Here is a 116,725-nt window from a genome sequence, read left to right as displayed (position 1 = left end):
ACGGTCACTAAATGTACACATATTATTTTATTGTAAGGCCCCCCTGATATAAAGCAACTTCCTGACTATAAACATGCCAAGTTTCAAAGCTCTCAGAGCTTGTGTGATTGATCTGCACAGTTTATAGGCTATGCCTTAACTCCCATACGGACAGGCTATATTTTAGTCCTTTTTTGGTTTTGGGGTGTAGCCTATAACAATATCTGTTAATTTAACAATCTTAGCAGTAAAATATTTTTAGCTAAGAATCCATTTAATATATGGGAGACCTTAGAGATAAGGAAAAACATTGTTGCGTTTAGTTCTACCTCCGGTAGGGGTATCTTAAAAATGTAAAACTACATTTCCCTGTCCACTCCACACGTTGCAACTGGAAAACGGAAGTTGAATTGTTTTGAATCCATCAGAGGCGGCGGCGGCGGCGGTAAGGTAACCCTCTGAACGAAAAGCTGTTGTTGAGCGTGAAGTGGTACATGACAGGGTGGTACGATGTAACTCCAACCCCATTGTGAAATGTTAATTATCGAGCCTACTGTCACTTAGCATAGTTCGTTTTTAAACCCAATTTAAAGGTTTGAATAATCTAAAGTAGCAACGTGAAACAACTTGAGCGAAGTTAACCTATGTATGTATGCTAGCTAATTTAGCTATGGCTTCTAAATCCGATCATCTTCTCATCGTTGTGTCTATTCTCGAAGGTAAGCACCTTTACTTGTTTGATATTTGACTTTTAGCTTGGAAGACAAATCACAGACACTGTTTTAGCTAATTGTTTTTTTATGTTTAATGCCCGTTGTAGTTGTCCAAGTCCTACAATGCAGTAACTTTACTGTTATTAACAAGATACGTACATGGATAAGCAAGCTAACGTTAACGTTATTCCAACGCTGATATGTTTGGCGTCTGTTGTCAGTGGTTTCCCAGCAGGTTGGATTTATGCGAGTCAGTTAGCAATGTTTAGGTTGGAAACCATGACGGAACATTTTCCAGTGACTTTAGGCTAATATATTCCATGTGTCGGATTACAAGTAACCCACTGGAGGCAACTTTATTCTATCAATTTCTCATTAAGTGCCTCGATGTGATGCTTTCATAGCCTAACACGGCACTGAAGTGATGTAATGTTAACTGTCTTATGCACTTGTGTTATAGCAGCTATATCGCAGTTTTAAATGTCTTGCACACACCTGCACTTCATTCTTTCTATGAACGCAATTTGTTTGGTTTGTTTTCTCGTATCTTCGTGTAGGTCGTCACTTTCCCAAGATCCAGCGTCATACTGTAATAGTTCAGGCCAAGTTTGACGGCGAACAGCTTTCCACAGATCCCGTGGATCATAAGGAACAACCGCAGTTCTGCACTGAGTTGGCCTGGGAGCTTGATCGCAGGACTCTGCACCAGCACAGGTTGCTAGATGCAAACATTTGTTGTTGAAGGGAATGTGTTTGGTTCTGGATAAGCCAATGTTATTCAGTGTTTAACTTGTTCACCTTTCCCTTAGACTCCAACGTACACCCATCAAATTGCAGTGTTTTTCTGTGGACACAACCACTAACCAAAGAGAGTGTGTAGGGTACATAATTCTTGACCTCAGATCCATCCAAGAAATCAAACAGGTATGTCTTTGTTGCTGAACTGAATTAATATATCATTACTGATAAAAAATATAGGCCCATGTGTGCTAAGCAGTGCCCCTGATGCTACCACAGGCACTAATATGTTGAGTCTGTGACAACTTTGGATTTGGATAACTATGTTTTTAATTACATGGAGAAATGTATTTGACTTGAAGAAGACCTCTAATGTCATCTCTCAGCCTCCAAGGTGGTTTCCCTTGCTAAGCAGCAAGTACACCAAGCTAAAGCCAGCAATATTGCTGTCCATGGTGTTGGAGAATGATGAGAAGCAAAGCCCGGAGTCCTTTAAGGCCAGGAAGGCCCCACCAAGACAAGGTGTCCAACCTATTTTATTTCCAGGTGTCTGTATATATTCTAGTAAAGCATTACAAAAAGTACGTAGTCTTGCCCAATGCATCCTCAGCTCACTTTTTCTCAGTTGCTTTTTATCGCTCAGAGCACTTCTTAGATGAGAATTGAAATCATTCATAAAAACGTAACCCATAGTCTGAATCAGACAATACTCACAGACTAAACTGTTATACAACATGACATTGGGACTATCTTGAGCTTTTGCAGGTATTCCACTGTGTGGTACTTTTTGTGCAATATTTTTGAAAATTGTGCAGATGTAAGACCACAGTATGCAGTTCTAATAAATTATTTATGGATTGTCTGTAAAGACAACACAGAAACGTAAATGTCCACAGTTTTTTTGGAAATCAGCGTTTTTCAAGTCAGGTCTTCAGAGTTTACCGTCATCATGAACGCAGCTTAAGATTTTGTTTCACAATGACCTTTTTAGTGCCGTACACAACTACATTCTTTTGTAGTAGTTTCTGCAGTCATGTTTACTATGTCAGTGATTGACTTGTTTCTCTCTCTCTCTCGGTTCTCCAGTGCCGATGGGTAAACTGCAGCTGGTTCTAAATGAAGAGGAGGGCTTTCATCAGCTCGGCCCTGCAGACAGCTGCTCAGAGCTCTTTGTTCTCTCTGTCACAGTGGCATGTGCTTCCAAACTTGAGCAGGTAGCCACCACTCTTTTACCTTCTGTCCCAGCCTGTAGCTGCTTTCAGACCTACGTGGAAGTCCGCATGTTCAGCGGATGCCAAGCAGTTGGGCCGTATATATGAACAACATAACCGGCCATTTGGAATTCCGAACTTTCGGCTGTAACACTACTCCCCTCCTAGTATTTCCGACGGACATTATGTAAATTATTCTGTTAATGTGCGTCGGTGTCGTTCACACATAATGTCAGCATGTTGGCATCATATCTGAATTACCCGAAGGGACGGACCTCCGTTGGACAAAGCTCTACATATACTGCGAAGGACATGTCTGAAAGCAGCTTGTTGAACTTGTTGTTCAAGGATTATTAATCCCATTCATGCAAAACAGAAAATGCAAAGAAGATGTGTGTGTTGCTGCTTTCTAGAATGTTCAACTAAACTGGCCCATGTTCTAAATTGTGCATTATGCCATTTCCAGCAGATACCAACATTTTGGACTTTTTACTATTTTGGTGTAAGATCAACAAGCCAAATAACAGCAATTTAGTTTAGACACTACCTTTAGCAGGAGCCATTGCCTTGTGTCAGCACATACTTTGTATGTTTACAGAAAATATGAATTTTCTTGTCCTCTTCAGCTAATAGGCAGAACAACAGAGCTCTCCAGGGAGGGCGTGGACTTTTTCTTCTACTACACACTGCTGGGTAATGACATCACCAGTGAGCCATTCCAGAATGTGATGAGCCCTAGCTTTGAGCCAGAGAGAGCCTCCGTGCGCATCCGCAGTAGTGAGAAGATCCTGCGAGCCTATCTCAGCCAGCAGCCCAGTCTGGAGGTAACAACATGGAAGGGAAAGCAAGTGGATCACTTGTTTGATTTCTACTGTTATTGTACAAGACATAGTGCATTTAGTATTTTTGTTGTGCCAAGGCATATTTTTGCCTTGTCTTAGGAACTTTCTGTGATGTAGGCCAAAAGAATGTGCACTTGAATGTCTTTCCATTAACTTCACAGTGTGCTCTGTGTTGTTGAGCCATGTCTCTTTGTTCTCCCTCTATGTTGGTTCTAATACCTAGTTAAGCTGTTTAGAAACTATTGTTTTGTCACTCAATCTCAAAACAGCTTTTTGGGGACTGAACATTGCAGGGGCTTGCCAGGTAGATGGTGACTTGTTAGTTTGGAAATGTTTTGGCAATCATTCAAATTCATTACAAGAGAATTAGTGTGTTTTAAGTTGGTTGTTGTGTTTATAAGGCGTGCGTGTGTTTGCATGTCTGTGTTTGTGTTTCCCCATTTCATCTCAGATCCACCTGTGTTGTGGAAGCCACTCTCTGGGCAGTGCTGAGGTGTCCCTATCCAGCCTCGCCCTGACCAGTGTCTCCCTAAGCACACAGCCAGCCACTGTGGAGGGAGCGTTTGTCCTGCAGTCCCCTGGCCAGGCCAGGCCCCGTCTGCCCAGCGTCCCCACAGACCTGCAGCCTACAGTGGGGGTGTCTGTCACCCTCAGGAAGGAGACGGCTAACCCGCAGGTACCCATGCAGCAGCAGACACACACTGGGTCACTCCTGCCTGGTGCCTCTGCCTGTCTGGGATTGTGCCACTGTGTTCTTTCATAGTTTTACTAGAGACTTTTCATTGTTTTTGTTATATAGATACACACACACACACACACACACACACACACACACACACTTTATCCCGAAGGAAACAGTATGTACAAGTGGAAGTAATGCAGTGAAATTGATGTTATGGTCGAGTGTATGCCATTAAAAGAAGTACAAAAATGTAATGTAAAAGATATTACCAGTGCAATAATAAAAGTACTGTATTTTATAAAATCCGAAAAGCTGAACTGCAATATAAAAATGAACTAAACAAATCCTTGATACAAATATAAACAAATACTAAAGTTTTGTTTGATCTGGTAGGCAGCTGGCCGGGAGAGTGGTGATGGCCTTCGGACGGGCAAAGATGCTGTGCCTCGTGATGGGCCCCCATCACCTGCCCCCGCGGCCCCCTCTACTGCCCCTGCTCCAGCCCTGGCACCTCCCACTGATGAACAGCGCTTACGGTCACCCTCACCTGGCCAGAGCACACCTGGTGGTGGTCGCAGGTCAGTGAGTCCAATCAAAGGAGGCGCCCACACAGAGAGTGATGCTGAGAGCCTACAAGAGGAGGAGGAGGAGGAAGAGAAGCGGCCAACACTGCCTGGTAGTAAGCTTCACATGTAGCATACTGGAGAGTGATTACGATGTACTTTTGTAACACATTTATTGGTTTATTTCATTTACGCTTTTTCCTTAGTAGTCTAGAGCAAAATATGGTCATCAAAAGACTGTGTCATTTGTTTAACTTTATTTGTGTATAGTTGGCATTTACTCTTAATCTCGGGGATGTTTTTGTTAGAGCCAAAGCTCTCCCCTCCAGCGGCTGCCCCCGCAAAGAAGAATCCAGAAGCAGAGCTCGTCTCCTCAGTTTCAATGTCAGCTCCAAAGGTTGCCATCCCAGCCTCAGCTCACCACTACTGCTTCTCCATGGACCTGCGCAGCATCCGAGACCTCAACACTGGATTTCCTGTCAACTGCACCCTGAGGTGTGTGCTTGTGTAGTGTTCTTCATTTACTTGGTTCACTACGCAAACACATAATCACGTAACTATATAGTTATTATTGTGATATGAAAAATGCTTATGATATAGAAGAACGATCATGATGATATATGATATAATGTAGTGTATGATTTCCTCTGGTGCTTAGGTATGCGTACCAGTTCTTTGGCAGCGCAGCCCCCATAATGACCAGCCCTCTCGTGGAGGTGAAGAGGGGCACCGAGGTCTTCCTGCCCCAGTCCTACTGCGCCTTCGACTTTGCTGCCCTGCCACACCAACTCCAGGACACCTTCCTCAGGTAAGTTAAACACCAAATCAACCCCTTTGTTTTTACAACAATGTGGTGAGGTGTGATGTAGCACACATGGTCTCAGGTCATGTCTTAGGGCAGGGGTCTCAAACACCCGGCCCGCGTCCGGCCCAATTCCGGCCCGCGACGTATGTCAAAATAATAATGTAATCCGGCCCTTGACTATTTTAATTGCGACAATTAACGATACTGATTAAAATAGACGATAGTTCCAAGTACGGAGACAAATCTCATTTGTACTCTGCTCCACTAAGTGCTAGACATCCAGAGCTTCATTCAAACCCAAAATCGCTGCACAAAGTTTTCAGGAAATACTTGTATTAGGCTACACGCGAGAAACACAAAGATGTGCATTTGTAATGACGCGGAAGCGATGCAGGCCATAGTGTTGCATAAATTGAAGCAGAAATAAAGCAGAAATAGGCCTACACCAAACGTTTGAAAAACGTTTACGTGTGATGAAGTCTTAGGTAGGCTATGTTATTCACCTATTCTAAATCTGAAGGAGAATATCCTTTTGGAGATTATGATCCATCGTCTATTGAATGGAGGTGCGTCTGCGTGTAGCCTATACGACGGTGTCCACTAAGCATACCATGCTTATTTCGACCCTCTGCCCAACATAGCTTGGAGGTTGCAGTGGTAATCGTGATGATAGTGTCCGTAATGGACGTGGTACAGACAGCAGGGCTAGTAGAAATAGGGCTCTAAACTACAAAGTCACCCGCAATATGATGCGAACTTCTGGGTACTCAGATTACCCGCGATAGGAACTGATTTGACCAGAATACTTTATTGTAGGCCTTGTGGTTTAGAAACCATATACATCTTAGGTGTTGGTATACATCTTAGGTGTTTTCCTGTTCATTTGTTATGTGGGTAATATGAAAAAAGGAAAGTAAACCTGCTCAAATATGTTCATCCAGTATTTACTGAAAGGTGCATAATTTGAGGTGCTTGCCATCCAGTGGCAAATTAGATGGGTAAATTTACCCCCTTCATAAACTTTTGTTTTACTCAAAGATTTTTACATTTACAGTAGGACTTTATCTCTGACCACTTTCAAGCCATGGCCTTTTGAAATTTTGATATAAAAATCCATTGTTGTTGCTTTCTTATAGTTTGCCAGGTTTAAAAACGTTATGAGAGGAAAATATTTTTATTTGGTGTGAAACACACACATACCTGTTTTTATGCTTTTCATTTGTTTTATAATTTGTATTAATATTTATTTTATCATTATTTTATTTATAAGCTAAGGTCATACCTGCAAACTAGTCACCTTTCGGCGAAAATCGCCGTTTTTGAATCAAAATATGTCATTCAAGTGAATCGTGTAGATCCGAAGGTTTTTTTTTTCTTTCGGGGGAGCATATACTGGAGCATATAGTCTGGAGCATATAGTCTGGAGCATATAGTCTGGAGCATATACTGTAAAAAATAGGTCTGGAGTGAGACTAGTCGATTTCATGCGAGATTTATAGACAAGTGATTGGCCTTTGTGCTATTTTTGAAGACCTACCTATCAGTTGTTTCTGAGGGCGGGCTTTATCTCTCTCACTTTATGTTACGCATAGCCTGCCTGCTATGGCCTGCAGCAGCGATATGACCAAGGAAAAAAAGAAAATGTTAGCTAACAAGTAGGCTACGGGCCACATACACTCTCTCTGACTATAAACTAAAGGCAAAACATCATATTGTTAGGCTACTTTTCTCTTGCCCTCGGTGGGTTAAATGAAAGACTTGCTGAGGTGAGGTTAACAAATTCACGTTCCCGCAGCTGGCCGTTTTGCGAAACAAAATGACTCTGCACTGAGTGCGATTGTGAATTTAGCTCGGCTTATTAGTTTAATATTGTCTTGGAAAGTTATTGATTGTTCACGAGTTATTTCATTTAGCATTATATTTTCCATGTGTCGATGATGGTTAGACATGACGTTCTCAGGGACGTACTCATGTTTTACATGATATCTCAGCATCCAAAGTTGTTATAAATCCATAGTAGCACATATATTATCATCTAATGTTGTGATAGACCTTTGTATGAATGTGTGTTCTATAGATATAACCTATTGAACTTCCATTTATGGCCTGTAGGCCTCATTGACCTGAGCTAATGCAAGTCAGAAAGGGGAAGATTCTATTGGGGAAAGGTTCCAGTGTTAATGTACAGAAGCACACATACAGTCCATCTAATCAATAAGTATGTGTCTGGATTCAATTTTATACACTGACCATTTTCTCACCCATTCATTTCTAATGGCCGGTCATATTTGAGACCGGGAATATACATGGGTGTTAAATAAAACACTCAAATTGTCATGAAAATTATAAAAAATTATTTTGTGTGTTCAGATGCCCTGTATTAAGTCTGCCTCATGGTAGTCAGAATAAGGTAACAATATTTTTGAGAGAAAAGAATTGTCAATCGGTCACATTTGACCGCAAACACAACAGGAGAGGTTTTATAACTGCAGTCTTAAGTGCTGCTGGGAAAATGCCTGAGCTGAGAATGGTTCACAATTTGCATAAGCTCAAATGCCAAACAGCTGAAAACACTTTTAAAGAAGTTTGTAGGCAGAGCGTCAAGACAGCAGGTACTGTAGATGAACTAGGTTGCAGCACAGTTTTTTCAAGGGTTTGGCCATCATAGCAGTAAATTCAGATAAGGAGGCTACATTTTGTCTAGGCTTGTGGTGAACTGTAATATTTTCAATTTTGTGATGAAAAAAAGAACCAGTCATTAAACATTTTTGTTGAATTGAAATCTTGAGGTAGCTCTGTTGGGGAATTTGTTAACTTATCAACAATGGCAAAAAGAGCACGGGAGTTATTAATGTGTTAATAATGTTACAATTAATGAAGAATGCCTGGCCCTATACATAACTCAGAGTTATATATGTGGAGTCTCTTTTTGAAGATGAGTTAATCTGAAGCTTAGTGTTTCTCCATTTACGTTCAGCTTTCCTACATTCTCTCTTCTGATTTGCTACTGTTGTGATATTCCTCCATGGTGTTTTAGGTTTACTGAAGTCTTTCTAACCTTGGCAGGTGCTATTATACTATATAGAGTCAAGGACCCTGAGAATATTAGAGCTAAATTGAGTAAGATGGTCTTCCTGACCACATGATGTCATAGCTACATAGCTAAGGCTTCCATAAAAAGAGTGCTGCTATTCTCATTAATTTATTCGTGGTAATTTGATGGTTTTACTGTAAAATTCACTATGATAGTTCATAGTAACACTGTCAATTGATCTTTTACAGTTCAACCATGAAGTATTTATTAACAGTTCTACCATGACCGCTTTTAATGTGTTCATGATAAGTGATAATGGATGACACTGTGTTCTTTAATCAAAAGTTTGTTTTTCTGTCATGTTGTTAAACTTTAGTCGATACAAGTAGCCTAACATGTGAGTAAGTAAACATAGCCTATTTGATGACCACATCAAACATGGCATAGGCTTAAAAGTAGCCTAGAGGTAGCACAGGAATGTGAAGGATATAAACAGAGGGAATTCATGTTTTATTTCATACAGTCTGGTATTATTCCAGAAATGTGATTTACTTTTGAAGTTGAAAATGTTTAGTTGAACCCTTGTTTGAGGTAGTACTGACATTTCTTCAAGGATGGCAGGTCTAAAAATATCTTCTCCATCATTAAGTTATTCAATTAGGCTAAACATGGCCTTAACTCAAAACAGCTGGTAGGCCTACTGTTAGGACTATGTCATTTTAAAATATAAAAGTGTCAAATGCAGCCATATTTAAATTCTGCTTACTGCACGAATATTATAATATGATAATATTCAATATTCATTATTGCAGGTCTACCTATGTCCATGTAATGGAAATAGTTAAAATGTAAAATCTTTTTCAAATCTTCTGCGCGGGAGGGGCGGGCGTCTTTCGGAAATATGTCACCTTTTACAGCCCTTCTGAGTTTGCAGGTATGTAAGGTTGCTAGCACAGGTGTCTAAAACTAGATAAAAACACTTGCACTTTCTGTTTGCAGTTTTGTGTGGTATTTGAAAAAAAAAGAACATTGCATTTTCAGAAATAGCCGGCCCTCCAATCAGGGGAGTTTGAGACCCCTGTCTTAGGGCATGTCATGGTCAGGTCTCATTGTCATGGTCGGTCTCAGGCAAGCAAGAATATGCCTTACTTGTGATTGTGCAATGATTTGTGGGAATATATCTATATATTTGATGATGCTGTCAGGCAGTCGTTCAGTGCTGATATTGTACTTGTAGTTGAATTGTAGAATTATTTTATGTCGTAACATACATTATCTTTAGACAATTTTTCATAAATGTTCCTTTTATGGATCAATATACATGTAGATAAAGTGTTTTAGATAATGTTTTTCTAGCCTTCCACACTGCAAAAACTGCTTATCTAATACAATCTAACCAAGTGTTTAATCTTATATCATGATCAAAAAATCTAGTAGGTATTGTTTTCAGTATGAAGGGACTTACCTAGCGCTTTCTCGTAAAATCATTTGACTTAATTTAAGAAGAGTTTGACTTATTTTAAGATGAAAACAAGCAAATTTATCGTAAAGGAGAAATCGTCGATTTTTCACATAGATCTCTGTTTCTCGAGGTCACCGAGTACTGTCGGTATGAAACAAAACAAAAACAATCAGTTTTACCAAGCTTGAGTTGCTATGGCCAACAGCTAAAATGGCCAGGCAGCTACAGCGCTACACACTTTCTCTACAAATGGAAGCTGTCCCAACACATAAACAGTGAAAGTATTATACTTATATTGTATTATAATTAAGTCTTTTGAAATAAGAGAGAGCGCTAGGTACGTCTCTTCATACTTAACACAATACCTAATAGATCTTAATCTATAAGGTATTAATCTTAATCTAATATAAGATCAACAACACTTAGACTTTATTTTTTGCAGTGGGTTTTTGCAATGAATGAATAATGTGTGCAGGTTCCTCATAAAGTGCTCAGTTATTTACTGTTTGATGTCAGGCTTGCTGGTGCTCTGTACTGAACATCTGCCATTTGTTCTTGGTTGAGTCGTGTGTGTGTGTGTGTGCCTTCAGGGTGCCCCTTGTGGTGGAGATGTGGCACAGGGACCCCAGTGCCAGGGACGTGCTGCTGGGCACCGCCAGTGTTCAGCTCTCCCACCTGCTCACCGCAGAGAAGAGCCGATTCCTGGGCCCCTCTGGCCAGCAGCACTGGAGACAGAGCTACACAGAGAGGCTGCCTGTCCTCAAGGCTCATGGGTAATGACACGCGCAGACACACACACACACACACCCCTGCCTGCAGCATTAGGTGCTCTTGTTCCCCAGCACAAATGTAAAACAAACAAACTATGGCCAAACAAGCGCTACATGTTTTAAAGCGGAAGTGCAACAATTTTTAATTTAACCAAGTGTTATTAATCTTATGTTAAGATTAAAAAATACATTTTTAGTATGAAGACACTTCCCTACTAATGCTGTCTCGAAAGATCATATTGACTTATTTGCAGAGGTGGGAGTAAAATGTGCAAGTCACAAGCAAGTCTTAACCTTCAAGTCTCAAGCAAGTCCAAGTCATTTTTTGTGACAGTCAAGCAAGTCAAGTCAAGTCATAGCTTGGGTCAAGCAAGTCAAGTCAAGTCATAGCCAAATCATACAAATTCATGATGATTTACCCATGTTTTCATTTGAAAATAAGCTACAATACGCTAGTTATGAACTGCTGGAGTTTTATTTGTAAAAAACAAATAGACATTGCATTAATTCAAGCCACATAGCTTACATCTGAACGGTTTAAGAATAAGATGAAATGTATACGAATAAAAATAAATGTATTTCAAGTAGACCTATTATAAAATAGCCTATTATTGTTTCAATATGCCTCAAATATTAGGTAGCCTAAGCTACACCAAATCATGAAAATATATTCAAGCAGTTGTTTGAACTATTCAATAATGTTGAAAAAGTGAACTAATCAATCAATCAAACACTGCCGCCGACGTCACTGCCAAACTTTGACAAGCGCGACAGCGCAATGGGTTTTAGGAGGGTTTAGGACCGTCAATGCTATATCATATTATACATAAGCCTAACATGTGAAGTACTTTTCTATGCTGATTGCTGGCAGTTAGCTAGGCCTACTTACTGTTGTTAGCCTACTACTAGGCTGTAACGTATGAAACAGGGACGTGTTTAAGAGGGAGGGAGAAAGAGAGGCGCTTACTTTAGGTTACATTGGCAACATTTTCGCTATATATCAAGATTAAACTTAGACAAGAAAATGTTTCACTTTGCCATTTCACACATTTTAACCTAATATGGCGTTAACTAAAAAGCATAATAGATTCAAAGCCAACTCTTAACATGCCTCAAATTTGACGTTAGGTTTCTAACACGACTAACTTCTGACGGATGAAAATCAACGTGGTGGTGGTTATGTCGCTATTTTGCACACTTGCAGACTGCTGTTCATTTCTCCTTTGAGTTGTCAGATACATCATCTGTGAAGCCAAATATTATTATATTTTGGTATAAACGTAGAGCCTTCCATATTTGCTAGTTAGCCTACCTCAGTCTGTCTCATTTGATCTAGCACTTGCTGTTGGTCTGTCGCGTCACTTGGTAACAATGACCGGTTCGCTCGCGTGACGCATGCAACAGCACCTAAGCAGATTTTCTAAAATCGTAAAGTTAACTCCTTAATATCTATGAATAAAAGTAAAAAGTCAAGTCATTTCAAGTCATTTGTCTCAAGTCTAAGTCAAGTCTCAAGTCATGAATAGCAAGTCAAAATCAAGTCGAGTCTTTTATACATGTTGATCAAGCAAGTCTCAAGTCCTAAAAAATGTGACATCTTGAGAAGACTTTGACTTATTTTAGGAGTCTTATCAATACAGATTTGCTCAACGCACTCGCACTTGCTCAACTAGATTTTTAGATCTTGATATAAAATTAATAACACTTGGTTAGATTGTATTAGACAAGCAGTTTTTGCAGTGCAAGGCTCTTAATCCTTCCCCTGCTCTGGAGGGATCAAGATCAGCCTCAGGTGCCACAGATGGTGCTCTTCCTCTTGCACTCCAAGAACTGCTTACAGTATCTAATATAAAGGGTTATTAATCTTATCAAGATCAAAAAAGAAGTGGGTATTGTTTTCAGTATAAAGAGACTTGCCTAGCGCTTTCTTGTAAAATCATTTGACTTCATTGAAGAAGAGTTTGAGTTATTTTAAGACGTCACATCCGGAAAACAAGCAAATTTGTCCTAAAAACAAGCAAAGTTGTCTGCCAGTACATTGAGCAAATTTGTCTTAGCACAACTCCTTAAATTAAATCAAAGTTATCTTTCAAGAGAGCACTAGATAAGTCTCTTCATACTAAAAACAATAGCAAATAGATTTTTTTGATCTTAATATCAGATTTATAATAACACTTGGTTATATTTTATTTTTTGCAGTGTACAGACTTTATTAGTTCTTTCTGGTATGTCCAAGGAAAGTTGAGATACTTCTGTAATTGGTCATACCTAATACCTAATAATTATGTAAGAAATAGTTTTTGCAGTGCTCATACAGTATTTTTCCGTGTATGATCAGTTACTGTACAACAGCATCAGTTGCAGCTGTCAGCCTCTAGGTGGCACTTACAGCACAATCTTACAGCACAACACTTCCTAACGGGAGTATTCCCATCGGATCTTCTAATTAGCAAAATAATCCCAGTATGGATGTTATTTGGTGTGTGTGTGTGTGTTAAAGAGATTTTTTGGTGATTATTGTTTTACTGCTTCATTCTTTCCATGCAGATCCAGTGAGAAGGTGGCAGAACTGAGCTATTTTACGACTTTGGAAGATCTAGGTCTCGTCAGAACCCAAGATATTGCCATTTCAGAGTCTTCTCAGGTGTGTTTCATGTGCAGGTTTGGTTTGAGGCTCAAGGGTGGATTCTGTGTATGGTGGGACATATGCCTCATTTAGTGTACTGTTTGTAAAGGTATTCATCATTTTGTATTATGAATAATGGGCATTTTGCCAAGCTAATGCCCTTACTGTTTGAAGATTTTACTAGTCATATCACAGCTGTACTGTACGTACATGCTGGGGCCAGCGGGGGCGTCTGAGTTCGCTCTGCTGCCCTGCTTTTGACGCTTGAACCTAGGAGGCATTCCAGACGCCAGTTACATTTTTAAAGGAACCGTTGGGATCACGTATTAATTTGATATTATGAATTGCTTCATCAAGAAATGAAATCAATGAATCAATATGAAATTGGGCCTGCCTTGCATTTGGCAACTACCTCAGAAAGTATAGCCTGTATCTTGATACTATGATTAACTTAATCATGTAACGTTATTCAGCCATATAAGCAACCATTTCGGACACCATGTTTTGACTCTTTATTGACTCTCTATATCACTCGTACAGACCTTGAACAAGTGCGCACCTAATTTTGAATTGAATCCGCATCATAGGTCATTACCGGAAGGTCAACCAGACTTTAACTTTCTTTTGATTCTCTCGCCGCCCAAAACACGACGCCGACGCTCTTGCTGCTGCTCGCTGCTGAGAGACGCTGGAAATACTTCAGAAATGGGGCGGTGGTAGCGTAGTGGTTAAGGAGCTGGGCTAGCATGCAAAAGTTTTAGCCTGAAAAAGTTGTGAGTTCAATTCCCGGCTTTTCCCCACTGTTGTGCTCTTGAGCAAGGCGCTTAACCCCAAGCTGCTCCAGGGACAATGGCCCTTGTAATGTAATTGACATGTAAGTGGCTTTGGATAGAAGCCTCTGCTAAATGAACACATGTGAGTCCACTGTGTCCAGTGTCACTGGACTGTCTGCACATATATATGAGAATATCCCTCTGCCCCTGTGTACTACTCTGGTCATACATGACTACAGCACAATAAAAACAGAGACCGTAAATCCAAATAAATCTCAAACTGCGGGTTTGTTCCACGCTCTGACAGAGTGGACATCCAGTCCAGCCGAGAGCAGCTGCGGTGGCGCCCCCTAGTGGCCCCAGTGGTGCCGTGGCCGAGCCCCGGGAGACGCTGGAGTACAGAGCTGCCATGGAGCTGGAGATGTGGAAGGAGATGCAGGAGGACCTGTTTGACGACCAGGTGAGCGGGTGCTTACAGGTGTGGTCTGTCCGCGGGGAGAGGGAGGGTTGGGGTTTGGGGGTGTGGAAGATGTGTCGAGGCCGCTGTGGAAGGGTTTGAGGGGTGTGAGCTCATCGATTTGTGCCCATCAGATGAAGAAGAAGGAGCTGAACCACATGCAGGCGCTGGCCGAGGAGTGGAGGAAGAGAGACCGCGAGAGGGAAGCACTGGTCAAGAAAAAGGTCAGCATCTTTAAACTACTGTCCCCTGAATCCCCTCCACGTACTTACACTGACCTTCATTGGCACAGGCTTCTGGATGCCTAGACTTGATGTCCAAGTCAAAGTGAGGCTTTGGGGCAGAAGAGGGATGCCCATCTCCTTGTCCACCCCTTACAGGAGCTAATATTAACTTCAATTAACTAACTTTAAAGATTACTGAGCCATAACCCTTTCATCTATTTAGAAATGGTAAATGCAGAAAATTGGATTCGGCATTGATATGTCATCCTGCAAGGATGTTTGCACAGGTCTGGAAAGCCTGGAAATGTAGGGATTTATGAAATTATTTTTCCCAGACCTAGAAAAGTATAGAAAAGAAATATGGGTGAAAGTCTTGGGAAAAGTCTGGAAGTTTTGCTCACAGTAATACCAAGGATTAAAGTTCTCCGTCGTAGGACGGATTTCCGTCAATTTGATTTTAGAAATGTCATATTTGAGATCGATGCAGATCCGATGAGAAAAAAAAATAGGAGGGGGGGGGGCGGCTATCACCTTTTCTTTTCCTTTCCTTTTTTTAAGGCAACTACAAATATTAGGTCCGATGAATTAATGTGTGTGATGATAAATGTTTAAAGACCTAGCTGCTAATAGTGTTCTTGAGAACTTTCTGTGTCTCAATCAGTGACGGCTCAAGAAGATAGCCTAGCCTACCTCAGCCATGAGTTCCGCTTTGTTTATGTTGTAGCTACACGCTTGTCTCGTTGGCCTGGGGCGTTTGCTTAAAAAAAAGAACACATATGGAGGACTAATAACGGTCTAAAAGTTGGATTATAGTGACACAATCGAGACAGCTGATGAGGTTGGCAAATCCGTTTAACTTTTTTGGATATGATATTGTGAGCTCTATGTGCGAATTCGGAGAAGAAGCGTAGGCCTAGGCTGTTCTTTCCGTGCATCAATGTAGACAATTTCTTACTATCGCGAACTCTTGTCAGGGGAGGTCGTTCATTTTGGGTGTCACCTATGACTTGAACAGATAGCCTGCTATGCCACCCCATGTAGGCTACTATTATTGTTACAGTTTTTAATCAATGCAACTAACATTATGTGTAAAGCGACGCAATATAAACCGTATGCAATGTATTATCCCGTCTGTTATGACATGTAACGTTACAACAATGTTTTTCACAATTTGCAACGGAAGGTTTTGACAGCGTGTTAACATAAAATAATAATAATATTGTCTTCATCGCGAACTGTTTAGTAAGGGGGTCAGTCGTGTTTGTGACGCACAGACAGCCTTGTAGCCTATTTTGCTTTAGGCCTCACTTATAACGACAGTAGGTTGTGAGTGTATGTTGACAAAAAATAACCATGCAATCAAAATAGTCAACTTAAAACTTTGCTATAAAATATTATTAATTTATAGCACAAAACCATAACCAGTATGCCTACCAGAACCTCGCATATTAGCGTAATTTGCGTCTATTTGGCAAGGCCACTAGCTGTCATGGATGCGTTGTTGCTAAAGGAAGGCAGGTGTCAAAAGCTAAAAAATAAATGGAGATGGGCAGCTGTTGGAAATGGGGGAGAACTAACAAGCCATGGTGTAAAGAAATGAAAGTGCCAGGGGCAGTGTTTGGCAAGTTACTTCAAAATCGTAATGTATTATGTATTACTTATTACTGTCATTTCAAAGTAATTTGTTACATTATAATATTACTGTCTTTGAATTGTAAGGCATTACACTACTATTGTATTACTTTTAAGTTACTTTTACCAAAATATCTAGAAATATGGATTTGGAATTCTAAATGCAGTTTATTATGCTCAATGCAGCTCATTCCTTCTAATGGAGGGCGATGGGGTATAACATGACTGAGCTAGGCTTAAGGCTAACAGTAGAATGCAATAGGCGCAGTGATGGCTCATGATGCAATACAAGGAACAATCATAGCCAGAATTTTGTTAAAAGCAGACAAAAGGTCGAAGTCTGGTCAATTGTGATAGAAATGCTGTAACTTTAGGCTTAGGCCTACTCATTAAAATCAACAGAGAGCCCACTACCTGTATATTGTAACCCAAAACTTGTCAAGATAGGCTACACAGTGCCGCTGCTGGCCATTTTGGTGCCCTAACTGGTGAAATACAGTATTAACCTAAGTATGTCATCATATGGTCAACTATAAAGATGTAGGCTAATCTGCCTGTTCCCAGGGATGGGTAGTATTTCTGAAACATGTAATATGTATTTCAAATACAAAATAGTATTTTGTCATTTGTATTTTATTTGGTTGAAGGAAATGGCTCTGTATTTTGTATCAAAATACTTTATTGGTGTGTATTTTTGTATTTTAGAAATACTGCAAAATACTATATGTGAAACACACTAAAAAAAGTAGATACTACACACAGGTGTAATGAATAATTGGTAATTAGGCAACAATGGTTTATTTTTATCGCAATCAGCTAATGTGAGAACAGCTGTGTTCAAAGACACTAACAGCTTTTCAGTGACGGCTATTGTTGAAGCATCAGCTCTGGTCTGAAGCACTGGTGTGAAGTCGTACGCAAGTAAAGATGAGCAAGTTTACCTGTGCAAGTTCACATAAGGGCACCGACAAAGGCAACCATGTCCTATTGTCTCCATGCCAATCTTTAACAGAAAAAATGTCAGATATCTCAATGAACCACAATGACATCAATAGATGGTAAGGTGTTGAGTGTGTTTGAATTCCCTTCCTTGTAGCATCCATTTCTGCATTCTACAGTGGGGACAAGTTCACCTTGTTTAATTAAATAACTATTCTATTTCCTTATTAGCTGCATACTTGAGGTTGGAGATATTAAGGCATATCAAGTTTCTCACATACTGGAACTTCAAGATACATAGCCTTATGATTTTCTTATTCAGTTCTGCACTGGACTTGAATTACGACACGCTAACCATCGCAAAGTGTTCTGATGCTGGGAACAGGCAGGGATGGGCAAAAATACATCAGAATGTATTTCAAAATAAAATACCTAATACCCTCATTTTTAATGTATCAAAATAAACTACAAAATACAGTAACCATATTATGTATCAAAATAAAATACTGTATTTTTGTATTTAGAAAATACTCAAAATACTTTTTTCAAGGAAGTATGAAAGCACTGCAAAAAAAGCTTTTTAATATCCCAAACATTTAGCCTATTAAAACTATATAGTAAAAAACAATACAATTTGGCCCGTCATACCAAATAGTATACCGTATGCAAGTTCATGTAGTGTGATCAGAAGAATAATTCAAGAATTTACATTTACATTTAGTCAACTAGCTGATGCTTATCCAAAACGACTGACATAGCTTACAATTAACCACATTATAATCAATAGGCCAAAATCATAATTGTGTATCTGTGCCGAATTTCGTAATTCAAGTCCAGTGCAGAACTGAATAAGAAAATCATAAGGCTATGTATCTTGAAGTTCCAGTATGTGAGAAACTTGATATGCCTTAATATCTCCAACCTCAAGTATGCAGCTAATAAGGAAATAGAATTGTTATTTAATTAAACAAGGTGAACTTGTCCCCACTGTAGAATGCAGAAATGGATGCTACAAGGAAGGGAATTCAAACACACTCAACACCTTACCATCTATTGATGTCATTGTGGTTCATTGAGATATCTGACATTTTTTCTGTTAAAGATTGGCATGGAGACAATAGGACATGGTTGCCTTTGTCGGTGCCCTTATGTGAACTTGCACAGGTAAACTTGCTCATCTTTACTTGCGTACGACTTCACACCAGTGCTTCAGACCAGAGCTGATGCTTCAACAATAGCCGTCACTGAAAAGCTGTTAGTGTCTTTGAACACAGCTGTTCTCACATTAGCTGATTGCGATAAAAATAAACCATTGTTGCCTAATTACCAATTATTCATTACACCTGTGTGTAGTATCTACTTTTTTTAGTGTGTTTCACATATAGTATTTTGCAGTATTTCTAAAATACAAAAATACACACCAATAAAGTATTTTGATACAAAATACAGAGCCATTTCCTTCAACCAAATAAAATACAAATGACAAAATACTACTTTGTATTTGAATTACATATTACATGTTTCAGAAATACTACCCATCCCTGGGAACAGGCAGATTACATCTTTATAGTTGACCATATGATGACATACTTGGGTTAATACTGTATTTCACCAGTTAGGGCACCAAAATGGCCAGCAGCGGCACTGTGTAGCCTATCTTGACAAGTTTTGGGTTACAATATACAGGTAGTGGGCTCTCTGTTGATTTTAATGAGTAGGCCTAAGCCTAAAGTTACAGCATTTCTATCACAATTGACCAGACTTCGACCTTTTGTCTGCTTTTAACAAAATTCTGGCTATGATTGTTCCTTGTATTGCATCGTGAGCCATCACTGCGCCTATTGCATTCTACTGTTGTTAGCCTTAAGCCTAGCTTAGTCATTATGTTATACCACATCGCCCTCCATTAGAAGTGCAATGAGCTGCATTGAGCATAATAAACTGCATTTAGAATTCCAAATCCATATTTCTAGATATTTTGGTAAAAGTAACTTAAAAGTAATACAATAGTAGTGTAATGCCTTACAATTCAGAGACAGTAATATTATAATGTAACAAATTACTTTGACGATTTTGAAGTAACTTGCCCAACACTGCCTGTAGGTGGCATTAATTATATAGTAAGTGTACCCTGTAGCCTCGTTTTGGTTTAAACAATGGCCGTCGTGTGAATAAGGCGAATACTCCCTTTACTTTGCTGTTTGCATCTTTTTGTACATTAAAAACCAATAGGTCGCGACCGCAAAAGGGGTGCTATCTCTATAGGTATATATGAAGAATGTATGACTTATGGCCTGAAAAAAGTTCAGTCAAACGATTTTTTTTCACTTTAATCCCTGAGTAATACACATACACAAAAAGTTGACAATGCACAAAAACATATCAAAGGCCAAGGGTCATGCTTGACCAAGTAGCATCTATTAAAAGGACAAGCACCCTGCAAAGAGGGTCTGAGAATCTAGGCTTTTGATCAACACCACTGTGAATGCAAACTTGACAGTCATCCGTGATGATGTCCTAACCTCTACTGATAAAGAATTGTTGTCTGTTACATAAAGCAAATGACCGATTTGTATACATACTGTATGAAGCTGCAGTAGTAACATAAACCTGTATTTGTAGGAACTAGAGTACAACCTTCTTGAGGAGCAGCTACAAAAAACTCTGGCTGAGTTGGAGAAGCGGGAGAAGAATTTGGCCCATGCTGAGCTGGAGGTGAGACAAACTAACACACACACACACACACAGAGAGAGAGAGACAGACAGACAGAGAGAGAGACAGACACACACACACACACACACACAGAGAGAGAGAGACAGACAGACAGAGAGAGAGACAGACACACACACACACACACACACACACACACACACCAGTGGTGGACGAAGTACACAAATCCTGTCATGAAAAGATAAAGACAACTTTTGAGGAGCTCCTTACTAAAGTTAAAAAGCCTTTATTAAATTCTGGCTACAAATGTAATAAAGGCTTTTTAACTTTAGTAAGGAGTGCCTCAAAAGTTGTCTTTATCTTTTCATGGCAGTTTGGACGCCCTAGTTTTTTGATGAGCACCCTTTTTTTACTACTTGGATAATTGACCCAGTGAAGCATTCCCTTCTCTCTCTTTGGTTACACAAATCCTGTACTTGAGTAAAAGTAGAGATACACATGGTCAAATGTTACTCCAGTAAAAGTAAAAGTCCTCCTTTTACATTTCTACTTGAGTCGAAGTACAAAAGTACTTGCCTTCAAATGTACTTAAGTATCGAAAGTAAAAGTCCTGAAATGTATTATGATTATTAATACAGTTGCATTTACTATTGTTGAAATGATTCGGCACAGACATGCAGTCATTGAGCCTTTCTCCTAGCCTTACGAGCCAGACCCACATTAAAATGTAGGGTCTGGGCACTCACCGTTCGCAGTGCTCAGTCCGAGGGGCGGGATAATCGGTTGTCTTTCAAATTCCCTCTGCATGCAATAGGACAGCGGCAGCGCTATGAGTCCCATGCGTTTTCCCACCAGTGGAGCTAGTTGGCTAGTTTAAACTTTTGCCAACTTAAAAAAAGCTTAGCTCGTGTCACACTGTTCGCCAACAGCAACATCCATCTTCTTTGTTTTCAAGTAGCAGGGAATTCAAGCCAAACCGTTGCAACTCTGCCATCAATCATTATGTTAAGCCCGCCTAACGACTCTATACACGATTACTATACTATACTATACTATCTATACTACCTTTCTCCTCCATTCAGGACAAAATCAGCTAATAATTGCTGTATGTAGAAAGAACTAAAAACAAACTAAAGTGATATCTTATCGTAGATACTTCAAAGTAACCACATTTTTCTTTGTTGAATGTTTTATACTTTCGGACCAAATGAAGATGTTCCCTTTTGTGTTTGATAGTGTCAGATTGTCTATCATTTGCTCTATGGCGTCAAGAGGCTAGTTGTGGTAACATCAATATTGTGAAAAGGGGTCAACAAGGTACAGTAAATAGTGGATATGGCAATAACATAGGTTAGGCAAGACCATTATTTAAAGCCTAGCTCTCTTAATAGAAAATATACATGTACAGTAAGTACACATGTATTTGGACAGTCTTTTTTCCAAAAGGAACTTCAGCTGTACTTCAGCTGTCACAAAATGTAGTGAAGTAAAAAGTAAGATATTTGGCCTTGAAATGTACTGGAGTAAAAGTAAAAAGTTTAACAAAATTTAAATACTGAAGTAAAGTACAGATACATGAAAAAGCGACTTAAGTACAGTAATTGAGTAAATGTACTCAAGTAATGTCCACCACTGACACACACACACACACACAGAGAGACACACACACACACAATCACACACACACACACACACACACACACACACACACACACACACACATACACACACACAGAGACACAGACACACAGACACACAGACACACACACACACACACACACACACACACAGAGACACAGACACACACACAGACACACAGCGACACAGACACACACAGACACACAGAGACTCATGGAGGCAAACCCAAGTGTGTGCATGTGATAGTACGTGTTTTTTCACAAGCAGGTTTCTTCATGAGTTTGTGCAAGTGATAAACGCTCTGCTTCATCTGCTCTTGTGTGTTTGTGCAAGTGATAAACGCTCTGCTTCATCTGCTCTTGTGTGTTTGTGCAAGTGATAAACGCTCTGCTTCATCTGCTCTTGTGTGTTTGTGCAAGTGATAAACGCTCTGCTTCATCTGCTCTTGTGTGTTTGTGTGCATGTGCAGACACAGCGGCTGCAGCGTGAGTTGCGGGCAGAGCATGAGTTCTCCGTGCGTGAGCTGCAGGACAGTGGGCGACGGCTGCGTGAGGACTGCACCCACCAGGTGGAGCTAGAGAGGGCAAAGGTCAGACAGCTGGAGGAGGAGAACACGCGGCTGCAGCAGCAGGTAGGCAAGGCGGCATCTCTGCATCTCTGCCCTCGCGCTCAGCACAAGCCCAACTCCCCTCTCCACCCAAGAGTCAGAACTGGGACATGTGGAATCCATTACACAACCCTGTGCTGGTGTAGCTCTACTCACTAGCGATGGTGCTGATGTGGGGCTGTGCTGGTGTAGCTCTACTCACTAGCGATGGTGCTGATGTGGGGCTGTGCTGGAGGCCTCAATTTAGTGGTGGTCTTTCTCAGCGATTCTGGCGTCCCTCATGCTGTGTGACCCCTGGGAGGGAGCTGTGTAGCCTGCTCCTGAGTGTTTCAGATTCTTAAACACAAATCCATCATGAAAGGTGCATGAAATGATGCCTAGTTATTAGTGTTGCACGGTGTATCGATACTAAAAAGGTATCACGATGCCTTCACGCAAAAAACGATACGATTTCCGACGTTTTTAGAATCGATACTTTATTAAAATAATAACGTTCTGCTGCGTCTGTGTGAACTGCTGCTCTCACTGCTCCTTGTACGCATCTAGGAAAGTGGGCGTGTCAAGCAGGCATCTCTGAGTGAGTGAGTGCGCAGCTAACGTCAACATAGTTCTTTGCCGACAGTACTCTGCCTTTGCCTTGTGGATAAAACAAAAGGTGAAGTGAAATCTGGAACTATATGGGATACATCGGGAATAGTGAAGGCAAGCCATCAGGGGGAATAGTGAAGACAAGCAATCAGGTACACAGAGGCCCGTTTGTAAAATATGTTTCAAAGTCATTTATAAGCAGTAGCCTAGGCTACTCATGGCTAAACACCTCGCAGACATATCCCAGCATTTTTAAAGAGTTCAACGACAGGTTAACGAATATGCTATAGAAAACACGACTACATGGTTAGTGCCAAGTTCTTCTCTTCTGCTTTAGTCTAGCATAAGTGAAAAGAGTATGGTTCTCTGGGATAAAGCGAACCTTCCTTTATCAATGAATTTTGACGAGACATAACGAGCTAGGCTAATCATTTTGACGAGACATAACGAGCTGTAGCCTAATCATAGTAGTACAGCGGCTAAGCCCCGGAATCGTTCAGTTTTCGCAGAAAGCATGAAACTTGGCACAGTTATACTACTACCCCTAGTGATCAAAAATTGAAATGGACCCCAACACATAGCGCCCCCTAGTGGCTGCCATCTTGAATTCAAATATGGCTACCATTCTTAATAGAATTGTTGATACAACTTCAAAATTTAACAAGATAAAAAAGTCTTTTAAGTTCTAACACTCAATTTTTAGGGTCAAGGAAGCTATTGACATGATTTCCAAACAAACTTGATGTTGGCCATTTTGAAATCCAATATGGCGGATACCAAATGTGAAAATATAGACCATCTCTATTGTTATTCATGATAGAAATATCATTCAAAAATAATTTTAAAGTTTGAACAGTCATTTTATCACATGACAACCTGAATAATATACGAGGCATCAAGTATAATCTGGTAAGATTCCAATATGGCCACTATGTGTAAGTATATAAGACAATTATTCTATATCTTGGTTAATTGAAGTAACTACCTACATCATCAATAAATTCTTATTCTACCTTCTTCTCTTTCTGAGCAAACCTTAACTCTTACTATACACTGCTCAAAAAAATTATACACTTTAAAAAATAAAACACATCAGATCTCAATGGGGGAAAAACATCATGCTGGATATCTACATTACATTTGGCTGACGCATTTTTAGCCAAAGCGACTTACAACCTGGTAAACAGTTTAACACTTTTAAAACAATTCTCTCAACAATTCTAGAACAATTTCAAACAATTCAAAAAGGTAGAGTACAATAGGGAAAAGTGCATCAGTGAGTGCTGTTTTTATACAGTCAAGTCAGGTGGTAAGTGCTAGAATTAGCTAGTTGTAAGTAGTGCTACGAGAGGAGATATTCTCTGAAGAGCTGGGTCTTCAGGAGTTTTTTGAAGATGGAGAGAGATGTCCCTGCTCTAGTAGGAACTGGTAGCGCGTTCTACCAACGAGGAATAACAGATGAACAAAGTTTGGATTGACCTGAGCGTACCGGTGGCAGAGCTAGACGATGTTTGTCTAAAGAGCGCAATGGTCGGGGGGTAGCATATATGCCTTTATGAGGGCATTCGAGTAGGTGGGAGCAGTAGGTTTAGCTGGGAGGACCAGCAGTTTGTTTTTTGAGAGGTTTAGCTGGAGGTGGTGTGCCTTCATCCATGAAGATATGTCTGAGAGGCAATCCGAGGTCCGTGCCGAGACCAAGGGGTCATCAGGTGGAACAGATAAAGCTATGTGTCATCTGCATAACAGTGGTATGAGAAGCTGTGCGAATAAATAATCTGTCCCAAAGAAGTGGTGTGGATAGCAAAGAGAAGGGGGCCCAGTAGTGAGCCCTGGGAGACCCCTGTGGTGGGATGGTGAGGTGCGGACAGCTCTCCAAGCCATGATACGTTAAACGAGCATCCTGTGAGGTAGGATTCAAACTGATATGGACTGGGTAATATGTTAGGAACAAAAGGATGGCACTTCGTTATTTGGGAATGAAAATTATAAATCCACAGAGGACTGAATTAAAGACCCCCGAAAATCTAAGTGGAAAAAATGACGTGGCAACCTAGTCCATTTTGCTTGAATTTCAGCGCAGCAACTCATGATGGTACTCAGTAGTTCGTATGGCCCCGACATGCTTGATGGCATTGGGGCATGCTCTTAATGAAACAGCAGATGGTGTCCTGGGGTATCTGATCCCAGATGTGGACATGGCCATCACTGAGCTCCTTGACAGTCAGTGTTGCAACCTGGCGGTGTTGGATGGACCAAAATATAATGTCCCAGAGGTGTTCAATCGGATTTAAGTCAGGGGAGTGTGGGGGGACAGTCAATGGTATCAATGCCTTCATCCTCCAGGAACTGCCTCCACATTCTCGCTACATGTGTCCAGCCATTGTTGTGCACCAGGAGGAACCCAGAAGTTTTCATCCTGATGCCTAAGAGCAGTGAGGGTGCAGTTGTCTTGCCCGTAGAGGTGTATGCATCCTTCCAAGGATATCCCTCCTCAGACCATCACTGGCCAACCACCAAACCAGTCATGCTGAATGATGTTGCAGGCAGCATTACATTCTCCAAGACATCTTTAGACCTCACATGTGCTCAGGGTGAACCTGGTCTCATTTGTGAAAAGCACAGGGCGTCAATGGCGAAACTGCCAATTTTGTATTCTATGGCAAATGCCAATTGAGCTGCACGGTGCTGGGCAGTGAGCATAGGTCCTTCCAGAGGCCATCGGGCCCTCAGGCCACCTTCATGAAGTCTGACAGTGTGGTCAGAGACATTCACACCAGCGGCCAGGAGGAGGTCATTTTGTAGGGCTCTGGCAGGGCTCCCACTGTTTGTTGTTGCACAAAGGAGCAGATACTGGTCCTGCTGCTGGGTTAAGGACCCTCTACCATCCTGCCCAGCTCTTCTAGAGCAACTGTCTCCTGGAATCTCCAACATGCTCTTGAGACTGCGCTGGGAGACACAGCAATCCTTCTAGCAATGGAACGTTTTGGTGTGCCATTCTGGAGGAGTTGGACTACCTGTGCAATGTTTGTAGTTTCCAGGTACTGGCTTATGCTACCAGTAGTGACACTGACCCTAGCCAAATGTGAAACTACTGAAAAATCAGTCACAGAGGATAAAGATGGAAAAAGTATAATTTGCCACCATTCCTGTTTTTACAGACCTATCTCCCTTCCTTTCTTGTCATAGTTTTTGGAGAAAGTGGTCTTCAAGCAAGTCTTGGACTTAACTATATCAGAACAACCTCAACTTTACCTGTATTGAGCTTTTGGTGTTTCCACCACAAAGCACACCCAAGGACTGGGCGCTGAACGCACTAGCCAGTGTCCTAAAAGTGCTGGTTCACTGACTAGCATGAGCCCTAATGTGTCAGGAGGGAGCTAAACTCATAAGGTATTACATATTTAAATTAGCTTCATTGACAGGCATAATCATTTTATGGGATGCAAAATGTTAAACTACAATAAAACAAAATGGACCTTTTCAAACAATCACTATAATCCTTAAATTAGCATATGCTAATTGGCCCCACCCACCTCAATTGAATTAGGCTAACAGTAGGATGTGTTGGACTGGGTTATATACTAATTTATCTAACTATGACTGGGTGTATGTACTAATTTATCTAACTCTAGGATAGAAGACAAAATAGCTAATTTCCAAAAAGGAAGCATGTTTCTTAAAGAGATGCTAGCATCCATGGGTTTTAGCCTCCTTGCTAGCATGCCAGCCTCTAGGGGGCAAATTAGAAGGATTGAGTCCAGGCAAGTGCAGGGTTTAGTCACACAGTCAAAACTTCACACATAGCCTAAACGCACCCCAGTTTTTGACTCAGAATGTTTGTCAGAATGTATGGCTACTTCTTTAAAATCCAACATGTCTGCCATTATTTAGGCATGATTGTCTCATTCTATATTTCATAATGCTGAAAGATGACTATAGATGTCATATTAGGTGTTAAAAGCAGCATAGCAATATAAATGTAGAAAAAAAGGGCATATTTTAGTGGCCAAATTTGAAGTCAAGATAGGGGCCACTAGGGGGCGCTATGTGTTGGGGTCCATTTCAATTTTTGATCACTAGGGGTAGTACTATAACTGTACCAAGTTTCGTGCTTTCTGCAAAAACTGAACGATTCAGGTAAAAATCTGGCCTTAGCCGCTGTACTATAGGGTGCTAACGTGATGAAAGCGCAATGTTCACGTCAGAATATCATTACCATAACTTGTAAACAATCTATTTCATGTTCGGTCAGTACTAATTTGTCATGGCATGTAGACTGCAATTTGTTCAATAATTATTGCCCAGATGTTGGATAGGCTACCCGAAATGCGCTAATTAAAGCCCACAGCATATTACCACCAAAGCGTGTTGAGTCCTGATAACAATAGCGGCTTATTGTTACGTGGTAGAAAATCATGTTATCAAAGAAATAGACGTAATGTAGGAATGCACACAGATATATTGCGACAGGTAATGGTGTAGGCCTATCTGACGAAGACCTGAGTGGTTGGAACGTCGTACTTGTACACTGGGCGCAAAGAAGACTATCTTCACATTTTTCCCTTTGCAACTCTCAAAGAAATCCCATGAACACGGGAAGGCCTAGGGTAGCCTATACTGTACATCAGATGGCCTAAAGATTAGGCCCCTCTGCATAGCATTCAGTGATTTGCATGCAGTAATTTCAACACTGACCTTGATCTAGCCTATTTTGGCTATTTAAAGCTACTTTATTGCCAAAACACAATGTAAATGAACTATAACGAACAATAAAGGACTTAATCACACAAAGTAGGCCTACTATTTTACTGACTATAAAAAAAATAATTATTATGTAGGAAGTTTAGAATTTTAGAACCCAGAATTGACCTGCACACTACAAAAGTGCACTGAATTCAACACAAATGACCCAATACACTTGGAGGAGGTATGAGTCCTTTCTTTTCCAGATATCTTAGGATTTCACCATAGTATCGTTTCAGTATCGAGCATCGTGATATTTATGGCAGGTATCGTATCGAAGTCATAATTTTGGTATCGTGACAACACTACTAGTTATGTAGCCTAGCTGGTGTTACGGTCTATTTAACTTGGATATTATTGTAGGAAGAGGTAGAAACACTCAGGGTGCCAGATGCAGCCATTTAACTTTGCCATCCATTTGTTTATCTTAACACCCAGCTATCGCCAACTTGATGGCTGTGCCATAAATTATTGATCTGTTTTAGTCACTATATTCAGGGGTGTGATTTTTCCGTTTTTAAACGGAATTCAGTTTTTTTCGACCTGAAAATGAGACCCATTCGTATAGATCAGCTGAGTTTTTTTTTTTTTTTTTGGGGGGGGGTGCTCTGTCGGTCAGAGGTAGGCTATATTTCTGTATAACACAGACCATTGTTATGTAGGCCATAACAGGCCACTGACAATGACGATGGGTCTTCACATCTTTCCGAATATCACGTTGCAAGTAGCCTAGTCCGTTTACTAGTGGATTTCAAGTAGGGTTGATCAGCTGCGTTCTGAAGAATGCTTGATTCAAGTTCAGTGTGTGTGGCGAACTAGTTTCTCAGCAGAAGCCATGAAACGGTAAAGGTCAACAAATTGATTTAAAAAGACATCATGTATGAAGTTGTTTTTTTCTCGTTTTGGCTTTGCATCGGGTTCGCTGTCAGGATTTTCCGATAATGAATCTCGTGATGCTGATATTGAATTTTAATTTCTGCGTGTTACAGGTTTTCAAAGTTTTAACCAATCCGTGCTACGTATATTTTTCTTTTTTTTCCTTTGCCAATCACACCCCTGTATATTAGACATCTTTTCTGGCAGTGCTGACAGTCTCTTGTTACACAGAGGTTCACTTTCACTATACCACAACACACTGTTTCATGTGGAAATGACACCCAGAGTTGTGAGTGATGTCCAAGTAGGAAAATGGCAATCCTTTATTGATTATGATTTTGAAAAAATCTGGCCTTGTTGTTTTCATATGTAAAAGAGAGAAGACTGGCTGATCGTCTCTGAGTGTCTATGCTATTTCTTTTGTCAGACTCTCTTATGATTGTCACATTATCTTGATTGTCACATTATCTTCCTTTTTCAGTCACTTTAATAGTATGCAGTATTGTTGCCTTCTTTCTTCTTTCTTTTTCATCTGTTTCTTTTCAAGGAGTGTTTTGTTTCTGCTGGGAGGGGGAGGGGATGAGAGTGGACATGCTTTGTGTCTGGTTGTAGGCAGCATGTGTCTTATGTGCAGACAGCCCACCTGCTGAAATACTTCTGTTTGCCATCTCATTCTCCCAGCATGCATCTGGTCTGTGCTTGAGCTGGCAGTAACAAATCAAGCAAAGTCAGTTTCTGACCACCACAAAACGCAAACTGAGTCACAACTCATACACACACACATATACACATAAAGACAGACACACACACACACACACACACACACACACACACAGAGCTCACATAACACATTCTGCTACACAGGCTTCTATGTCTCTTCTCACCCATGTCAAGAAAGTGTAAACATACATTTGTTCAGTGGCGGCAAAAACACCAGAACCAGTTTATCAAGCCAGAAATCCTCCCACTGCCTGACACACACACACACACACACACACACACACACACACACACACACACACACACACACACACACACACACACACACACACACACACACACACACACACACACACACACACACACACACACACACACACACACACACACACACACACACACACACACACACACACTCCCCTCTGCTGGCTCTTCTGGCAGGATAGCAGGCATTTTATGTGTGAAGGTTTTCTGTGGAGTCTGTTTCCTGTCAAGAGAAAAAGACAGGAGAAACAGAGGGTGAACATTGTTTTTTTCCTTCCTCATTTGTAACACAATTACCACAGAGTCTGAAACTTCACTCTGTGTCTGTGTGTGTGTGTATGTGGATTGAAACTTTCCTGTGTCTGTGTGTGTGGACAGATGGTGTATGTTTGTACTTGCTCAACAACCCTCACCCTGGACATTTCTTTTTTTTATGCATAATCTGTTTTGTCATTGATTGACAGTGCTTCAAAAGAATAACATATCAATAGCTAAAGTGGTGCCTAATTTGGTAACAGATGTAAGCATTTTACAATGTGTGAACTCACTGTGTTGTCTGTCACAGAGGCTGTTGTGTAGCCATGTACAGACAGGTTTGCTGTTGTGTTGCCGGAACCTGTGACAGGAGGGAGATTGTGCTGTGAATGGAAGCAGTCCTCCCAAAGGTTAGGCCTGTCTCACTGCTTTCTCTCCTCCTGCCTCTCAGCTACTGGACGCCGACAGCAAATACAAACTCCTGGAGAAAGAATTCCAGCTGTTCCGCGAGCAACAACATACCCGGCCCGAGGTCCGCCTGCAGTCGGAGATTAACCTGCTCCGGTTAGAGAAGGTGAGGAGGTGTCTGCATTCATGCAGGCGGTAATGTAACATTGGAGGAGCCTTTTGAACATGTAAACATTACCACATTCATTAAAGTATCGTTCTGTTTCTCCAGCGTTTTGTGGTGTTAATTGTAAGAATATTGGCTTAGGAAAGGGGTAAAGATAGCCTACATGAATGTGATTTCCTTTAACATTTTAGCATCATTGTCACACATTTTGTTTACAATTTTTTTTTTTTTTTTTTCAAAAATAGAACAGGCTTTAAACATTAAAAATTCAATATAATTAAGGTAAACAAATGACTATGCAGATATGTATGTTTTTTTAAATATTTTGCGAGGTCAAAAAGTAGCATTAAAGCAGTGTGCAGAATCTAGCCCATGTGCTCATGTGTTGTGCCCCTGCAGGTGGAACTGGAGCGCAAGCTGGAGACCAGCACCAAGTCCAAGCTGCACTACAAGCAGCAGTGGGGGCGTGCGCTGAAGGAGCTGGCCAGGTTTAAACAGGTAGCGCAGCCTTCACAGCCTGACCCCACACCTGCTCAGTGACCCCACACCTGCTCAGTGCCATGGGCCTTCACAGCCTGACCCCACACCTGCTCAGTGCCATGGGCCTTCACCTATGCCTGGCCTTCACACCTGCCTGATGCCTGTATGTGATGTAGTGTTAGACATGGGAGAGACAAGTGAAAGAAGTGAGATTCGGAGTCTTTAGTTGGTCCAATCTCTGCTAGTGGACACAACAAGCCAAACTGGCCTGACGTTCTTCCTTGCTTCACCACTAACTGGAGGCTAAAGACTTCAGCTTTTGACCCATGTCCTTCCTGTGATAGTTGTGTACCCAAAAAGAGTTGACGGTTAGGCAACGCCTCTACTCGTTCCCAGGAAAAGATTCAGTGCTTCTCTTCCCCGTAGTCCTCGCACACAGAGACGCTAATGGACAACTGACATGTAAGCAGAGCCAAACACATCGCTCTGTATCAGTCAGAGCAAAAAAACAGTGAACCGTCAAACAAGCAAATTAGCAATTACCATTGTTTGTCCACAGCAAACAGTCATAGAGCAGAAGTGTGTGTGTGTGTGTGTGTGTGTGTGTGTGTGTGTGTGTGTGTGTGTGTGTGTGTGTGTGTGTGTGTGTGTGTGTGTGTGTGTGTGTGTGTGTGTGTGTGTGTGTGTGTGTGTGCTATGCAAAAGCCTCTGATCTGTGGCAGGCAGGGGCAGCACGGTTGCATCTTGTGCCAGCTGAGTGTCTTTGGCCGTCTCTGTGGTCTCGGCGGAGGCCGTTGGGCACTCGGGGCCCAGATTGGGCTGGTGTGCACACGCACGCACGCACACAAGGAGGCTTCGCCAGTGAACCCTCCGACGAGCTCCCAGCAGTGTAAACACAGCTCACGCTAACAGCTTATCAGGCCTCACTAATAACTGTTACGGACAAGAACCAGCTGGAAAATCTGAGCCTCTCTCTTTTTTTCTCCCTTTTCACTCCTCCTCCTCCCCTTCCCTTTCTTTTCTAAGTGCCAGATATGTGTTAAGAAAACACAAGTTGATTTATGTTGCACTAAGGGGCTTCATGGCGTAATATGAAATGGGATCATAAATCATGTTTGTATTATAGTAAGCATTAGCCAGGCTTTGGCCATCTCCATCTCGCCCTCCTTCACTAGGATGGACATGGCCGCTGGACATCAGTGAGTTGGCCAGAATTCTGAGGGACCAGAACGAATAGAATCCATTTTTGCCTCGTGTCTGCTCGCATTGTCTGCTGCAACACAAGCGTTAGTGTTTCCATATTCACCTGCGTAATGTATGCCTGCCTGGAGGTTGTAAAGGAGTGGGCAGGCCAGCTGTAAGCCCTGCTTGAACTCATTTGACTCATCTGACTCTGCAGAGGTCCTCATGGTAACACTATCCATGATGTGGCGCCGCAGGTCACCTGACATTAGGGCTGGGAGATCCAATTAATGCAACAGGCCATATCCACAATCCACCAGCATGAAATGGCTCCACTAACTAAGACATCATTAAAGGATAGACCCCAGGAAGAATAGCTGCTGCTTTGCAAAAGCTAATGGGGATCTAAATCAAAAACAAAAAAGGAAAGGAAATCATGATTGTCAGATTGGTCGACTATTGTTTCTGTTTGTCTGTATTGCATCTCACAGACATTAGATTTTGAAGATGAGGAAAACACCAATGCTGCCTTTCCGCTTTGGGGGAAAATGCTGGTGTTTGAGGAAAATCTGTAGCCCTTAGTCCATGGGCCACACAGCCTCAGTTCAATACTGTTATGGAACAGGGCAAAATTGGAGCTGCATTTTCAAAAGCTAGTTATCTGCAAATACCTCACAATCCTGTGAAAATAGCAAGGACACTGTTCTAGCACATGCATTGCATTTTTAAGCCCTTATTATGAGTCTCTGGCATTGACGTCTGTTTCTGAAGACACAGTATTCTAATAACTTGTGAGAATTGAAGACCAAAGCTATTGGCTGCTATTCAATAGGAATAGGCTCATACTGGCCCTTCATACATTGGGAAACAGTCGTTAGTGTTGCCGTGTGTGAGGCTGGACCGGGACCACGCCCCAGATGGCCCCAGTTGGCCTGGGGAATGGGGCACTACTAGCCTAGAAATCTAGACGCAAATTACATTTGCTGCCAGGGCTAGTCTAGCAACTCTCCGTTGACTTGTGAGCTCTAGAAATCGAAACTAAATCTGGCATTGAAATCGTGTATAGAGTCGTTTGTTGGGCTTAACATAATGATTGATGGCAGAATTGTAACGGTTTGGCTTGAATTCCCTGCTACTTGAAAACAAATATCCTATTGCGTCCTATTGCGTGCAGAGGGAATTTGAAAGACAACTGATTATCCCGACCCTCGGACTGAGCACTGCGAACGGTGAGTGCCCAGACCCTACATTATAATGTGGGTCTGGCTCGCCAGGCTAGGGCACTACAGTAAAACGGGGAAAATGGACAGATGCCGTTGGTCAAGGGGATACACAAATCGAAGCAAATCTATGGTTAAATCAAGGCTTGCCAGAGAACAAGGACCGTTTCATTAATTAATTATTCATTCAAATTGTTGCATCAAATTGTTGCAAAGCACTGTATCACTTTAACTTGCAAACACACGCACACCACACACAAATAGTTTGTGTTTGAGTTTATCCCACATTCCTTGCTGAACCTTATCTGTAGGTAGATTTATGTCAGGCCATCTGAGGCTTCATTTTCTCTTTAAAAAAAGTTACATGACTGTATTCCATCTGCGCCCCCTTCTCATTTACACACACACACACACCTACACCTCTTTGGTGTTGTCCTTGTGTGCCAGGCTTTGTGGCCTGGGAAAGTCAGAGTGCTGTATGGAAGCATATGAGTAGCTTTATTCAAATTAGAATGCAATCTGCAATATGCAATTCAAAAAGACATTACATTATGCAATTGACAATTCATTATACAATTTAATATTGCAATTTACAATAATATCCAACAAATTGTATTTTAATCTGCAAAGTGACAATGAAATCCTAAAATCAATTCCAATAATTTTGGTTAAAAAATAGAATAAACATGGATTGAATTGCATTCCATTTTGCCATGGTACTTCAGTCTCAAAATTCAAATGGCAATTAATTTTGCATTTCAATTTTCAATATTCAGTTTCATCATTTAACTGTCAATTCGTTTTGCAATTTAATATTTAAAGTGCAATGTAGGATTGCATTTTAACAACATATTTGGCAAAACTGTCAATGCCAGCCTGAAAAGATTTTGGATTATTTTGGGCAAAACGTTTTGCCATCGTTTTGAGGCATTTTATTTAAATGGGAAAGAAATAGCGCCCCCAGTTAGCGCTTATAGTGCGTGCCTACAGTGTAACAGAATGTAGCGCTACAGCGATTACAACCTTAGCCTCGTTTTCGCTTCAGAACGTTAAAGTGAGACATGGGCGAATGGAGGAGTTTTCAGCTGCACTAAGGTCTCTGGCTGATTATGTAGAACACCACCGTGTCAACGAGTCTGACTCAATGGACAGATTACTGAAAATGGACGACAGAGTGGGCTATCTAGCCCTACGTGTCCGATTTGATGTCAACCTGGTCCGTTCAAAGATTTCTGAGGCCTTACAGCTAATGGCCGCTAGCCGGTGGGGAGACCTTCTGTGGATACCATGGGAGGGAATAGAGGGTTACCTCTCCTATTAGGGAGATCGCGGAGCTCTTTGGAGTTCACAGGACAAGTAGGGCTAGATTGCCCACTCTGTCGTCCATTGTCGTTAGTTAGGCTAAAACTCACAGCCTTTCCTTGCCCTGCTCTCACACACACACACACACACACACACACACACACACACACACACACACACACACACACACACAACGGAGACTCCCCTCCGTGGTCTGGCTAGCCTCATAAGCGGACCGGGGGGTGAGGTCGCTCCGGGACCACGTTTGGCCAAATCTATCTCGCTGAATTGTTGTATGCCCCCTCTGTCACTGTACTCTACAGCCGGGTCTGTCGGCCAGAGACTGCAAACTCCTCCATTGCAAACGCTAACTGGGTAAGAAGCATAGGGTAAGAAGACGTAAACACGGAAGTGACGTAGCCTAATTCCCGCCTTGACGAGTGACTTGACAGATTGCAATGCGTTTGGCAGATTGAATGGTCATTTGAATTTTGCAACACAAAGAGCGTGACCAAAGTGCAATGCAATCACGGGGGGCGCTATTTCTTTTCCATTTGAATAAAATGCCTCAAAACGATTGCAAAACCCAAAATAATCCAAAATCTTTTCAGGCTGGCATTGACAGTTTTGCCAAATATGTTGTTAAAATGCAATACTACATTGCACTTTAAATATTAAATTGCAAAACGAATTGACAGTTAAATGATGAAACTGAATATTGAAAATTGAAATGCAAAATTAATTGCCATTTGAATTTTGAGACTGAAGTACCATGGCAAAATGGAATGCAATTCAATCCATGTTTATTCAATTTTTTAACCAACATTATTGGAATTGATTTTAGGATTTCATTGTCACTTTGCAGATTAAAATACAATTTGTTGGATATTATTGCAAATTGCAATATTAAATTGCATAATGAATTGTCAATTGCATAATGTAATGTCTTTTTGAATTGCATATTGCAGATTGCATTCTCATTTGAATAAAGCTACTCATATGCTTCCATAGTGCTGAGGCCCCCCAGGTGGCTGTCCTAGCTGTCAGCTCCTCTCCTCTCCCCTCCAGAAAACTGCACTTGAGCTGTGCTGGCAGCCCCTGCTCTCCTCCATCCCCTCTCCCTGACCGCTCCCTGACCCCTCGCTGGGCGCGGGCCATGAGAACACAGGTCAGCCACTGGTCACTGCATCTCAGCGGAATCCCCCCACCCCACCCTTCATAAATAACCCAGGAGTGAAGAGGGGGGAAGTGTGTATACACACACACACACACACACACACACACACACACACACACACACACACACACACACAGACTCATGCCACAGGGCTGGCTGCCATTACTGAAAATAGCCATGGAGGTTGCTGGAGATGCCACACACCTTGTCTGGGGTTCCCATTGTGGGCTGTGTCTCTGGAAGCGCTTAGATGCGGAGCGCTGGAGGGCAGCTAGTGTGGGCAGCCCCGCTCCCCCTCGGGAGGCCCTGCTGATTCGGCGCGGCATTCTCACTCTGTTGCATGTTTGGCCCTGTGCACCGGCCGGAGAGACGTTTCGAGGGAAAGCCTGTTTTTCTTGCAATTAGGGTGCAGTGAAAAGCCCTCATTGGCCCCTAATGTTCACCAAAAACACAATTAGACTCAATTACACACTAACCTCTCAACCCTCTCTGGCTGCGAGCGGTCCAGTTGGAGCTGGCCGGCCATTCTCACACATTCGCACTGCCCAAACTCCCCCTGCTCCACGACTCACACTTTCTCATCCCGCTCTTTCATTCTCTTTGTCCTCAAGGCTAGATCTCCACAGAGGAGGGCTTTTTCTGGCTCTGGCCGTTCCTCACCTACTCAAGAGTTTGTTTGCTTCGATACCAATGGGAGAGTAAATAGTTACAATGCTCCCATCACCTCCCAATGGTCCTTCTGGTCCAGGGGTTTTAAACTAATTTTGGCATCCTCTTTGCCACCATACAACAGTGAATACACTGCACACACTACAACAGTGAACTAATATACTGTGTGTGTGTGTGTGTGTGTGTGTGCGTGTGTGTGCGTGCGTGCGTGCGTGCGTGTGTGTGTGTGTGTGCGTGCGTGTGTGCGTGTGCGTGCGTGCATGCGTGCGTGTGTGTGCGTGTGTGTGTGTGTGTGCGTGCGTGTGTGTGTGTGCTAGAGGGAGCAGGAGAACGCCATGTCTCGGCTGAAGAAGCAGCAGCAGGAGCTGGAGCACATGCGCCTGCGCTACCTGGCAGCGGAGGAGAAAGAAGCGGTCAAGACGGAGAAGAGCGAGCTGGAGGACATCAGAAACCAACTCAACAAGTAGGCGTCCCTTACCAAGCCACAGTACACAGCTCAGTTGCGCTGGACACACGTCCCTTACCAAGCCACAGTACACAGCTCTGCTGCACTGCAATGTCGTGTGTATATGATAGTGCTGTTGAGTATCCTACATTGAGTTAGCAGTGAGTTCCTCTCTTTTGCCTGCCTGACGGACTCTCTGCATCTCTGGAGACTTCCATGATCCATTCGGTTGCCTGCAGGCTCACAGAAACAGCTGTGCACATTCCAGCTGACCCTCTGAGCACAGACAGGATCTGTGGAGTCATTAGTCACCAGGCAGTGAGACTGGGCTTGATTTTTCTTTTTTAATGTTCTTTCCGTTTGGAAGTGTTTGGGAGTATGTCACTAGTGGTTTCCTGCCTTTAAAGTGCGGGATGTCTCTCCTCATTGGACTGTTGGTGCTCACTGACTCCCACACATTGTTATGTGTATGTTACATAGGAACCCTAATCATATTCAGCATACATTTCCTGGGTGCTCTGATCCAAGGGGTTACACTGACCGCAAATCCTTTAGTGTTTAATGCAACAGCAGGGGCTCCTCCTTGTGCCTCTTCTCCAGGTGAGGCAGTAAGGGAAACCCAGACAGAGTACAGAGTATGTGATGGTTTCAGCAGTGTAAACTTGGAAGACGATGTCTGAAATATTGAATGAAGCTCACAAATGGATGTGTTTAAGATGTGGAGCAAAGGTAGTTCTTTGCCATTTGCCCGAATTTGACATGCGAGTTCCCATGGATGCTGGTAGGGTAATAACACTGCAGCTCCAAACTTCATAAAGTGCATTCTAAAGGCCTATTCACACCAAGAATGATAACGATAACTATATAACGATAAAAGCGTTCACACTGAGCAACGATAAACAAAGTCTTTCCTTGTGTTAATGAATATTCATGTCGCTATCGTTATAGTTTATGTGTGAACTTCGTCATTCATATTAACAAGAACGATATTTATTTATAGTTATCGTTATCGTTCTTGGTGTGAATGGGCCTTAAGGGAGAGTAGCTGTGTTTGAGATGATGGATGCACATGCTTCCCTCCTGTGAAGGTAGCTGTGGTAAATGAGTGTGTGATGTCGCGTGAGGCTCATGCGTGTGTTTTCCGCAGGCTGAAGCAGCAGGAGGTGAAGCAGCCGTGGGGTGACCCTGTGGGGGGGTCAGCAGGCGAGAGTGTGGATGACCACCTGAGTCGACTCTTAGAGGAGAGGGACACTCTGTTGCGCACGGGCGTCTACACACACGAGGACCGCATCATCAGCGAGCTCAACCGGCAGATCCAGGAGGCCATGGCCCAGAGACCGCCGTCCACCACAGACCGAACTCACAGACCCACCCACTGAGAGCCAGATACTACTCACCCCTGGCCACCTGCAATCTCTAATAAGGGACATTGATGGTGGCCAATCAGAGGCCTTCATGAAGTGAATACCCAATCAGACATAGCCTGCCCTGACTGCTGCAACCTTCGGTCCTCCTGTGGTCACAGTGGCAGGCTGGGACTATTTGAATTGATATCTGTGATTGATTGTCGCAACACAAGAATCCTTTTCCATGGAAGGTGTGTATGTTTACAGACATAGTTGTGTCTTTTGTATATTTATGTGTGTATCTGTTGACACTTTTAGACCATTTGTTACTTTTTTTTTAATGAAATGAGTCATAAAAGTCCCACATCTGTGTACTACGGAGAACTGCTACAATCTCTTGACTTTATTTCATCACCTGATGTGCATCAGCCCAATGAGAGCGTAGGGATCTCCTGTGAGGCCTGGAAGGTTTCTCAAGAGTGTAGTGGTGGTGAGGGCCACTAGGGGGCGGTAGCATCTCAGCTTATGTGATATCATATTTGCATTACGCCAGATCACTGTTTATTTATTTCCTTTTTTAGGAAGATGATTTAATCCAATAAATGGTTTTGTTTTTGCCTATCTGCATTGTCAGTTATAAACAGAGCATCCCATTATCACAAATGGATAACTGTCCTGAAACACATGACTTTCCACTTTTATAGTACTTTAAATAAGTCAATCTAGGAGAGCTTTTGACAAAAATAATTAAAATAGCATATCATTATTATCGTAATAATTTTTAGAAGAGCCATTTTTGCAGGCAAATTCTAATCCCTAAACATCGCTAGACATATTTTAAAGGTACACTATGCAGGTTTTTTAGCTTAATATGCAAGTTTTTTAGCCTAATTTACCTTCATTTAACAGCTTCAGAGTCATTGGAATGGTTATATGACTTTTTTTGGGTTGAATGGTGGCCGTCTCGCTTCCCCCTAGTGCCTGTGAGCGGAAAAACCACCCTTGCAACTGTGGGGCCGGCGGCCTCAGTGGCAGGAAGTATAACGAGTGTAACGAATTGCTTTACTGCATTCAAATACACATACACGCCAGGCACCGGCTAGAAAAAGGTAGCGATGGAGTTTCTCAGACATTCGTCATGACAGAGCCAGCGAAAAAGAAGCAAAAACCGAGAAAACAGTAAGAAAATTGCCAATACTGCATAGTTTACCTTTAAAGCAGTTCACTTATAGCTGTGAGTCATTCAGTGTACATTTAATGTATTCTTGCAACATCTGTAAATTGCAACATGTCTAATCCTCGCCATTCACCCTGTAAGCCCTATAATATACATTATCTGCTGTGCCTGAGCAACTGTGTTGTCACTCATTTTAGGTAACAGAATAACTTTGCCTTTTACATTGTACATTGACATTCTAGGTACATTAACTGACGGGACACTATCATAGGAGACTCGAGCTTGGGCTTACTTTTTCGGCCGCATCGTTTGGTAGGACACCCCATAAATCCTCAGTCTGTGTCCTGCACGCGGCCATCTCTGTCCCTTTATCTCTGCACACTTCATTTTTGCGGCTTTTGGGGAGATCAACCGGTTTGCTCTCTCATGATTAGCCTCATTTGTTTTGGGGGGAATCCCCTACAGACCCTCTCTGTGGATGTCTGAACGAGGTGCCCGGAAACAGATGTCTGTTTGAGCCAGGTGGATCTCTGGACAGCCGGCGAATGTGGCTCATGCACGCACATATAAGAGGCTAATTGATGAATAAATTCCCTGCGTCTCAAGTGGCTGATGCAGCGCTTCGTCAGTCGTCTCTGAACGTCCATTGAACTGCCTGCCTATACCCGCTGAGCATGGGTTTAAGGTGGTGAGGCGGGGTGGGGACGTCCTCAATGGGCCTCTTCCTCACATTAGGCTGCGGCTTGTTTTAGCCGCTGGGGCCTCTTTTCACCAGGCAGCCTGCAGCACTCACGAGGGCAGGCTGTCAGTAACAGCTTACACGACGGATATAAAGGCCCTCCATCAGACCTGTTTACACACGCACTTACCCCAGAAAATGGCCGTGTGATCTATGTCTGTCTAGACAGCTGCAGGCCAACAGGCAGTTTTTTTTCCGATGCTCTCTGTGAGCTTTGTATGCTACCTTTTAGTGTTACGCATGTCAGGCCTCACCGGGCAGCGATAAAGCTGAGAGGCAGCCGGTGTGACAGGCCCATGTGGCCTCTTGAGGCTGAGAGCCTCCCTATGAAGATAAAAAGGCCTGTGGACTGATTGAGATGGGCCATTCATCGGCACACCTTCACAGAGCTCGCCCTGCGCTGTAAAATCTCATGACCCAAGTGTCCATTCAGAACTGTTTGATCTATATCTGTAGCAATTTGGTTACACAAGTGCTTATCACTGTGATAACAGCCCTGGCAAATGCAAACTATGGCTATCGGCTGGTACTTTAAAATAGCCGTAGTAGGTGTTGGCCATTGGTTATTGCCCTGTAGTATATTCCTGCTGAAGCAGCCTTTGGACTAAAAGCAGTGTCTGAAGGGCAGCCAATGGGACTGTGCCAGAGACACCTTAATGGTATGGAAATGTAAACTCTTGAACTCTGACCTTGGATTATAAAGTCGAAGTAATCAAGCAATCAAAGGCATATAACTACTGTCATCAATACAGTACGTCTAGGGTTCCCATGCTTGTCTGTCTTGATCTCAGCTTCTCTACCAGTCGAGACTGTTATTTTAGTTTGATTCCAGAATGTATAAAATGTGAACTTGCTGTAAAATACTAGTCATTTCTCATCAAGAGTCTGAAAAGGAAAATGTGAAATATCCACTTACCGTAACAGCCGTGGGACACATTTGTCAAGTGGATAAGCTGAGCGTAATCGAATACGGTCAGGATGAAATCTGTATTTCTCACGGACTTTTTCTCCCTCCTCATTTAATGTTGCGTAGGGCAGTGTGTTTCCAATTAGCCTCTCTTTCCTGGAGAAGTTAGAAAAACTGCAGATTTATCTGTAATTGCATGTGAAAGTGTGACCTTTGTCTGCTTAGTGTTTTCATGAGCAGGAAATTCCACAAAAAGCATAGCCGTCAGTCTTTGGAAACCCTGGGGCCATTCTCACATGTAGCCTATGTTTTCAAAATAACAGTTTTCATGTGATGGTTTGTTTAGCCTCTGGGCCAAGCAGCATTTCACAGTTCCTTGTTCCCATGGCAAAAATATCTTGATTGATGCCTGAAATGTTAACTATTTGTTTAACAAATTTGCAATATTCCCCAGAGAGTGATGTTAAATCCTTCAAAAACTGGTGGGCCTAACCGTTCTCTGATTGTAAAGGAATACTCAGGTAGCCTAACAGACAACAGGTGCTCCTTGTCCAGCTTGTGACTTATACATTGGGATGGATTTTAATACATTTAATCTACACTAATAATATAAGGTAGGTATAATTATCACCAATAATTGATAGTAAAATTATCTAAACAAAACACTCAGGCTCCTAAAATTCCCCAATGCTTTTAAAGTAAGATGAATAGACCTTGGGAATTTATCGCATTAAGAGTGAAATAACATGTTAATTGTGGTTTATTGTAATGGCGTGCATGTCCCTCAACCCGCCCGGTAACGATCTAATGCACTTCCGGGGGGGGGGGTCATCTTGACCATTGCTTGGAGACTAGATGAAAGATGGAAATAATGAACATGACATTCCTGAATTCACTTTGTGTAGCCACAGTTTTAGGGAAGACTTGACAACCATACACCTGATGTCTGGATTTCTCTTCACTTCTCACATTTAAGACAAATGCACAAGCTTAAAGGAACCGTATGTAAAAATTGTATTTCAATTAATCATAAAATTGCCCTGATATGACACTAGACATTACAAAATCATGTTCATTTCAAATACTTATATCACTGACAACAGTAGTCTGGCCAGGATATTGTCATTTAAAAAGTGAAGTTGCAGCCCTCAACTGATGTTGATGTTGTGTTTTGGCCTAATGCGCCACCCTCCACCTATCTACTAATCACAAAGTCAGTAGTGTTTCGTCATCCGGTTGCCAACTCTACCAGTCAGAGGGGAGGGGAAGGGGATACACCGCTCCACAGTAATTTGAAAGTGATTGTAGTACCCGTTTTGGCCACAATCTTACATACGGTTCCTTTAAGTATTAATTAAAAAAAACAAAAAACTGTTATAACAGGCCAGAGCAGAGGGGCTTAGGAAAAGACATGACATGGTTGCCTAATCATTTAAATAGGCTGCATTTTGTCTAACTGACACAGCACATTATCTTAAAGTCTGAAAGTGAAAATCTTTATTTCATTTTATTCAAACTCTTCTTCCAAAGGAGTGCGGATCAACATGGGAGCAGCTTGAGGTGATTTCGAGGTGGGAAGAAAAGCTAGAGAGGTAGCCTACGCTTGGCTATGCGGGGAGACCAATAAATCAGCTGGCCAGCAGGCGCAGCGTGGTTGCTTCACAATCGCCGGGTCAGATCCATAACCCCGCGACAGCTGACCCGGGGGAGCCGACCTCTCGCTCGCTCTCCCTCACTCAACACACCGGTCAGAGGCGCACCGCTGCCGCCTCCCTGGCCTCCAGAGAGGAGGCTCCAGCTTTGTGGCACCCCACACCTCCCCACCTCCCGCACACATGAAAGAAGACCAAATTCACTGTGGACCGGACCTTGATGCCGCTTTTTTTTCTTTTTTTTTTGTAGATTTTGAAATTCCGATTTTGGTGAATCCTTGGACACCATGGTTTAAACAAAAACCTATGATAATCGACAACAGACTCTTTCGGTTTGCTCTGGTCTCTGTGTTCTCAGCTGATTTTAGCAGTTTTATTGAAAAAAGATACATTTTGAAATCATGCAAACAAGAGTCAGGGAATCCAAGTTAAACATTTTCCAGAAGCTTTTTTGCCCAATACAGCTTAACACATGATTATCATACATATGGCACTGTATTAAATGCATCTGGGTCCAAGCTTAGCTTATGGTCACTAAGCTTTTGTCCTTGAAAAATAAAGTCCACTTGTGCTGGACTTGTGCTGCAAAGGTAGCACAATCATTCATCGGAATACAGGTTCAGAGATGAACCTGATTATTGTGTATTTGTCAACATGTTTTACTGTTGGCCAAAACATTTAAAAATAATCTTTGGTGTTAGTCTTCACTACTTTGGGTTGTGCTTTTATGTTGGCTTCTGACATTTCACAATGATACTTTGTACAGTTTTGTCAATAAAAAAACGATACACATTAGATCATGTGACATTACAAACAATCACAATAGCACTGAAAAAGTGAGTTTGGTTTGTCTCTGAATCAGAGAGAGGGCAGCATGTGCATCAGCAATGCAACATTAAGCCATCCGCAGATCACAACACAACTCAGCCATAGAGAATGAGCTCTCATGTAGGATGCTGAGGTCCAATCTAAGTCTGACATTTACCCTGAAGAGGTTGAAGGCATGGTGGAGTTTTGTTGTAGAAAAATACTGCTTCTCTACCTACAAACAGTTCAGCAACCACATGGACAGTGTTTATAAATATCCCATGTGTTGTCCACTTCTGTTGGGAAGGTCTACACAGCATTCATTTTGTTCTTTACTCTTCTGGACACAAATGCATTTTATTCATATGTTGATAAACTCTGTCTTTTAACATGCCTTTGAATAAGACCTGTGATGTTTTAAGTTTAGAAACATTTTTATTTTTCAACAACAAAATTCACATGCTGTGCCTTGAAAGAGAAACCAGCCCTTCTTATTGTATTTTGTAGTAAGAACTAGCATAATCTGCATTTAAGCAACCATGTCTGCTTATACTTAAATAGTCTCTTCAGCATTACATTTAAGAGCAGGGCCAATCAGAAAACATAAATAACAGATTAAAAAGTGCCAAAAGCATGATATGGGAGAAATATACTATAATTTAGAATGTACATTTTATAAAGGTGGTGTGTGTCATGTTTCCTGTTTTACTCACTGAATGCATTTCTCATTAATTTATTGGTGGAATTAAAGTGTGTCCTTTTAATTCATGCTCCTTTGCCATTGGGCAAAGGTTGTGCATTGTCAGTGTAGAGTTTTTAAGCATCCAATGCTCTACAGTCTCTTTGGTTTTGTAACACTGAGTGTAAGACACCAAGATCAAAAGCAAAGAAACCACTTTTTGCACTGTTTGGATTTTTTACTGTCCAACCTCTTCTTTACAGAGCTGAGAGTCATAAATAAATATTCTGTTCTTCCCCCATTTTGTTTCTCCCAGTATCACCTCCCAATCCCCCTCCTGCCGCCCCAACCCCCCATCCATGTCCAGTCTCCTTATCTTGTGCCAGGATCAATATCTCTTAACATCTTACTTATTTTATTACTGCTTTTGGTTTTCCGTGGGGCTGATTGAGAGTTTCTCAGAGGAAATCTTTGGTTTTGCTTAAGTGTCCGTGACATTTAATCATGATTTTCCTTGCAGTTTAATTCCGGCCAGTCAATCAGCTAATCCACCTCGATTGATTCGCTGCTCTCACTGATGGGCTTGCACTCGTTGGGCATCCGCTGGTGTCTGCTCAGCTGCGTGGCCTGTGTGAAGCTCCGGTCGCAGCGCTCGCACCTGTACACACACACACAGACACACACACAGACACACACACACACACAGAGAGAGAGACAGACAGACAGAGCGTTCAGTGCCTCATCCTCACCTTGCTGCTAATGACAGCTGACACATGAAAGTGGCTAGGATCCTGTAGGGCCAGAGGGGTATAATTGCAGGAGCCCTGTCTGAAGGGGACCTGGGGGGGGTGATGACGGGAGAGGGGCCCAAGTGATGCGTGACACAGGGGTCCTGTCAATAAATGGCAGAGGAAGGGTCCCCCAGGAGGGGGCCTGTCCAGATAAGGGCCACGCATCATTGTCACTTACAATAGATAAAGAACAAAAAGAGATTTTCAGTGGGGGGTTACTATCAAAGGAGAGAATCTCCTTCATGTAATAGCACAGGGAAGGAAAGGAAAGAAAACCTTTGGTATACTCTCTAGTTAAGCTAACAATACATTCAAAGTCATTTTCAAACAACAGGACTTTTAATGTACAGTATTAATGACACTTGTGTGTCAAGGTGTGTTCATTAGGTTACAACACTGTAAACGTCAGGACTGTAGCTATACCCTGTGAAACAAAATGGCAGTAAGGCAGACAAGACACAAGTAGAATGAGCCAAAGCAGATCTAAATTCTTACAGCAGAAAGACAAAACTGCCAACGTTCTGTTGAGCGGTGCAGAATAGTTTCAGTGATGCTTTGCAGGGCCAGGGCTAGAGTGGAGAGAGCATCTAGTCTCCCTGACAAACAGAAAATGCCATCTTTATTCTATCAAGCATATCAGCTCGATGGAAATAACTCAGCCCTATTGATTGACTAAAGATTGGTGCACTGTATTCATTAATGTCTTTGTGCCCCTCTTCCCCTCAGGAGCGGCTGAAGTGCTGATGACACGTTTGTGTATCACTGATTGCTCATTAGAAAGCTGATTTGTAACTTGGCTGCACAGTGAGCATAAACATAGACACAAACCCTCGCAAACACAGGCAGCGCTCCTCTTTCAACAAACACACACACACACAAACACACACTGCCAGCTCACAAACAGGCCTCCTAGTAGATATCATAGTCATATGTTCAAAAGAGCTTTAATGCTATGTGAGAATTTGATTATAATTGCAACATTCTTCAGAATGCATGTACTCATAATGGAGTCTGATAAGCCCATTCATATCTTAACTCCTCAAAAGACGCACTACAGTAAGTAGATTCCTATGTCAAGCAAATCTAATCATTCAAAACAAGATATATGTATTTGTTTTTTTTTAAAGGCATCTCTTAGCCTTCAACTACAGTGCACCAAGCCAATTGTGTGCTTTCAGGCTTAGCCTGAGTAACAGATGCATTCTTCCTTTTGCACAAAAATAGTCTTTTCTGATACAGCACAAGTAAAGACAGTGAAAAACAGACTCCATCTGTTCCACAGGTTCTAACACTCCAGCTTTATTTCTCTGATGTGGTGTCAACATTTTAGGAGTAACACAGCACACTAGTAAAGAAATGATTTCATGGTAGTAGGTCATTACAAAGAACACTCAACACATCTGTATTTAAATAACCACATTAGCTATTAGCTATAGGAATCATTATAACAATAGGGCTGTGATCACTTAAAGTAGATGTCTACATATTTTTGATAACTAACTGTAATCACACAGGTCATGGGAAATATAAGCGGTTATTAGATTCAATTTAAGTAACATCTGGTTAATCTTACATTAACAGAAATCTATTTTCATTCCAACCTTTCAACCAAGTGAGTCTATTGTAGTATGATGGACAGTCCCTCTAGTGCTAGCTGGTGTGTGTGTATGAGCTTAGCCTTGCCCTTTGCCCACCTGAGCTTTGAGAAACTGCTTCATGCTCTGTCTTGTCCTGTGATGTTTGGAAAATGTATTATTTAGGAAAACAGCGAACACAAAGGAGAATGTTGCATATAGTGTGTGTGTGTGTGTGTGTGTGTGTGTGTGTGTGTGTGTGTGTGTGTGTGTGTGTGTGTGTGTGTGTGTGTGTGTGTGTGTGTGTGTGTGTGTGTGTGTGTGTGTGTGTGTGTGTGTGTGTGGAGGCGTGCATGCGGAGGCGTGCATGCGTGTGTGTGTACGTATGTCTGTCTGTATGTCTGTCTGTCTCTGTGTGTGTGTGTGTGTGTGTGTGTGTGTGTGTGTGTGTGTATTGGTCACATGTGGTGGTCGGTGAGAGGGAGAGTGAGTACTCACTGTTACTTACTTGAATGGCTTCTCCCCAGTGTGTGTGCGGATGTGGTTGTTGAGTGTAGTTGCTCCAGCGAAGGCTCGGCCACAGTAGCCACACTTGAAGGGCCGGTCGCTTGAGTGTGTGACCACGTGGTTCCGCAGCTCCGACGGCTGGGAGAAGGACTGTGAGCAGTGGCCACACTGGTATGGTCTACACACACACACACACACACACATATACAGAGAGAGAGAGAAAAAGGGGGTTAACCCCCATGGCTGTTACCATGGCACCATGACCCTTCATCAACAATGAGATGTGGTGTTGCGTTGAACCATCCATCACTGTGCACTCAGTTCACCAGCACAGGGCTGAAGCACACAGAGAGAGAGAGAGAGAGAGAGAGATTTGGGTTCTCTCTCCTGCTTTGGCCATGCACAAGACAACACCAGTTTCTGCTTATTTACTGAAGTCTGCTGTCTAAACATGGGGAAATATACAGAACACTGAAAAGCACCCTGATAGGGTATCATGTCACTGAATAAGACTATTTCTCTGAAATCATCTATTGTCAAATGACATTAACATAAACATAACATAACATAAACATTAAGATCATGCTATTTTTTTCACAAATCCTCAGTATTTTTTCTCAATTTCTCAAATCTGCTTTCACTGTGTCTTTTCATGGTGCAGAACACAGAATCGGTAACAATTCAATAAAAACAATGAACTGAAAGAATAATGTTTTGTACCACCCAAATCATGCCATGACCCAAATCCTGTTTCCCCTCACTTCAGTTTGTATTCTGTGCCGCCTGGATCACAGGGGCTTGGTGGCTGACATAGAGCACGATTTACTGGAAGGTTTTTCTGGGAGAAGATGCATCGATTGTGAATATTTTAACGTGATTAATGTGTGCAAAGTATTTACTATGGCGGCACTTATGATTAATGTGGGTGTATTGTTTATTGCAGCTCTGGGTTTACAGGAGCGCAATACAACAGATAAATACTTTCTGTGCCCAAATGGCCTATCATCTCTGGGAACTGCTTCAGCTACACTTCTCCCTATGATACTTAAGGCACACACATTGCTAAACCTACAGCACAACAAAAACGCAGCATTGTTAAATTAACCCAACACCCCCAGGCCCTGTTCCTGTGTACTCTTAAGTCCCTCACAGTCCCAAGATCATCACTTGCTCTATACACTGCCATTATGGGAATTAAGATATTTATGATTATAACTACAGACCTATGAAAGCAAAGAACATTGCACAATGTAATCCCGTAATGTGAATCAAGATGTCATCAGATGTGAAAGTTGAGCAATTTTGTGCTAGATTAAAAAAATGAATTGGTTTTCTAAACATGTACTGTATCTGTGGACGAGCAAATGCTCTCCCGTCTAGATCAAAAGTTAATGCACTCCACTGTGACAGGCTGATCTATTAAAAGCTCTTTATCTACAATAATTCACACGTAGAAGTAATTCCAGCTTGTCCTTTCTGCATTAAAACAAAGCTGTTTCAGTTGAACTGTCATAAATCACCCCACACTTTGCGTCAATAATGAATCAATGATCAACAAAATGACTCTTCAGAAAACATTTAATCCAGATCCACTGAGGAGCTCCACACCATCGATGAAACTATTAAACGTTAGTGGGCAGATAATGCACTTGATATTCAAAAGGAGGTAATTAAGTGATAGGAGATAGACAAAAGACCACATAAAAGCCAGTCAATGGAAAACGGTGTTGCTCTTCCTGATAATTAATCTCACCAGTGAAAGATGAGAATGAACTGTGATCATCAGCGTAATTGGGACATAGACATCCTCTCAACTCGGTTGAATATTCATTCACAGTGCAGCTTTGAAACTGTTGTAATCAAGAATATGTTGACTGCATGAAGAGGCGTGAAAAATTGTCAGATGCGATTCTCTATTGATCTGTAAAATTTCTGGGTGCTGGGCTACAGTGCATTTTTTACAGCTTTCTGGGTTCATTTCTGCAATACAGATGGTCGGCAACTTTTACTTTCAAAAGAACCATCTTCTTTGACATGAAAACAGCCTATTGGTCTAAATTAGCTTATCAACATCACCTCAGCTTCTCAACATCAAGTCAGGGGTCAGCAAGTAAGTTTGGCCTTCATTCTCAGCCCAGTCTCAGTGGTGGTGAAAGCAAAGTTCTCCAAGCACTATAAAGTATTTTCATATAAGTTAATTTAATAATAATTTAATATATACTATAAGTTTTACTGCAAAGATTTTGATAAAGTACCATTTCTAGTTTGGGAAAAGACCACTCAAGCCACCACGGAGTTTGGTAAAGGGACGTCAGGATGTGACATGACGCATTCTAGTCGCCAAATAGTAAAACCATTTCTATGTTTTCTCCACATTTTGCTCAGTGTATAGGATACATATTTTTCACAAGTCAATAACGTAAGGATGGCTTTAAGCTAAAAAATGATATCAAAATGGAAAAAAATTGTTTATTCATTTCCATTTTTAGACAAAGCCAGGGAGCCCCTAGAGTGGGGCTAAAGAGCCGCATGTGGCCCCTGCTCTATAGCTACAGTAACTAAGCGGTACACAATATGGCCAATTTGTCTCCATCTCCTACTCCATTCCCAACTCTTACAACTTTTGTGTATGTAAATGAGTGCGTTCATGTGTGTGTTAGTGTATATGTGTGCTTCTCTGTGTGTGTGTGTGTGTAAGTCGTTGCCTGGGACTCGTTGCTAAGGGCTGCTTACATTTTGTGATAGTGCGCCTTCAAAATAGCTGTGCTTATATGCGCTTTCAATTCAGTTGAACTGAAGCCCATGGTGAAAAAATCATCACTGCCTTGAGTGTAAGATAGGAACAGCACTTGTGTCGTGCTTCCCGCCACGTTGAGCCAGGTGTAAGATAGGGCCCATAATTATTATTATCATTCTTAGACACAGTTATTACAGTCTTTCCCATTAGACACTAGCCTGGTATCACCAGACTCATGGGTACTCTCCATTTGGAAATGTTTCCAACCCTAGCATCGTAATCGCTGTACTTTGTAATAAGACTAATGGACAAATGAAACGTTCTGATTTTCTAGGCTGATTTGACATGGAACTACTCTCATTCCTGCGTAATAATCTGCTGCAGCTCAAACTTGTTGCTGGAAGTTACAGCCTACGGGGACTATTTTCAGGTCCTGCATGATATCATTGTGCTGCTGCGCCCATGGTACGTTCGCAATGTTCCTTGATTATTACGCCAGAATGAGAGTAGCCTATAGTTCTATGTCAAATCATCCTAGAAAATCACCACGTTTCATTTTCCGTTAGTCTTATTATACTTTCTAACTTAAGAAGAGACACGTTTTAAATAGGAAAATGACTGGAATTCTTAGTCACTTTTAAGCGTGATGCTAGGGAGATAATAATGGTCTAATCCGACTCAATGATCTATGCTAGGCTGGAGCTAAAAGTGGTATTGCCAGACTCAGAGAACGGCTGGATGAACTGGAGAAAGGTAAAAATCAATTGTTTAACTCGAGGGGAGGTGGAAAATGAGTGTAGTTCCCCAAATGGTGGAATATCCCTTTAAACAATCGTTTTTTTTCCCTAGCTCGAGTTGCTGCAGCCAACAGCTAAAGTAGCCAGGCAGCTACAGCGCTACACTCTGGGGGCATGAACACGGGGGCTCATGAACATTCCCCCAGAGTGTAGCACCCTAGCTGCCTGGAAGCTCTAACTATTGGCTGCAGCAACTCAAAGCTAGGGAAAACCCATTTTTTTTGTTTTTTATAGTACTCGGTGATCTCGGAAAACAGACATCTATATGAAAAATCGCCGGATTTCTCCTTTACATATAAAAGAATTTGGTATACAAGCCTCTTCTTTAGTGGTTTTCACAATTTGTTTTCATTTTGTTAATTTGTGGTCCCTTGAGAGTAGGGTGACCAAACATCCCTATTTCCCGGTCATCTGACTTTCGATATTTGGTGTCGAACTATGGAAATATGGAAAGCTGAAATGATTTTTCATATTTAATTCCTATATACACATTTTTCCTTAGGACCCAATGTGTTTAATGTCCTATAGTGATGACTGATGACGTAAAATATATATTTATACTATATTTTGTATAAATGGCTCTGTGCTATCCCTCTCAGTATACGCCTGCGGATTAAGGATCCATATAGAGTAGGAAAAACATCAGACCCAATCCATGACAAAATGGCATGTGTATCACCATCATGCCACAGGAAACCATACTGCTTGTGTACTTTCTGTGGCTTAGCTGGACTGGACCATTTTAACTTCACCGCAACTTCAAAAGTGGTCAACAAATTTGGAACATGAAGTAATACAGATGACTATGTCTAACTATAGAGATGCACTGCTGTCAACTCATGCAAGGTTAGGTAGGAACATGAATTTATAGTATAGGACTGAGCAGATGTCTACTTGACTGGCACTTGGTAAGCATAAAACAGGGCACGGCACGAGTCTCCTATTTTTCTTGTACATGCAAATGCTGTATGGCTGTTTTAGAGGTATGACTTTTGATATGAAAACATGGTCCAGGCCCTTTCCTGCACACAGTGTTATGTTGTCTCTGGAGTGTGCATTGTCTCTCCTTTAGTCAGATTGGAGTATATCTCCTCGGGTTTATGTCCTACAGTGAGATGTGAGTGTATATTCTACATTGATTGATAGGCCTGAGTTAAAATGGAAGAAAAACCCTCTTGCCCAGAAAAATAGAGGTCAGCAAAACAGATAAGCAAAACGATTTTCCCCTCGTGATGATATACTAGAGTCATTTATCTTAGCCCAAATGTACATATAAACTAAACATCAATAAATATGTATAAGCCGAAGCCATAAACCACGAAAGGAGCCATTTTAAACAGATGTGCTGGGTCATTTGCTATGAGCATAGGCTGAGCCTCCAAATATCAACACATCTAGATTCCCTTGTTCAGCTGAATTTTATCTCCACCCCAGGGTCATAAAGTTAACTATTGACAAACACTCACATTGACTTCAACTCTAGGCTATCTGTGCCACATTTTTCTTCTGTATGAATATTAGTTTATTGAATAAGTGGCATCTGTTTTCCTCTGCATCACAGTTAGAGAAGGTATTTCTCTGTGACAGGGCCTGCTGATTAATAGGTCTATATGCGCCCAAGAAAAATAGAGCTAAGCAAAAAAATTCCAATACACCCCACACCAAATTTAATTAGGTTTAGAGATGTTACACACTGTGTTTGAACCCTAAAACTGTGACAGCTGGTCCAGCAGATTTCCTTAATACTGTAGTGGAATGAGTTAGAAGTGTTGTCTGCGGGTGAATAGCCCAGCATCAGCAGGCCTGATACACATGCTTAGTTCACATTATTTACATGGCTACCAGCCATGCAGCCTGCTGTCAGGGGGGCAGAGGGCCGCGCCGGGCCGCACCACGCGTCACAAACCCTGGGGAGGGAGAGTAATGGCCGGCCTGCTAAGTGACCGCACACCCATCTGGGTCAGCCGCAGCACACAGCTTACAAGGGGCTTCATATCTTACATGAGAACTCCAACTCCACTGCTCAGAAATGCTGCACCTGAGAGAGGCTGTGCAATACACTTGCTCAGAGCCATTGTGAACAAAGGAGCAAACACAGGAAACAGCTTCCCAGCTTGTTTGTTGAAGGCTTGGTCTACTCAAGTGAAGAGAATGTTGCAAGGGAATGTTGGGAATGTTGCATGGGCCTGAAAGCAGATTTGGACATCTCGATTGTAAGGGAATACATTAAAAAAAACACTTTTTGTAAAACACAAACGTCTGCTCAAGATCTGTGTCTAAATTGCAGCCAGGGGTTATATGTCATAGCCTATAAGCCCTGCTATGTGTAGCCATGCCAGCAGGGCGGGTGGGATCACTGTGCAAAGTGTTAGCCCCTCTGGTCTTCTAGGCTATTTAGATATCAAATCTCTGGACAGAATCCCACACAATAGACCTGTGGGAATTTCTCTTGCCTGGAGGGACTTGTAGTTGGTTGTAGTGATGGTGAGATGGAGCTCAAAGGCTCTACACTGATGCTCAGAGGCAGGTTATTGAATCCTGCACATCAGCAAATAACTTTAACAGCCATGAGCCTGTAACAGCCTCATTTCACTAGTTTGTCCATCAAAGCGCTTGATTTCGTATGCCAACAATTAGCATGCTTGGTTGGTAGCTGGACGAGGTCCTGGTATGCCTTTAGTGAAGATCACATGCATGATGTCCGGTGACACCCCTCTAAATTCAGAGCTACTAATGAATAGGAAGGAGGTGGGATGCTTTGATGCACTGGAGTGTCACAACGTGGCCAGCTGAGGCCAGTTCAAACCTCCTATGCAGAGGTGGGCTGAACGAGAGCTGTCAATGCTCCTGTCCCTAGACATCTAAACGGAGGCATAACTTCTAAACTTCGGATGCATAACTTCTCAACATAACATTTTTTTGTCACATTTAGCAATCATCTCCTTATGAACGGTCTGTAGGCAGCCAAGGCTCCGAAAACTAAAAACAAACAAAGTGGGGGCAGCCTATCTAAGCTAATAAATGTAAATATCAACATACACAACTTCCTGCACAATCCCCGACTGCACCTTTAAAGGGGCCTCTTCGCATCGTGCCTAACAACGCCCCTTAGCTGTCTTAAAATCATTGGGACCTACAGCCTACAAAAGAAACACTGTAGTCACACACAAAAGAACAAAGATAATGTTAATTATTGTAAATTCAGCCTGTAGCAACATAAACAGTTTGTCAAGGAGTAAAAGGACTTTGGTCTACCAAATCAGCTCACTATAGGGCTCACCTATATTACACTGCATGTAACCCATATTTCATTTTTATGTTATTATACATGATATGATAAGTAGAAAGATTATATACATATCAAAGTTAGGTTCAACTTTGATTAGATGTGTACATCTCCTAAAACGGATCCACTCAAACCAACTTCAAACACTAATACAACTACTATTCTGAACTGTGACTTTTTTGTGCAGTTAAAAGTGTCAGCACTTGTGACATAACAAGTTTCATGTTTCAGAAAATAGCCCAGTGTTTATGCCTATATAAACTGTTGACATCTTGTTAATCTGACTAAAGACATAAATACTTAAATCTACCAAATGTGCCAGGGGTCTTAAATATATGCCAGTAATTCACATGCTGACTTCCAGCCAGACACAATGACATGTTCCTGGTATGCCTGAAGAAAACAGGATTCATATTAATAGTGAGCAATACAGCTGCTATTAAGTACATACACTGTATGTTAGCTAAATCCTGAAGGATTAGGACTGTTTTTTAATGCTTTGGGGAAATAATGTGTCTTTCTCTGTTGAAATTGATGGGTTATTTTCCATTTTCATGGTAAAGACAAGACAACCAGTTTTGCAACAATTTCTTAACATGAAGACTTATTGCACTTTACATTAAAACTAAAAACTTACTTCTACCTATTCACTTCATCCTACATAATTTAGCACCAGGGAGCTGCATGGACCTGCTCTAGGGTCTGGTGTATAATCAATTATGTATTTCAACAATTTCCCAGCAGGGCTCCCTATGGAATATATTTAGTGTCCTTTTGTATGAAAATGAGCTAATTAGGAACATTTCACATCACTGTTATTGGCTTTTGATCTCCTTAGGCTAGAGATGCACCGATTGATCGGCTGGTGACCAGATTTGGACGATTTTCATGTGATCGGCCATGACCGGCGACCGGCCGGACAGTCTGAAACATGCTGATTTCGTGCCGGTCAAATGCAGTCATGCACCACACTTGAAACATCACCACCCAGCTGAGTTTGCAAAGTTTGAAGAAGCTAGCAAAGGCCAACTCTCAGGACTGGATGTACAAAGAAAGCGCTAATACCGAGTATTTCTATGCACAAAGAGCGAACGCTGTGCTTTGCCATATTGCATGGAATTTGGGCTACTAAGATGTCACTTCATTATGTTCATAAACAGCACTCATCACCGCCCTTCCCTGCCCCTCTACAACACTAATTGCCCACAGCTGAACCACAAGTGCAGTTGGAGTTAACCGATTGTGACATTAAAAAGAATCAAAGTTCAGCGATCATACATGATAATAGGATGTCAACAAGCAGCAACACACAGAGTAGGCCTAGTGGTTCTACTCCACTTAAAGAAATAGGATAGGCCTACTCGAACTATTTACTGCACGTAGACTAGGGCTATGACTGGGAAGTCGATGTTGTGAAAGTGAACATACGAAAGTCTATTAGAAAGGCAAACAAAAGTTAAAGTTGCTTTTGACATAGTAGCCTACAATGAAGAAAACTGATGCTCTGAATACTTATTCAACTGTCTCTGAAAGTTTCTATAATTTACCCATTTAACCAGAATTACACCTGCGGCGGAAGTTTTTCACCGCAAAACAGACACGCTGTTTTCACACATATGCAGTCAATCGCTAATCAATGGTTATTAGCACTTCTCCCCTGTGTTTGCGTGACTTTTCATGCATATGAAATTATGGTCCATGGCAGCATGTTCAGCATCTGGGAAGCATTATAGTTTGATGCTGCATCTTAAGTTAGACTTGAAGAAGAATCTGTGTGTTGACCTATGCCAGGGCCTTACCTGTCTGGGTTCTGTGGGCACACGTGCATCTGCAGTAGTATGCGTTGGGTGAAGGTCTTAAAACACTGGCCACACTTCCAGAGATGCCAGTCGCTGAACTCTGAGCTCAGCTGGCTGGTGGAGGTGGGGCTCGCTAGCACACGCTGGTTCTTGGAGCCCATCTGGTTGTAGCCGGAGTCAGCTGGACCACCCTTGTCCATCAGAGAGAAGCCTCGTGGGCAGGGCGAGTGGGGGAAGACCATGGAGCGCAGCAGGACGCCAGAGGATCCCCCCTTCCCACCCTTACTGAAGGGCTGGAGGCTCTCCTGCCGGGACATCGCCTCGATGACAGTGGCGGGGACATTTACTGTGGTCATGAACAAGAGGAACATGCAGACCATAAGAAAACTGTACAGACCAACAGATAAGCAGATGAATGGCACAACAAGACAGGTACAGATGTTAAGCTTTGATTTTGGATTGGCCATTGCAATCCCACAGGGACATCATTTGTTGCATCGACATTGGAGTCATTTCCTTCAGAGACATTTCCTGCAACTTAAGCTGTTTGTTTTTATGCAAACTCCTGTCACTTCAGCAGCTTCATACTTTCCTTCTCTCATCCCCCTTTTTTGTGTACAAAATGGCTGAGCCAAATGTCTCTTGCAATGACATCAATGACGGTAAAACGCAATCATCACTGCTTTGCAAACCAGCGCCCAAAACACTTCTCTTAAGTTGCCATGAGCAAAACCATGTGCGTCCTTAACAGTAGTTTCTAATGAAAACTCAACATGGAGGAAGTCCCCACCATGACAAGTCATCCTTAAGAAAACCACACTCCACATTCCAGCTATCGCAACATGCTGTGTACACAAACACAGCACCGCTACACTGTAATGTGATACATGTGGGATGAAGACTGGCATCCTTATTCAATAAAGTCTGCTCATCTAATGCAATAAAACTGAAATCAGGCTTTTTTTTCAGAACTTAGTTTCTATGTAAGATCTTTGATCACTGGTAAATTTCAACTGGGATATGTGTGATTAAAGCTAACTTTTGAAAATGTGCATGGATAGGACTTTGCATGGGAGAGGAGTGCATTCAGTTCCCATTGAAATGTTTTCCAACATATTGATTTATTGAAATGTCACTTAAAATGTATGTTAGTGTATGATAGTGGAAAAAGTAAGTAATCTTTTCATTGGTAAAACAAAAGACTCCCTCTACTCAGTTTTGTGATGAACAGAACTTAAAGATGACTACCAACTACTTTTTGTGCTCTTATATTCTTTCTGTAAACGTAATATCCTAAATAATGTCACTGCACGGACACCTTATACTGCACCCAGCACAACACCAAGATGAATGCAAAAGTGGTTCTTGCTCTGGTATTACAAGCTAGAATTTACCACTGTCAACAAAATGTTTTAGAAACATAATCATTTTACCGAAAAGTATAGATGCAATTATACAGCAGACAAAGTTAGATTGATTTTAAATCCACCAATGAACTGCAATCTATTAACAACTGAAACAATGTTCTCCATTTTCATATAGTTAAAATATTGCAGTCTTAGGTGCCCTCACGGGCAGACTGTCAACTCGTTTAGGTGTGTCATCTTTGTTTCAAACCACACACATCCATGTCTAATCTCAGCCCGTCTCAAAAATTACAAAATAGGTAGTCACAAATATCAATTTAATAATAACCAGGTAGGCTAGCTTTGTCTACCATGGTGGATTGAACTGTACTGGGGTTGTTGTCATTTATTACACAACGACAATTTAACAATTTCATATTTAAGACCTAAAGCCACAAAAATGTCACAAGTGCACTGATCATCTCATAATCAGCATCTGGTGGTATGATTGGCTCAGAGGAAGTATTAAATGACACACCTTCAAATATACCTTTTCACTCATCATTGAGCTCAATGTACCATAATAGTATTTGTTACAGTTGCTTACAATAAGGAGTATTCGGCCACGTTCACATGTTGCTTACAGTAAAGAGTATTAAGCAATGTTTACATGTTGCTTATAGTAGGCTAAAGAGTATTAGGCCAAGTTACATGTTGCTAACAGTAAAGAGTATTAGGCCATCATGTTACTACATGTTGCTAACAGTAAAGAGTATTAGGCCATGTTTTTTGCTAACAGTAAAGAGTATTAGGCCATGTTACATGTTGCTAACAGTAAAGAGTATTAGGCCATGTTTGTTGCTAACAGTAAAGAGTATTAGGCCATGTTACATGTTGCTAACAGTAAAGAGTATTAGGCCATGTTACATGTCGCTAACAGGAAAGAGTATTAGGCCATGTTTACATGTTGCTAGGAGGGGCACTTTAAACACAGTTCAGGTATAAAAGCCTCTGTGCCTTCTTGACAGTGGTCCACTCAAATGAAGCCATTTGTGTTTGTGATTATGTTTATACGCACTGTCACCGTCCACTCCAGTGTGAGTTTTATGGCTTTCTTCTGCCCTCATTGTTTGCCACGTTCTTCATGCACAGCATTATGTCCTCAGGATAATACTGCATGCTCAGGAAAACAGTTTACATAGAGTGGCAGTCGTCTAAACAAAACTGCAACCAGACTAAAGTCATAAAATGTCCAATGTGTAAACAGAGAATTGTCAAATGTTGTCAGTTGTCCAGGACCTCCTTCTGGTAAGTGAGCACAGAGAAGCCCAATGTGAGCTGTGAGACGACATGAATGATGACTTCAGGCCAGGAGATGAGTTAGTGATCAAATGTCTTCAAAACTAGTAATAGTATACACAGCAGTGGTATAGAAAATACAATGTTGCATGTCCTAAAAAGAAATGTGTTAAATATACCCAAACTAGTGGTATGTTTTCATTATGTCACGCTGTATAATGAGTATGATATCTATTAAATTACCCACAATTGATGGCCATTTCATCCTTTACTTTCTATTAATGTCCACAGTGGTTTGGACTGTTGGTTCCATTTCAAAACACACTAGCCCAACATTAGCTTCAATTCATTTTCAGATGTTGGTTATTTGGTCTATATTTAATATATATATCTAAATCTGTGTTAAACACAAGTGAGTAATGTACATGACATGTACAACAACAGTGGTCTACCAAGCAATATACCACTGTAGAAGACAATTCCCTATGAATCCCAAATAATGTGATATTCAGTTTTTTCGATGTTTACTTCTTAGAGTAATTGAACCATCCGTGAAATTAAGAATATACATTTCTTGTCCATTAAAACACTTTCACTGCAACTACATGGTCTATATTTGCTATGTTATTGCAGCCGGCCAGTGTTATTAATCACAGTCCTACTATCCCTGCCACTGCCCAGCTACCTGGTGAACCTGGACTGAAGAACTCACTTTTTCAACACACAGCCATGCCCTTGCCAGCCCAGCAGTAAACCCTGAACCTGAAAACTGATTGTATTTATTCTACAATTTGGAAAATGTGCAGGGTTCAGTGGTGACGCCTCAATGAGATTTTCTGGGCACAGCTTAAATAACAACAGCAGATGTATGCCCCTGAACTTCATGCCCTCTGAGGAAATGACAAAAAATGAAATATTCACATATTTTCTGTGTTTTCTTGCTCTTATTTTCATCCAGCCAGTGCCATTCTGGGTGTTTAAAAGCGCTGTGATTTTCAAAGGGTGTAATTACTCTGAATACCCCCTATAGTCCTCAACAATTGCTGATGTTGTTATGAAGTCCATCTTTCAATCCCTACCAGTCCAGCACAAACCTTTTTTGGGTTATTTCATCTGCAAGTCCAAGGACCAAATAGCAACACAGCCTGTAACTGCTGTCCATTAGCTCATATAGAGATAATGACAACCTTTTAAAATCAGCACAATTTAAAAAAAACGTTCAAAATAAAACAACATATTTCATTAAACATAGCAAATTTTGCTGGGATGTCCACCTGCTTTGTGTCACCCAATTAAATTTCTGGATGGAGTAAAACGGAGATAAACAACTGTGTTGAATGAATAATGTAAGCAGATGCAAGGTTAAGAGGATATTAGCCTTATCTGGCAGCATATCTCCACAGATGTTAGATCAGATAACAGGAGAACATGCCTTCAAAAAACTTGTATCAAAGCCCCTTGCCAAAGAGAAAGATCCAAGTTCAGGATGACTGATGACTCACTGATAACCCCTTCTCAAGATTTGTGGACTGAGGCTATTTTTGGCATCAACTACAAGCACTAAACCAACATTTTTTACAAAATCTGTTGGTTTTTCTAATTCCATGGCATCCGTGAATTAGACTGTGAAAGCATTTGATTTCTGATGTTCAGTATCACACATTAAGACATATTTTTTTTAGATTCACAATTATTTAAAAATCATTTCTCAACCAAACATCACATACAACCCAGCAATGAAATAAACAAAAGTGTCCATTATCATCGTGTTCATCATGATCACCAACAGGGACGATCAGCACGCAGAAGTGAATGCCAGAGGAGGCCAGAGAGGAGGAGATGACAGAACGGAGAGGCAGACAGACAACAGAAGGAGAAAGAAAAGGATGGAGCATGAAGGAGAAAAGAAGAGAGAGACACAAAAAAGAAAAGGACCGAGGAAGAGCGAGAGCGGCTTACGGTTTTCATCCTGGGCCATGCACTGGAGAGGGATGCCAAAGAAGGAGGTGTAGCTGTCGTTGTACCAGACCAGCAGCTCTGTCCCTCGAGGGATGTCCATGCAGGCCTGATAGAAAATACATGACCTGCAGGAAAGGGGAAGAAACATTTCTTTTCAGTTCTTTTCTTCCCATGTTTCCATGACCTGACAGAAGTGCATGAGAAATAGCCTCTCTATGACACTGCCTGGCATACAATCCAAAAGCCTGTTAACAGTCAATACTTTAACATTAATAATAATAAGAATGCTACACACCACTGACATTATGTCACTTGTTCAAAACGCCTCTACCCTCTGATTAATTTGGATGAAGGGCGACATTTTTCCTTTTAGTAGAGGCACAATGCTAAAAACCCTGAGCAATGCCGAGGCACTTGGTGAGGGTAAAGTGTGTCACATTGATGCAACACTTATTTAATGAAGCACTCACAAAATAAATGACTTCTTGCATGTCTGTGGCACAGTGGGAGGGTTGCTTTGTCACCACAAAGTGACCCCTGGCAGTGATAACGCAGAAATCAATAGGAGTCTGTGGAATCTCAATATTTTACTCTGTGGTGACGATAAGTAAATTCTTCTTTGAACCTTCCTTTTTTTCCTTGTCATCCTGCGGTTGCCAGATTTGTGGCATAAATATACATAGTCATGTATTTAGGAGCATGTCTGCATTGCAAGTTAAAAGGGAAAAATGTCCATAAACGTTTCAGAAAAGCGCTCCTTCTGTGTCAACAGAGCTGCTGAGGTCTGTGAATTTTATTAATTCTTTCCACCACGACATAAAAATAAAACAAGGACGAGCCCATAAATCACAGCCATCTCATAACCTGAGAAAAACAGGACCAGAGCGCGGGCTTCGTCCCCCTGCATGCGCATGTCTCTCAGTTTGGCCTCACTTAACATAAACACTGCAGCGCACAAATAAATGGACTTGCACTAAATGACTCAGTTGGCTGCTGAAAGAAGGGCTGTTTTCTGAGCGATGGGTGGTCCCACACACTTTCGTCGGAGGGGCGAGAGACTGTAAATGTACACGCCGGCTTACAAGCCTGCCGTCACTTTCAAAACTCGCACAAATCTCCGCTCGGGCCAGGCACATCAAAGCCGTCGCCAGGGCAGCCGTTTTTTCTCTTCTTCTTCTTCTTCTTCTTCTTCTTCTTCTTCTCCTCCTTCCTCCTCCTCCTCCTCCTCCTCCTCCTCCTAGTCCTCTCCTTGTTGGATACGATTTCCCATGTTGACATGTATTTAGTATTGTGGTTGGATGAGTCATAAAGCCAACGGTGGGGCGTCCTGAAGAACACAGAGCACAGCACATGCCAGCGCTTCGTACCGTCGGAGCAAAACAAAACAGCCATGCGAGGGTCGATCAATCACGGAGCGGCTTTGAAGAAGAACTCCACTCGAGATATTTCAAATAATAACATATGGAACTCAAAACAGCTGAGTGGGAGGGCAAACAGACACAGGAAGAAAAGAGAAAGAACAAGAAAGAAAGGATGGAGGACAGAAAGAAACATCAAGGGACTAAAAAAAAGAACGAATACAGAGTGAGACATCACCTATAGCTGGAACTCCTGGATTTGTCAATGTGCTTGTTTTGTTTGGTGTGAACAATATTTACATAACTGCATTGAGTAACTTCAATCCCACAGCTAATCAGGAAAAATACATACATACATACATATATATATATATATATATATATATATATATATATATATATATATATATATCACATCAGTGTAAGACATTATTTGAATATGACAATGTATTTTAAGCAGATGTTTGTGCTGAGTGTGTTGTCTGTGCACTAACTGTAATGCCATTGGTGTAGGCTTTGGTTGTTTTATTTTGGGCGGTGATGAATGTGTGTGTCCGCATAGAGAGCAGCATGTGCATGTAACTGTGTGTGACTGCTAAGGGATGTGTGTTTCTTCATGGTTATGTCAATAATACATCCTGCACTAGCAGCCGTTAGTCCTCTAGCATACGTATGGATGTGTGTGCACATTACCTGTACTGAACCACCATCATATTCTGCTCCCCACAGTGCCTGGCACAGCGAATATACCGCATCCAACTGGACTTGCTTGGCTCATTGCCATCAATAAAGTGCTGTAGTGTCCCCTCCTGGTCATAGATCTATATAAACACACACACACACACAAACAAGACGTGTGTTAGGATTCACTGTTGCAGCAAAAACATAAAATACCCCATTGTGTTGAACAGGCCTGTGGATCTGAGCGACAGCCAACTGGAAATATTTAATGTAGTCTTGGCATATTCAGTCACTCCTCCTCCAAGAGTGCATGATAAGGTAACCAGCTCTGGGGGATGAACAACAGGTGCACACACACACACACACACACACACACACACACACACACACACACACACACACACACACACACACACACACAAACATACACACATAAATAAAATGTGTTCTGCTTTTTTTAGAGGAGACAAGGGCTCTGACACACTAATATACTGGTTTTTACTGGTTTTTAACACTGACAAGGGGCGTGAGAAAGTCTTTTCAACTCAATTCATACTGGCATCCAGAAGACTTGATTTCATTTCACCTCTTGCTCTAGTTTATTTCTCTCGTGGCTCGTCACAGAGGTTTGAGTGAGCAATTCCATCCTGTTCGTTTTGTTTGGCAGAGAGAGAGAGCTGTGTAAAGCTTCACTAACAGATGCTACTGATAGTGCTCTTAATTCTACTCTAACAGACCAAGAGCAACCCTAGATGTCATTCTTTCTCTTTACTGATTCAGTTCAATTACTTTCAAGCTTTCAATAAAATGGTCCTTATTGTTTAGTAGAGTGAGGTATGTGAATGTCCATTTCTGCGTACGTCCGTTCTGTTCTGCGCACAAATAGAAATGTTCTTTCTGTTAGCAGCCATATTGCGTGGAATTTACAGAAATTTATTGCAAACACTTTTCATGTGAGGTTTGGTCATACATGCGATACCATGTTTAAAGGCGCATGTAACATCAGAAACAAGGGGTCATTTCTTATTACACTTGGCCCTTAGTGTACATGTAGGAGATTCTGACCACTGTGGAGCAGTATTGTAAGTGTGTGATTCCACAAATTCGTTTTGTCTGTGTGTGTGTTTGTCTGTGTGTGTGTCGTGTGTGTGTGTGTGTGTGTGTGTGTGTGTGTGTCTGTGTGTGTGTGTGTGTGTGTGTGTGTGTGTGTGTGTGTGTGCATGTGTGTGTGTGTGTGTATTTATCAGTATTACAGATCGCTCTGTTTGTAGGCTGTGTGTATGAATCACGAGACCTGTCAGTTGAGGCCTGGGCAGAATGGATGGGGTTCCAGGACCTCAACTGACCCTGGTGACCCCACAGAATCTCCGACATCCAGTTTGTCTGCTCTGATTCCCCTCCTGGATCCTCCCCACTCCACACTCGGCCTCCACCAGCTATGACAGCATGATAGAGCACACAGACGCTCACTACACACACACACACACACACACACACACACACACACACACACACACACACACACACACACACACACAAGTGCACCAACTCACACAGACACAAGTGTATTACACATACGCACAGGGACACAGGAGCAGACAAAAACAGATGCACAGATACACTCCTACACAGATACATGGACTCGTACACACAAACAAACACAATCACAAACACATACATCACACTTGCATTTGGGCACACACACACACACACACACACACACACACACACACACACACACACACACACACACACACACACACACACACAATTTCCAGTAGCTGCTCTTCCCTCTATCAGAATAGCTATGAGGAGACCAGGACAGACTTTACACACAACATGAATAAATGTGTACCTGTATTAATTTCAGTTACATTCAAATTAAAGTTATTCTGTCATTCTGTAATCAGTTACAGAATTCAACCACTATTTGTGTTCACTTAAGTACTGACACTTAAGTACTGACACAGAGTACCTCTATGCCCTGGCACAAACTCCACACCCCACACAGGCACGTGCATTAGAGGGCAATGGTGGAGATGCATGCGGCTATGCTGTGCTGTGATCTGAGGTGATCAGAGGCTGAGCCGCTGAACCCTTCCACTCCTCACTCTCCCTGAGGGAGAAATGGCCAGAAAGGAAAAACTCCTGACAGACCATTCATCCCCCTGCCCCCCCCACCCCCCCACCCCACAGTGCTCACGCCTGACCTGTCAAAACCCTCTGGCACCTCCTCTTCCCACAAGTCCGCAAACGGATGGTCAGACCTCCAGCCTTATCTTCCAACATCAGGGACAGATACATCATCGATTCTCCTCCCAGTCTGGCAACCACCCTCACTCATCCGACCAGGGACAAATCTCCGCTTTCTCCTCATCATGTTTCTAGCAGCTCTAATTGAACAGCACTCCAGTAAGAGCCTCTCCCCCCTCACTCCAGCCCAGGAGCAAGTCTACTCAAGCTCTTCTCCTCCCACGTCAACCACAGCTCCATCCATCTCTGGCCTTCTCTCACTCTAACCCAGGCCAAGGTCTCCAGGTCCACTCTCATTCCAGCCCTCAGTCAGGGATCCAGTTGCTCCCACACTCATGCGCCATGGCACAGACAAACCCAGCTGCACCCCTGTGCTCTCACTGACCCAAACATATGATATAGGCCACTACATAGGCCCAGCAGAGAGGAGAGTGACCATTCCTCCATATTCAAAAGAAGGCATCAGAAATCAAATGAGCCTGGCTATGCACTGTATATGCAAGTCTGTGTGTATTTACTTTGACTTCCTTGCTGTTGAACACAAGCCTATGCTAAAATGACATCACTGTTTACATACATACTCTCATCTCATGTCTGCGTCCTGCTCTATTCCATTCAAATATTTCTCTGAGAGGCAACATAATTCACTTGTGAATAAATCACTTTCATCTGGGTTTAATTTACATCAACTACATACTGGGGTCTGTGCCAGGCTGCTGCATTCGAACAGACACTCACAGCCCAGCGCAGGACTTGGGCATGGGAACCTACTGGTTTGGGAGTGATTACTATTTTCAGCCGTAGACTCTTAAAATATATAAAAATGAAATATTCTGTATGCTCTAACAACTTCTAAAACATGTCGACAAGAAGAGGAAAAACAACCAATGATGATTCCATATTTAGTTTGAAAATGGACAAGGGTATGGAGAAGCTGGGTTTTCCAGGAGAGAGATAATATACAGTATAACCCTGTGGAAAACACACTTTGATTGATGGCAATCGCTGCGGCTTAATGCACTGAGTAGGGCAGGTTAGTTGCAGCCCTAAGTAAGAATTACAGTAAACACCCAATAAAAGTGATTTACGCCCACATGGGCCTCCCCTGGTCTCCGACAGCTGTCCAGCTGAGGCAGCACTGCAGGGGCTTCTGACCACACAGACAAGAGTTCCGCACAGTGATTACATTTATTCTCATTCAATATCACATTTTGCATTGAGTTGCATTGAGTTGCATGGGCATAAAATAGTAATAGATGCTTCTCTCATCTGACTGAATAGAGTAAATTGAGTTTGCTTTGTGAGTGTGACATTGGGGAAGTAGAGGCTTTAGGGGGGTTTATCAGAGCCACAGTGACAAGTGGTGAGTTATTGTTCTGAAAAGAAGCATCAATGTGGCATCCACAGTGCCAGTGGTGCACAGGAGTGGAGGTGCTCTGTAGCCCGGTGCTTTGGCTCAAATTCCACATGAAAAAGGGCTCTAATCAAAGTCAACTTGGTGGAACCGGACAACAATTGAGGAATTATGGCCGCTAAAAGTGGCTAGGCTAGACTAGACCAAGGAATGTATCCAGGAACTACAACAATGCTTCCAGCTAGCTTCAGCGAGCAATCAGATACAGCCTTTTCTAGAAAATCTGCAATTTCCACGAAGAAATCTTCAACAGCTCTAGACAGTATTATTTTTATCCAAGAGACAAAATAATCTATGGTGCCAGATGACGTCCATGATGGATGTGGCTCTGCCGTGCCCTCTGATTAAGCACAGCCCCTCCTGCTTATTCATGTCCAGCCATACATGACCTTGAGCCATCTCACCATGCAAAACACCCCCTCCCACACACACACACACACAAATAATGACATCTCACTTTATGGAGGAGGCCCTGTTTATTAGTGAGGCGAACCCTGTCAATAGCATTGCTGAAATCTGTCTATAGCTCACTGCGCCAATCAATTTTGTAAATGATTGCAATAATCAGGGAAATTGCCTAATTTATAAATGTGTGAGTGCAGCGCTTTAATGACCTCGGTCCAGTTAGTGCTGAGGACACTGAAATCACTCTGGATCTGTTGTTTATACATGATGCCATATGGACTTATGGCTGCGTTCTCCGCCGTCTCCATAATCAAGGTGGACCCCCTGCTGGGATGTCACTGGTGCCATAGGAATAACACTTCAACTGCCCTGATCAATAGCCACCACTGCCCCAGCAGATCCTCTCTACATGGTGGAGTCAATGGTGGAGTAATTCCATAATGAACCGTGTTATGAACCCATTTTTTGCAAACTTCAAAGACGCCTAGTAACTCACACGAGGGAAATAGAATGAGAAGATCAAAAAGAACACACACTGGGAAGACAAAGTAATTAAAATTCCCTCTTTCCAGTTCAGACACTTTTCTTTGAGTGTGCAAGAAAAAAGGATCAAAATAACAGGGGGATAGATCAGGGCAAAATGGAGATAGAGAAAACAACGCAGAGAGATCAGAGAGAGAGAAAGAGAGAGAATGCAATTCTCTGCTTCCATGCTCCTGAGTCATTGATCAGAGGCTGGCGAGCTGTGTCTCCACCACTGCTTCACTTACGGCTCGATCTCTCCATCCCAATGGCTTCGGCTCACTGATTGGGTCCTGTCACCCCGGCGCCTGTAAATCCTCCCACAACAGCTGAGCATCAATGCCACAGGATGGAACAACAGAGGGAGAGAAAAAGGCAGAAAAGGCTGCAGGACAGAGTACAGCAGCACGACGGAGGAAGGGATGGAGAAAGAAACAGATTGAGAGGAGAGAGAAAGTGAGGTGTGAGAGAAAGTCAGGCTAAGGGAGAGAGAGAGATCGAGAAAGTGTGTGTGTGTGTGTGTGTGTGTGTGGGGGGGGGGGGTTGCAGAAACAGCCAGAGAGAGCCTGACCTGTCAGCCGCTTGACCTTATGACCTTATTATAGCAAGTAAATCAGGCCTCTGGAGCCATTAGAGTGGGCAGTGGGCTCTCAAACAGCCCCCACTATGCCTCTATCCCCGTCAGAGCCAGCACAGGCCCAGACACGGGGTCAAGCAGAGGCGCACACGTGGAACACTTTGGATAATGGAATTTGGGCTCCTTATCTGGGGAAACACTTAACCACCATCTCCCCAGTCCAACTGGCATGTAAATGGGATGCATTGATCGGAGGTGGTGGTGGGGCGGGAGGGTGGTGTGAATGCATGCATCACACCAGATTATAATGCAGTCTGTTATCTCCTCAGGAGGATTAAAACCAAAGTGCCATGAACACAGCATAGCTAGAGAGAGCTCTCTGCATGGTGCAGTCATTGTACAAGCTGTGTGTGTGTGTGTGTGTGTGTGTGTGTGTGTGTGTGTGTGTGTGTGTGTGTGTGTGTGTGTGTGTGTGTGTGTGTGTGTGTGTGTGTGTGTGTGTGTGTCTGTGTGTCTGTGTGTCTATGTGTGTCTGTCTCTGAGACAATATGATCATGTGATCATAACTTTGAGTTGCATACAACTCTGGAGGGGCCAATGTATGAAGACAGCACTAATTCTGATTTTTTCTGTCTGCAGAAAGCGAACGCTGTGCCTTGCCATATTGTGTGGAGTTTACTAAGCGTTCACTTCATTAGGTAAACAGCGGCCTCACCGCATCACTGCCCGTTAACGTCATTTGCGGTGCCCACAACTAAACAGTATAATTCAATCACAAGCGCAGTTGAATGGAGTCAACTGATGACAAGATTAAAAGGAATCAAGTTTAGCAATCATGAAATAATATAATAAATGATAACAAGATATCAACGACCAGAGAGATAATGCAGACCAGTAGTTTTGCTCCACTTTAAAAACAAAAACAAATGGTGTTCTGAATACTGATTCCCTTGTCTCTGAAAGTTTCTCATATTGACAATTTGGATTTGCTTTTAAAAGGCAAAAATTATTCAATGCAAAACAGACATGTTTCATACGTCGGAATAACTAATGATTAATAACACTTCTCCCATGTTTTGCACAAATTCCCGCGTTTCCCTCAACCTTCACATAAATTCATATGCATGAGTAAGAAAAGCGCCATTCGCCATTCTGCGCTCCTGTGGCAGGCAAAACACACTCTCAACCATGTGTGGTCTGCTCATACATACCATGTTTTAAGGCAAACATAACGTCTGGACCAGGCGGTCATTTCTAGCACCACTGGGCCTGAGTGAGGATTCACAACAAACAAGTGAGAAGATGAAGATGAAGTGAAATGTGGGGAAGGATCTGAGTAGAATGGGGAGCAGGGGGCACCTCCAGGACTCCATTAAGCTGGGGAAGTCAGAGCAAGAGGCCCCCTCTCCTGCTGTCATTTCTGCACCCTCACATGAATACTGAGCTAAAGCAGAATGTGACATATGAGGAGGGAATGAAGGTGGAAACTAGTCTATACCTCATTTGGTTTTGAATTTGTGTCATTTTTTAGAACCTACACTGACACTCCTGTACTGCTCCCAGTCTCCCCTTGAAGTGCCAGATTTAACAATGCGCTACAGAAGAGGCCTCTCAGAGTGCTGTCAGATTCACTGCTTAATGGGCAAATCCCTAGTCATTACCGCTATCAAAGCACGCTTACTGACGAATGCCCCATTTCTCAGGCACCCATCCAAAACAGTTGCTGAGCTGCCACAGAATGAAGTCGGGCCCTGTCACAGACTGACACAGAGCTTCCCTAAACAGTTATGACAGCTGTCACCGCGCATCCACAACCAAATAAAGCCAAGTGATGCCTACAGGAAGCCACATGATGGCTAAGAGACTGGAATTTCATTAATTTATGTTGAATCACTCAATCAAGTGTCACTAAGGTCTGTGGGAATTGGAAAGTTTGACTTTGATCTAGGCTTAAAGGGTTGTAAAACACCCAGGCCTACAGTGTGCAAAAGTGGTCACTGGTTTAATCAATCACCATGGGCCACAGTTCCCAAAGCAGAGAAGGGTTTTCACATTTTCCCTGATGTACTAAAAGGAAGTACATCCTGAATCATAATGGAGAGGACACAAAGAAGATCTATAGTGCCTTATTCTGTCAACCAGTGTGAGGTTTACTGACAGAATGTTGCTGTGTAAATCATGACAGAAAGAGATTGTGCTAAATGAGTGCATGTTTCCCTCACTAGAGTATAGCAGTATGGCATAGTCTCTATGCTTCTTTCAACCAAGTTCTATACTGCAAATGGCTATGGTCAGGCAGAGACTAACTCAGTGACCCTAAACTTTAGACGAATTGGAGAAAAGATATCCACAAACACACACATACATACACAATCACATGCACACATGCAGGCACATATTGAAATGACCTGAATAACTGAATGTGTTATCTAATATTAGTTTGCATCTTCCTTTCCCCTTCTAATGTACTTGTTCCCAAATTGAACAGTAAGTGAGGACACAATCAGTGGCACATTACTCTCCAGCTGATCAATTCAGGTTCAGTCATTTTCCCATTATCAGCCGTTGTAATCTTAACTGCTTGTTATTCCCATTTGTTCGTTTAACACATGGAGGTCAGGGAGGCACAAAGCAAGAGCGTTCCCATTCCACATAGAGCGTTCCCATTCCACACACAGGCATGAAGGGAAATGCTTTATTTTAAACTCCTCAACTATTTTCAGCACTCTGGTGTTCACGTTATTAAACCAAATGTCCACAGAAGAATGGCCCCCCTCTTACAGGCGAGTGTTTACATTATTGAGCCCCTGATACCTTTCAAATAAAATTGTCCTGCATTAGAGCAATGCTTTCTCACACAACATAGCCTTAGATCAGGCAGGAAATAGACCATAAAATAACCTAAATGACAAATTATGCAGCTTTCTGTGTCAGTGAACCGCTGTTAAAGGAGTCACCTCTATACTGGAGCATAGAAAATAAAAATAATTACCCTGGCACCCTGCCTAAGCTCTTTATTATTTCTTGGGAACACCCACCACTGCTGCCCGAAGCAAAGCCTTCGTAGGAGGCCACCATTTTGGCTCAGAGACACGCTGAGTACAAAGACAGTTTCAGAGGTCCTCTGGGCGCTTCCCAAAAATATTGTTTCAATAAATTGCTGTTGAATTTTCAGCACCTGATTCAATCATCTTCATTTACATACTGTAGAGTTGAGTATCTCATAATCTTAATTGGGATGGGGATTCTGATTTTTGACAGATTTTTCGGCTCAGCCAGTGTGGTTTGTAGTTTTTCAGTCCCGTGTGCCTGATAAAAACACCAACTTGGGGGGTCTGGGAGGTAGTCCTGCCCACATTCCTTTCAATTCAAGAGCTCTTTAGTGGAGTAAGTGTTCTTAGGTAAGAAAATCAATGACCCCGTGAAATAGATTACTCCTGCCCCCCCCCCCCCCCCCCCCCAAGCCATGCAATACCACTAAACAGCCCAATTGCCTTCAGACAGCATTTTGTCTCTAGGAAACTGTTGTTTTTTTCTTGATCCACTCCTCCTGAGACATTTCTCAACTGAGCAAAAGGAATACCAAAGTTTGATGTAAGTCCTACCGTGCAACACGATTGAAACTCGACCTTCTGCATGGGGTGGTATACGTATGGAACATAAATCAGATTTCTATAGACGTCCCTGACACATTGAGAGGAGGTTATCATAGCAAAGGCCAGGGTGGAGCAGAATGGGACATTCTAGAACATTCCAACCAAACATTCCAGTGTGAGGCTGGACACCCACTCGGCCCGAATACAGGGCACGGCAAGACAGAGTGAGGAAGAGAGAAGGAGGGAGAGGACAGAGAGGACGCAGAACACCAGGTACAGGATACGGAACGCTCAGCTACATCTTTTGGACTTCACCTTTTTAAAAGCCCTGAAGAGATTCCAAAATCCAAAGATTAAAATCTTATCTTTAGAAACATAACAACAAAATAATATGATTCATCACTATTTGTCCAGTACATAAGTTTATGCCATGGTGGTTAGATGTGCGAAAATATAATATAAAAACTTAAACTGATATCTTTACAGTTTACAATCAAACTTTGCAGTGGTACCTTGATTTTCCAATCAAAATTCTTATTGTAAAATAAGTTACCAAGTCTAAGACCAAGATAACAAACATAAGTCACTAGTAGTCTAAACTCTGTCTTTCTATTTCTGCCAAAATATAGGAGTCAGACAGTTGTATTTAGACAGACATTTCACTAAGCATTAAAATAACAGAATAACATTATTAAAAGCTGTGAAAACCACAATTATTGTACCTGGCACTGTTCCCTCAATTTCACTGACAGATCAGCCCTGATCTTTGTGTTGAAGACAAAGTATTAAGGGGGCACACACAGGAACTAATATATGACTTATAGTGTAGCAGAAACAGACTACCTCACCAATGCCTACTTAATATCTTTGTGGTAATGATTAATATAACAAGTCTATGTAAAAGTAAAAGTTACATTCTATATTCTAACTGAGGTTACATAACCACGGGCCCATTTCCCGAGAGCCTTTTTAACACTGTGTCATTCCACATTACACCTTCACAACTCTTACTTTTTCCGGGGATGTTTCACAAAGTATCCTTAGCTGAGGAATACTTTTATAAGGTTGGTCTGGACCACTCTTATCTTAACACACTTTTTAGATTGGAGCTATTCATGTGGCAATGTCTTGATGTATGCACTAGCTGTAATGTAACACTAAGAAGGTATGCAATTAAATTAAAAGAAAAAAAATGGTATGAAATTAACTGGCTGATTTTTATTCACTTGCAAGTGATTTAAGTTTATTTTGATAGTATTTCTTGTTGACGTTCTAATAATAATCTTTATACACATCCCATGCATGCTCAAACCCTCTTTATACACATCCCATGCATGCTCAAACCCTCTTTATACACATCCCATGCATGCTCAAACCTCCAAGAATGACAATCATGTATTCCAGAAACCTGGATTTATCCTCTTAAGGCATACACATAGGAAGGTTTCTCTTCGGGGAACTCTTAAGTGATGGTTTGGGAAACACTCGCAGTAAAATAAATAACTTCAGTAAGGTATTCCTTTTGAGGCTTTGTAAAACGCTAACAGACATTGTAACTGGGAAATGCACCCACAGATAAATTGCCTTCATAGGACCTAAACTGCACATGAAGTCAAGTAGTAAAATAAGGGCTTAGAGAACTTCATGTTCAGCACTTTTTCTTTGTAGAACTTTTTAATCTGTTGACTTTGAACCGTTTACCCTCTTAACCACCAAATATCAGTTTTACAAAGTAGATAAATTAAACAGAAATAGCTCAGGAAAGTGTCACTTCATCACCATGACAATGCCAAAGTCAATATAAAACACAAGTCATGTTTTCTGTAAACATACACCAGACCAAAAAGGAAAAACTGATTCTCTATTCACTGGTACTGGAAGGTTGCACAGTTGCACAGTGGTTGTGCAACTGAAGTCAAATGAACAGTCTCTACAAAAAACACAAATAATAAGCAACATTTAACTACCCAACACAAAATCCCACAAGCAGATGGTCTGGAGATGAAAAGATCTCTTGCGCTCTGACCACTCGGGCACGCTGATGACGGATGAGTCCACTCACATGAGAGTATCCTCTTCACTCACTTCACAAGTTATCAGCTCCAGTGCTAGGGAGAGGGTTCCTCTCGGACACTAAAGTATTTGGCAAGTAAAGTGCACGTGTCATTTGTCATTATATCATTAGGTCCGACCGTATACCAGGGAAGAAAAAAGCAACGGCTGATATAGTGCTGAGCTCAAAGCAAACAAAGCAAAGGCTTATGGGACTTCCTGGCAGCTCAAAAAGATATTCGTTTGGTTGAATAAACACAAACACATTTCTGTTTATTCAGCTGTGATTGTTAATGCCATACATCTAATCTTTTGTGTTATATCAACAACACAAATACACTCACATGCAGCACCTTGTTTCTTGTGAAAGTGAGAATCAAAAGAATCCCAGTGCAGTGTAAGACAGCGCTATTGTTGATACAGTGTTGCTACAGGCTATGACCGAATCCTCTAGAACTCTCCTAGCCAAGTTTAGATCATGATTAATAGTCTTATTTTAAAAAGTGATTCCTGATGCTGTCCAGAAAATATTTGGACAATTACACACAATCCCCTTGGCCTATGCGATGAGTGCCCAGACAGATCCTAGCCAGCAGACTCACACACTGTCCAACGCACCCCATGTTTGTGAGTATTTTCTCTCTTTTGTATATGACTGCTGATGTGTGAGTTTAACCCCGTGTGAGTGAGTGGAGGTTGGAGATCCTCCTGGGAGAGGGATGGAGTCAGACTATTGGATTCCTTTCAGTGCCCCCTCACACCCCACAATATGATCAGCCTAGCGGCATTTTAACCATCCTTTCGTACATGGCCAACCAATCCCCTAGAAACTGGACACTGCACTTGACCAGTGAAACAGTGTGACCAAGGCTACTGTATAATGTATGTGGCTATATAACTTTGAGTGTGTCTACACATATATATGGCAGATGCAACATTGATTTGTCATTGTGTGTGTGTGTGTGTGTGTGTGTGTGTGTGTGTGTGTGTGTGTGTGTGTGTGGGTGTGTGTGTGTGTGTGTGTGTGTGTGAGTCCACATGAGATTGCATACATTGTGTCTTTTATGCACTGTGTAATTATTTGTCAAATTGGCTTATAAAAACAACTATTAATTTCAAACGTATTAGCTAATTAATTTTCATAATTAATAAAATGGCCAATTAATAAATAATTAATGTCAAGTCAAGTCAAAAGTCAGAAGTTTATTGTTTGTTTGTATTAACTAATATATTACTATTAACATACTATTAACAGTATAAACATACTGTATACTGTATTTCATCAATTATTTTAATTAGATATATTATTAATAGTTAGTAGCTGATTTACTTACATTAGTAATTGCAAATAAATACTCTTAGATATTTAACCTTAATTTCAGGGTTTATGGCAACTAAGTATGAGTCATTTTCTGACACCACCACTGCTGTTTAGTGATAATTGGTGTCGTAGGTTAGGATGGGAATATTGCTCAAAGAGCCCCCAGCAGCTCTCACATTCATTCATGTTTAGCCTCATGTGTGTAAAACTCACTTTCGCCTCTCAAACAGTCACACACACCAAGCACAATGCTCACACACACTCTCACAACTCTAAACAATTGACACAAACAAAAGAAGTCAGAATACTTAAATGACAACTTGGTTCAATAAGTTAACAAGCCAAAAAAACATGTGCCATTTCAAAGACTAAATGAAAAGCACGCCAAGCCGCAATTAGACGACAATGTAGTAGTTGTAGCGCTGGCCAAGCATGAAACAGTGTATGAAATATTGCTACATCTCCAGTACCACGCAGGAGAAGTCTTAAATTGTTATTCCCGTCCAAGCAATCAATGGCATATTCACATCATATTTACAACACCACTCCAAGATATCAAATATACTTTGGACACAACACTCTCATATTGACAAATAATGACAAATGACAAATAATAGTAGGCTATACATACTGGATTGTAAGTGCATAACTCACACACAGTGCGTCTCTCTCACCTCCCACAGATGTCGTGTATTCCTCACGGCTCCCGCCTGCACCTTGTCCAGCAGGAGGGGGACGCCCTGAAAGGGCCCGATCCAGGTGCCTTGTGGGATGCGCTGGGCTGCGCAGATGCCGTAGCCGAGGCCGGGCACTGTGCTGGTGCAGAGGCAGACTTCGCGCGGCAGGTCCCGCAGCCACTCGGGCACGTCTGGAGGGGGCACCGCGGAGGACGCGCTGCTGGTGCCCACCAAACGCCGCAGCGAGTGCAGGGGTCCATGCATGGGGCACTCTCCATTACGGTTATCCGCACACATATCACAGCCTACAGTTACAACACACACAAGCACAATATGGACACACACACACACACACACACACACACACACACACACATACGGACAATGAGTAAAAACAGACACACATCAAACATAGAAGGAACCTGTATATACACACCACATAGCCTATACACAGACAATTACATAAACCATATTATATAAAAACACAGAATATAAGAAAATACAGACGTCATATGTATCATACGTAAATCAACATCAACATCAACGTACAAAAACATAAACACATGCACACAAACATACAAGTGACCGTATCATACATATGGACAACCACACACACGCCATGCAAAGGGCACTCTGGTGCCAGTCAATTGGAAGCATCAACTTGGACAAGCAAGCCAATGCATGTCAACTCAACACATGCAAACAAGCTTAGGAGTGGCTATTTCAAGAGAGGTCTTCACATTTTATAACATTTAATTTTGTCTAAAAGGGTTTTGCTGACAAACTGCATTTTCTGACAGAAACTGTGTAGATAAAATATAGGGTGATTGATGAGGGTTCTATGTCCTAACAATCATAAACATTTTGTGTATGGAAAAACTACAGACACACAACAGCACGCCCCCACACACGCACTCACGCAGACTCACTCACACACACACACACACACACACACACACACATATCACAAGCATTTTTCATAGGCTCTCCTTTCATTTACTTTGAAATGAAAGACTTTCTGCAAAATCTTCTCCAAAAGTTCTGTAACAGTAGCCAGTAGTTTATTCAAACATTAGAAAATGCAGCAACTGTGGGCTACCTTCAAGGAAATGTACACTGTGTTGTTACATTATCATTTATGATTAGGTACTTCTAATTTACAGTAGACAGAGAGCACACAGTTCCTTGTCTCTTTGTGCTATTAGATTTCCTAGCATTATTATAATTTAAGTAGGTGATATGATCTGTGATATGGTGATTTTACCTGTTTTGACGCAGTGTTATAGCCTACTACATATGGACTTTTAAGTTATCGTCCTTTTTAGAATAGCCTGGTGTTCCTATTATGCGTTTGCGAAATGTTTAGGGTTTCATATTTTAAGAGGGAAAGAATCTGTTCACGAATTTTCTTTGCATTCTGAAATTGAAAAAAATGCATTGATGATGAAGAAAATTGAGAATTAAATCTAGAACCAACCTTTATCTCAAGATGGTTATTTCAGACTGCGTGGTATAAAATAAAAAAATCCGTATGTCCCAAAGCGGCTGGAATTAAATGTTTCCCCGTGTTGTATTCGCACTTATAGGCCGCTTTATAAATGAGGGCCACCAGTTTGAAATATGGGAGAGAGAATGCCGAATGTAGATAAAGCAGTCTTACTGTCCCCCGGAGACTTCCATATACCATGTAGGGATGATGAATAGCGGCCGATGGGAGAGATCGATCTCTGATCCACACTCACTCCACTCTCTTCTACAAAACTATACAGCAATTAATTCTGGCTTGTCCCCCCATCCCTCATCTGCTTGTGGCATGTATCGACGGAGATTACTGCTGATGGGCCGTTTTATCACCTTAAATAAACACTCACCACCTTCTCAAACTTCGCTTTAATATATTGTGTTCTGGCTAGTGCTTGTTTGAAGTATGTAAATGTAGCCTCAACGACAAAATGCAAAACTAAAAGGCTGTAAACACAGAAACAACTACAGCCAACCCATTCCTGAGCTTATACTCCTCGATAATAAAGAAGGGTTGTTTGCTTCTGATAGACTAGACTGTCTGATCAAAACTGCTTGCATTAAAAATAACCAAAGTAACCTATTTTACCAAGACGCGATGAGTGTTCCATTTCGGTGGTCAGACTGTCAAAAGGTAGCCTATTACTAGACTATGGCAAATTAATAACAAATCTTTGTCTTAATAACTTTAATTAGCATACCTCCGTTTTGATTCATCATGTGTAAATTGGTATTTGAGTGACAATTCCCAAGCGTGAAACGACCTTAACTAGGCTACAAGCAGTCATAATTTGCATAATTAATTATTTGGGCAATATTAATTTCATTAGATGACATTGTACACTATTTAGTTGGTTAGAGGCAAAAATGTTTACAGCAATTAAGTACAATTTTATCCGTTTGGCCAATTTAATACGCATATAAAAGGAAGTAATACCCCCTTTAATTAAGGTTAACTGAATAACCCTGTCGATAATCCAGTCGGGAAGAACAGTTAATCTTTAAAGTGCGGCCACTGATGCGCACAAAGCGGCTGATGGACAGATAAGAATGACCAATATCCACGATAATGTTTTTGTTTAATCTTAAGTGTTTACTACACTGAAAGATGTACGCCTGGATGTTCCAAATCATCTTTAAAAATAAGAATAAAACTAAAGAGTCAAATGTAAGTGTCATGTTAAAAAAATACTGGTTGCATTTGCCTAGCCTATATTAATGACAGTAGGCTAGACTTCACATCAACTTCACTTCAAGTGCAGGATTACATAGGCTACTTTCTCTGTCTCTTGTGTGCGGTGGTTTTACAGATGTGTAAATGTCTCTTTCCCCAAAATGCGCGCAATGCAGGCCTGGGCCTAAATGAAGTTATACATACGGTTTGTCTGGTCGCTGGTGTGATTGTTCAATGGAATTATTTCCATCCTCTGTTGTCCGTAGAGGTAGTAGTCTAACTCCTCCGAGGTCAGTTTGAACTTTGAGCTTTTGTCATTCTTGAAGTTCGACGAAAAGCAGAGTTCCTTGGATTGTGTGCTGCTATCTGACGTTACCAGGTCAGTGCACAAAGTTTGTCCAAAAAGTGCAATTTGTGGTACAGAGAGTTGCGTTAAACCTGCCAACGAAGACACTGCTGAGGGCGTACACGAGGAGTGTGTGGACGTAGAGGACGAAGTGAGACCCGATGAGGACGATACAGAGATGAGGTTCGGCCGCTGTCGCAAGCTCTCCACCGGAATCGTGACACGCTCCGGTGGCTGGAGCTGCGCGAGGGCGCCGTTCTTCAGTTGTGCTTGAGGGAAGAGCTGCTGCCAGTGCTGAATGTAAGTTGGGTCCACTTTCAAAAAAGCAGAGCCGCTCGGGTCTCCGGGCTTCAACATTTCCAAGAGCAACTACACAAAAAACACAAGAACCTCTCTGAGATTAGATTTATGTAAACACGTATTACACACTAACACTTTCCCCATTACTGGAGAGTTAGTAAACTGCGTCCCATGTTATTTATCATCCTAAAGTAGCGTTAGTCAGTGACGACAGACTAACTATTAAACAAAACACATATAGCGAAAAACGACAAACAACCCAGCGTGCAGATACGTGTTCTCAGGCATCCTTAACTTGTAAACTCTTGCTTTCGCTGGTGAGCCAGGAGAAGGCAACATAGTTTCAGAAGGGTGGTGGACAGTGCGTTCATGGAGAGAGTTCATTTTGATTAGGGTAGTCTTTCATTCTGTGTCAATATCAAAGAATTAACTTAACTTACCCAATTAATCCAAAATGTGGTTTTGTCCAAAACAGCGAGTTCACACAGCTATTCTTCCATATACGCTGCTACACCGTAGCCGAATTGCCCGCGTGCACTCTGCGCCCGTTACTTCCTATACGCTGTGGCTAGAGCTCTCGGTCATGTCCTCTCTCTCCTGCCCCTCTCCTCCTCTGCGCGCTCGTGAGGCGGGAAAGGGGGGCACGTGGGTTTTACGCCAGTCTAAAGCACAAGGGACAGAGGAGCCCCAAACAGCCCCAAAAATGTATTTGACCATCTGTCTTTGCCAATTGTAACCTGAAGTCGTACACAATATCACTTTAAAGGTAGCCTGGATTTTACTAACAGTACCATGACGAACTGTTGAATTCAGATGTTATGCAGAGGAAATTTTATTGGAACGCGAATGGCCTATTGAAGAAATTACTTGCCTAGACCTACCTAAAAAAATAAATGGCTAATAGCTATTTCATAGTTTAGACTATAGGTTGTTTTTGTTGAAAGAACATCTTTATTGAGGTGCCCGGCGTCGGCTATACACGTTGCAAGGATACTAAATGCATCATGGCAATCTGGTGTCATGCTTGACCCATGGCTGTGATTGGCAAGTTTGGATTAAATTAGTTTATGCGGTGCCTTATTCCCTTTTATTTTACACCATTAAAAAACGGAAGTACTTAATTATTACGTGTTTGTCCTTCGCCCTGTGCCTTGGAGATTTGTGCACCAAATTGACTCTCTTTTTAGATAACCCTTCTCTTAGTATTGTTGCTGCAACTTGTTATCCTGCGTTTCCCACCCCCGCACTCAGACGCTTGAGAAAGTTACTGCTGTTTGGATAGTGTCTGTATATCTCAATGTAGGGCATTTTACACGGATCTGTCCAGAGGGGTGGCCAAGTGTTTTGACTGGCGTTCTTTTGACAAGGCCATTTGTCATCTCAAGCTCTCTGCAGATTGATAACGAACCAAAACACAAACATAATGGTCTGAAAATGAATTCGTGTCTCCAACTGCATTTCACTGCGAAGGAATGTGAATAATAACAGAGCATACTAGACGATTCTGATACGTTTTAATGTGATTTTTCTTCAGGGAATACAGGCCTCTTTAAAGCTGAAAAGTGTGTTTGGACAGGCTCAAGTGCACTTGACCAACTTTAGTCTAGTTACTCTAATGTTTCTCTTTTTAAAAATGATGCCTTAAGCGTATGTCCCCGAAAGGGGTGAGAAGGAGTATTTCATGTAAATTCACGACACTGAAACGATAGGAAATACTGGATTGCTGTCTAAATTTTAAAAAAGGATTTTCAGACAATTCTGAACAATCATTTTTGTGGTGTATTCTGTGCGCAAATTCTTGTTTTACAGAGGTCAGTTAAAGTGCGCTGTCGTAGGCCTATCCCACAGAAAAATAGTGCACAGGCCTGCTTCGACTGAATTTAATCCTTATTTTGAGTTCAAAATCAATGCCCGTAGAGATGTGGTAAGGTATGCTACACGTTTTCAGATCAGCCTCTGTGGTTTTAATATACAATAACCTGACTGAATCACAACGCCATCATCACGGGGTGTATTGGTGTTTTTTTATGCATTGATAAATGACTGGTCAAGTAAAGCACATAAGAGGTGGACTCTCAATCAATAAATTAACTGCAGAAATTTATCATTTTCTTTGCCTATAGAAAGAGGTTCATTATTGACCTTGAATGAAAAAAATATTAAGGAATGCGTATTTACATGATTCTGCCTGTTTCGAAGCGTCTGTATTTTGTCGCTTTAATTTACATAATGCACTCCATTTGACATTCAATTAAAACGTTTACATTTCTCGTTAATTAATTCGCCTGAAAGACGAATGAATGCCCCTGTGACAGAAGTCCGATAAAGAATTCAGCAACCTCTCCCCTCAAGTGTCTCCTATTATGGTTTTAAGGTCACTCGTTGGTGGGTGTATAATTCATTAATATAGACGTTTATTCAGATGGGACTTGGCTGACTCCGGTGATCCCCTCTTGTCGTAACACAATTTTTGCAGACAACTTAGGGTAATTGTTTATTAATACCCAGAACAACACAATTGCCTTAACCTTGTTTTGCATTTACGTTTAGGCTACTTTCGAAATATATTCGTCAATAAACGTGTATTTGCCGCAGATGAATGAGCCGCTCTAATGGTTTGTTCATTAATGACCGCCACACTGACACCTGAACCTGCCAATATATTTTTCCTCCCTGTGTCAATCGAAACAGGCGAGCTAGAATTATTTACACTTTTGCAAGGTTAAGAGCCATCTTCAAAAAAAAGCCCCAGGGCTCATCTTACCGAAATTAACACAGTGATACATAAAATGTCTTATGTGATCGGTTTTTTTCTCATCCATAATTTCCCTATGCTCCCCTGCTGTAAACTACTGGCCTAATTCTCAGAAGAAAATGTACTTATAGCACAGGCTACCTATTCACAACAAACCTATTGCCTTTAATCCAGTCTGTTGATTTCGATCAAAGCATTTATTCCAGCTTGCTGTTTCAACGTCCAGCTCCAAATCTCCGTGTAGTTCCGCTTCCATCAACAGTTAAACAACTTTTATGTGTTCATGCAGACTGCGATGAGTCTGAGTTGGAACGCGCATAATTAAGATCACCGTTCCTTCACAACCAAAGAGGGCGCAGTAAACCCAACTTCAGAGAGAGCGTGTGCCGCTGATGAGGATGGGGACTGGCCCAAATGAAACGCAGTGACAAACTTACTAGTTATTTTGTGTCCGTAACCTTTTTTTGTGAATAAATTTTTAGGCTATCAATGAATTTCAATTTGAGCTCTATAGTTGAAAAACCCTCTGCTAAGCGGGTGGCTTTCAGTATTAGCCTAAGTATGCGTATGTGTAATGGTGTGTGTGCATGCGTGCGTGCGTGTGTGTGTGTCAGAGAGAGAGAGAGAGAGAGTGAGAGAGAGAGAGGGAGAGCAGGAACGTAGCCTAACTCAATCATGAGTTATATGAGTGAATAACTTAGATAGTATTCAGGTAGTATGCTACACCTGACAAGAAAAGGCATTTCTCATAACTTTTTCATATTTGCTTTGAAACGAGATGGATTTTATGTCATGGAACTTGTTTGATTTGCGCCAATAGCCAAACTTGAATGATTTTCTGGAACTACTAAAATGTTGACATCAGTTATTGTTACTGTTACATACAGTATGTACAGTTATGGATATCTGATATGATGAGTCTCCAGCACAGCCTCAATAAGACAGTAACCGGGAACCACACAGTGGCTTTTTAGAGGTGTTCATTTAAATAATAATAAAAAAGTAGACATATGCACTATTCTGGAACAAGACAATACAAATGTATTTGAACTTCTAACTGTCCACATACTGTATGAGGCAATTTAGTGCAAAGTCCATTACATTCACAAAAGAAAAATAATATATAAAATAATTAATCATAGTTAATCATGGAGATATTTTATTTTAAGCCAAGTTGCGGCTTGTTAGAATTCTCTGTTCCAAGCCAGTGAGAGCCAAGATTATGATTGTCTAAACATATTGTTTTTGTTGGTACAGTAACTTACGAGCATTGCACAACTGAATTATTTTTTCACAAATGCACATCTGAACACGGCAAAGACAAATGTGCAATTGCCACGACACTTCACCACCAGGTTCACTGGACATCTGTTGTAACACAAAAGCAGCAGACTCTTCTCCAGCCTCTCTGCGGGGCCTGCCAGATGGTGCTTCCACTGGTAGAAAGCATCATGTTTTTTTATTTGGTTGTTTGTTCCAGAGTAACACCTGCCCATGCCTTGTTGAGCCATGATGGGCAGTCATTTTTCACTGTCCATTTTTTGCCACAAAATCATAGTGCATTGTTTAAATAAGCACACACACACACACACACACACACACTGATGATGAACTTGCTTCATTGCTCTCCTTCTAATAGCAACTTTACGAGTCCACAGTTAACCCACTAAGCTCTTCTACAACCGATACTTTAAATAAGGCTGGCTTTCCTCATTTTTTTAATCCACTGTCGTGTATCATGTATGTACTATATTTTATTACTGTATGATTCTTCTGATCCTGATATGACCTCATCAGCCTGCACCCCCCCCTCCCAACACACATACACACACACACACACACACACACCTACACACCTGACTGGCCTAAAGCAGATGGGCCCCCCATAAGCTATGTTTCTGAAGGTTTCCCTAAAAGGGAGTTTTCCACTTTCGATTGGATTAGTGCTAGCTCTAGGGGCTCAGGCTCTGGCCTCAGTACAATTGTTTTGGCACTGTAAGTAAAATAACATTGTATTGTATTGTATTGTATTGTATTGTATTGTATTGTATTGTATTGAATTGAATTGAATTGAATTCAAGTGAGTACCTTTTTAGGGAACACTGATGGGCCTGAAAATCTAAAATTGCTATGTTCCATATTAGCCTGACTAATGGTGCCTTCATGACACATTGGATATTTGTAAATCCAGACCTCCGATGCAGGAAAAATGACTTGACCGCAAAGTCGGGTCAGGTTTTATGCTCGGAGACTCGTGCGGAAATCTTGTAGCCTTGTTAGCCGACTTGACATCCAAATCATGCTCTCTAATCACGGCGGCACAGTTCTAAATATGTATTCAAGCGTTCTCTGTAAAGACAACACAAAAATGCAATCATGTTACTGTGGGAATCCATATTTGTTTTCCGAGCTGATCTCATGAACACACTTTTTTGGGAAGATTTTTAAAGTCGAGTCTTCCGAGTTTACGGTTGTCATGAAGGCAGTAAAATATTCCCCATTGTTGGATGTTTTCTAAGGGATTCACCGGATGTCAGGCATGAAGGACGTGTCCCTGACAAAGGCGTCACATGATTGGAAAGCCAGACACCATACTGACTGACTGCCTTGGGCTTGATGTCACTATAGATCAGTTTCTGTCCTCCTCTTCCCTGCGCCATGTTTCCAAACTGTTTGCTTTGTTTTCATCGGACAGGAAAAAGATACAGCATAGACCATTACAAGAGTTTGCTTGATTTGCTTGCTGTGACCTTTGAACCTGTGGTAGTGATTTGTTTCATATTCCACTACCCAGGTATGAAGGGTCAATGTAACGTCCAGCCAAGACCAATAAGACTAATAACCTGCCAAATGAGAGCTGATCCCTGATCTCAGTAAGAGAGCCAGCTTGGTTGATGATGTGTCTTGCATCATGATGAGTCATCATAAACTGGGTCGTCAATGGGAATAAGAGATAATAATATAATATAATAGTTCATAATAATGATAGATGCCTAGGGGAAGCAATAGCCTACAGCACCTTGAGTTTACAATGTGGGCCTACGTATGATTGCTGGTTGAGGTTGGATTTATTGTATCTCTGGTAGATATCTGAAGACATGAATCTTACCATCTTCCCTTGTAGAACAGTGATGGGACGGCAGACAACTACGGCTCCTCTGCAGTTTTTACACATATGATGTGAACATTTCCATCAAGTATGAGTCTAAGTTAAAAGGACAGGTCCCAGTGGCTCTCTTCACCATGCGGAATAACTGCTTAAGTAATCTCAGCAGTATTAATGTTTCATATTGTACTTTTGCTCTGCTGTAGCAGAACAAGTCTTTATTACAAAACACATGCCTGATAGTGATGTCTCAAGTGAGAGATAGAGAGAAAGAGAGAGAAAGATCGTCCTGGGGGAAGACATTGCTTATTGTACGATGAATCCTGGAAGTTAAAGTTTGTAGGTAATGTCAAAGGATTTCTGACAGCCATGAATTCAGTGACAGAGTTTTAAGAACACAATTGAATTTACAAATAATATTAGGCCCTGGTCAAATGTATTCATGATAATATTACGATGAGGTTTAATCTGATGTATTTATTTCAGCCAGAGGCCTTAGTAGTGTACCAAAAATCATGCCTACAGTAGGCTACATAGACAAGCACAATTTGTTTGACTGCTGTCACTGGATATGCCCTTCAGGGTTATATTTCAGTTAGCATTATATAAATAGAAATCCCTAGTAAAAATAATAATTTCTTTGCCAGTCGTTCAAAGTTCAAATCTCAGGATATGTCAGCTTGCTCTAGTGTTTCAGAACATTGGATAGCTCCATAAACAAGAGCGGGAGCTGACCTTTGTTCTGAAACAGAATGATGTTGGGTGTTGATATGCTAATACCACTATTTGTTTCTAGACAGCAGAACATCTATGACTGCAGGCCACCTCATTCAAATATAACCCTCAGCTGTGTAGCCAATGTCGAACTGTTTCATCAACTGTAAAGGGTGAAGATTTTCTCTCCACGTCATATTCACCAAAGACCCCACAGACTAGGGGACTAGACTGTTTTGTAACACTATACTCCGTGTAATAGCATATGACTGGAGATCATAGGTTTTCTCAGGAAGAGCGTTGTTAGTCTTGGAGGAGGGGTCTGAGACAGAGGAAGACTAGCCAAATCATTTTCAGATTTCACTTACTGCGCAGCCGCTGACTGAGAGCTGCTGCAGACGCAATGTGCGAAATGGAGCGCCGGATATTACCATTTATGTTTTTATTCATGACGGCATTGGTGGGACATGCCATCGGTTCGAAATCCAGAGCTGGGCCCAAGGTAACAGACAAGGTAAGCATTTTATCGTCTGAAGGTTTCTTAGCGACTGAAGCGACAATCTAAAGAGGAAGGTTACTATCCATCCTCTCTCTCTCTCGCTCTCTCTCTCTCTCTCTCTTTCTCTCTCTCTCTCCTCAGGCGCACATACAATCAAACATGCATGCATGCATTGCACAGTGTCTAGAGTTCATGGTCTAATGCGTGTATGCACAAAACAGTAGCATCCTTAGGGCCGTTGAATATGAACCGGCCATGCATGTGTAACAGCGATGCAGTATTCTGCTGCGTGTGGGGGATGGGGTACGATGAATGCATGAATGTTCAAAGTACACAAACTTAAGATATGTTTAGGGTTTTGTTCCAGACTATGTGGGGAACAGTTAATCTTTTCAGGAATTAGCTCCGTTGACTTAAATTATTATATAGGTATATTATATCAAGTTCAAATAAATGAAAGATCCCTTTAAGGCCCTAAAATGTAACCCAACTTACACCATGTATCACTACTTCGTATTCTAAGTAGGCTGCTAAGTACTGCTGACAGGTGTTGCTTAATCTCCCAGGTCTTTTTTGACATCACAGTTGGAGGACATGAGGTTGGCAGGATTGTGATTGGTTTATTTGGCGAGGTTGTACCACAGACAGTGGATAATTTTGTCGCTTTGGCTACAGGAGAGGTATGATACAGCAAGCATGCCACGACAGGCCTACAGGCATGGAATCACACGTTCACATGTACACATAACTATTTACATGCAGCCTACATATACCCACACACGCACACACACACACACACACACACACACACACACACACACACAATTCTCGGAATTCTTCAGTGACATCGAAATAATATTATTTATTATTATATAAATATATTAAATATTATTTGTGATGTAATTATTTTTTGTTTTGTAGAAAGGATACGGCTACAAAGGGAGCAAGTTTCACAGAGTCATTAAAGACTTCTTGATTCAAGGAGGCGACTTCACCAATGGAGATGGAACTGGAGGTGAGTATGAAGAGGCATTATCACTGTGATCACAGATTATTGCCATGTTAATTTCTTAAACATTAACTGCAAGTATAAGTAAGTACGTAAAAAATTTGGTCTCTGCATTTATCCCAATCCGTGAATTAGTGAAACACACTCAGCACACAGTGAACACACAGTGAGTTGAAGCACACACTAATCCCAACGCAGTGAGCTGCCTGCAACAACAGCGGCGCTCAGGGAGCAGTGAGGGGTTAGGTGCCTTGCTCAAGGGCACTTCAGCCGTGGCCTACTGGTTGGGGTTCGAACCAGCAACCCTCCGGCTACAAGTCCGGAGCGCTAACCAGTAGGCCACGGCTGCCCCAACTGCAAGTTGTTTGCTTTATAGGTATAGTGCTTCATTATTATCCCATACAGCTTTTTGTAAATTCAGCTAATTGCTTCAGTCCATGAGCTGTCTGTATGTGTGCTCACAAAAAATCATCATGCACAGTTCTAGTGTTTTCTATGCCAAGAACGTTTGTCAACATGTCGTTGTATGTTTGTTGTGTTTATCTCATCAACTTGTTTTTTTCGCTCCTGTGACATCAATTGAACTCGACCTGCAGGTAGGAGCACCTATGGCGGCACGTTTCCTGATGAGAACTTCAAGCTGAAGCACCTGGGTTCTGGCTGGGTCAGCATGGCCAATGCAGGGCCCGACACCAACGGCTCCCAGTTCTTCATCACCTCGGCCCGTGCACCGTGGCTGGATGGGAAGCACGTGGTCTTTGGGAAGGTGCTGGAGGGCATGGTGAGGAACGCACTAGAACCCACATTCTTATTCACCAGAATTCACTACATAGAATTATTAGAAAAGGATTTACATCCAATGCTAGTATGAGCAGTGTGAGCTAAATTTGTTCAGTTCAGTTTGTGGTTTGACTATCAGTTTGTGGTTTGTCTATCAGGGGAAATGGCGAAAGTTAAATTAGATTATGTTCCTTGACCATTAAACTATAGCAGTACATGTAGTTTCAAGTAGTGTTAAGACAAAAAAATTTATACAGTAGCATTATTTTTGTTTGACGAAATTTATTAGTCTCATATGATGTACTCTAAATACATTATTTATTGAAATATTATTTGAATGTCATACACATCGTTATGGTCTGTTTCTAGCCTGTGGTACACACCATAGAACTCCAGGACACAAACGATCGGAACCTCCCCTATACTGAGTGTGTGATTGTGAACAGTGGGAAGATTGAAGTCAAAGAGCCTTTTGTGGTTGAGGTAGAAGGTTGGTAACCCTGAGGTTTCATCTGAGCTCTTCTGCACAATACATATTTGATGAGACAATGTGTTTATGTTTTAATTATTTACAAATATGAGCTGTGAAATGGACTGGTCTAGTCAGTCCAATTTTTTAGATCATCTTGTCAGATGTAAATAATAGTCTAATATTTCTGTTGTTGTCTTTTTTGTTGTTGTTCTTATCATTTTTCTCGTAATTTACATTTTATAGGACTTATTTAAAGGTGATCTAAGCGATATTACGCAGTTTCTAAGCTAAAACATTTTTTGTCACATACAGCAAACATCACCTCACCATCCGTTAGCGGCCTGTCCCCTGAATACACTGTAAAAAACTCAGCCCAGGCTCCAAAAACAGCAACAAAACAGCCTGGTGCAGCCTGGACTATGAAACATAAACTGTTTCAGCCAATCACCGACACGCGTGCGAGATGCACATTCAGGAGAGTTTCAGTTGCACAGGAGGGAGGGGGAGGGAGAGGCAAGCTAGATCCCCTTTTTGTTTGAATGTCAACAGAGGTGACGTTATCCAATATCACTTAGAGCACCTTTAAGATATCATAAATTGTCAGTAAATGATGTCAAATGTCAGACTAAATGACTAACTATTACATCTATATACTGTAGTAACAACATCACCAGTAGTAATACTATTAGTAACAAGGACCTCAGCTGAAAACGGATGCTGTCAATGCAAATCCCATAGCATATTGCACATTATTTGGCTCGGTCCTGTTCTGTAGCATACTGACCTTGGGGAGGTGAGTGGAAAATTATTGTTTACACGAGAAGTATGATTAATACTGAAAGCAAATGTAGGGGAATAGTCTTCTGACAGAAGACAAATATCATGGCAAGGTGTACACAGGGCCTAATAAACTGCATGTGGGCAGTTGATTTGCTCATTCTGAGTGAAGTCATCATGGCATGATGGAAGTCTTCCTTTAACTGGAATCTTAATGAAAACAAACAAGCTAGAAGAGCAATCTGTGCAGATCACCAGCACACCGTTGATGTATGGGACTTCATATGCCGGTACAGTACAGATGTACTTCATGTATACTGTATTTAGGCTTGAATAGACGTGTTGCTCTGTGGACAACTTCCATGTGGATGGTGAAACATGATGTCTATAGCAGTCATGAGCCTGATGCACGTGATGCTCTCTTTTCCTCTTTAGTTATTATTGCCAAACAGATGTCAGTGCCAAACGCAGATAAGCAGCTGCAACATTTCTTCAGCACTTTATAATTCTCAAAAAAAAAACTAATATCCTAAAAGAAATCCTTAACTTCTGCACATTCAATACCAGTAGCTAATTGAAGCTAAATGTAGCACGATCTTCAGGGGTGTGGGAAGTGTGCAGCCACTCCATAGCCAGGGCTATGTCTGTAGCTGGATCAATTTTATTATCTTAGTTGCTCTGTTACTTGAAATGTTATGTATCACCTTAAAAGCTCATCTTTAGAGTTAAAAAGCAAGTAAGATGTTTTTGTCTAAACCTAACAAGCTAACCAACTAACAGCCAAGAGTCTTGCCTTTAAAACACCTGCAACAGCACAGCTGTTACTAACTGATGTCTTCCCGTGATACATGATAAGAGAATGCTGTAACAGTTGTACCTGTATTTCTGCAGTGTTTTTGTACCCTACCTGCATATTGTCACTTCAAATGATGCAGATTTAAAACATTTCCAAGGCACTGATTATATTAGATCAGATAGCAACTTCAAAAGTTTGCACTGCTGCAGTTCTAAATGTAGGTGTAGATTCTTGATAAAGACAGTCACTTAGAACTTTTGTCATGCACCAACTCTACTGCCTATGCAAAGGCTGAGCTCCTGACTGGTCAAAACACATATTGTACTTGAAATCTTGGCACTCACACAGTGGTGTCTAATGTGGGCTAGACACGGATTCATTGCCAATTTAAATGTGTGAGCTTGATATTTTTAACGACACCTCACATTGTAATTATTAAGTATATTTTCTTGTTAAATTCATGTATGTAGTCTGAATAATGTCTATTGTTAGATGTTGTTTACTCAGCTGGTAATCTGAAGAATATTCAATAATCTTGCGATTTTGTCTTTCGGGCTTTAGTTGGCAATATGTCCACAAGCAAAACAGTCTTTAGTCATCGAGGAGCATGGGTCTGTTAGAGTCAAGGGTTTCCACACCTTCTTTGAGTTATAATCAATATTAATAATATCAGTGTACAATATCAGTGTTCTGAGATGGTGTCATATCAAGTCATATCAAGTTTTTCCAAAATAATTGTTAAATCACCAGTAGAGATGAGCAATAGGTCACATTATGTGCAACAAATGTCAGCAGACACATAATTTATTGTTATACATGTTTATTGTTTATTTATGTTTAGCAATAATACGTGTTTGGTCTGTTTATTGTATGCGCTGTAATTTCCTTTGTGTCCAGTTTTTTTCATGTCACTGAATGAAACATTGAAACACAGTGGACAAATGTTATTTATGTTTACTTTTTATTAAAGAGTTTTTATTTCATAACAAGATCACGCTGTCCCTGTTGTGTTTTTGCAGCTCTGACTGAGTTGATGTACTGAAGTTCTAATGGTCAGACACCGATAATAATATAACTTTACTTTATTCTCAAGGTCTACAGTCGCACTGGCACAGCTGCTAAGATTCTGGTTAAAGATCTTGGTTGGTGAAAATATTAAAAGCCGGGTATATTTTTATGTTGGGCTTTAAAGCAAATGTTTCCTCTCAATCTCTTTCTCTCTCTCTCTCTCTTCTCTCTCTCTTACACACACACACGCACACACACACAGACCCATCTGTGACATTTGTGTCACGCAAGGCTGTGTATTTTGGTTTTATTCCACCCTGTTTCTCAACATCTGGAAACACATTTCCAGCTCTGACCTCAAGAACAAAGGTTAACAAAGAGAGAAATATGACTGTTGAGATCCTCCCCCCACCTTGTCTCTTGGTTGAGAAGGTTGAAAAGGACAACAAGAGTTGTATGATAACTACAGTGTATTATACTGGTATAGCCATATCCTGTAGAAGCATAAAATGTAAATGTGAATAGAATTATTATTTCTTAAATCCAGAAACTTAGCTGTTGGTGTATTAACTGTTACCATTATTCATTAGAAAGTGTTCAAGTCTGTATTATGTTTTATTTTATTGATGTAGCTGACCAGTGCCTGTGACTGTGTTGTCCCTATCTGGACACAGAGATGTGTTAAAAACAACGCAAGTTGTGTTGTTTTCAACACATCTGTTTTAAGAGTGTATGTGCATTTGTAAAGCGGAATGATTCTTTCACCCTTTATGTGCACGTGTGTCTGTTCATGTGTCTGTGTTTATTACGTTAGATCCAGCAACTATGTTTTGCACTCAACTATTTCCCCCGTTGCCATACACACATACACATTCACACTGTAATACACACATTCACACTGTAATACACACATTCACATGGAAAGATGCACACAAAACACCTTTTCCCTTCCTCTAAGAGGAGACTCTGTAACCTCCTCCTCTTCACAGTGCACACTGCCCAACACACACACACACACACACACACTCAAGCTGAGAGGGGATCAATGGGGAGGCCCGGGCGGTGGAGCTGGAGTTGCTGGTGGATATGTGGGAGATGACAGGCTTCATTAGAGCGCCTCTGGCCCTGTGAGGAGGCCCCCTGTGGGGCTGCCAGCTGCTGGCTGATGGGACGCCACGCTGGAAAAGGTCAAGAGCAGACAAATCAGCCCGGCGGAAACGCTCTTAAACTGCCACTGATAGAACCGCGCGTCAATGCGCTCCTGCCGGCTACACTTAGATACTTACGTTGTGTCTTTGTGTCTTTGTGTGTTGTGTAGTGTGAACAGTATGCACGTTTTCTTTAGCTGCTCTTTTTGTCTTGATGCGTGCATGTGATCATTCTGTATCTGTGTATATGTTCAGTGTCTCTCTGTCTCTCTGTCTGTCTCTGTCTCTCTGTCTCTCTATCTCTCTCTGTCTCTCTCTCTCTCTATCTATCTCTCTCTCTGTGAAATATATCAGATGTTTGGGACATTTTTGGAGATGTTGTTCTAAATATCATTGCAGACAAACTGAAAATGAGAATGCTTCAAGAGCGTGTTCAGAATCAAGAATTCTGTGCTTTCTGTGCTGTATGGGGCTTAAGCATGTACTTGAGTACTTAGTGTGCTGTATGGGACTTAAGCATGTACTGGAGTACACTGTGCTGTATGGGACTTAAGCATGTACTGGAGTGCTTAGTGTGCTGTATGGGGCTTAAGTACTGGAGGGCTTCCTGTGCTGAGAGTGAGATCCAGGTCCAGATAAAAACTGATCACATGTGTGTTGAACATCTAACTATTATTATCTCTCTTTCCCTCTCTCCCTCTCTCTCTCTCTCTCTCTCTCTCTCTCTTTCTCTCTCAATCACACACACACACACACACACACACACACACACACACACACACACTCTCTCAGTCTCTTGCTGTCAGCAGAATCTTTCTCCGATCTCCGCTCAGTTTCTGCTATATTGACTGGCTTGTAATGACAGTGTCTAAGTGTCTAACCCTGTTATACTTTGACAATTATCACTGCCGCCCTCAGGCCTCCAGGTCCACACAATTAGGCTGGGTATTATCATATTGACATTTCTGACACCCAATGGACAGAGCGCTGATCAGATAGGGAGAGCTCGTATAGTTACTGCATGAGGACTGGACACTACCCTGACCAACTGACTTCTGCCTCATCTGCTAAAGTGTGTATTTGCTTTGGCTGTTGGACATGGGTTAGATTTATGGACACCGGTGTGGTAAAGATATGTATTTGAACCCCATTCAGGAACACCTAAGTAGTTCACAGTTTCGGTAAATAACTTCAATCTTTTTTCTTTTAACTTGCTGCTGCACCTTTGGGGCCTGTATGCTCGTGCTGGTCTTTATGTAAGTGTGCCTGACACCTTTTTAGATTCAGTGCTAAAGCCCGAGGCCTAAAACCTTTCGACTGAATACTTCTTAAAAATGTGTAATGACTAAAGTCCCACCACTACAACCACTCCAAAAATCTTTACTGTTCCATCCCCTTACATTGGGAACAAGACACTAGGTGGACAGCATTGATTGTCCTCTCTCTTTCTTTCTCTCCCTCTCCTTCTCTCCTTCTCTGTTTCTCTCCATCCCCCTGTGCCGTTCAACCTCCCACAGAGCATCACCAATTGTCTGGATTTTTCCTCCTCCAGCCAGCTAAAATATGGTGGCAAATTTACAAGGGGGACTTGTTCTCCCCTGCTCCTGGCGAGCCACCATCACTCAGAGGAAAACGTTGTGAAAATATCAGAGGGAAGAGGCGGCAGACAGGGGAGAGGTATAAACAGTCTAATGATTTCCCCAGAGCCTCTGCCACAGAGCCATGTCACGGCGAGCAGCAGAAATGGTGACATATCCTCACTTAGGATGCTTGGGAAATCGAACACTGACATTCTTTTTAGGCCCCGGCTTCCTCATCAGCCAATTACCGCGGTAGCCGAGCAGCCCCGGCCGGCACGGCGGAGGAGAGAGCCGGCTAACCTTCTGAGATGATGTGTGTGTACTCTGCCAGAACCCACCCAAACGCCGCGGCCCTCGGGGCGCCACAACCCAGCGCGGCTATTTATAAACGCATTCCAGATTCTCTGCAGAAGCTACCGATCAAACTTTGCCTCGTGCAGGGACTTTTTCACCAACTGCCATCCAAAATAGATACAGGCAAGTTTTTTTTGTTTCCAAGGGAAAGAAGTGCATTTGTAAAACAGGCATAGTCAAGGTTCAGAAAGTAAGTGTCCCCACACCCTGGTGTTTGGAGCCAGCCATGTGGAATTGCTAATCAACACAAGCATGAGTTGGAACTAATGAGGTGGGCGCTGTCTAGTGTGGTCAGCTGGAGCAGGGCATGGACGGAGACACACAGCAGGAAGGCCTGTTCATCAACACAGCATCACTGATATCAAACACACAGATGTCGCTCAGTAAAGATCAACTACTTTCATTTGTATTGTATAATTTGGGAAATGTTTGAGTCGCTTTTATATATAACAGAACATTTATCAGGGCTTGGTCAGAAAGGAATTGTTTAACAAATAAAAGGGAACTTTCAGCAGAGCACTCTGCACATAGTCCCATTTAGTCACAGGTAGCATGGGATGAGTTTTCACCTGTTCATGTACAATGCTCAGATTACTTTTATCCATAGCTTGGTTTTAATGTTTATGTCCACCTAATACAAAACAAAACCTAAAAGATGACAGCAAAGGATCATTGGTATGTTGAAAGGTAAAAAGATCAGATTTGTTACAGTGACCAGTGACCCATAAACCCATCAGTGTTACTGGTAAGTGTAAGGTCCACCTCTACAGAGGAATGCTTTAATGGACCTCCTCTGGACACACACTGAGGCAGCACTGTAGCTGCGCTCTGGTCATCAAACTATCTTGCCTCTTTTCAGAGCCAGTGGGGGGGGGGTTTAAGCTGTTGAAAATTAAAGAAAAGTGGCTTTACTCAGGGGACGGCGTTTCTAGGCCTTTGGTCTTCACATCGGCTGATGTCCTCCATGGTCTCTCCTGCCCGGTGCTCTCTGTGCTGGGGCAGTTTTACAGCAGGGCTGAGGAAGGCCTATCTTGTATTTGTCTGAGTAATGTTTCTGCTGTGTGCTTCTCAGTGTGGAGTGGACGAGGCAGTGGCCCCTACATTCCCTCTGAAACTAATTAGCACTGAAGTGTGCTGTGGAGACGCAGCACAGACACAGACACATGGAGGGTCAAGGGGGGGAGTCTTTCTCCTCTTCTCCTTCTTTCCTCTCCTCCCTCTTCCTCTTGTTAATGTCTCTTTCCATCTCTGTATTTCTGTGTCCCCCACTCTTATGAAAACTCTACCTTTTCATCTTTCATTCTATCCCCAGTCCCGTTTCTCTTTATATCCATCCCTCTTGTTCTCTCATAGACAATTAGACTCACTCTAAAAAACAATAGCCCCAGCTATTGTAATCTATTTCCTGTAAAGAGATGCGAGAGATTTTTATAAAATGCTGTTCAGAAAAGGTGGGTTGGAATACATATGGAAGAAACACATTGGTCTGGTGGTCAGCAGCGAGGCTGGACTTGAGGGTCACTGAGGTGAGGCGGTGTTTAATAGGGAGGAGATTGGGTGTTTTACAAATCAGCGGTGATTCAACTCACCTGCTTTTCCAGGTTTTATTTTCATATCATGACATAATGACTGCATACCCCCCCCCCCCCAGGCTCCCAAGCTTGTGTTTTGGAGAAGTTAAGGGGGCTGCTGGTTAAATTGGACGGGTTGAAAAAAATCAATTCTGCTCCATCACCTTCGTTTCCTTTGTTCTCAGTGCGGAGAGAGGAGATGGCGAGAGGAAGAGAGGAGCGAGGGATGAGGCCAGGAGGAGAAAAGGAGAGGCTTGGCCATGCCTAGCCCCGGCGATGGCCTGCCAGGCCAGATCAATAGCAGCTGAATGCCATCTGCTTGGGCCAGCAGATCGCCACCTGAAGTCGGCTCCATGCATCTTCCCCTATTGAAAGGTTATTTTTATGCGAGTAAACAATTCATCCTCTTGGCCGTGTGCTTTTTGCTCGTTTACCACCAGCCGATCAATACAATATGCAAAACGAAAAAAAATTGAATCCTAAGAGTGAACCTGATGCCCAGGTGGCGGGTAATCGATGGCCCCTGGCCGCTAAACTCTGACGTATGTGCTGCATGCTTTATGGCTCCTGATGCAAATTACACTCCACTCTGCGGTGAAGAAAAAATCTCTCTCTCTTTCACACACACACACACACACACACACACACACACACACACACACACACACACACACACACACACACACACACACACACTCATTGCTCACGAAAAGTTCTAATTTTTATGGTTAGGAAGCAAATGAAGACAGGCTTGTGGAAGAACAAAATAACAAAACACACCCAAACGAATTGAGCCTCGTTTTTGGCCAATGACTTGTGCGGTTTGCTCTTGGCAGGTTGTGACCTCGCAGCATCAGCTTTTCTGTCATCTATCAAAGGCTACATATTCCCTCTAGACTAGCATAGGGCCTGGGAGCAGGAAATCAGAATGAGAGAGGCTAAAGAAGTTAAAGACAAAGAGGGGAAACAGAAGAAAGAAAAAGGGAGGTAAGTAGCCGGGGTTGAAAGAGAGAGGGTCTGCATGCGTGAGAGAGAGAGAGAAAGGGAGGGAGGAGATGAAGAAGGGAATGATGCAGTGCCATGATGTCTTGCGTTTGGGGGCATCATGGCGGTGATGGCGGCTGTCTGACCCACGTGGCTCGGTCGTCAGGGGAGACGGCGCTCTCCCCAGCCCCACGCTCCACTGGTCATGCTGAACCTGTTACAGCTCCAGCGGGGATTGTTTGCCTCTTATTAGATTTTCCTACTGCACAGCCATTAGTGATAAATGTACGAGAGCATTCACTGTCAAGTTAATCAATGCTGCCAAAGTTTTGTTGACCTAACAGCAATCTATAAAAGCAGCAAGGCTGTTCGTTCCTCTCCCCACGCCCGCACGCCCGCACGCCTCTCGGAGATGACAACTCTCTCCACTGGGGGGTCCACAGACCATCCGAATCCTCTTCAAAGACTGAGGGGGGGGGGGGGGGGGGGGGCGTCTACGGTTTGAAGCACTGTCTAACAAATTGAAATACTGTCTTTAAAAGCAGGCAATTGCTGTGACACCTCGCTTGTCAAAAGAAATTGTTTAAAAACCAGAGTCACTCAAATAGATCCAGTTTGATGGTTAAAACACTGGCAAATCGATAACTTCACAGATGATAGAATGTTGTCAGAAAAAAAAGGAGCGCAATTTTCTTGACAACAAACCCCTTATTTTTTAACAGCTGTAGCAGTAAAGGGAAGATGAAAGACGAGAAAAGCAGCCCTGAGAGAGAAAGAGGGAGAGAGAGACAGAAGGAGGGAGAGATAGAGAGGCCTCGAAAAAGAAATAAGACCTCGCTTTCAAATCTATGGCACTGTCAGTGGCCTACCACTGAGTGCAGCCCTAAAACAAATGACTACCACACACTTTCAAAAGCAATTATGGGCTGATGAAATATGAATTTCCATTGATTTCTTTTTTTCCCTCTCCCACTCTCATGGTCACTCAGCTCCACACATGAAAGACTCTGTATAAATTATGAACGGAAGCCCAGATCATTTGTGTTTTGCGCTTTTGTTTTGTTTTCATTGTTTTTTTTTACGCCTTTTGATTTTGTGTTTTTCTGTTTGTGTAGCGGGGAGAGAGATGTATTATCTAGGCACAGCCACAGCCCATTCATCTGGCCAAGCTGTAGTTGGGCCCACTGTGACCTAAAGCAGCAGCTGAACACCTCTCTGATGAGAGAGCCATGGGAGTCACAATTACTGTGGAGTGAGAACGAGAGGGGAGAGAGGGAGAGAGGGAGAGAGAGAGAGGGAGAGAGAGAGTTTTAAAGCAGAGGGGGGAAAGGGAGAAAGAGGAGAAAGGAGAGATGAAGAATGGGAAGGTGGAAACTGCGGAGAGCAGGAAAAAGGGAAGCCGAGGAGGGAGAACAGAGAGGCTTAGAGGAAGCACAAGAGCAGCGCCATAGTAACCTCCACTGATGAACCTTTTTCATGAGCTTGACAAATGAATTACATCAACGGGGTGAGACAGCATTTTTCAGTGGCCACTCAATGTCCCTGTACAGCCACAGAAAAAATAACAACTTTCTGGTGTGGAACACGATGCTGTCAATGACCACACACACACAAATCTATCTTCGCAAAACACAGAGAAGAAATGCAAAGTAACGCAGCACAAATAACCTGACTGGATTTCTCTTTAAAGCACAATGTTTTTAGTAGGTTGGATTTTAGTAGACATTATTGATTTACTTCACTGATAATTATAGTTATCCATGTTCCCATGTCTCATAGTAAGAAACATTTTCATGTTTTAATAGCAGCAAAACAAAACTATCCACTTAATAAATGATTACTTTTTATTGTTATTTCATTCTAGGTTGCATAGGTTACAAAGGTCTATGTGCTGGAGGTCTATACTGTTGTTCTCCTCCAAAGGTCGCTGATGTGACAACTTGTGGTGCCATTTGCATTTAGGTGTGCCTGATATTGACCTGCTCGTCCAGCAGCGTGCTGACTGCCTGCCGTTATAATGCCCTGCTGCCCGTGATGTGTTCACTCAGCACTAGCTGTGATGCTCAATTAACAAGAGCTCGCTAATTGCAGCCCTCACCTCACCCCCCACCCCCCCCCCACCCACCCATTCAACTTGCCAACTATTATGCTTGCCTCACAAATGAAGAACAATTGGATGGGCGCTTTAATTTCGACAGTGTAATGGGGATTTAAAAGCGCCGGGCACCACAAATGATGATGCAACTTGCGGCCAAACAATGCACCTCGACCTCATCAATTTCCTTTTACAGACGAGTGCTTGTAGGCTACCTGACGAATTTACACTTAGGGTGAAGGTAATGACCCTGAACTGTTAACGAGAATGAAAGTTTCTCTCCTCTTCCCTCACTGCCTCCCCCCCTCTCCTCAGCCCGTGTCCTCACACATCTCAGCAAAGAAACCAAATCAAGAGAAAGAAGGAATTATTTTTCTTTATTAAGTGACCAGGCTCCCGCGGGAGTGAAAACACAGCACACAATTAATCTTTTCCTATTGCTTTCTGTGTGCGGCGGAGGCTGCTGGCCCGTCAGCAAGGCCCTGGACCTGCGGTGAGCTTTGGGGTAATTAGCCTCAGCACAGGGAGAGGGTCCAGCAGGCCTGACCACGCTCTCCACACCCTTCACACGTCAACCCCCCACAGAGCCGTCACCCAGGGCCCCTTCCTTCAGGGGCAGAAGGACAGCCAGGGGGGAAAAGAAAGAAGGAAAGAAAGAAAGAAAGAAAGAAAGAAAGAAAGAAAGAAAGAAAGAAAAAGATGAAAGAATGAGAAGGGCAAAGGTGCTAAGTAAAACAGACATAAGCAGATGCATATAGATAGTAAAATATTATGCAAGCCCAGTAGATTCAGGACATTACCTTAATTCACAAGCAATTCAGGGTAAAACAGCAAAAGGAGCGAAAATACATTGATTACAAAGAACTACCTGCCTACCAGGGTGCTTAATCAAATTAGACTGGATGCAATTTTCACAGCTGGGTAAGCAGCAAAACACCTTTTCCCTTCGCCTAAGAAGACACTTTGTAACCTCCTCCTCTCAATACACACACACACACACATTATCACACAAACACACACACACACACACACACAAACACATGCACGCACACACACACGCGCGCGCACGAACGCACGCGTGCATGCGCGCACACACGCACACACACGCACACACACACACACACACACACACACACACACACACACACAAACAAACCCACACACACACACAAACACACACACAAAGCCACTTATAATAGCCCTAATAAAACCTGATGCAACCACTTGGACAGCTGTCCCACAGTTTTCGGGCACATACAGTAAGTTTCTTTGTCACTACAATAGAACTGTATTATGAATCAACATCTCACATCATTACATACTTGGTCCTATGCATCTACTAGAGTTGACTGATTTAATGTGAAACAGTAGAAATTAAAGGTGGAGGCATAAACAAGTTTAAAATACATTTGGCATGAATAAAAAACAAATCCGAGCTCAACACTAGAGTTATTATATTGTGTATAGTTTTTATTTCCTGCAAGACCTCTTACATAATTTGCACAGACTATTATATGAAGCTTATGTTTCCTGAAACATCTGTAAAAATACCATATGCATTGATTGTATAATTTGTGAAATAATGGTACAAACAATGCAAAAGCAATGTGTCAGTCGGCCCAACTATAGTGTGCCCTTGTGTGTGATAAGTAAACAGGGCCCAGTTTCTTTTTTATCTTGAAATGCCCCAAAACACCCTTGCAGGCAGCATTCACACTATGGGACACTCACAAGTGGCAAAGAGCAGGCATTAGGCTACATCAGAAATCTTGAGTAGCTGAAGCCTAATATGTTCATAATCCATTGTTACAAATAGGTTATGAAAACAAATAGGCTATCACAGTAAAATGGTGTTGTAATCACATTTTGAATAATTAGTGTTATTTGTGTGTCATAAGCATACCAGGGTTTATCCAGTTATATGCAGATACAGTATCAAAGTAATTCTTTTTGCATCTTAGCCTAAAGGTCCAAAGTTCAAATGCCAGCTGTGACATGACGTCACCTGATGTTACCAAATTAGGGGATATTTCAGCACTGTTAATGTGGACAGCTCCCATTCAGAACTTCTCAAAGGTATCCAGTGCAGTTTCGGGGGGTAATGCAGAATATTTGTATTTTACACAACTATCGTAAATGCCACTCATGGCTTGCACCCTTCCCCCTGAACACAGTACATGTGGTTAGATTTGTTAACAAGCAGAGCAGTGCATGTTCATACATGTAATGTTTATCAGATCTCTAGTAGCCTCTAAGACCGGGCACATGGCACATGCAGAATCATCCAAAATGAGCTGTGAGGAGTCGAGATGCACTTCAGAACCAAACATCAATGAAATAAAGAATCTCTCCTTGTCATACTAAGGTGAATGATATTGATGCAGTATAAAATAACTGTTGACCAATGCAACACTGTTATTTTTTATAGGTATTGGATATATTTACAAAACCCAACTGAACTAAAGACGCAGGCTATGTGTAGTATTAATACTACCAAGGGAGGTAGTTCCTCATTTCCTGTATACTGGTGGGTGCCACTGCTAATGTTCAGAGGGCTTTTCTGTGTGTTACAAGGAAACAAGTGAATGAGTGCTTGAGTTTTGTGGTCCTTCATGGAAAAAATAACATTATGACACCACCCGACACTAAGAAATGTTAATACTACAAATAAATATCATGTAAACTTCAGATAATAGATTAAATCTTCAAGACTGCTTACTGTATGTTCCTTAGCATCATAGTGGTACCTCCAAATTCAGAGGCTGCTGATGGATACCAGAGCTCTCTGTGCTGCTGTCCTATATTCACCAGCATGCTCCCTTAAACCTGTGGACTCCAGAGAGAGAGAGAGAGAGAGAGGCCCAGGCAGTGGTGGAAGCAATGATGGATTTCAGTTATTAGCAGATCAAAAAGATGGATGGTTCAGTGCTCCACCCAATCAACATCATCATCTAGATCTATTTAAAGATAGTGTGTGTGCTAATCAACTTATTTAAGCTAGCGATAATATCAGACCCAGAATAATCTTCTGCTCCTGGCCGCATCCCTACCTCCCCCCACTGATCGATAAAATCACTTGTGCCCAAGCAAACGGTGGTAAGTAATGACTATACTGGCCATTAATATTATTTACCACTCGTTCCAGCCATCTAATGAAGAAGAAAAACTCTGCAGTCTTTTGAGGTGCAGTAGCATAGCCACACACCTGAGCTCACTTGAGCATCTTGAGTACCAATTATGCTACTTTACACCGCATTCCTAATACTGTAACTCTCTAGAACATATTTTTAATTCAATTGATGTTACTGATTCAAAGTAAAAAAAAAAACATTTGAATCAGTAAAAAAACAATTTTGCCTCAAGCTAAAAATCTTTTCAAACATGAATAATTTATTCATAAAAGCATTGAGATCTTCACATCACACTATGGTTGTGACATTTAGAAAATAGCTTTACATTTAGAAAAGATTCAATTGGCATATTGCGGTAAAATACCAGTGAAACCAATATGTCCAAATGAAACCACTTTAGTTCATGCAGAAACTTTCAAGTAAAATCAGACATAGTGTATAACGCTACCTGATAGTTTTCTAAATACTCAAGTTCATTCCTCGGCTTTTGGTTTGGATTAAGAGCAGTGGAGATGTTGTGGTTAACAAATGATTACATATGTTCTATTCCGTGATCAGGTTTGGCCTGTTGCCCAAATGTAATATTACCCTAATTATGCCAACAACACACATCCATTCCATAAGTTTAAAGCAGTCCAAATGCAATCAATAACTGATATTCTTTATTCCAGTTTAGACGGGAAAAGAGACAAAAAATAAAAACCTCTAGGAATTGAACTATGCAGACATTTTACTTCACTTTGTGCGATATGGTGTGAAAATGTGATACAAATGATACTGAGGAAAATATACATGCAGCAGTAGCTGATGGCACATGGCAAATTGTAGGTCTATATGAAATGAATATCTGTGGATTTCATGTACTGCTTAGAATTTCTGAGTTATTGCTGAAGATTTTGCACAGGACAAGACAATGCTGAGTTAGAAACATTCAGATCTGTGTGAATAAATGGGCAAATATTTCTTTACTCTATAGGTCACATGAAGTGTAGTGGATATTTCCCCAACATCACTTCAGGTCATTTCCAGTAGTGTGGTGTGTGAATAGAAAACATAAACACCTGCTTCCCTCTGAAGCTACTCGTAAGAAAATAATTTCTGTGTCAACAACTGGGACTGTATAAAATATGAAAATACTTATTCATCCCACTATTTTCCACTTTGACTATGCCCCGGGTATTTTGGACAAGTAGTGGGTCCTGTTGACAGTCATTAAGAATGGCTGGAGTGGGAATGAAGACAAACTGGAGACAAGGCCGCTTCTCCAGTAGGGCCCTGCTGCTTACAAGATAAATACTCGGAGGATGACCTCTCAGTTCATGATGAACGACCTCTCCTGCTCCGTGCTCCCTCCCCCACCCCCCCATCACCCCCGCCGCCCTCTCCAGTGGAACAAGCTCTCAAAGCCAGGCTCACAGGCAGAGAGAGAGAGAGCCTGCAATGGCTTTGACTGATTCCGGCTCCCCTCTCTCTCTGTGGTGAAACTCACTCCTGTAGATCACAGAACCATCATCATCTCCTGCATCAGGTGTAAGACACCACAGATACAGCAGAAGGACCACTTCCTCCCCCCGTTCCTTAGCAAAATGCACTGGTGAGAGGATGAGTGGGGGAGGAAAGGAGAAGGAGGATGAAGCTATCTACCACAGTGGTTGGAGCTGAAGTGCTTCTGTTATAGAATTGGTGGTATAGCTTGTTTTTTTCTGGATGTGCTGGGTACCTTTCAGCTAACCATGAAGCTGATGTATGTTGTATTTAGACCAGTTTATTTCTGGAGTTTAACTCATATGTGACTATGTTATTATTTAATCAGGAGCAAGTGAAGACATTGAACCCTGTAAGTAACAAAGAAACATGAAGCAAAGGAAAAGGAAAATTGTCTTTTCCGCTGACACCTATTTTCCTCCATCTGTGGAGGCCAATTAATGGAGGAACCAAGGATAATCAAACACCAGAAAACACCAAGTACCCCTGACGGCCTATTGGGGCCAGGCCATCGAGGGACCTAGGTCATCTTTGGGTCCATTGGCCAACCTAATTACAACCTAAGGACATGCAACCCAAGTGTCACGGCAGCTGTGGGGTCAAAGGTGACAAAAGGTGGTTAGGTGAGGAGGGGGAGGGGGAGGTTCAAAGGGAGAAAATGAAGGAAAGAAGTGAAGAAGAAAAAAGAGGGATAAAAAGAGAGGAAAAGCAAATGAATGAGTGAAGAAGAAACATTGATCACTTATTGTATGTAAGCTATAAACACATTAACAGGGAGCAAGCCTCTGTAAAAAAAGTGTTTTTCACCACTCTGTGGTCAGATGGATGCAAATTTTATCAACAATTTGGTCAAATAAACAGCTTTATTCTTCAACATTTTCATGAGTCAGTGTTTTCATAAAAAATTGATATTCGTCAAAATTACCCAACCCTTTGTCCTTTGCTTCGAGCAGTGAAACAAGTATGTGTTTGTACTGTGATTTTACAACAAATCAGTTATACCGTGGTGTAAAATTTATAATCACACGATAAGTCACAATACAATACTATGTATGGACTGTGGACTTTTGTGCACATTTCATCATTCTGATGTAGAATATCCATGATCTGGCATAGGGAGGATGTTCTGGAGTGCCAAAATGGTCAGGCATATAAAGCATTTTATTAAGTCTGATAATGTATCAAGATTTGCTCTTACTGTGTTGATAACGTATTGCACACAGAAATATTGCAATATATCACCATATAGATTTTTTTGTCCCACCACCATGGAGCCAATGACAGGAATATATTTGTCATACCTTATATAGAGATTCCACAGCTACTACACTGAAATGTGTATATTAAATTCTACTGACCAACCACTGTGATCATGGTCCAATCTACTGCCCTTTAGGCCACAAAGGAGATGAAAAATGTTCATTGTTAAATGTTAAATGTTAATTAATGGCCCAGAAACATAAATTAAGCCATAACGCCATACACACGCAGACACAGACACAGACATTTGATTACATAGACATAGACAAACATACAATAATTAAAATAATTATTTCTTTGACACACACACACACACACACACACACACACACACACACACACACACACACACACACACACACACACACACACACACACAACCCCCTAAGCTTTTCTGAAGTTGCGGATGACACGTCCATGCTGGACCCTTAGGTATAAGTTAGCAGCCGGACCTAGACAGCCCCTCCAAATGAATCACTGTCATTCCGAGTGTGGAATCAGCATTTCCCAGCCTATCCTGTCTGGAAATTTAAAAGGGAGAAGTGGGCTCTCCCAGAGCTCTGGTATTGATTTTCCCTGCGAACAAAGAGACTTTCTCTAATACATGATACATCATAATCGTGTCATTTGTACCTTTGAGTCAACAGATGAACACACAGGGCCTAACACAGATGTGCAGCTCTTGAAGACATCACCAGCTGACAAGCTGCTGGATGTGTAATACTGTGTAACTGTGTCCATTTCTCTTCTCAGAGTTATGGGTCATGTACGCATGCAAAATATATGGATATATGTTCAAGCATTGCTTATGTTTACATTTAGTATAATGTTCCTTGTAGTTTTCAACAGGCTCAGTGCAACAGAAAAATCTTTATTTTTAATATCTGAAGGTCAGAGGTATTTTGACCACTGACCGTCCTGAAGACAAGTAATCCAGATGTGCTCATTTCTGCCTTTTGCTTACCAGTGTTTGATGTTCAGAGCAAATCTACAAAACAACACACATGAAAGACACAACCTTAAGGGGGCTACATTGAGCTCCACAACTCGGACTATGGCTCAACACAATTATCTAGACGTCACAGTGGAAAAAGTAGGATACACAGATGCACTCATGCAATCACAGGGCCATTTTCACTCCAGCCCCTCAGCTGCTCCCTGTCAGGGGTTAAGTCTGCCCTCTCACATCCACACAGTGTGATCTAAAGCAGAGAGAAAGTGGGAGAGAAAGCAAGAGAGAGAGAGAGAGAGAATAGAACAGGGGCCCCTTTGAAGACTTTCGCGCGAGGGGTGTTAGTCTGCTCCCTCTGATGTGCTGAGAGATTCTCTCTCCCTGGCCATCCTCACGCTCTTGTGTGCAGGATGCCAGCCTGCATCAGGGCGCAGTTTGCCTATCGTTCCCCGACAGTCTGAAACACTTTTCCTGATCTCTTTCATCTTGATGTATTGTCAATATATGGATCGTCGTGCTCTCTAATTCAGTGAAAAAATCTAGTTTTCCATTAGTCTCTGCCGTTCTAATGTTCACTGCAGCTTTTCTATGTGTAATTATTAAAGGCAGATTCCAGAAAGCAATTACTGGACTACCGTTTGTATCTGTGAAATCTTAATAAGCAACAAAAGGACTCCTGTGTGGCAGGAGAACACAAGAAGAAGTCAACAACATTCCTCTGGGCCTGTCAGGGTGAATCCTGCTCGCCGCTAACCCTCACAAGGCTTGGACTGACCTCCCCGTGTGGACTTCAAAGAGCCGGAGGAGAGGACAGCACCACATAGCTCAGGCCTCGCTGAGATCATAAGGTGGGCATGTTAATGTCACCATTCTGCTTCAACTGTGACAATTAAACTTCACTTGATGAGCCTTGAGCAGACATGCTTGTAAAGTTAACCCCCCCCCCCAAAAAAAAACCCCTTTTTTCCCCCTTTGGCAGATGATTGGCAATTGACTTCAGGGGAATTAGCGAGAATAAAGAAGCTCTCCGTTTGCAACAATGAAATATTGAACAGCAGCGCCTGTGCAGTCAGCCAGTAATGAGGAACCAATAGTGCTTTCCTACTGTAACAGTAAAAAGGAGAAAAAGAATGGATCCGAGGTAAAGATCCTTTCTCTAAATATCCGCAATCATCACTGTCAGCATCCCTGGTCAGATCTGATCATTGGCCAACTTGCCTTTGAGTGGATCCGAATGATCATTTGAAAAAAGAGTTCCGTTAATTATGACCCATTATGTGTTAAGAGACCATGTAAAATGAGAATGAAGGACTAAGGATCTCATGATTGTTTTAATATATTTGCCATGTATATGCACACAGACATTAATTGCTGTCACATCATCTGATGGTGCCACCAAGCAAGCAGTGTATGTGTTGCAGTAGATTTTTACCCAGCAGATTCTCACACATGATAACATCTTTGGTCTTAAGAGAATGGAAGAGTATGTTTCGCATGTATGTCAATATTTTGTTAAGTTGTGTTTATTTATTTATTTATTTATTTATTTATTAATTTATTTATTTCGCCTTTATGCTTGTATAGGATTAGTATTTTTTACTATCTAATTTAATTTCTGGTGTTCATTTTGTACTGCTCTTGCATTGACAAACATACTGTTTTCTCTTGCGTTATATCACGTTTCATCAGCTGCTGTGCTGTATGTCTGAACGTTTTTAATTTATGAGCAAATTCTGGTGAGAGATCAAGCTCTCAAAAGTCTAAATCTACGGCCACCCGACACATGCCACCTGCTTCCTCCACCACATCAGCAACTTTCTGCCTCTGCCCTGCTTGAGTCCTGTGCCATCCTCTCCATGAGGGATCACTTTCCCTGAGCCCGCCTCCCTCCCCTTTTCAAAAGTCACAAAGGGAAAACTGTCAAGCTAGTTTCTGACATGCATTTGCATTCCTCAATGACAACTGACACCAGCGAAAGGCCACAGAAAACTGCTTATTGATCAGCTTCAAACTATTCAATGACGCAGATGAGGTTATGTCTGAGAGGGCTCCGTTTGGCTGGGAAATCGTTGCTCTCCCCATCGCTACATCGCACTGCTTTAAGGAACACAACTTCATTACATCATGCCACTTGTGTTTATATCATTTTAAAGAGCCTGCTGATTGGTTTGTAAGGGAGCTGATGGGAGCGGGTGCCTCGTGTATAAGGCCTATTAACTGCTAACAGTGGCCATTCATAATCTCTTGCATACTAAATGCTGAGGGTGTCAAGCCACATTTACTGACTGAACGACTGGAGAACAGCCAGCTAATGGAATGGGAAGAAGTCCAGCCCAGGTCATTTGACACTGCCAGCTGCCCCCTCTCACAATTAAATTAATTCCCATTGCAATTCTGACCTTTTTCCTCCGAGAGTGGAGAAAATAAGCAGCACGCCACCAGGTTGCAGAGCAGCTGAGCTTTTACAAAAAAAGTTCATCATAGGTTCTTTTGGAGCCTTAAAGAAGTGTTTGTTGGCAGATAGAGCTCTTTGGGACTGAAAGCAGTTGTTCTCGCTTAAAAATGGTCATAAAAAGTTTGAAAGGTCACAAATCTTGAGAACGTTCAGCCTTTCAAAAGGTTCCTCTTGGAATATTTAAGCTTTCCTCTAACGTGAACCCTTCAGATGGTTGTACGAGGAACCTTAAAGGACTTTTGTGTCAAGACAAACCAAATAGTTCATATGATACTTTTTTTCTTGAAGTGAAGTGGAGCATTCATCAAAGAGAGATGCTAAGATAGGTTTGTCTTACAGAAACATCAGAGTGGAGCAAAATAGTTCCTATCAACCTACCTCAAATTACTAAGCTCAATTCAGACTGCTGTCATTTAGAAACCTTGTGTTGCTGAAAGGTGTTGTATAAATAAACATTATTATTTGTATTATTATTATTATTATTATTATTAGTAGTAGTAGTAGTAGTAGTAGTAGTAGTAGTAGTAGTAGTAGTAGTAGTAGTAGTAGTGGTGGTGGTGGTAGGCTATAGTAGTACACCTTACACTGCAGAAAGTGGAGTCTAAGTAAGATTAATAAATCAAGGTGGCAAACAGAGCAAGAGCATTTCTATTTCAGTAATGACAAAACTGTTATTTCTCTCCAAATGTGTTGAAATACAGGTTAAACAGTTGAAGCATTATATGAACACACTGCAAAGGCTGAGGGAGAAGGAGAGAGAGGTGGAGGGGAGGGTGGAGTCCACAGAAGGCCCATCACAAATGATAATGCTCTGCTTGCTGTCAGCTTTGTCTCCTGTGGAGATGGCCAGTATCGGTAGCTGTCAGATAGCCAATACATTTATGTATGCAAATGACCCCAGTTCAATCCTGCAGCCACCGCTTAAATTTACTCAGCCTTCAAAAGGGGAGGAGGAACATTTCCTGTCAAATAAAATCAGGAATATAGGGAAATACTTGTTGTGAGGAAAAAAAGAATATTTCAGACAATATATCCAGTCTGGCCTCAGTGGGCCGTGTCATGAATACAGAATAAAACCCTGTGAACAGTTTAGGCCTTTGAATGTTACATTGTGGAAACTGAAGGAGCATCGCTGTCTAACAAGCACTGTTATTCTTCGGCTCATTTGTGACTAAGCACAGATGTGAGCGTGACGATCCTAACTAATCTTCATGTGGGAAGTCAAATATGAGTGCTGCTGAGACCTGCAGCGCTGGACCCTTGGGAGCAAACAAATTCAAAGCAAAGGTTGAGACCTGCGCTTAATCATTACAACATAGACAGAAAGTCATTCATTGTAAATCAATGTTTTTTTAAGCACCTCGGCCTCATTAAACACTCAGAATACTTGTTTAAATCACTTACATCACTCACAGAAAACCCGACTTTTAAGTATATTAAGTTGACATATACTGGGTTAGAAATATGCTGGAAAGGTGCAAAAGTGTAGGTAGAGACCATTTGCAAACAGCATAATGTTGACTTGCTAAATGCTTCTCTGTTGGGAAATGAAGCCCAGCCAAGGGCACTAAAGGGACTTGTGGTGATGACCTACTCATTTGTAAGAGCACTGTGGGTGGAGATGAACACACATCTATAGGGATATTATCAGGCTTTCTGCATTTAACCAGAACACCAACATTTGCTCACATGAACGCCACATGACTTATCAGATCTCATTTCTCCACATTTCAGAATGACCTTGACATAAAAGGCACCACACACACGCACACAGCTCCGAAGACCTGTTGTTTTGTGCGGAAATTAAGAGCTAAAACACATAAATAAAAGGTGCCGGTGTCCTAAATCATTTCTCTGGAGGGCCACAAAATGAGCAGTCATGGGATCATCTGGTGGTGGGGTGGCCACACCATCGCTAGATAAGAAAAATAAATTAATACAATTCTGAGCCGGCTGCCGTGTGTCCTTATCTTTTAACACTGCACATGTAGACACCCAGACAAACTTGGAATTTGGCCCAATCAGAATGGTCTCCATGTTCCGGCTCTTTCCACTTCACTTTACATCCCTCGTCCTTCAGACAAAAGCCTGCAGGACTTCACAGGAGCCAGTTTCTTTTCAATGTTTGTAAAGTACTTGGCACATTCACTGTCAATTAAATTTTATAAATCATTTTTAAAAGTATGCCACAAAAGAAAATAAACATTTAGTACAAGTTACTCAAATTACTTATTCGAAAACAATTCTGTACACACGAGGAGCTGACAGAGCTCTGGTTAGGCCTATTTAGTATTGGAACATAGATTAAGCACACATCCTGTCATGTTGAGAGAGAGGCAAAAGCAAGTGGGCACACATTCTCAGATTAACTTTAATTGATGCCTGGAGCTCTGTTTAAGACATGTGAATTACATAATATACATATACATATCTAGTAAAGCACAGACAAATGGTCTGTATAAGATGGAAGTCTGAAATGTTCATTAGAGTTGAAATGGGTTGTGATTTAAACAAAGGTTTGGCTGCACTAACATAAATGTGAATTATATTGATTGTGGGAAGAAAGTATGGCAAATAGCCTACGATTGTAGCCGAATGTCCATGGACAAGCCTATGAGCTTACATTTTTATATTGTTCTTACAACAAAATAAAGTTATCAAATTACGGTGTAGGCTACACATTTAAGTGTTATAAGGCCTACCCTGTGGGCTATAACTGATACACATATATTTTTTTGGTATGGGGGCTGCTGCTGAGGGAGGCACCGTGTGTGGACTAGGAGCGCTGGCAGCCATGTGCATGACAAACTGATGCAATTTCAGCTGTGTCGCGGGAGCGGCCCGATATTTGTCTCTGGCTGGCAAGGCTTAGTTTCCCCGTTGTACGCACAGCTCCCAGATTTGAATCACCAAAGGTCCAAAGGCCTCCACTTGACAGGGCACAAATAATTACAGTACACTGTCTTCATTGGACTCTATTATATTGCTCTTCTTATCTGCGCTCTGGGGCTGCACTTGATCAAGCTGAGGTCACTGTATTCTGACCATAACACAACATAACGTTGCTATTTGGAGATATGATAAATAGCGGTCGACAGGAAGCGTGCGACAGCATTTTATCAGTTTGGGTTGCTTTTTCTCCTCGTCCTTTTTTACTCCACACCCGCACTGCTCTGGTCCAAAGTTGTGGGAATTTACCTCAAAAAATCACCACGCCCCCGGGAACCTTCGTGCGCTGCGCTGGTGGAAAAATGTAGGCTAAAACTTGGAGCCGTTAAAGAGTTTCTACCTCTATGTAGGCTAGCTTATTGACAATAATGACTAAATTAAAGAATATAGCCTACTTTAACAGCAAATGACCGGTTCATATATAACCTGCAGGGGGCGAATGCTCACTCAAAACAAAACAGACAAGGCAACCTGCTCTATCTCAAAAAGAGAGTAGGCCAAGGCTTTTTTAAGGTGGTGAATTCGAATTTCAGTTCAACTCAATAGTCTGTTAAAAACAAACGATTAGCGACAGTAAAAATGTTAAATAGCCAAGAGAAGGCTATGGACAGATTTATCATAGCCTACTTTTTCCTCCATGAAAGCCAGTGGTCTAGAAAATTAAAGTCGTCAAAATAGGCTACTACTGGCCTAAGTTTATTTTGTTAAAGCTGTCATCCATTCATGCACCCTTTAAACTTCAATTTCATACGTAATAGTAGGTTCATTCATGGGTCAATATCACCAGAGAGTACATTTTAGCCCTTAATTGCCATACATTTGTATCTTAATTTTCTATTATTTTCTATTATGATAAATAACAAACACTCACTTGTAGAAATAAGTAACTCAATTGAACAGTATAGGCAAGATGAAAATGATGTATTCGAAAGATACTAGTCCTTTTCTAAAAGAGGGTTATATATTTGCCTTAACTTGTAAGTGAATACAATATTTCACTTAACCATCTGTTTGTAAGAAATGCATACAGTTCACACACGTTGATATTCTGATGCAATTTTTATTTGCATGTTATTCACCCTCACTTAGGGATGAAATACCTTAGATTTTTTAGATAGATATTTCATTGTATGATTGAATTATTGAAATAATCTAGACGATGTGCTTTGCACATAGAGGTGCATCTACAAAATGTTTTTGGACAATGACATTTTCACCTTCACTTAACATTTTTACTCACAAAAACTTCTCTGGGTCACTATCTAGACTCAGCATTTAGTAGCTAGGCTATACCTGCATATTGTGAAAATATTGGACAGCTTGGACAGAGCAAGTAAGCTACTTATACAAAGAAAATTTGTAAGAAGGTCAACACTAATTTCAGCAGTTTAATTTTCCACCACCAAAAAATAAGAAACTGTTGTCCTGATGTTAGTCAAGAAGATGGGCTTTTGTTAACGGGGCAAATTTCTGAATACGGCAGGTTGGATAATCATTTCAGGGACACAACAACTCCTATTTTTCCTAAATAAAAACATTATTCTCATCACCAAATTATCAATGTATTTAAGTGGAGTAACATCATGTTTAGCAAAACGAACTTCAATCACTTTGAACTTTAATTTCATAGTGGTGACATGGCAAAATAGCATGTTTTTATAAAACTGAACAAAACTCAAGTAAAGTAATGCCCTTACTGAATATAATATACTTAGACCAATGTAATAAACTCTTTCCTATTTATATGTTATGTTGACATGGCAAATGAGTTATTCATGTCCAATGACCCTCAGACATAGGGGGCCTACTTAACGTATTTATCTTTTGCCTGATTATGAAAACCTGTGCTCAGCATCAGCTGTGTTGGAGGCCTACACATCCCACCTCCACTGGAGAGCCGCAATGCCTTCTTCCCGTAGGCCTACAGCCTACAATACTGACCATAATAAATATGACAGCTTGTCGATAGACTCGTGGTGACGTGGGTGGACAGGCGCAATAGACAACTTTTTGACAGCTTTGGAAATGTTTATGCTAAGTACAACTCACAACAAGTAGGCCAGAGGTAAGGACATGATGCTTTCAGGGCTACCATTGGGGCTGCAAAAGAGGAGACAACTGCATTTACATGCATTTTGCTCATAACAAATCCTAAGATCCAGGGGAAAATTACCTGCATGCAAACACAAATAATACCGTTCTTCATATAGGAACAGGAAAGAACTGGACACTTAACCAACAAAGATGTACATTCCTTTATTAGGACACAAGCATCTCTGCACAGGAATGTGAAGTAAAAAATAAATGAATTTTTAAAAATCTTTTAGGACAAGGCTTTCAAACAAGGACTCAAACACAGGTATTCAATATTCAAAAATTGCAGGTTAAATGGCAAAGTAAAAAAACAGAGCAGCAACACCATGGGGCCAAGCACCTCAGGGTAAAACAACAAGGGGAAAAAGCTGCAAATGGAAATTTCATGTTCAACACACAGGTTTTAACATGAAGGAAGAATGTCCACATACGTTTTGCACTTTTATGTTATGTAGGCACTATGTGTTCAGTCTGCCTGTAACCCTGCTGTCCTGACAATGGTTCAGAAGCGTGGAAAAGTGCCCAGAGCACGTTCTTCAAGGGCCCGACATTGACCGAGACAGGGAGCATGCTTGCTTTAAAACAAACGCAGAATGGGCTCAAGTGAGCCCACATGAGAATAGAACACATCACACAACACCATGTGATGTGGCACTAAGCCCCTGCCATGACAGAACAGCAGTGATGTCACCAAACAAGAAGTGCAAACACCCCTTTGTACTGCCCTGCCCTTTTTTGGCTGTCTGGGCCAAATCAAGAAAAACGGGGCATCCTTTAAAGACATTAGTTACAAGAAGAGAAACAAAATCAGAGAAAAGTGGGGAGTGAGCCATCAAAAAGATTTCTAGTGTTTAATTTTCAAGTGGTCATTGAGATTTCATCTGTCTGTGCATCATCTTTCGAGTGAGATTACAAGATTCAGTAAACAAAGATCTGCCTGGTTATGCAATAGCTTTGGCTTCGGGTAAGAATGCCTCCCAGTATTTTATCAGCTGTAAAACAAGCAAACAAAAAAAAACAATAAATGCATTATAAACATTTCAGCACATTTAAAACTACTGCTGCCATTGTTTCTTTGAAAACTTATTTCTTGCATTTTTATCTGTATTACTGTCAAATCTACAAATGGCCAATGAATTCCTTGGTCTCCAAAAGGCTACAATATACAATATGAACAACTATTCTTCCCTTCCCCTTTTCACTGTTTCACTTTTCTTTTGTCAGATCATGTCTGAAAGTGAACATTTGTACAAGGTCAATGGCAAAAATAATTCATAACTATACAGCCTTGTTGGCAAACATTAAGTGTTTATATTTTTCATTAAAATATATACTGGATGATTAACTCTTTTAATTCATGACATTTTTATGATTCCGTACGCTTCAAGTTCTACATTGAATATTTAAGCGCTGGCTTACCTGTTGCTGTGTATGGACGAGAGACTCTAGGTATTTGATGATTACCACTTTGAAGTCCTTCACTCGGTCTTTCTGCAGGTAGAAGCAAGAGGCACAGTGTGCAGGTATGAGTTGGAGCATCTGCTCAGCAGCAGCAGTAGATGATGGCAATGGCAATAGATGCTACCATATCAATGACATAAATAAAGCCTACTAACAAACCCTGGGTGTTTTTTTACTTAAATAGGCAAGTATTGCTCTTACCTCAAACCTTCCCACCTCCTTGCGAATGATTTTTGATATCTGCTCAAAATCTCGCTCACCTTGCTCGACCTTACCTTCCCACTGCAAGAGAGAAAAGACAGTCCACAGGTATGAGTGTCTGAAAGGTGAGCATTTGTTCTGTCTGGCTTTGTGCACCTATGCTGTGGCGGACTGCTCTTACTACCAACTAAAGACTTTGTTGTAAAGCGAAGGTGGATTAGGACGCAAAACATTGTAAAGAATGAATACAAACTGCACTGTACAAACACAAGGTGCTAATGCAATACTAATGCTAACAGGAGAGGTTTTAAACGTGAGGATGGGATGATAAAAACATGAATATTCAGTGGAAAACCCATTTGTACCTAATATTAAATGGACTGAGAATGCATGCAGCACTAAAACACCAACATTTGTCTACATACAGAAGTAAAACAAATGGAGGTGACCTCTTGATCTTGTATGTCTATGTACAATGAAAATAACAAATCTGAATTTGGAGCAAGTGACCACTCTGAGCTGCCTGACCATGGGGCACTTTAGAAATCCCTTTAACAAACACTAAACTGTAAAATAAGACAAATAAAAAGGTCTCAATATCAAACATGCGAGAAATGAAAGGCAAAAATATTTTGTGGCCAAAGAACAAAAGAACATAGGACACAGAATAATTTCTAAGTAAACCTCTGTTTGGACTGGAAAGCAGAGTGAGCATCTCTGCTAACTGACGAGTAAGACAACAAACAATCCTTCATGAAACTGAATATGGGTGGTGCAAATTGTCAACAGAATCACAAGAAATGTCTTCATCAGAGATGTCAACAACAAGTTGCCTAACATAGCCAGACACAACACTGTCAATCATGCATCCTTACAGCCCTGGCATAGCCTTGCAAATTGGAGATTAACAAGTTGCTTTGCGGCAATTGTGCAATAGCCTACTATTTGTATTAAATCGTGTAATATTACCTTGAGAGTTGACATGGCTCTTTGGAAATTATCTTTGCTGGTTTGTAAATAAATCCACATGTACCGTGTCCAAGGGGAGGGGGGCTAGCCATGATTGATATTTACAGTTATGTAAAATTGCAGCAACATATTAAAAAAACAGAAAACAAACTGAAACTGCATTGCATACCTTCAACTTGCAAATGTTGATTTTGTCAAAACTGAGCCTAAATGTAATATATATGTGGCCCAACAGGAGAAGTCAAGAGTCAACCTTGAGGGTGTTAACCTAGTCTATTTTATGACACAAGCAAACAAAAAGAACTGGTGAAAAAAGAAAGAGAAATAGAGAGAAATAGAGAGAAATAGAGTGAAAGCCAGGGTCCTACCTCCACAATTTCCTTTTGGGTTTGGGGAAGCATGATAAGGAAAATGCAGAAATTAAAAAGGCGGAAAAAGAAAAAATGCTTTGTGATCAAAATAATTCAGGTCAGTCTTGCACTTCTGCTTCCTGGCCCTCAGACTCAGAGCATAGTTGCCCTGGAGACGCTCATGCAGGGGAAGGCTAGAGATTTCCCCCAACTATGCATCAGTACTTAGGCCTGCTGTTCTGCAGCTCCCCATTGACAACCATCGGTGTGCAGTTGGTTAGTGCATGTGCCAGTGTATTAGCAGTTTCCACTACAGGGGACTTCACAGGGTTTTTAAATGCTTTAAATGCAAAATTGAAACAATATTTACAAATGAAAGTGCACTGTATGCATGGAGTGCGTGAGCATTTGTGAATATGTGCATGAGTGTGTGTGAGTGTGTGCCCACTTTGGGATCTTTACCTCCTTGATCTCATCCTTGGCCTGCTGCAGCTTATCGGGTTTATTGGCATACTGGAGTTTTGCCTCAGCTTCACGCTTTCTCTGCAGCATGACCTGAGCATCCTGCCACTTGGACCAGGTTTTCATGCGCTGGTCAAACACACCCTTCAGAGAAAGAGAGCTTAGGCAGTAAGTAAATGAAACATCACTTCTCTGTGTTTATCCTGTGCTTGTCCAGTGTATGTTCAAGGTCAAGTAGTTTATTGTTATGTACTCATAAAAGGAAGTATAAGTTATAACAAAATTGTTTTGCTCAAGAGCCAGCTTAACTTTGTGTGTGTGGGGGGGGGGGTATGGTGTTTGTATGTGTGTGTGTGTGTGTGTGCGGGGGGGAGGGGTACTGGGGTGTGTGGGAGGTGGGTGATGAAATGGTGTGTATGTGTATGTATGTGTGTGTGTGTTTGTGTGCATACCTTGACAGCAGTGAGAAGACGAACGTAGTCCCCCACCAGCTCGGAGAACAGGTAGAAGTCGGCGTAGGCCTGGTCCTGATGCAGCTGGTCGATCTTCTCCTCCACCTCGGCCAGCTGGGACAGAGCGCGAGACAGCGCCGTGTGGTCCTCGGAGTTCCCCAGCATGGCGGCACTCTTAGCAAAGGAAGCTGTGTTGAAGGACAACTCTGAGGACACAGAGATATACAGGCAGAGGTGGATTAACACCATGTAAAGAACAGGAACATGGAAGGCCAGTAGAGCAGAGAGAAATATGATGACGATGATGATCTATCTCTGCAGTTATTCAGAGAGCAGAGCACTCCTCCATTCCACCCTTACTGTTCACGTTAGGCATCTGAGGCTGACACATTCGGA

General features: G+C 41.8%; 4 protein-coding genes across 9 annotated transcripts in view; 2 read left to right on the top strand and 2 right to left on the bottom strand.

Moving 5' to 3' along the window:
* The first annotated feature begins 427 nt into the window (after window positions 1-427).
* Window positions 428-42,932, top strand: cep120 (centrosomal protein 120). 3 transcript variants are annotated; one of them, XR_012983724.1, is made up of 21 exons: window positions 428-698; window positions 1,250-1,406; window positions 1,502-1,616; window positions 1,817-1,952; window positions 2,517-2,644; window positions 3,268-3,465; window positions 3,935-4,159; window positions 4,559-4,844; window positions 5,037-5,223; window positions 5,387-5,536; window positions 10,620-10,802; window positions 13,347-13,443; window positions 14,506-14,658; window positions 14,790-14,879; window positions 20,073-20,165; window positions 22,229-22,390; window positions 30,264-30,386; window positions 30,786-30,884; window positions 36,734-36,879; window positions 38,009-38,458; window positions 42,561-42,932. XR_012983724.1 is itself a non-coding variant. In XM_076271168.1 (20 exons), the coding sequence occupies exons 1-20, from the start codon at window positions 632-634 to the stop codon at window positions 38,238-38,240; spliced, it is 3,024 nt and encodes a 1,007-aa protein (XP_076127283.1). In that variant the 5' UTR covers window positions 428-631; the 3' UTR covers window positions 38,241-39,570. The 3 variants fall into 3 exon arrangements, 2 of the variants coding, with proteins under 2 accessions (XP_076127283.1, XP_076127282.1); XM_076271168.1 differs by lacking the exon at window positions 42,561-42,932 and having other exon boundaries at window positions 4,559-4,841; window positions 38,009-39,570; XM_076271167.1 differs by lacking the exon at window positions 42,561-42,932 and having other exon boundaries at window positions 38,009-39,570.
* Window positions 42,933-43,027: 95 nt separating this feature from the next.
* On the bottom strand, window positions 43,028-79,729 carry prdm6 (PR domain containing 6). Of its 4 annotated transcripts, none has more exons than XM_076271169.1 (9): window positions 78,901-79,729; window positions 78,019-78,529; window positions 75,117-75,424; window positions 62,315-62,442; window positions 60,264-60,388; window positions 55,660-56,005; window positions 47,042-47,218; window positions 46,654-46,690; window positions 43,028-44,826 (listed from the first exon to the last, which is right to left on the bottom strand). In XM_076271169.1, exons 2-9 carry the CDS (start codon window positions 78,515-78,517, stop codon window positions 44,740-44,742), a joined length of 1,707 nt encoding a protein of 568 aa, XP_076127284.1. In that variant the 5' UTR covers window positions 78,518-78,529; window positions 78,901-79,729; the 3' UTR covers window positions 43,028-44,739. The 4 variants fall into 4 exon arrangements, with proteins under 4 accessions (XP_076127284.1, XP_076127287.1, XP_076127285.1 ...); XM_076271171.1 differs by having other exon boundaries at window positions 44,763-44,826; window positions 47,032-47,218; XM_076271172.1 differs by lacking the exon at window positions 46,654-46,690 and having other exon boundaries at window positions 47,032-47,218.
* Window positions 79,730-85,447: 5,718 nt separating this feature from the next.
* Window positions 85,448-87,821, top strand: ppic (peptidylprolyl isomerase C). Its single transcript, XM_076269725.1, has 5 exons — window positions 85,448-85,549; window positions 86,101-86,214; window positions 86,456-86,549; window positions 87,140-87,324; window positions 87,693-87,821. The coding sequence occupies exons 1-5, from the start codon at window positions 85,448-85,450 to the stop codon at window positions 87,819-87,821; spliced, it is 624 nt and encodes a 207-aa protein (XP_076125840.1).
* Window positions 87,822-112,580: 24,759 nt separating this feature from the next.
* The window catches only part of snx2 (sorting nexin 2), a 16,163-nt gene continuing 12,018 nt past the window's right edge, over window positions 112,581-116,725 (bottom strand). The window contains exons 11-15 of the mRNA XM_076271219.1: window positions 116,330-116,535; window positions 115,878-116,021; window positions 114,097-114,177; window positions 113,854-113,925; window positions 112,581-113,426 (exon numbers count right to left, since the gene is read on the bottom strand). Of these exons, the coding sequence (XP_076127334.1) occupies window positions 113,376-113,426; window positions 113,854-113,925; window positions 114,097-114,177; window positions 115,878-116,021; window positions 116,330-116,535 (554 nt within the window). The 3' untranslated portion in view covers window positions 112,581-113,375. The remainder of the gene's footprint in view (window positions 113,427-113,853; window positions 113,926-114,096; window positions 114,178-115,877; window positions 116,022-116,329; window positions 116,536-116,725) is intronic.

Source organism: Alosa pseudoharengus, unplaced genomic scaffold, assembly GCF_046254945.1.
Source record: "Alosa pseudoharengus isolate Yale_2024_CS ecotype anadromous, Long Island Sound unplaced genomic scaffold, YU_APseudo_1.1 YU_APseudo_1.1_scf_6, whole genome shotgun sequence".
Lineage (NCBI taxonomy): Eukaryota > Metazoa > Chordata > Actinopteri > Clupeiformes > Clupeidae > Alosa > Alosa pseudoharengus.
This window is presented reverse-complemented; position numbering and strand designations above follow the sequence as displayed.

What these genes read in the sequence shown, in the direction of transcription:
- ppic (XM_076269725.1), top strand. Translation starts at nt 85,448, where the DNA reads ATGGAGCGCCGGATATTACCATTTATGTTTTTATTCATGACGGCATTG. An exon ending in TCGCTTTGGCTACAGGAGAG is followed by an intron (nt 86,215 to 86,455) that starts GTATGATACAGC and finishes TTTGTTTTGTAG; the next exon opens with AAAGGATACGGCTACAAAGG. An exon ending in GGAAGGTGCTGGAGGGCATG is followed by an intron (nt 87,325 to 87,692) that starts GTGAGGAACGCA and finishes GTCTGTTTCTAG; the next exon opens with CCTGTGGTACACACCATAGA.
- cep120 (XM_076271167.1), top strand. Translation starts at nt 632, where the DNA reads ATGCTAGCTAATTTAGCTATGGCTTCTAAATCCGATCATCTTCTCATC. An exon ending in AGGAGACGGCTAACCCGCAG is followed by an intron (nt 4,160 to 4,558) that starts GTACCCATGCAG and finishes TTGATCTGGTAG; the next exon opens with GCAGCTGGCCGGGAGAGTGG. An exon ending in CCATTTCAGAGTCTTCTCAG is followed by an intron (nt 13,444 to 14,505) that starts GTGTGTTTCATG and finishes ACGCTCTGACAG; the next exon opens with AGTGGACATCCAGTCCAGCC.
- prdm6 (XM_076271169.1), bottom strand. Translation starts at nt 78,517, where the DNA reads ATGTTGAAGCCCGGAGACCCGAGCGGCTCTGCTTTTTTGAAAGTGGAC. An exon ending in CACCAGCGACCAGACAAACC is followed by an intron (nt 75,425 to 78,018) that starts GTATGTATAACT and finishes TTGTAACTGTAG; the next exon opens with GCTGTGATATGTGTGCGGAT. An exon ending in TGCCCACAGAACCCAGACAG is followed by an intron (nt 47,219 to 55,659) that starts GTAAGGCCCTGG and finishes GTGTGTGTGTAG; the next exon opens with ACCATACCAGTGTGGCCACT.